This window comes from Brienomyrus brachyistius, chromosome 13, assembly GCF_023856365.1.
Source record: "Brienomyrus brachyistius isolate T26 chromosome 13, BBRACH_0.4, whole genome shotgun sequence".
Taxonomy (NCBI): Eukaryota; Metazoa; Chordata; class Actinopteri; order Osteoglossiformes; family Mormyridae; genus Brienomyrus; species Brienomyrus brachyistius.
In genome coordinates this window covers 13,868,025-14,011,625 of record NC_064545.1, presented here as the reverse complement: position 1 = coordinate 14,011,625, position 143,601 = coordinate 13,868,025, and the positions used below count along the sequence as shown (strand labels likewise).

Here is a 143,601-nt window from a genome sequence, read left to right as displayed (position 1 = left end):
TCTCCGGGTGCTGGCGGGGCTGCTGTTGCACAGGTTGCTGTTACAGCATCTGTAGGCTAAGCCAGATGACGTTGGAAACATCTGAGCCAGTCGGACGTGGTTGCAGTCGGTGTACCGGACGCACCGCCGGATGGTCATACCACCTGTTAAAGGGGACACTCTTAAGCCAGCGCCTGTCACCTGCTCACCAGATGCTCTGAGAGGCACTAGATAAAAGCCCACCTTGCTCGCCCAGGGCCAGACAGGCGTCCTCAAACGTGCAGTCCTGAATGCAGCGGTCAGAGTGATCCGAACATGAGTAACACTGGAGAGCCGAACCTGGGGACACCAAAGAGCCATCGGGACTGACTTGTATATCGCGTACTGGATCGGTATTGCAAGGCATTTGGTAGCACTATTTCACTTTGTCACAACACTGATTCAGGCAGGAATTGGGTTACTATACAATTAAAAATCAATTCTGTTAGGGATATTTAAGGAGAAAGTCACATTTTTTACATTTTTGACATACTTTGATACAGTACATTTTAACAACATCATAACGTTCCCCGAGCAAGCAACACATAGCTATGCTACACTTTAAACTAAAGAAAATGTATTTCTCTAATTTGGCAATCACAAAATCATATTAATATCGATGTTTTGGTTTCATTTACTACTTAGTCATTAATATTTTAGAAATGTTCTTACTTACCCAGAGCAAAAACAGCAAAGGAGAGTATGAGGAATATACGCAGGAATTTCATTGTGTAGTGGTTCCTCCAGACTTACAGCAGTATTTTAAAAAATAAAGTTTTTTTTAACGATGGATCTTCAAACACAGTTTTAAGTTCAAACAAAGCCTTTACCGCTCCTTATCAGTCTATTCAAACATATGGCTCCCTAAGCTTGTCTGTCACTCATTAAACAATTTTCATTAAGCATACTGATTAAAATGGGGTTATCCTGCACAGAATGCAAAACTATCCACTTGAACCCACATTTCCACAATCAGACTTTAAATAAGCAAAGCAGGAGAAGAGTTGTGCATTTGGAGAACATTTTGCGTATTTTTTTTTTTGTTCTACATCTGGAGTTTCATTTCTCTAAGAAGTTTATGGCAATTGCTGAGACAGCTCATAAGCGCACAAAGACTCAAATATGTACTTAATATTCGTTTTCACATCGCACATAAATAAAGCCCAAAATAAACGATCACTGTAAAGCAAATCGCGTTTTAGTGAAAATAAAAAGAAGTACGTTACTCACCGATTCTGATGTCAGCGATGGGAGTCAGCGCCGCGTTACTGTAATCAGTGCTCTTCATCCAGCTGTTAATATCCCAACCCCTCCTTCCCCCAGCCAAATGAGAAGCTGGACAGTCTAATATTGAGTGGGCATCATCTGGACAAATGCATGTACCCGACAAACAAGACCACAGTATCATCACGCGTCAACCGCTGGCATTTGGCCAGAAAACACATAAAAAACGTTTCTCGCAAAGCAAGCACCCAGTTCTCATTAGAATAAGCTCTGTGTCATAGTACAATGAATGACATTTTAATGGAGAATCCCGCGTTTTTGGTCGGCTGCCCACCAGACAACGTGGGGCGGAGATTTGTTCTCATGTCTCCTGAGTGCTTGAGCAGCTAGGAAAACATTAGATCAACACAAAACCAACAAGATGGATGCACACTAGCCTACATCGGCTTTCAGATGATTAAAATAAGATAGATCTATCTATCTATACATATATATAATGTGTGTTTTCTGTTTGTTCACATTGTGGGGTAAAAAAATATTATTTTCATGTTGTGGGAATTATTTTTCCTTTCCCCAAATGGGAAAACTCAATTTAATATATTTTATATATAAAAAACCATGACTGATATCCAATCCAATCCATCCAATTTCCAACCCACTTATCCTACTGGGTCACTGGGGGGTCCAGAGCCTATCCCAGAAGCAATGGGCACGAGGCAGATGACTCACAGATGAAAAGCCAGAGCTGTCTTCACCTGTATTCCTCTGCCAGGAAAGAATTTTATTTATAGGCCTTTTTTCAGGATGATAAACAGATACAGTGTCCAGCATGAATGAGTACATTCATCCATCCATTTTCCAAACTGCTTATCCTACTGGATGGGGGGCCAGCCCATCGCAGGACACATTCACACCCCAGTCACTCACACATGCACACCTATGGGCAATTTAGTAACTCCAATAAGCCTGTGGGGGGAAACCAGAGTACCTGGAGAAAACCCCACTACGACACAAGGAGAACATGCAAACTCTGCACACATGTGACCCAGGCAGAGACTCAAACCCGGGTCCCAGAGGTGTGAGGCATCAGTGCTATCCACTGCACCACCATGCCACCCCTTAACTAAAATCAGAAAACTAAAAATGTTAATTTTGCATGGTTAGGGCTGGGTAGGGGTTAAGGTTCACATAGCTGGGATTAAGGTTTTCCCATAGAAATGAATGGATGGATGGTGGCAATAAAAATATGAATAAAAACGCGCATACATATGTGTGTGTGTGTGTGTGTGTGTCAGAAGGCAATTTAGAGCTACCTATTCACATGGACACCATGTCTTTCAGATGTGGGAGGAACTACTATATCTGCTCAAATAAAACAGTTTGTCTTCCATATTTATTTAAATCTCTTCTGCGATTTAAACTAAAACATGACAAAACAGAAAAAAATCATGTTCAGGTTGAAACCAAAAATGGTCTGAACTGAACACAAATAACTCAGAAAACACCAACATACTCAAAACCTTTCATAATCTTCTTTTTTCTATGCCAACACATAGAGGACACTGTACAAATCAGCTTAATATTACCTGCAACATAAACATTTGAGTATTTAAACATACAGCATCTTTTTATTTTCCTGACCATAAAACCAAATCAAACATTATATAAAAAAGCATTAACAAATCATCTTAATACAAATCAAACGAGAAGGTAGAAACAGATTGGCCTAATGCTATTGCACAGCTTTAAAGAAAATAAATGTCAACCTCTTAAAGATCACTTCTCCTACACGGTGAAAGAGTACTTAGCCTGCAACAGGCATGTCTGGCAAATTAATCACATTACTCAAACAGCCACTGAATAATCTTATAATCAATAAATTGCAGAGATCACAAAGGATATTCTTGGTGAACAACTACAGGCAAAAAGTACGTCCTAAATTTGAAGAATTGACCCCGCAATATTTTTTTCCATCTTTCTAATTTTCCCTGCCCCAGTTCAAAATGACTCTGCTGCCCCTGTCGTTCTGGAGTTTGTGATGAGCTAATGCTTCCCAGGGGAAGCCTGACCCTGAGCCGCATGGCTCACAGTCAAGCACCTTTTACAGAAGACGGTTCCACTGGCACCTGACTGACACCAACAAGCTCTTGAAGTGATTCATCATTCAATTACTCAGTTAAAAGATCAGGATTTCCCTGCCCTTACTGTCATTGTCATTCTGTTGACAATGTTGATACTTCACCCCCAGAATCGGCGTGTTTCAAGCTTTGGGAGATTCTCTTATGCCCCGGCCCACCCCCCCTCCTGGCCTGCTCTCGGTACCCATGGCGACTGTTAGTGGACAGACTGTCATTGCTGAATTTTTCAGACCGAAAACATCACCATGGTCGACATGCCATAGAAACGGATAGTTATGTGTAGTGAGTTGGGCTAGAGGGGCCCGGTGGGGTGGGGGGAGGGGTGAAGGCTTTGTAAATCAGTAGACATGGGCAGGGAAGCTGGATGGGACCTGTACTGGTTCTGTTCAACAAAAGCACACAGCTTTCAAAGCATGGTACCACACCATCACAAGAGGGGGTAGACAGCCAGTGAGAGCTACAGCTATTTCCCGCAGTGCTGTCCTGCCAGGCTCGCAAAACATCCCCATTAACATCTATTCCATGGAGAATGTTACCATCAGATGGGCTTTGAGACAGGACTCCGACTGGTCTGTATAACTGCCATTGAAAAGCGTGGGCTCATCAATCACCACAGCAACATTCTGGCGGCACAAAAGACACTCCGTGCAGAATATTTTAAACCCCTGGAAATCGCTCCTGTTAACATTTTCACTTCAGGTATATAAGAATAATCGAGACTGCCTTGGATCCACTACTGTACACTGATTCTCAATATTTAAGTATAAGAATTTCAGTGGCGATGCACAGCGCTTTTTGATACTCTAGAAAAATGTGGAGTAAACTGAAAATATGCAGAAAAACATCAAGTGAAGAGGCCACCGGGTAAAGGAAAATGTCCACAGGGTCAGTGGTCCCAGGATGTCCATTCTTATAACACAGGAAGAAAGTTTATTAATCAAAAGGCTTACTAATCAGTAACAGCGAAGGAAGGGGTTTTCAGGCCCCTTACCTCCCCCCACACACACACACTCCTGCCCTGGAGAGGTGTGTCAGATATGGCGTGGGCAGCGCCCACTAGGTGCTGGGATGTTCAGGCCCTGCCCTTCCTCAAAGTCGTCTGTGTCCGACGAGTTTTCTTCAAAGGGGGGCCTCAAGAGGCTGCCTGAGGAACCCTGCTGGGGAGAGGCGGGAGAAACTGAGCCTTGCTGAAAAATATCTTAACACAGCAGAGAGATCAAGGGCTGGAAGGAAGACAAGGGTCTGAGGAGCATGGAGAGTTATTTGTGGAAAACCAGCTGACAGGCTACGTCAGGACAAACACAGATACACAGAGACAGACAAGAACACACACACAGATGCACATACACACACAGACACACAAGAACTGCTTTCTGGGACACTTACCGCCCGCACAGCGGACACACGGAATGGGGGGCAGACCATGTGGAAGCGAGGGATGGTGACGTTGAACTCCTCCTCCTTGTTCTTCAGGCGGTGAAAGGTGTAGTGGCCCTCCATGTGCTCAGAGGTGGTGGAGAAGGTGGTGCAGCTGGCGTACTCATGCACCTTCCCTGGCGACATCACCGGGAACTCACCTGCAGCGAAAGTCACCAAGTGGTTCAGCCTCACACGCTATGTCTCACGCATTTACCAAGCGGGCACTAAACTCCTTATGCTTGGACCAACATCGCAGATTCCACATTGTTATCTGATTCAAGTCAAATGCATTGTACAGTAAGGCCGGGATTAAATTTTAACTAAACTACCAGTGAAGATTTAACAGCTCTTGTTTAAACTCAAAGCTGCAAGGCATTTTAGGAACTGTAGCAGCTTGGATCGAAAACTGGTTAACAGACAGGAAGCAGCGAGTAGTTATCAGAGGTACAATGTCAGACTTAGCTGATACCTGGCTGATGAAATTTAACATAGATAAATGTAAGGTAATCCATGCAGGGAGCAGAAAAAGTACAGATATTTTATGGGTTCCACTGAAATAAAGGTAGCTGATTACGAGAAAGATCTCGGTGTGTATGTTGATGCTTCCATGTCCCACTCTCGCCAGTGTGGGGAAGCAATAAAAAAGGCCAATAGGATGTTTGGTTACATCGCTAGGTGTGTGGAGTTTAAGTCAAGGGAGGTGATGCTACGATTATATAATTCCTTGGTAAGACCCCACCTAGAATATTGTGTGCAGGTTTGGTCACCATACCTTAAGAAGGACATTGCTGCCTTGGAAAAGGTGCAACACAGGGCGACGAGAATGATTCCTGGTCTTAGAGGAATGTCTTATGAGGAAAGGTTAGCTGAGCTAAATCTGTTCAGCCTCAAGCAAAGGAGACATGATCCAGGTATATAAGATTCTAACGGGTCTGGATGCTGTTCAGCCAAATGGCTATTTCAATATTAGTTTAAATACTAGAACTCGTGGCCATAAGTGGAAATTAGTGGGAGAACAAACGAATCTTAAAACGAATCTGAGAAAGCACTTCTTCATACAGCCTGTAGAGTATGGAATAGTCTTTCTACTAGTGTAGCTAAAACTCTGGGTTCCTTTAAATCAGAGCTAGATAAGATTTTAAGAATTCTGAGCTATTAGTTAAGTTCTCCTAAAAAGGAGCTTGATGGGCCGAATGGCCTCCTCTCGTTTGTAAATTTCTTATGTTCTTATGATAAAAAAAAACATGCGTTATCACTGGCGTCAAATCTGGGCGGCTCCCTACCCACAACACCAGGCCCCCGAACTTCCTCCACATTGCCATTGGCATTGGTGATTTTCCAATATCGCGTGTCCAGCTGGCAGATGTTTTCTGGGTGGGCGTTTTTTGCCATCTCGATTCTGGGGAAAGGTGGGAACCTGTGTCAGCAGCTGCCCTTCGTCTCCATCTCTGATGAGGAATCTTTGCATTCGCTACCTGGACATCTCCAGGGTCCCATCTCTGCACTGGAACTCACCAAAAGCCGACCAAAACACTGAAAAGCCAGATGTTTGCTAGGAGAAGCAAAACTGCATCCAACTGCAGGCTAGGAAACCCCTGTCATTGACCAGTCAGCCTCATTTTAAAGGTTTGGATTGACAGAAAAGAATCCTGCTCATCTTTTTTTCTGACCTCTCAATTCTTTATTTTCCATTTGCGCCTGTATGAGTACACATGTGTTGGAATGCTTCTCTTCACTTACTCCTTGCTTTCCATGAGACATACAGACAAGTTAGAGCAAGCTTGGGCAGCCGCTGCACAAGTGTAAGTCACCACACAGCATCCCTGGAGCTGGGGGTTAAGGGTCTTGCTCAAGGGCCTGCAGATACGTGACTGTTCTGCAGAGGCCGGGGCTTGAACTGGCGATCTTTCAATCACAGTCACATTAAATTCTAACGTCACATCAGACCAATCTCCCATTTGAGCTACACATCTCAGAACAAACATGGCTGCCTCCATGAACACGCTGTTGTGTGTTGTTGTTTATATTTTAGCAGATTTGGAGCGAGATTTTTTTTTCGAGAGACAAACAAACAAGAAACACAAACTAGTCAAACAACATTAAAAGATTCATAATATTTTAGTAGATCCATAGCAATATTCTTTTTTCGAGAGGCAAACAAACCACAAACAAACAAGAAACACTAACAAGTCTGCTAAAAATCTTATGTTTTTATATAACTTTCGCCTCGGAGAGAGATAATCGAACACAGGATTAGCCCACTGAGCCACACACCAGCCTCCATCTGCACTTCTTGCTCTCTTCATAGTAACTAATATTCAACATTTTAGAAAAAATTATGATACAGAAACCAAACCAATGTGAATCTCTGACCACTCAGACACCCCACGAATCACATTAGCACTGGTATTAGGGTTAATCCTAGGTTTAGGCACTGGTTTTCAGTCTCGGTTAGGGTTATGGTTCGGATTGCCATTACTGTCCAAGCTAGTGTTAGGGTTATGTTTAGGTCAGGGGTAGCAATCAACAGGGAAATGAAAGTGGCAGCCCCATTTTACCTAATCCTGTAGGTGAAGAAGAAGTGTGGCGGGTGTACAGAGCTGAGCTCGGGCAGGAAGGAGGTAGATACGGACACTTTGATGTCCCCCGTGGTGGCCACACAGTCCTTATCGTGGATGTACCTGAGGACACATAGTAAGAAATTCCCAGAGGTTGTAAACCAAAATCAATCCGAAAGCCTCAGTTCCATCTGCATGTGAAATGTAACTGTACCAGCAAAGAGCTGTTCTGCTCAGTGAAATGACTGAACACACTCAAAATCAAGCAGTGAGCTGTGCAAAACTAATGTTAACGACTTCACGAAAAGTCAGTCTTTGGTGTGCTTGGGACACTATCATATGGGATATAAGGAGAAGCATTTATTCAGGCAGAAAGGATGCGAAGTGGGTCTCCATTTAATTTCACATGACATGTGAGGTTGTCTAAGAGCGAACAGGAGTATACTATGTAAGTGGCATGACCCAGAAAACCAGTCATACCTGAAGATTTGGTCCCGGATGATGGGGTACTCTTCTGTTACCACATTGTGAACGTATGAGGTAAACCACTCCGTAAAGCTAGATCCTAGGATGCAGGGACAGAAGCAGCCAATCACCACACAGAACATCTGCTAGACTTGCACACAGGGACAGCATCTTTGCGCCGAGTGTGAATTGTTATAAACACCCATGACATACTGTGCCAGAAAAAAAACTGCTTTCATTACCCCCCCCCCCCTCCCCCCTCATCACCGACAACACAGACATCCAGCCATACATTTTACCTGCTTGTCCTATTCAGTCTAGCCTGGAATACGGCAGGGAATAACCCAGGATGAGGCACTAACCCATCACATGGCAAACACACACACAGCATTCATGCCTATGGACAATTTGGTAACTCCAGTTCACCTTGCAGTGTGTTTAGATTGTGGGGGGAAACCCTAGTGTCTGGGGGAAACCCCACAATAATACGAGGAGAACAAGCAAACTCCACACACATGGACCCAGGGTGGAGACTCACACCAGGGCATAATGGCCCATAATAATGAAAAAAGAATCAAATTGAAATTCACAGCCCACCTGTAATGAACATGTCAATTGCAGAAGGATCTTGTGCCATTTGATCCTATGAAACAGGAGAGAAAAGTTAAACTTCAATCCAGTTTCACAATGGGAGATGGAGCTTTATTTATCTGACACTCCCCGACAGGGATGTAGCTGTACTGAAGCCTGCCCTAACTCATTCGCCATATTGGTGAATAGTTTCCCATCTGGTGAGATTTTCCCTGTATACAGTCTGCTGTTGGCTGTAACAACAGCAGCGCTTGTGAGAAAGGTAAAGGATTCTTTAGGATTGTGGAGATCACAGGTCAATGGTAAAAATAAAGCCAAGATGATTTCAATGCGTTCAGTTCCACAGATCCAGGGATAAGAAATAAACAAACAATAAAATAAAAAAATCTGCAATTTACCTTTAAAACACATTCACTTATGCGTGATCAAACCACAATAGTAACAACATAACTGGTTACTGTTACCATTACAAGACAAAAATAATGATAAATAAATAAAGATGAACAATAACCTTGAGATTTATACTTGTACTTACCCATGAACAGACTAAAATATTTCATCTGCATTTTTCTCTTTACAGTTCTCATATCCAGCCAGAAATAAAGAAATTAAACCTCCAAACTTTCAGTCAGATTCATTTGTATTAATGTTTTGCATTCCATGTGTTTGGGTCACATCCGGTAAGATTCATTTTCTATTAAAATCTTACATGCTTATTTCATTTTATTGTGCCGTTAAATAATGTTTTATATGACAACTAAAAATGCAGTGTACAAGATATGATTAATGTCAGAATAAAGCCTTGAGTTGACTTGCTTGCTTGGATGTGCTAGGAGTACGTTATCATGACTGACAAGATGGCGAGTGAGCTATAAATTGCAAGCCTCCAAGAGGTTAAGAGCTTTTAAATTAAAATCAAGTCCCTTGCCAGCACCACAAGGCATTTTGCTGGCTTTAAGCAGCCAATGGGACGAGCGTGAGGGCCGACCGTTGGGGAGCACTCACAGGGCACTGGTAGAAGATCTCACCACGACTGCGCCCCTCCACGCTGTCCAGGGCCATATACTGGCTCAGACCTGTGTGGAAACAAAAGGTGAGGGGCAGACACTGCCGCATCCCTTTGCGCTGCTGGAAGCCGCCTGCTGCTGTCTCAATATCCAGCAGATCCTCTGAGCGATAGTGGTTGGACAGGGCCATGCTACCCATCAATCTGTAAACGGCAAACATAAATTAGCAACATGCTAGCAAAACACCAAGTAGTACACGTACAGTGAACAGTTAACCCTGATTTGACTGTAAGTAGAAGAGAATGATGGAATACATTAAGTCTGATAGTAAATTGTGCATACTAATTAACAGGAAATTAATGAGAAGTACACTCAACAGTAAGCTGGACCACACACAAATTAATTTGGCATTGCACCAGTTCTTTCATACCCAGGAACCACCAGCTTTTGTCCGTTATGTATTCGGAAGGAACAGCGGTAATCATTGGGCAATTTGCAGCCAATCTGTGCTTCCACAGCATCCAGGTCCTCCTCGCTTGCGCCCTCTGTTGACAGAGAACCCAAAAACACCAATCAAGAGTCAGATCACACCGTGACAGGGAAACAGAAATATAAGGGGGACCATAGCTGCCAAGGTGACCAGTATTTTAGTTGTCAGCAACTACTTAAATAAAGCATTCCATATATGCAGCATTAAAAATATATCTACCTCCTGCTGAAAGTAATCATTTACCAATAATTTAATTATTACAAACCAATATAGACAATGTTGCAGAAAAGTACTACATACTGTACTGCCAGAATAGCCCTAGAAGGGGAATCAGAAGCATAGCTGAGGTACCTTTCAGAGAGGTGATCATTCTGGGACACTTTTGGCTGAGGTATGTCTTCAGCTGATCCCAAGCCTTCTTCAATGTACTGTAATGATCAATGTAACGGCCCATGTTGCCGTAAAACTCCTGGAAGAGATCCTTCCAGCTCTGACTTTTCTGAGTCTTGTTTGACCTTATTAACATAAAAGGTACAATGGCAGAATATTAAATATAACACTAACATGTTGGTATTTATCAACATTATAATAATAGCTATAACAGTTTACTTGAAATGAGACCAAACATTTTCATACCTTCGTACTGTCTGGACATTATACTGCAGGATATGGCATTTTCAAAACAATGTTATTTTGCTTCCAGTATTTTAATATTTTGGTGATAAAATATGCTGAGGGCAGGGAGGATTTAAGTTTTGCTAAAACATTTTTACTGTGTCATAGGAAAAGAAATTTAAACTTTCCAATTTTAGTGATTGTTCCATTGGACTCATTTCTTGTCATGCCATCCATATCTTGTTGAATCTGTTCTCCCCACGAAAAGTTCTGGTCTCTTAATTGGCCCACCCATCCATCATGATTCATTTTTTTTGTAACTTTATCATTGTTTTCTGAGTAAGTACATACAATTTTTAGGATGGTGGGTGTATTTTGTGTTTCAAAGACATAACATCAATCAACCACGAACATGTTTGCAAAATACGTAAAAGGAGTAACACAGTAGATTTGGCACTTTAGTACTGATACTGAGCCAGAGCCTGAAATCAATGGAAAAAGAAAACAGAAAGATTACTGATTTTTTTAGCACCAAAACTTTGGTGCCTGCTGCAGTGCAAAAGTGCCCTTACAACTTTCACACACACTCAGTCTTGATCATGGTGGGACTCTTCTCACATGGATACAAAGGGAAGGGGTAGTGTGTATGCTTGCCCAATTTTGTAGTGCTGTGTTAAAATATTAACAACAGTTACCTTTATTTCTGCCAACTAAAAATTGCCAAAGTGACAAAGCTTTAACAAAATCAGGAGAAGTTGGTTTCACTTTGTACTGTGGTGACTGCTGGAAAAACAAGTCAAATTGTTACATGATATAGCTCGTAAAGTCATTGCTCGCACAAAACTAGGCCACCTAGTGGACTTGGCCGGTATTCCTCTGCGAAATAAAAAGATAAACAGAATAAGCAGGTAAGATCAGTGGCCTGTACTACGAAGCGGGGTTACTGGCTTATTGGGGTAACTTGTCGGATTTAAGGTAGTCTGGGCAAAATGTAAGTGAACGAATATTAAGTCCATTTAAACTGTGGTACCTTAAATCTGACAAGTTACCCCGATAAGCCTGTAACCCCGCTTCGAAGTACAGACCACAGGAAACAGAAGGGAACCACTGGTTGGCCACTTACTCGGATAACAGCCAGTATTTTTGACAGAGTCCTTTCCACAGCGGGTTGTGTCCTGACAGGCCGTGGAGGCGGCGGCTGACATAACTGCAGCTGAGACATAGTAGGAGACCATAGTGAGAGATACAGATGTTTTGGTGAAAATGCACGGACTGTAATCACTCACGACAACTGACGGGGTTATAACACAGCTAGAGACCTAGCTCCGTAGGTGTTTACACCGGTTTTACACAATCTAATACAAATCAACCAGTAAAGTCAAGAGTGGAGCAGATCGGCCAAATAAATATGCAGAAACAAACTGACGTGAGCGGAGACGGAATACAATAACATTTAAAAGACTGGGCAGCAGGCACTGGGTATGTCATTAGTTTAGCCGTTAATGGTGGGTCGCTGTGTGGTACCCGGCAGCGGACAGGGTGAGGACATAAGCCAGTCGGTAGGAAGCGGCTCCCCAGCTAGCAGTATAAACATGGCCTCGATTTATAGCAATGATCCGCACTGACACCGCGCTACACCATTTAAGCAGCCCTCTTGCTCCATGCATAATGAATCAAAACGCCCGAGATGTTTCAAAACAAGAGGAAAGGAGCTGGGGAGCTAACGCAGCGCCTAGCACCGTGCTAACACCAGTCCGTACGGCCGCGTCCCCTCCGACGAGCAACTAGAGGCGCCAGGCAAGCCGAGGCAATTGCCTACCTGATCAGGTCCCGGAAATCAAGGAAGGACAAAATTAGCAGCAACGGATCCGAAGGCAGATCTTCCAAGCTAAACTCCATGGACGCCGCCATCTTGGAAGCAGGATACTCCCGGTCACAACAAACCCCTCCCCCGCTCATCCTCATCATCATCTTCTCCTCTACTGTCCTCTTCCTCCCCGGACCTCCCACTCCAGGCAGGCGGGGCCGCACGCCGCTTTGTTATCAAACAGTCCGCACATGGGCCGTGTGTAACTAAATTGCAGCGCAAACCTTATCAGACCTATTCAGGTTTGAGTCGTTCTTACACTACAGCAATGTTTTTTTTCCTTTTTAATTTTTTTTAGCAGTTGAGGCACAGGAATAAAAATAAGACTATTTTAAGACCATGTCATAAATATGCATTATAGGGGAAGAACTCGGGTAGGCCGATCAAATACCGCAGTAAAACGAATAATTTTTGATAATTGTCTATTATCGTGTTTTCGAATCTTCCAAATGGTCTTTGGCTTGTAATATAAATTTTGTGACATAACAGAATAATACTTGAAGACTGCTATACCAAAGAGAGAATTCTATTGTAGCATTTCTATTATATGTCAATTATAATATTTTTATTTATATGTTCATTTTATGTGCAAAACAAAAAGCAATCATTCACCCTACCATTTACCATTACTACTTGTCCAGTGCAGGGTTGTGTGAGTCTGGAGCCTACACAGGAAATACCCTGGGTGTGATATCAGTTCATCACAGACATTTGTCCATGAAAATACATTGAGGAGTAAATTTTATAGTCATATAAAAATTGGCTCATTTGGCCATGTGACTAGAAGATTAAGGTCCCAAGAGGGCAGTGCTGTATTATCCAAATTTTTGTCAGTTGTTTGACTAAGTCCTGCATTGTCAAATATACCCTAACCCTGAGTACTATGCCGCCTAGGACCACCTCCAGGAACCCCTGTGACTCTGATCAGGAACAGAGGGTAGGAGAATGATGCATGGATAGACTGTAGTGTTCTACAAATTATATGAGTAGGCATTTCCCCATAAAGGTAAAATGTCAGAGAGCCTTACAGGAGAAACAGGGTGGTATGTTTTTTAAGGATCATTTTACCTTAAATGAATACAGCTGTTTAGCTGATGATGCTGGAAACTGCTGTTTCTTTGGCAGGTTTAAGGCAATACACAAGAGAATATGAAAATGGTCAGAAAGGGCAGTCAGATGCCGCTGCCCATATGGCAAGCAGAGTGTAACACATGAGGAAGGTTTTGAAGAATGACCAATGAATATCAATGAAGAGACAAGTGGACAGTGGATTCTATTGACCTCTAAATATAATTTAACTGAGAAATAAAAAGGGGTTGGAAAGGGTGCACTGGAATTATAACAATTCAATTTGTTTTTTCATAGTGCCTTACATAACAGAGTCACCTCCAGGCACTTTACATAGGTGTGTTGTGATAAGAAGTGTATAGTTCAGGTCCAGAAAGTAAAAATCCAGACCAGGATTTGGTTTCAACCAACCACTTGAGTACTCCCTGACTGTGTGTCTTTATGTTCAACTGGTTGGTTTAAACAAAATCTTTCCATCACGACCTGCTGAAAAGACTGAGGTTTTCTACAGGACACTGCTAAGTACTTTCTAGGACAGAGTATCTGCTCTCTTCTACACGGTGGTCTGCTGGGGATGCAGGAGCTCGGAGGGACAGGAAGATACTGATAAGACGGTCAGGAGTGCTGGTTCTGTCCTGTGCTGCCCTTTGGACTCCACTGAGGAAGTGGGTCAGAGGAGGATGGTGGCCAAACTTACATCCATTATAGACAATCCCTCTCGCTCCCTGCACGAAACGGTGAGGCTATAACGAAGTTTCTTCAGCACCAGACTACATCATCCAGCATGCTCTTCTGCAGGTCCTTCATTCTATCTGCATTCAAACTTTATAATACCTCAGTCACCTAGTTCGCAAATTATATGATTGTACTTGTAGTGTTGGGTGGTCATACCAAAAAACGATTTTTATTATTCTTATGATATAATTTTTTCTTATACTGCAATGCCGGGTTAAATAGCCTACACGACATTCGGAAAGTGACGTAGCTGGAAACTGTTTCAGTTCCAGACCATGAATCTAAATTCGAAAATTATAACTGGAACAAAAAACAAATACTTAAAATGTTTATATTTATTTAAAATCATTTGTTAAAATGGCCATTAATTTCAACTAAGATATAAATAATTTGTCAAACACGAAGGTAAGAGAAACAATTGCAAAGAACAAGAGAAAAATGGAGATCTCTGCCGTGTTCTAAACAGGACTGTCTACTTACAGTATATACCTGTCCCCAGCTAGATTCCTTAAAGCCCCTCAATTCATTGCATGATACATAGAATGAATTCAATGCATTCAAACTTGCTTGCTTGCATCGTGTCATCGATTTATCCAGTCATCTACTTACATTATTTTTACAACTGTCAAGGTGTAGCTGCCATAAGCAAACTTATCATTGATTTCAAAGTGTGGCCCAGTAACACTGAAGTCGATTGAAGTCTCTCTGTGTAGTGCTGCCTGTCTTTGCCTGTCCTATGTCCCTGCTCCCTTTTTCTGTTAAATCGCATATTCCCAGTTCGTTTCATACTGTGGGAGAACCTTTATTTAAATATATACTGTAATGTACTGTTCATAGCACCCAAAGAGCAGGATTGCTTCAAATGAAATGCTTAGGTAGATCAAGGGCAAATAAGACAGTCAGCTTTAGCTTTATATGTTAAGTGCCTCTCATTCTGTAGGTGATAAATCAGTGGGTGACTATCATTAGGATGCTTTTGAAATTTCAGGTTTTACAGTTGCCCTTCCAGAGGAGCTGAATGTGAGAGGAGCGAGCGTCCAGACTGCTGTGTATCTATCCCTGTCAGAATCTACAGACGTCAGTTTGCATGAGTAGCAGGTCAGCCAGCACGTCATTGTCCTGGGGGCCTTGAGATAGCAAGGGGGGAGAGCTGGGAGGAAGCAGTGGATGTGGTTTCCTTCTGCACGAGCCTCATTAGCGGGACCAGCCAGTGAGCAAGTCCCGCCCCCGCTCCTTCCCCTCCTCCCGCCCAAGCTGCTGTTCCTCCACACTGCCTTCAAGCACACGCAGAGAAGACACTTCACTTGAGTCACTCTCAGAGAGTGAAACGCAGAGGAGCCTGAGCATCCTTCCAGCGCACCGCCCACGGCGTTTCCAACCTCCCCAGAGTATTCTCCAGAACCAGGTTCCGTAGGACCCCAGACACAGTGACCCTGCCACATCTCTCTCCCCATCCATTCAGCATGATCTTCAGCACCGCCGTAGTCCTGGGCGCCACTCTGGGCAGCCTGTCTGGTGTGTTTACTCTCTGCTGGCTCTCGTATCTTTGCAAGTCCTGCAGGAAAAGGCACCTGGAGCAGGACAGCGAGCTGGACCCAGAGAAGGTGACGCACAGCATCCTGCAGTCTGTTCACCAGGTAAGAACTTACAGCACCGGGAAAGTGGGCAGCAAGGTAAAGGCTGGGAGTCATGCAGGAATAGTAATTTGATGTCATGATGATGATGTGCCCAAAGCCGCCTGAGAAATAGATAAGAGTAGCGCATGTAATTTTAATATAGTCAAATCTCCCCTTATACAAAGGTCACGCCCATAACTATATGCAAGGTGTTGCAGAGTGCTTAAATAACATACTGAGCTGTCAGTAAATGCATGTATTTCATTCACAAGCTGGAGAAGTATAGCAGCAATAATTAGAAATTAAATATAAACCACACATGATTTATCAACTATTTCAGAGAGAAAGTTTAATTTATTTACTTTGAAGCCTGTCATGTTGAATGCACCAAAACTCCATTAACACAGCATGGAGTCCAAGTTATTTTCATTTCATTATACGGGGGAAGTTCCATCTAAATGTTTTATATTTGGGATGATTTGGGAATGTCTGGGAATATTCAACAAACACATATCACTTCCAGGTATAATTGGTAATTTATGGAAACGTAATGGAAAAAGTCTGTGTAAATATATCAGATTTGGGAACATCTTGGGAATGTTCCACAAAATTGATCATGTTATGTTTCGAAGTCTTACTTGACTAAGACATGGAATTTATAGATGTGCTCCGGGTGGTACAATTATCATGGGTACTACTTATGCAGAACAGGCTTTGCTTCATTATTTCAGTTTACCTAGATTTTTTTTTTTGAAGCATAGCTGCTTTAAATGAAAAGATGAATTTGTGACTAAATAGGGATAAACACAAGGGAGAAATTCATGTGACACCAGCTAAGATCTCTGACACTAATGAAGATGCACTGTAGACGTGCCATAAGGATTGCTGCTTATGATCTGTCTAGACAGACCTGTATATTGTCTTCAGATGATCTCCAATCAAAGTAAATCATCTGGAAATGCAACACTATTGTTGTTTCTGTCCTTGGTGCACTGCACACGGAATATGACAAGGCTCATTCGCAGGTTGCTGTTCTTTTAGTTCCCCTGGCTAAAATGAAAATTGCTGAATTGTTTTCTAGGTACGCTGTCATGCTGTGATGGTGTCTGCTTTTCTTCCATTGCCATGCGCTGAGTCTGAGTGGCTCCTCAGTGCCCCTTCATGGGGCTGTGACTTAGTCTGTTTTGCCTCAAACTAATAACCCTATCTGTGTGTTCGGAATTGCCATGCAAATGCAAGATGCTGTTGTCTGTCTCCTGTTGCATTATCAGATGTAGTTTAAAAATAGATATGAGGGGTCTGTCAGCTTCAGTTGCTTTTTTTGGGCAATCCAGCCAACAGGGTCGCATGTGAGCACTGAAAGATGGCAATATGTGGTGTGCGTTAGACATCGGGGAAGATGGTGGCGCAGGAGGTAGTGCTACTGTTTGGCAACCGGAGGATTGCAGGTTCACGCCCTGGTTCCTCCTGACCCCATCAAAGTGTCCTTGAGCAAGACACTGAATTCTAAATTGCTCCTGGTGTGCAGGTTGGCACCTTGCAGGGCAGCCTCCGCCACTGGTGTGTGAATGGGTGAATGTGAGGTATGAAATGTAAAGCACTTTGTGTACTTGTGAGAGTAGAGACGCACTACATAAATGCAGTCCATTACCATCCATTTACATTTCAACTGAAGGAGGCTCCAGCCTGTAATTGGTCCATCAGCTGTTAAACAATGGTTTTGTTTTGTCTTGAATTTAGTCCCCAGGAAGGACATAGCCCCCTCATCCTTTGTCACTTAGTTAACCACTGAGTTGCCACTGAGGTATTGGAAATGACGTCTTTGCTCTGACTGCAGTGTTTTTATTCCTGAGCTGTATTCCTATTAAAAAAAGCCCTGCATGATTTGTAGAGTCCTTGCCAGAAGAACAGTTAGTCACAGGCCGCTCAAGTATTCAACTCTCAGACATCATGACTTCTTTAGGGGTACTTGCCTGTAATATGTCAAACCATGACTACATTTGGCCTGCTTTGGGTTTTTAGGAAAAATGGTCTAAACAGGGATAGGGTGTAGTTTAAAGTGTCACACTACAATGTAAGATAGGGCACCTGGGGAACACTGGATTACTTTGAGATGTCTGTTTGAAGAATTAATTTTCTTGTAAAGAAAACAAAACTTTACTTTAGAGAAGGGCCATGAATCACTGTTTTTGTGAGAGTAAGGAAATGTATCCCCAATGAACAACATGTCCAGACCGGCTAGAATGTAAATGAGTTCTTCTGTGTTTGGGCAGGCCGATAGTATAGTGTTGATTAAGGACCATCAGACTTCAGTATGTTATACAAGATGTCATTGGGTGTACTGGTAAGTCAAAATCAGGGTGAGGATTCACATCTCAGGAGGTGTACTGCTGTTGTCTGTAATTACATGGTGACTGCTTAACCCAACTGTGTGTGGATATAACAAGGTAGGATAAGCATAGTGCTCTCGGGGTGGCAGTTTGTGCTAAATAAACAGCTCATGTACTGACACTTGTACTTCTGGCTGGTTTATGAATGTAAACTGTCTTTCATAGATCTTCTGGATTCATTGTCTTCTTGTTCACTGCATCATTCCATACATTCCAGACATTTCTGAGTGAATTTCTCCAATGGATCTGGCACACGGATATCTGCTGATTGAGTGTAGCCTGCAGTTTTGAGTATTACAGTCATCTCAGTCTGTCGAATATGACAAGAGAAAGGATAACAGTCCCATATGTGACAGATGGGTGCCAAATCTCGGCGAAACCACAGTGGTAGAAACAACTGTCACATGTTGAAATATTCATGAAGGCACCCGTGAGAATGGAGAGAACCTTAGCAGGGACGAAATGTATCTGAGTGCACAGACATGTGGGAGGGTCCTGGCTCGCAAAGATGCAAATAACACATTCTCTGTGTGTACCGCCCACATGGAGCCCAATGTAGCCCGCCAGGAAATCTATGGATTCCATTTATACCCATGTCCATGTGATCCATATGAATGCAACACATACGGTGAGAGAAGAGGATGAAATACATGTGTTTCTGACAGGCGGTCAACCTAAAAAGTGGATAAGAGTCACCTGCAGAGCATTTTATGTGGGTCATCTGCTATATTGGAAGCCCCAATGAGCCAGTGTCTTGTGGCTGGCTCAGTAACACAGTTAGTCACCAGAAAGCAACACTGCATGGGACTGGCAGCACATGGTGGCACGACCTCTGGGGCGCTACGTCACTGCTTTGGTCAGAGACTGACTAAGAAATGTCAGTAGACACTTGGAACCCCAGCCTGGAAGTAGCATGTTAGCACAGTATAGCTGACAGGAAAAGCAACACGTTGATCACACCCATTCTTCGCCGATAATACTGGCATCATGCAGAAAGAAGCGGGCCCAAAATAGACTGAGAAGCAGGATATAGCTGATAACTCCAGTTTGAGTTTAAATAAGTTGAATTTTTACGCTAATTAAGGAAAATTGTAAATGTGTAAATGCCTGCAACAGTGGGGAGAGAGGTCCCTATGATAAATTCAGCTGTCTGCACTATCCTCAGTAGGGTTTTGCTGTCTGAAGTGGAGCAATTTCCGTGACAAGCCGTGATGCAGCTACACAGTCCATCTGTAGAATGTGATAAGGATTGGGGGGGGGGGGTGCACTCTCCTCAGTCTCCACAGGAAATAGAGATGCTGCTGAGCTTTCTTGGCAATGGAGCTGCTGTTGAGGGCCCACTTGAGGTTCACTAAGATGTGAACACCTTGGAACTTGGTGCTCTAGACGATCACCACTGTATATCCATTGATGTTTAGTGGAGAGTGGTGATGGTATGCCCTCCTGAAGTCAACAACCATCTCCTTTGTCTTCTTTACATTCAGAGACAAGCTGTTGGCTCCACACCAGTCTGTTAGCCGTTGCACCTTCTCTCTGTATGCCGCCTCGTCAGACCCATCACGGTTGTATCATCAGTGAACTTGATTATGTTTCAGGCCCAGTAGTCTCAGAATTCCTATCAAATGCTGAGGAATGACTTTGTTGAACTGAAATCTACGAATAGCATTCTCACGTAAGTATCCTTTTGTCCAGGAGGGTGAGGGCCAGGTGAAGGGTGGTAGTGATGGCATCATCTGTTGAGCAGTTGGGACAATATGCAAACAGCAGGGGGTCCAGTGAAGGGGGCAGCTGTGATTTTATGTGCCTCATGACAAGCCTCTCAAAGCACTTTATGATGATGGGTGTGAGTGCGACGGAATAGTAATCGTTGAGGCAGGACACCAGATACTTCTTTGGCACAGGGATGGAACTTTGAAGCACAGTGGAACAACGGTGGTGCTCAGAGAGATATTGAAGGTGTCTGTGAGAACATCTACCAGCTGGTCTGCACTTGCTCTGAGCTCATACCAGGAATGTTGTCTGGTCTGATGGCCTTATGTGAATTGACAATGAGCAGAGCTGTCCTCACATCAGCCATGGCCAGGCAGAGCACCTGGTCATTGAGGGGTAGGGTGGTTTTCCTCATTGCCGTGTCATTGTATACTTCAAACCATACATAGAAGTGATGCAGCACAACAGGAAGGGAGGCCTCACCATCACAGGCAGGTGGAGATGACCTGTAGTTGGTGATGACCTGGATCCCCTGCCACACGCATTGTACGTCCCCAGTGTCTTGGAAGTAGCTGTGGATTCTTTGAGCATGTGCACGCTTTGTTTCTCTGATGGCCCGGGATAAGTTGGCCCTTGCTGTTCTCAGGGCAGCCTTGTCATTGGACCTGAAGGCAATGTCTCAGGTTCTCAGCAGTGCCTGCACCTCTGTAGTAATCCCCGGTTTCTGGTTGGGGTGTGTGACGATGGTCTTGGAGACAATAACATCATCAATGCACTTGCTGATGTAGCTGGTCACTGAAACTGTATACTTCTCCAGGTTGGTAGGGCTGCCGTAGGTTGCAGCTTCACTAAACGTCCCAGTCAGTGTGCTCAAAACAGTCCTGAAATGCAGAGATGCCTCCGGTGGGGCAGAGTTTCTTCTGCTTCCAAACGGGCTTGGCACGTCTCCCCACATCTCCTCTATGTGCCTTTCCCAGTGTGGAAACTGAAATATGCCTATTATTGTCTTTTGTATGAATCTTCCCCATTAACGAATCCTGACATCCTGCCTAATGTACGCTCCTTTTTTCTCCCATTATTGTGTCCTCTTTCGATATTCCTTCCATCAAGATGTCCTCCCTTAATGATTTTGCCTTTCTCCAATGAAAGCTCTTCGGTGTAAAAATGTGTCTTCTTTTTCTTTGTTTTCCAGTTTATTGTTAAAAAATCAACAGAGTCCATCCAGCCACGGACATTGCTGAGATCCCCCAAACTTTACAAGCCCAAACCATCTGTCACCTCCCCAGAGGTGATCACTTATCCCAGTTACACTATGGAGACAAAAGAGAGACCACTGGCAGAAACACCTGCCTCTGCCTGGCCTGAGTCTGGTAACCTAGCAACGGAAGGGTCTGAGGAAGTCTTCCTCATGCCTAAACAAGGTAAACCGAATCAGTCAAAAATGGGGCCCTCAAAAACATTCTAAAATAATTACCCTCAATGTCTTTTTGCAGATTCCACCAATGACACCCCCTCCGCCACAGAGCTGAACCCTGATTTGACAAAAAGCTCCTCTGTGCTCCACCCTAAACTGCACTTCTCCCTTACCTACAACTCTGAGAGGAAGGAGTTGTATGTCGCCATAATAGAAAGTACGTTTTCTCTGTTACTAATACTGCACTGGGGCTGGTTTTGATTTCTGTAAACCAAAAGTGGTTTCCATATAATCTTTTATTAAAGGGATACTCATACTGATGCTTATTGAGGCCATTTTGGGTTGAAATCCTTGTTCAGTAATTATTGCCATACCCTAAGGAAATTTCTATCAGTATGGATTGTTGACTTTATGAATATACGCATTGCTCTGATCTAACGGTCACTGATCATACATTGATGTGAAGAAAAGAAGCAGAAACTAGCAAACCGATGAATTTGAAATTTTATTGCGTCAATGAATGTTCTCTTAATAAGAAGATGGAAAGAGAAGACCTTGCTATTCACAGGCATTACTGAGTGCTAGGGAGCTGGATTTCCAGATATAGAACACAGGCAGATGACTCACAGGTAAAAAGCCAGAGCTGTCTTCACCTGTATTCCTCTGCCAGGAAAGAATTTTATTTATAGGCCTTTTTTCAGGATGATAAACAGATACAGTGTCCAGCATGAATGAGTACATTCATCCATCCATCCATCCATCCATCCATTTTCCAAACTGCTTATTCTACTGGATCGTGGGGGGGGGGGGGTCTGGAGGCTATCCCAGAAGCAATGGGCACGGGGCAGGGAACAACCCAGGATGGGGGGCCAGCCCATCGCAGGGCACACTCACACACCATTCACTCACACATGCATACCTATGGGGAATTTAGCAACTCCAATTAGCCTCAGCATGTTTTTGGACTGTGGGGGGAAACCGGAGTACCCGGAGGAAACCCCACGACGACATGGGGAGAACATGCAAACTCCACACACGTGACCCAGGCGGAGACTTGGGCTCCAGAGGTGTGAGGCAACAGTGCACCTGCATTGGCAGCCCCCTGCATATCGGCTGCATAGCCAGCCCCCTGTGTATCGCCTGTATCCCTGGCCCCCTGTGTATCATCTACAGGTATCCCTGGAGCCCCACGTATTGCTTGTATCCCCAGCCCCTTGAATATGGCCTGTATCCCTAACCCCCTGCATATTGCCTGAATCCCCGGTCCCCTACGTATTGCCTGTATCTCTGCCCCCCTGCCTATCACCTCCTTTCTTGTGTATCACCTGTATTCCCCGGTCCCATGCCTATTTCCTGTACCCCTGGCCCCTTGTGTATTGCCTGTATCTACAGCCCCCTGCATATCACCTGTATCACTGGCCCCCTGTGTATCGCCTGTGTCCCTGGCCTCCTGTGTATCTCCTGTATCACCAGCCCTCTGCATATTGCCTGTATCCCTGGTCCCCTACATATTGCCTGTATTTCTGGCCCTCTGTGTATCACCCTCTTCGTTGTGTATCACCTATAAGCCTTCAGTGTATCACCTGTATCCCGACCCCCTGCATATCACCTGTATCCCCAACCCACTACATTTCTCCTATATCCCTGGCCCTTTGCCTATCACCTGTGTCCCTGTTTCAGCGTGTATCACCTGTATTCCTGGTGCTCTGTGTATCGCTTTTATCCCAGATCCTGTATCTGTGGCCCCCTGCCTATCACATATTCGTATAAAGACACACATGAAAGTTACAGGGTGTGCATTGTCCCCCATAGTTTAATGCTTAAAGCACACTTAACTGGACATGTCTGTATCATTTATATTTCTAGTTATTAGTCCATTAATTCTACCTTTTGTACTTTGACACAGTATGTAGAAAAGTATTTCCAACCATGAATTTATTTCCCCTACATGTCTCTACCGGGGCTCTGTAAGTATATATGTATAAAACTGACACAGGCAAGAAATACAAGAAATAGTCCATCTGGAGTTATGAATAAAATTAATTGATAAAAACCGACCAACTGGCGAAATTGACAAAAACTGACATCAAAAGACATTTCCTCTGTAATTTTAGTTTTAGTTTGTTTTGTAAACATACAATAAAGTATGCCGGTATCCTTGGCCCCCTGCCTATCGCCTGTATCCCTGGCCCGCTGCCTGTCGCCTGTATACCTGGTCCCTTGCATATCACCAGTATCCCTGGCCCCCTGCCCATCACCCGTGTCCACCAGTTCCCCTATATTCCCCTGTATCCCCTGTATTCCAACTGCCCTGCATTTTGCCTTTATCCTTTGCCCCCTGCGTATCACCTGAACCCCTGGCCTACTGTGTATTGTCTATATCTCAGCCCCCATGCCTATTGCCTGTATCCCTGGTTCCCTGCGTATTGCTTTTATCCCCAGCCCCCATGTATCGCCTGTATCTTCAGCCCATTGTCTGTCTTGTCTATCCCCTGCCTTTTGTGTATTACTGTATCTCCAGCCCCCTTCGTTTCACAATATCCTCAGTCCCTGTCTTTCACCTGTGTCACCAATTCCCCATGTATCGACTGTATTCTTGGCCTCTGGCGTATCACAATTATTCCCGACCACCTGCATATTGCCTGTATCTTTTTTCCCATGCCTATCACCCATATACCCAGCCCACTGCGTTTCTCCTGTATCCCAACGCCTGCCTATCACCTGTATCTCTGGTCCCCTGCACATTGCCTGTATCTCCTGCTCCCTGCATATTGTCTGGATCTCCAGCCCCTATGTATCACCTGTATCCTCAGCCCCCCCCCCATTTCACCTGTATTCCCAGCTGCCTGCATATTTTCTGTATCCCTGGTCACCGGGAGTACTCCCTGTATTCCTGGCCTCCTGTTAATCACCTCTCTTCCTAGCCCCCTGCCTATCACCTGTATTTCCAGTTCCCTGTGTATTGCATCTATCTCTGACTTTCTGTATATTACCTGTATCCTCAGCCACCTGCATATTGCCTGTATCCCTGGTCCCCTACTTATCACCTGTATCCCTGGCCCCTTGCGTATCGTCTGCATCCCATGCCCCAATATATCAGCTCTATCTCATGTCTTTTTGTTTGTCTGTACTGAGGATCTACTCTGACCTGGTTTCCCCCTGCTCCTGTTTCCATGGTAGCGGAGCATGTGGCAGCAGGGCGGGGCCTTGAAGGCTACGTACTGGGCCGTCTCCACACACCGGCAGAGCTGACCGAGGTCCGCACAGTGCCTCGACGACTGACTGAGCATGTCTGTTGGGCTGAGAGCCTGGCCTTCCCCCTGCCTAGCGGCTACAAGACGGAGGGCGAAGTGGCTTTGTCCCTGCGCAGTTTGGACTGCTTCTCCCAGGATGTGGACCTGGGGGACATGAGGTTCAAGTTGGCTGATGTGGCTATGATGTCAGACGCCGACTGCTGGGTGGAACTGCAGCCCCCAAAACAGGTGCCGCTTCTGCTGAATACACACGAGGGACCATGCCAGCTGAAGAGTGCGCTTAGAATAAGCTATGACAATAAGCAGAGGCACAGACAGCTCAGTGTCTTTGTGTGTGATTTATACAATGTTGTCTGTCTTCTTGCCACATCCTCCTGAACAGGTTCCTGCCAAATGGAGTCACTTAAAGAAACTTCAGCTTGGAAACATAATTGTATTTTTTTCTCTCTGAAGGAAGAGAGAAATGTTATTCAATAAACCATTACAACTGTCCTGTGGATAAAAATGATAATAAACCAGGTTCATAGTCAGGGAAAAGTAGTTTTAAAATAACAAGACAAATAGGGAAATCTGGGCTATTCAGAATGCACCCGTCCCTGTTACAGCTTCCTAGTCAGGATGGCCAGATCCTTTGAGAGAACATGAAGTCTTAATGAAAGAACAAATCAATTTTGCTTAACACAGCAGTAGACTGGAGATGCTTAATGAGCTATGCAATAATTGAACTGTTAATAATGCTTCGAGGACACATGAGTTTCAGGCCAGGCTATTGTTTCTTGATTGCTTGAGCAGCGTGATGCTGAAGAATGATCCGAAGAGACAAGATTAAGGAGCAGAGGGAACCTCCACACGTGTGGGAAGGGCTGCTGATCTCAGGAAAGCTTAGCTGGACGTTTTGATTTCAGTGCCGCACATTCGCTGCAGGAAGGTCATAGCAGTGGATTTTCTTCATAGGTGAAGAAAGATTTACTGATCTTGACTTTGCTGACGATGCTGTGATCTTAGCAGAGTCAATGGCTCTGATCGAGGCTCTTGAGAGACTGAGCGAGGAGTCTGAGTATCTGGGATTGCAGGTGTCCTGGTCAAAGACCAAGATCCAGGCATTTAATGAATTCCTGGGCACAGCCATCAGTAGTGTGTTTGTCTGCGGGGAGAATGTCGACCTTGTCGAGCGATTTACCTACCTCGGCAGCGACATTCATATCTCTAGTGACTCTTCTTCTTCATGAGGTCGCTGGAAAGAGGTGTGTGGTGTTCCTGGTATCTTTGTAAAAGGACGAAGGTCCAAGTTCTGGTGCACCCTGTCTTGCTATGTAGCTGTGACCTGAGATGAAGACTGGACTCCTTCGGTACTGTGTCTCTTCGGAGAATCCTTGGGTATCACTGGTTTGACTTTATGTTGAATGAGCGGTTGCTAGAGGAGTCCAGAATGAGTCACATGACCTGCATTGTGAGGGAGCGTCAGTTATGGCACTATGGCCATGTGGTGCATTTCCCTGACGGTGATCCGGCTCGCAGGATCTTCATTGTTGAGGACCCAAGCGGCTTGACCCGGTGAAGGGTATGCCCACGTGACACCTGGGTGCGGCAGTTGGATGGCCATGTCCGGAGGGTGGGAATGGGCCGTGTATCTGCCTGGGGGATCGCTGGCTTGGATCCCAAGGAGTTTCTCTGTGTGGTGGGTACAGCAACGTGCTGCACCAACACATGCCTCCCAACCTGACTTGACCTGACACTGTAGCTGTTCCTCATCTGTGGGGATTCAGACAGCATCTGACACTCTCTGAAACGTGGCTGGAGTAAGAATGGATTTCAGACAACTAAGAGAGAGACACGATGGTTGAAACATTCCATGTGATGTTTTACCTGGAGATGCACCTTTTTGAGATACTCATCAGTATGAAACCTGTATATTCTGTGGGTTTGGACCTGGGTTTGAATGTGAAGGGTTATTATGCAGAAGGTTAAGTGTATGAATGCAGCTTATATTTATCTCCACAGAACATAAGTTCCTCCTTGGGGGAGATCCTGCTGTCCATCAGCTACCTCCCCGCAGCCAACCGCCTGGGTGTGGTGGTCATGAAGGCCAGGGATCTGCAGTCACACAAACTGAAGGACATCATTAGTACGCCCACGTTTATCCTTACTTTATTGTATACTGTGCACCTTCAGCCAGTAGTGTTTGATGTATGTTTATGCGTTTTACTGTATATACTCACCGTGACCATGCTTTGGATTAATGGATGGATGTTCATATGTGTTTGTGCTCTCTTGGTAAAAACCCAACTCCTCTATCCCCAGACTTATCAGTGAAACTGACTTTGAAGCACCAGACCACCAAGCTAAAGAAGAAGCAGACTCGGCAGGTGAAGCACAAGATGAACCCGGTCTGGAATGAGATGATGATGCTGGAGGTCCCCCTTGAGTTGCTGGCTAAATCCAGTCTGGAGTTGGAAGTTCTCAACCAAGTGAGCCCAGGGACCCTGGACACCCTCGGCCACTGCCATCTGGGCTTGCAGGCCCAGAACACTGGTCTTCAGCACTGGCAACAGATGCTTGACAACCCTCGCAAGCAGTTAGCTATGTGGCACCCCCTCCACGCTTGAGGTCCAGGGCCAGGCTGATTCCTTTCACTTTTCCTGACCACCAAAACCAACATACTTGGGTGCTCTCCCTTCACATTCAGTCTGACTCTCTTCAGTTAGTTGGATTTTATGGATTAATGCTCTGCACAGAAATAATTATTTGCTATCGATGGATAGAGATGCCAAATTCAACAAATTTAACATGTCTTGGCCCAATAGCTGCCTTCAGGGTGTCCCTGCCCTGCTCTGTATCTTCTGTCCGGGAATCTAGGCTCAATGTGAGCCTGTGCTGGGTCTATGGCTGGATATGCTGGTCCCAGTCACTCAATGGTGATTATAAATGGAAAGTGTTACAGTTATAGTGTAGCCAACAATTATTGGTACACTGTGAAAAATGGTCAAAAATGGAAATGAAATTGAGGATATTGACGAACAAACTTTGCAAAATGTTACAATTATGTGTGTTATGGAAAGAAACAAGAAAAACCTTTATTCAAAACATATTCTGGAATTATTTTCGAACTATGTAATTTATTGCCTTCAAATGACTGGGTTAGTTGAGTTTTCCAACATGGCTAAAACTGCTGAAATGCCCAATGCATTTAGGAAAAGAGTCATAAAAGAATCAATATCTTCAATTTCATTTCAATTTTTAACCATTTTTTCACAGTACAAATTACAGCTAAAACAAATAAATGTTCTGTCCAGATCATGTATACAGCTGTGAAAAATTAAAGGAACACTTTTTAATCAGATTACAGTATCAAGTCAGTTAAACTTCTGGGATATTGATCTGGTCAGTTAAGTAGCAGAGGGGGTTGTTAATCAGTTTCAGCTGGTTTGCTGTTAATGAAATTCACAACAGGTGCACTAGAGGGGCAACAATGAGACGACCCCCAAATGGTCTAACAGGTTTACGAGTTTTGCATTTTGCGACAGTCAGTGTCACTACTGGTAGCACGAGGCGATACCTGGACCCTACAGAGGTTGTACAGGTAGTACAAGGATCCTCCCCCAGGATGGCGCATCTATACGTGCCATTGCCAGAAGGTTTGCTGTGTCTCCAAACACAGTCTCAAGGGCATGGAGGAGATTCCAGGAGATAGGCAGTGACTCTAGGAGAGATGAACAGGGCCGTAGAAGGTCCTTAACCCATCAGCAGGACCGGTATCTGCTCCTTTGTGCAATGAGGAACAGGATAAGCACTGCCAGAGCCCTACAAAATGACATCCAGCAGGCCACTGGTGTGAATGTCTCTGACCAAACAATCAGATACAGACTTTATGAGGGCGGCCTGAGGGCTCAACATCCTCTAGTGGACTCTGTGCTCACTGCCCGGCAACGTGGAGCTCGATTGGCATTTACCACAGAATACCAGAATTTGCAGGTCTGCCACTGGCACCCTGTGCTTTTCTCAGATGAGAGCAGGTTCACCCTGAGCACGTGACAGACATGAAAGGGTCTGGGGAAGCCGTGGAAAACGTTATGCTGCCTATAACATTGCTCAGCATGACTGGTTTGGTGGTGGGTCAGTGATGGTCTGCGGTGGCATATCCATGGAGGGTTGTACAGACATCTACAGGCTAGATAACGGCACTTTGACTGCCATTAGTTATTGCCATTGGGATGATGGGATCCTTAGACCCATTGTCAGAACCTATGTTAGTGCAGTGCAATTTTTGGGGTATCTTTGAATTCAGCCCTCTGTAGGTTGATAATTTTAATTTCCATCAAAGAATGTGGCATCCATTTGTTCCTAACACATTACCCAGTCCATATTAGTACTGTATAGATATCGAGCATCATTTTTTCCCCAGTGCGATCTAATGTGTTTCACTTTTTTGAGCGGTGTATATTTAATATGGGGTAAAAAAGGACAAGTAAAATAAACTGAGATGTAAACTCTCTTCATAATAGTTTATAAGCCTATATGAAATTCTGCCTCTGCAGTCAATGTACATTAGAAAAATGAATGTGCGTTTGAAAGCTACATAATGATGACGTGTTTCTGAGTGATGCCAATCATTGAATTTACTACTGAATATTCCATTTGTTAAATTCAGTATTTACCATTAACAATCAGTTATCAACAGCAGAGCTTTTGTCTAACTCCGAATTGGTGAAAAAAATGGGCATTTTGCCTGTTTACCCATTGTGGACGTGCAACGTCAGCTGGCAGGAAACCATCATGCTTGTGAAAAAGTAGGCAGATCTTGACACCAGGAGCATTTCTTAGTGCAAAACAATTAGCTTAATTCCATTTGCTATGAAAAAATATATGTTTGGACAAAAATCCACATTCAATGCACAACTACCATACCATATCATATCCATCAAGGAGTTGGAGTATGTGATGTGATCCTATTTTTAATCAATACAGTTATATGGCAGCTATAGTTTTACAAACTATTATTCAAGTGTGCTTTCCTGTAGCTTGTGATACCTGCCAGAAAGGTTGGGTTACTGGTAAATCGTGAGCATGTAGGTCTCATACTGAAAATATACAGTGTTACTGCAAACAGGCTAACACGTGACCTGCAAGCCTTCCAAACTCACAGCCAAGTCTAAGCTCATATCTATGACAATATGCGTGTGGATGTTATTATGACAGGACACCATGTGATCTGTATTTGTGTCTATCAAAAAAGGTTGTGACTGACAGATGGTGTTACAATGATGTCTGCAAAGGTGTCTGCGGCACAGATATTTCCTTTCTGAGTGAAGAAGCTTCTCAGGAGGTTTTCTCTAAAAAGCCAGTGGAATTCTCTGACAAACAGCTGGAAAATCCTTTAGGGACCTTTGTTTTGACAGAGATGAAAGTGAGTCTTGTGGAAAAGCAGAGTATTACTGTGTAACATTGCAAGTGTTTGACGATGCATCATTTTCAAATAAGCTCTGTTTAACATAAACCAATAAGTCATTTAATGTAGGCCAAAGCTCATTGTAAGGGTTTTCATCTGGAATGTATGATAATTAAAAATCAAAATTAAGCACCACGGGTGTCTGGTGATTTGTGGACTGTCATTCTATTGTCATGCCCTGGTTGGACCAAGTGCCTTTGACCTTTGTTTATACAGTATGTCCCTATTGACAAGGAGAAAAGGGACCAGCCATTACCAAGGCAGAGCTAAGTCATGGATGAATTTGAAATCGATACTTTCTGGGGTTAAAGTCAGTCCATGGTTAAATCATTCTAGATTATGTTCAGTGTCAATCTGGGGTTAGGTCTATCCAGCTAATGTTAAGTGTAACTCCAGGTTAATCCAGTTAATATGCAGTGTTCCTCTGGGGTTAAGTCAATTCAGTTAATGTTCAGTGCCACTCTGGGTTTAAGTCAATCCAGTTAATTTACAGTATGGGTCTCCAACTCCGGTCCTGGAAAGCTACTGTAGCAGTTCTCCAGGACCGGAGTTGGAGACCCCAGATTTACAGTGTCACTCCAGAGGTACGTCAATCCAGTTAATGTACAGGGTCATTCTGGGATTTAACTCCATCCAGATAATGTACAGAGTCACTCCGCGGTTAAGCCTATCCAGTACATGTACAGTGTCACTCCGGGGTTAAGCCAATCAAGTTAATGTATAGTGTGACACCAGGGTTAAGTCAATACAGTTAGCATACAGTGTCACTTCAGGGTTAAGTCGGTGCAATTAATGTACAGTGTCTCTCTGAAGTCAAGTCAATCCAGTAAGGTAAGTTAATACGCATTTCTGGGGCTATAATTCTACTTTTGCAGTCTCAGAGGTTTCATAAAACACATCAGTGCAGTGACTATTTCCCACTAAATTTGAAGTGTAGGATGTCCTTTGACTTACAACTTAGAAACAATGTAGGCCATTGGCACTTGACCATTAATGTTTTAATTATGCAGAAACAGAAAAGAGAGACTAGTTCAACAAGATAATGGACCAGCAAACAACCAAATTGCATCTAAACTCTTTTATTACTTTGGCATCTGAGATCATCCATCCATCCATCTAATGGGATACTCTTCATGGTTGTGGGGTGTTAATTAAAAGGTTTCAGGTATCCTTTGCTATTGCTATTGTTGGAATGAAGGAAATTCATCTGCTAAGGAAATCTATGAAAGAGGGAAGAGGCTACCAGCTCACACTGTGCTCGAGTTTCTCTGAATAGCAGCGATGACTCCAGCTTAGCACAATTTTCATTTTCCTCTGTCTTCATGTACTAAAGTTAATGTGCCAGAACTTCACAAAGACGCCATGTCACAGAGCCCACCATTTAGGTAAGTAGCCATCAGTGATGTCTGATATATAGATATAAATGATATCTGACAGTGTTTAAGCCTGTGTGCTCTACCTGGGCTTATAGACCAGAAAGGGCAGCGAGATGCTGATGGTTATGAAAGAGAGCAAAGATATGAGCAGCAAACACAAACAGGAAGGAGCTATCGAAGACCTATATAGGCACCGAACCACAGATGGACCTTAGCTGTGCAATACATCATACCTGTCAGCACATGATAGAATGACACATTCAGTGTCTCTAAAAATGTCTTGGTCTCTTTGTTTATATGTTATATATAGCTTAATATTTCTCCAGTGTTAAATATTTTTGTATTTGAAACAGGTACTATTGAAATGTCACATAGAAATTTGTGTACATATTTCCAATATTCCACATACTCCCTCTACAAAACAAGAAAATAAGTACAGAAAAAAGTTTGAACCATTCACAGCTAAAAAGTTCCTTACATACATGCCAAGTCAGGCCCAAACAATGTGTTTACAGAACCTCACAGCAAATTGGAGTCAACCTTTTATAATTATTTTATACTTAATAATTGTCTGGAATATGGATCAGATGAACAGGATGAATTTGAGCTAATTTGACCTCACCCCCCCCATTCCCCAGGATACAAAAACAAAAGAGAAAACGCATAATAGAAAAGGTATCAAGTTTTATTAATATTTGTTTGATAGAGATAACGTAACACTGTAACTTTGAGTAGGTTTATGTATCATACATGTGTTTGTTTATATCTTATATATAGCTTAATATTTCTCCAGTGTTAAATATTTTTGTATTTCAAATAGGTACTGTTGAAATGTAGCATAGAAATTTGTGTACATATTTCCAATATTCCACATACTCCCTCTACAAAACAGGAAAATAAGTGCAGAAAAAAGTTTCAACCATTCACAGCTAAAAAGTTCCTTACAGACATGCCAAGTCAGGCCCAAACAGTCAACATTAAAACGAACATAATTATTTTCATGTCATTGTACAATAACCAATGCAACTTCTGCATTTGTGACATTGTCTCTATTTTGTCAGTAAAAGTGCCTCCGTTTTGGAATATATGTTTGGTACAAGAAGCTCACTTCTAAAAAGGTGTCAAATAAGAAAGTTAAAGCGAATTCAAGAAGAGGAGGTTGGTGAAGTTTAGCACTGAATTACAATTTCATCCAGTATCTTTTTCTTTAGCAACTTAGGTGTAATACAGGGTCACACACAGGATAAACTCGCAAAATGGCCTCGACAATTTTCACAGAGGAGTAAGACAGCGTAAAAACACTGTAACAAAACCAATAAACTATAAATGCATCTACAATATAGACATTACAAGCAGATATATACCACTTAACATAGACAAAACCGGGTTATAACAGAAAGGATACTTATTGACATTAGCATTCAAAATGACAAAGCTTGGAGTTACTTGTGCACTTGATAAAATGCAATTAAGAGTATATTTTCATTACACTAAAATAAAAAATGAAACAGTCCCAACAAAACCAAATATACCATTGATTCAACAGGATTTGTATTCTTTACTGAAAGTGACTGAGCATAGCATTTTTTAGTTACTCCCTATAAAAAGGTGAGCTTATTCATTGCTAATGCATACCTCACTGTGAGGTGACTGACTCTTCATCCAAAAACATACTTATTTTTTTCTCCTTGGCCTCTACAAACACCACACCAACCTATTGTATTGTTTTCAGAGACAAAACAACGTAGGTTTTGTACGTGCTGAACCTCTTTACTAACCTTTTTTCATTTTCTATTTTCTGTCGATATTAACATATTTATTAAAAATTGACCTTTAAAGTACACCACTACATTTAACATGCCATGGTTTACGCTTCAGACAAACCTTGCAATTGCTAAAGAAAATAAATGTATTTATTCAGCAAAAACCATCTTGGAGAGGAGGAAATGTGAATAAATATGCCTTTGGATGGTATCTAGAGAATACAATTCATCATTTAGCTTTAAATCTTGGCATAAAAAGCTTGACATTTAATGACTTGTCCCTGCTACTAAATATCAAACATTTATTTCCCATGCACACACAATATTTAATATAAAAATTGTCATTAAAATCTCTAGAGGCAGGTACAGCATACGTGATTTTCTCCATGTACGCATGTACAATACACTTCACTAAATATTTCTTGGCTATACTTATCAGATCAACTCTTCTTAGTTCTATCGTAACATTACAGTGAATCCAGCCACTGGCAAATAAAATCGTTAGCTTGGAGATTCCCACTGACTCCAGCATGCATACATACATACGCAGCTCATACAGAGGCGCAATTACAGACTTGGAAGCTTGCTGCATCGCTGCATGTTTAAGTGCATTCTCAAAGTCAGACCAATTCTCAAAAATCCCTGCTTAATTAAATTAGAAGAACAAAAAAAGACTATAGGTGGATTCTGGGCTTGACGAACCACAAGCAAACTATTATCTCAGTCATGCAGAAATAACATAGAAGTATTCTTGGTCACAGCTTAAAAGTAAATGACCGTACAGAGTATGAGAAAACTTTAGGGAAGATACCCTACAAAAAGTTATGTCGATGCAGCAAAGTTAGCTTTAACTGCAAAGAGAATATGCATGAGCTGATGTTTTTTTCTCTTAAAACAGCCTCCCAACACCCAATTTAGGTTACAAGGAATGAAATGCTAACATTTTATCAGTTCTTTGAAAACAGAGGGTTCAAAAGGGAAACTTGCCTGGATAATAATAGGCTAAAAGATAAGTGATTTAATTTTCTTCATAGATTGTATGCAGCTACATTTCATCTGAATATGTCATTTTGACTTACTATTAGGGTTGTAATGGTGCACTTATTGACATGGGCAGAACAAGACTCACAAGTACAGTACATGTTCCACAACACTGTGATAATTGTGGCTGTGAGTTGGTTATTGCTAATGCTGAGTATTGGTGGTTTGGGAACATTTGGGTTTCCCTAGAACATTTATTTTAAATATTTGTTTTCACAAAGTGAAAATAAGCATCTTTTCGGTTTTGTTATAGACATGTTGACAGGCATATTGCCTTTGGATTGCGGCTGTTCCTAATTGTGTGCTTGCAGTTTTTATAATAATTTTTTTTCTGTACCAAAACTGCACCAAAACGTGAAATGAAAACTGAGGTTTGTACTGAACTGTGTATTCTGTGTACCGTTACACCCCTCCTAAATATACACTATATCCTTGTAATCTAAATCCTATCCTATCTGCAGTCTGTATTACAATGACCAAGCAATAGCAGGCACAATAATTTTCATTACTTGGCTCATGTTAGCCTCAGCTGTGGCCTGCCCCTACATAGAGACACGCCTGATATTACACCACCATATATAATGGGAAGACGGCGTGTAAACTAAATGGAATGGTGAGCAAAACTGATCGCATAGGAAAAAAATCTTTTATCCAGTGTATCAGTGAGAGGACAACTTTCTATAAATATTACATTGGAAGGTGATTATCAGATTGAGGCTATCGACTGTTATGCAAGTAATTGCTTACTATTAAGAGTACTATCACGATATCAAAGGCTTATCAAAAACAAATGTAAAGCAAATTATATATATATATATATACTATATATTGTATATATTATATACTATATTGTATATATGTTATATATACAATAAGAACAGGCTGCATATACACCAATTTTCAGCACAGATTTAACATTCCAAATGAGTTACAGGAACTTGTTATGGCACAACCCCATATGGCTTTTAAACATTGCTTAAGCATAGACAAATGCGGCATGATTACTTAAAAACTTAAAAATGACACATTTAACAATACCACACACCAGATATTACTTTGACAACCACAAGAGACATTCCTTGGTTGATTTATACCTTAACCTGGCACCACATCTTGCTTATTTAGCCACATCTTTTGGTAACAATCACAATTTAAAAAAATTGTTGTGCCCTGACTAAGTCTGGACTGTAGCATTTTTTTTCCAGACTGGACAACAATCACTCCTAGTTTGAGCAGCCTCACTCAAAGTGCAATTTCTCAAAATATCTGAGTGTTTCAACATGTATAACTCACAGAAAAGCAAATAAGTGTGCATGTAGTTATGAAGACCATGCTTGACACTGACGTGGCAAACTCATTAGTGCCACATGCCACATCTGTTTAATTGTTATGAGCTTAATCAAACACCCGCTCAATATTCACCAAAAAGCTTACTGATTGTTTAGGCAGGATGTGAGATCCAACTCTGAGGTGGTCACTTAGTCACTGAAGTAATTTTCATTATATTGGTAGATACTTGGCTGGTTGGGAGTTACAAAACAAGGCTTTGACACCCCCCCCCCTCAATTAAGTTTAAATTTACCACCAGCTTTTACTACTGTGATCCATTTTATAAAGGGTACATTTCATAACTGAATATACAATGTTTTTATATAAAAATCTATATCTTTAAAAATCTGCTCTGAAAAAGTTAAAATACCTTCGGAAGATTCTTCTACAATCCATAGATAAATGAATTTCCTTTGAGCAGGTTTAATATCTGCAGTGTAAATACATAAATAAACATTTATATATCCGAATATTTGTGTTTGTAACTTTTGCATAAACTACACACTAACACAGAACTTTACTAACTGGTTTTCACTCATAAAACAAGACAATCATATCTTAGCAGCAACAAAATAATCTTGGGGTCATGTGACACCTCTGTGGGATGGCTTTTTGGACTAAATGGTTCAATACTTCCAGTCACATGTCTGGATAAAACTCTGTGTTTGTATCTATGCTATGCAGAAGAGACTTCTGGTCAGCTGCTGACATCCTGCTCAACATCTCTGTGGACAGTGAGTAGCTGTTCCCTGACTTCTCCTCAAACCAGCTATCCAGTGCCCGCTTGCTGTCAAAACTGACGATAGGTGGCCCGTTGACAGCTAGCATCAGCAGGTCATTCACTTGGTCCAGTGTGAGCCGCGAGCGATTGTTCCTTCTCACCCTCTGCAGAGACACCCTCCCCTTGTCACAGCAGGCCGTAGAGGTAGGCAGGACCCGGACAATCTGCACTATCTGGTTCAGAAGGGGAAAGCGCTGCTTGTATCGGCAGATATGACCAGCAACCTCCTTGAAGCCATTCATGCTGTAGTAATCTGCCTTGAGGTCCCTCCACTCAACCACTAAGTTGCCCCTTTCATCTGCCCTGTCATGGGCAACCTCTCGGTCTGCTAAAGGGATGGCCTCCAGGTGGTCAAAGATGAGCAAGATCTCTTCCTCACCATAGACTCGAAGGTCATCCCTGTTGCGTGGCCAAGTGGCTAGGTCCAGAACCTGACAAGCTTTGACAACTAAGCGGCTTCGTGCATCGAAGCGCTGAGCTAAGATACCTTGGCTCTTCTGACAGATCTTTTCTCGGATAGACTGGAACTTGGACTCAGCCACTCGCAGGTTCTTCAGGTCAACACCATTGAAGCTCTCCCTGAAGTTCTCCTCAAACTCCTGCAGATATTCCCCTGGGGAGTCCACGAGACGCCCTATTTCCTGAATGGCCTCCTCAATCTTTGCATCCACCTGGGAGACTAGAAGATATTCCCCTTGAAAAATAAATGCCAGACGTGAGAGGACAGCTATGACATCCAGGAGGAAGTAGATGAGTTTGATGGACTGGTAGTCCATAAGGAACTGCAGGAGAGCCAAGGCGATAGCTGCTGCGTCGGCTCTCTGAGTCTGGCTGCTAACCTCCTTAAGGTGTGCCACTACCTCTAGGTAGTCCTTGATAAGGGCATTTAAAACATTTGGCTCTCCAATGATCCAACGGATGGCTCGTATGTCACCAAGAAATTCGGTCTCCTCTGAGAGAGTTGGCGCGGTAGCGCGAAGCTCACACATCATGCGAGGGGAGTAGCGATAGAAGCTGAGCAGTTGTTTAAGATTGTTCTCTAAATCCTCCAAGCAGGAGAGCTCTTTGCCACTGATGGCATCCAGCACCTCTAGGTGTGGTCGATGGATCATCACTGGCAAACAAAACACCCAAGGGAAAGTCCTTCTCATAGAAATGTAGATGTTTGCTCTCATTACAGAAGAAATATTGGACCCATCAATGCCAAAGCCAATTATCAACATGTCCTGCAGCCTCAGGCCTAGCACAGAAAATGCCCGGTCTATAGCCTGGAGATACCCGTCGGCTGTAGTACAGCTGAGTCCCTGCACAGAGAGGAACTCTGTAGCAGGAGGGCCATCACTAGTGATGAACTGTACATAGACAGCCACTGTGTCTGTCAGCAGGTCATTGTTCTGACCATCCATGATGACACTGAGGAAGGGGGACAGGCGGATCTTCTCTGCTAGGTCTTCCTTCAGTGCCCGGGCAATATGGTGGATGAGGATCTGGCAGTCACCCTCATTCATGTACTGATCCACCACCTTGAGCTCGCACTTTTTGAGCAGTTCAGCCAGGGGTCGGAGGTCGGAGAAAGGCCGGCCCTCCAGGGCCAGGTGGTAAGCAGCATTGAAGAGCAGCGTCATGTTCCTGCACATTTCCTCAGTCTTCTCTGGGTGCATGCGCAGCTTGTACAGCTGTAGACACTTCTTGTGCAGGTTGCTCTGGCTATGCAGCTTTATGGTATGAATTTTGAACTGCTTGGAGCCAATAATGAAGGCTGAGGTGCGCGACGACTGGACAGTGTACTGGCGACAAACGTGACACCACATTTCGTTGAGTGTGGGCGAGTAGCGCAGGAACCAGAATTTCTTCAGCCACTCCTGCTTGAAACGGCGTATCCGTCTGCCTGGCCCGGCCATCAGCTTGGAGGACTCTTCTGCGGTCACCATGAGATCGGCAGTGATGGACTCATCAGCAGAATCCATATCTTGGTCATCATCATCTAGTGTTACTGGGATCGGGGTCATGGCTTCTGCCGCTAGATGAGAAAAGAACATAAAGACCGTTTCAGTGCTAGCATGCCAATGCTAACAAGAACAAACATTTGCAGAAGGAAGACAATTTGCCGAGGCTCAATTAGCATTCATTTGCATCCATAAATCAACAATATTCTTATTTCCGTAATTATTTAAAATGTTCTTTCTTTTTTGAATGAATGGAAAACATGGCCTAACTTAAGTTATGCTTCTGAATAAACTATTTGCATCTCAGATCTGAGACAAAACACTAATTTACATATTTGACACAAAGACAGTAAGTTTGCGTTTCAAATCCTGGAAAGGTTGTTTTCTGCTAAGGAGAAAGTTTCTGTGAATTAAAGTCAATCTTAACAAAATAATCAGAATAATGTCATTATAAGTGGTCTCAGATCATTAGTGCTTTTTAGAGTTTTTGCTGAGTAAAAGCATTAGTAGCACTTTGGGATAAATGTTTTTTGAATAAGTGAAATATTTAAAAATGTTAGGCTATGGCAGACTACTTTGAAAGTGGGTGAGAGGTCTCAGACTCCAGAGGGTTAAAAGAATTCTTAAAGTTTACCCCCAATCAAACTGGCATGTGCATTATGGCGGACAGAGAGATGGCAAACATCTTTTTATTATTTTACATTTGAATCGGTCCATGTTGGCCATAACCAAAGCAAAAACTTAACGCCTCCTAAATGTTGACGAGCGGCTAAATAAATACCAAACACAGTTTTTCAGTGCTTTAATATGTACTGACAGTAGTTAGTAACATTAGTGTGCAGTTCAAATGGAAATACAGAAGATCAAAGACACAAACTCCCAGTAGGCGCAAACCAATCAAAACCTTGAGTAGTCACACTATGTCTGAAACATGGACCCATATAAGCAGTGATGATTTGAGGAGCATCGTTCCAGGGTGCACCAAGGAGCCCATAAGTCACAACTCCTCTGTTTCATGTCCTGAAGCTAAATTCCAATTATTCTACCAATTCCACGTTTATACTTTTCCCACTTGTCCATTAAAAGGTTTGAGCACAAGCTTTGGTTGAAATCATGCAGTTGGGTACCATTATCATTTTTAAAGGAATATGTGGGTGGAGACAAAATGAAGTAAAGAAAAATGCTAAAATCAGATGAAAAAGAGGATAAAAGATCCAGAGCAATTTGATTGAGAACAAAGGCTACTTCTTTTATAGATGCACCAGTCCTAGAGTTATAAGGGTTGCGGTTCTGGACGTCCATCCAGGACCTACCTTGTTGCTCATCGAGCAGAGGCGGTTCAGGCTGGGGAGGGACGTGACTCACAGGCTCCGCCTGAGGGCCGGCCCTCAGGCGCTCCAGCTCTGCCTCCAGCTCCCTAATCCTCCTCTTCAGCTTCACACAGTTTGGACAAAATGAGGTGGAGGGTCCCTCGCAAGACAAGCTGGGGCCATCATTCTGGCCCTCCAGCTTGATACAGCCTGGACCCAGATCACCCTCCACTCCTTCCGGGCTGGCAGCAAGCCCCAGCGGCTTGTACTCCTGCTCTTTCAGGTAGGGTGAGGCTTGGGTCAACAAGCTTTTGGGCTGGAGGTTGGAGGCATGCTGCCCCTTGGTTCGCCTTAGAGGAAAAGTGCTGTTCAGTGGACTGTCTATGTTTTTGGAGTCTTCTAGCGATGCTTCCAAAACGTCTTTAAAAATGAGGTCAATCTTCTTCTTCTTAGTCTGCAGCTGGCAGTCACCCTCCTCGTTAGCCTGCCTGCTGAGCGTGCGCCTCCCGTGTAGCGCTGATCTGAGTACTGGCCCCTTTGTCTCTCGCTGGGGAGGCCCCTCACATTTCCTTGTGCCCGGCCCACCTGCAGCACAGCAGCAGAAAGTCACGCACATAGCTCACTGATATGAATGCAGGCAGCACGTGTACTGTCAGGCTTAACAGGACGAACGCTGAAGGACCTCCAGCGATTAAGCCCAGACCATTTACGTTCTGTAAACCCAAATTCCCAAGGAAATGCATGGGAAAATGATTTTTAAATGAAAGAATAAAACAATGAATGAAAGTGAAAACCCAGATTACATACCTGAAGGACAAATGTGGAGAAAAAAGATCACATACAACCAGGCGCAATTCTCTTCAGCACCTTTAAGAAACACTGGTGCAGTGCAGTCAGCACTGGTGGAAGCCCCCAGGCATGATTATTAAATATTAAGAAATGTAATGGGGATACATGGAAGGAGAGACTCCTCTTTAAAGGAATCATCTTCTTATTCTTGCTGCAAAGGTAGTTTTGAGTTCAAATATATTATAATAAATATTAAAAACAGATTCTTAATGTGATCTGCCTGGTTTGCTGGGCTCCAAGAATACATAACTAAATTATAGTGTCTATTTTAAAACCGAAACATAAATAAAATGTTGAGATGCTATTGTGCTGTGTGGCATATAGATTAAAGATGATAGCCATAGCGTTTGACAGTTATTTCAGGCGGTGTAATGGCTTGCCTCCATAAGCCATTAAGAATGCATTATCATGTATATGGGGACTACACCGCTTCCATTCAGAAAAATGCAATTAAACAGTGTAGTGCATCCCAAAACACAGTTGTATTTTATATATTTTAACCACACTTAAATCTTTTGGGGCAACAGGACAGTGGTGATCAACAGTTACTGTATAACCACAATCATAACTCAAAAAAAGCACAATTTTTCATTTTGGAAAAAAAAAATCACTTAAAAAATCACATAAAATCTTTATTGCAATGGGATTTCAGATATCAAATTACTTTTGACTGGTTTCACCACAGCAAAAAAAAAACACCATTTTCAGAAAGAGGATTCTGATTTTATAGCTGATTCTTATTTTATAATCATCAATATCCATCAACCAATAAGTAATCTGCCGTTTAATGAAACAAACCAATGGGGGAGGGTTATTAACAGAACTTTAGGTACAACATGTGGTCAAAGCTCGTCTTCACTGAGAGTTTGCATTTGTCTTCCCCATTTTCCTCCTTCCAGGAGCCCTCCTGCAGGGCTGGACCGAACAAGTCTGTAAGAAAAAAAATGACCCACCTTATATAACTGAGAATTGCACTATAGAAGATCTCATGTCTTTTGGTATCACCATAGTGTATTGAGGCCTCCAAGGACAATCACTTTGCATTTCCTCACTATCAAACCCATATTATACATAACCCAAACATGTAGAAAGCCTGTGGGACAAACTCATTGTACTACTGATGCAGTAGAGTTACGACGTTAAACATGGTCAAATTCTTATAACGACTGACTTGAAACAGAGATTGGAGTTTCTCAAAATAGCAGACATTAAAAAACGAATATATACTTGAAGGGTAAGAACAATGTTAAATTAGAGAAAGAGGGCTGTCAGTCAGATTTCAGAACTGACCTGAAATTCCTCAAATAAAATAGAGTGAAAGAACATACTAGTGGCTGCCTCGGCAAGAGTCTCACCTGAGGTCCCCAATGCAGTGAAGGTAGCTGCAGACCAGGCCTTCGGTCTACTGAAGACACGTGATTGCAGTGGATGCTTCGAACAGGAATATGGCTCCATCAATTTTTATTAAGTGTGGGGAAAGCCAAGAGACATGGGCTTGCAGAGAACACACAAGATGAAGGACACCACACTCAGTGAAAATCACCACTCTTATATCCGCTCTGAGACTAGGGAATCAAGAACTACAATCACACAATGATAACAGCTGTATTCCCACATATCAACCTCAACAACCAAATTATTTGACATGGGTAAAATTGGCAGTATCAAGAAATCAAGTGATTGTAAGTCATTTTGAAAGTTTAGAGACTGGCTGTATTCCTTAACTACTTTAATTTATTTTTAAATATAATAATTCTCTGTTATGGATGAATAATGTACATACATATATGAAAGCTAATAAGATTTTTTGTGCCTACATTGCACCAAGAATGCTCTATTACATATTACATGACTTCCCGCAGTCACAGTAAGAAACTCCTGGTTTCTGGGTTTGTCTTGATTTTGTGTACAAATGAATTTCACACAATGGAAACTTTAGTGGCTGTAACACAATCTACAGGTTTATTCATGCAGATATACTACTCGTACAGAATTGGCGGAATCTAGCACCTTCCAACAAATACAAGGAGTCTTCTTCACATAACACTAAACCATAAGCATTCCACGAATGTCCCAAAATAAACAACCAGGACATGACACCACAGGCTCCAAGTGCACAAGTAAGACAGTCCTTCCTGAACAGCATCAATAAAAACTCCATGACAATGATTCCAAGAACAAACAGCATTCTACTCCAGCTCATGGCGGATTAGCCTGTGGAAATGCCAATCCCACTCTCTGACTCAGTCCTCAGCACAGACATCTCCCAGGAACAATTTTGGGTAATGTGCAAATTTGCAAGCTGACTGCGCTGGCATGAAGGAATCCTGTAACGTGAGCTGCTTTTCACTGGGCTGTTCCTGGTCACTCACAGCCTCACAGACAGTGAGATGGGCTGTGTGACCAAGGAGACTGAGCTCGCTATCATTAAGGTGCCCTGACATATATAACGCACAACCAAGTAGTTTATTTATGAAGAATTAAAAAAATATATAAAATAATGTGTATAAAATGCAAGATTCAGCGTAAACAAGGGATTTATGTCTTCTTGACAGCATTAATCAGGTCCCTCATCATGGTCATCCTCTCAGTATGCTGTTGGTGCAAGATGCAGAGCAGCTGTTGAAAGTTCTCCTCCGTCTTCTTGTCTCTCTCGCGCTCCCTCCTCCTAGCGTCCTCCCTGTACTCCTGAAGCAGCATGGCTACATCACTGAGCCTCCTCCGCTTTTGGCCTCTGGTAAAACCTTCTCCAGTATGGAAGGAGGTGGCAGACGGGGGACTAACCCTGTTCAGGGGGCTGTCGGGGACCTCCACTATGTTGAGCATGGGCTGGCAGGCACCTTCCACCTCTGCATCATCTGCCCCGTCAGGGGTGGGGAAGTCATTGGCAGCCGGTAACTGGAGACCCACCCTGTGGCCTACAAGGCTGTGGAGCTGTTCGAAGCAAGGGGGCGGCCTCCTCTTGGCGGTGTCAGGCCTCATGGGATGAGAAACATATTCTTTGTAAGCCCGCAGCAGGTTTCTCCACTTCTGGAAGCATCTCTCCCCAGCTCTTTTGGGCCCATCGCCAATGGTAAAGCCCTGCTCCTCCATGCGACTGGCGATGATCTCAAAAATCTTCTTGGTCCTGGTTTTGTTCTCCTTAATCAGACCCTGGATCTCCGGAGACCCATAAAGCTGCACCAGAGCTTCAGTGGCCTCCATGTCCTGGTTGCTGACCTTACGGTCCGACCACACGGGTAGAACCATGCCATTTTCAACAGCTGGACAAACAGAAAAATAACTGTTAACCTCTGAAAACCAAGGGTGGTTGTTGCATATCAAAGTACGAGAGCTCGACGCTATGCTACGCTATGCATGTTTCCATTTGAAAAAATAGTTTAACCAATAAAAGTGGCCCCTCCATAGCACTAGAAGCCAGAGTGATGAAGGAATGTCATTGACGACCAAAATGTTTTGTAATATTTTTCACTCACAGCACAAATACACAGAAAGTTAACCACAACACAACTATTCATCATCATGCTGCACCTTGCTGTGACTTTGTTTAACAAGAATGAGAACACAAATTAGACAATTATGCCAGTCTACATCAGGGGTCCAACTCCAGTCCTGGAGGGCCCCAGCTATGCACATCTTTGGGTTTCCTCTCATTTAACACAACTGATTCAATTTCTCTGCTAATTACCACCCATTTCATCAGTTGAATCAGGTTTCATGGAACAGGGAGAGCACTAAGCTATGCAGGGCTGGGGCTTTCCAGGACTGGGGCTGGAGATCCCTGGCCTACATCATCTCAGATGCAGGTCCATGATGAACATGCTAACATCTAACATACAGATAACAACACCTGTAACACAACAGGTCGAGAAATTAACATAGAGATGTTAAAAAATGTTCAGCTGGCATGAAATGTTCCAAAGACTTAACTTTGCATTCAGAGCATCTGTAGAAAACTACTTAGGGAAAGGAACTTTCATAGCTGAGACCTGAAACCCAGCAGGATAGCCTTAATCAGAAGTTAATTCCAATAACAGACCTACCTTTGCTTTCACCCAGCAAAGACCTCCTCTTTGCCTTTTGGACACGCTGTTCTGCCTCACTGTCCTTCTGCCCATGTGACTGGAGGAGTTTGGGCTGTGGGACCCTGTCCTTTGTCCATTTCCTACCCAAACGAGTCTCTGTTGTACCTGCCTGCACACAGTTCTCTGCTTCGGAGCCTGTGTTGGAAGGGATGCCGACTGTGATGGAGCTACTGGCCGGGACCACTATGGTATACAGGGGGGTGGAGGGGGTGGGAGATCCATCAGTTATGCTGGATTCGGATGTGTCTCCCAGTGGGAGTGAGCTGGTCGCCACTGTTGCGAGCTTCGAGCTCAGCCGCTGGCCCATGAGGGCATGGAACTGCTCAAAGAACTCGGGCTGCTTTCGCCGGCCAGCGTCAGTCTTGCGCCGGGCCAGGACATAGTCCTTGTATGTCCGTTCCATGTTGCGCCACTTCTGGAAGCAGCGTTCACCTGCTTTCCAAGCATCCCCGCTGATGAGGAAGCCTTGCACCGCCATCCGGCCTGCTATGATCTCAAACACCTGTTTGGTTTTGGTGCTCCTATCACTTAGCAAACCCTGGATGTCTGCTGACCCGTAATGCTCTATAAGTGCCAGCGTGGCCTCCCTGTCCCGTGCGGTCACGTTCCAGGGGCTCGACCAAACAGGTAGATCCCCCCCATTTTCAACTGCTAGACAGAGAGAAAGCGAGAGACAGCAACATGCCGTTATTAGTTTGAGCTCTGTATGACCGATGGGTAAAGAGTCGAGGGGCACATGCAACGCGAAGTCCTTTGAAATGTCTCCTATTGGGATGTGTCGTGTCTGTCAGATGTAATTCGGCACGCAGACCCAACTTCGTCTTTGCTTTACATTGATATCCAGAGACAACAGAATGGAGTGATAACATCCCTTTTTCAGGCTTCATCATAAAAGAGCATTCAACCAGAATAACAACAAAATGACAAATGCAATTCAAAGATTAGCCAATGAAAATGCACAAAACGAAGGCAGCTTTTTAATCCGAAATTAAGGAAGACCCAGGTTCTGTTTGTTTCAGCAATTTTGTGCTGCCGTTTTACGTCATTTAGACAGGTTCTGTGGAAAGCCAACATTTTTGGCGTAATGATCATTTTTTTGCAGTGAGTATCTGAGCTGGATTACAATTGCAGTCATTTCTAATTTGATGCGGTAAACATCAAGTCTTTCATAATTTATCTAGTGTCATTCAATGTCTGTAGGTTAATGAGCCATTGATGTATATTAGTGTCATTCAGTGTCTGTTGGCTAATGGACTTTGGTAGTATATTTGTGTCAATCAGTATTGGTTAATGAGCCTCAACATATACAAATGCTCGCCGGGTTATGATGAGGTTACATTCTGATAAACCTATCGCAAGGCGAAAAAATCTTAAGGCGTAAATGCATTTTAACACAATACACCTAACCTAACAAACATCATACCCTAGCCTAGCCTACCTTAAACATGCTTATAACACCTACATAAGCCTACAGATGGGCAAAATCAATAATACAAAGCCTATTTTATAATAGAACCATGCTGGGGTACTTCTTTGGTACTTTGGGGTAGGACCTGAAACACATTTTTTGTTGATTGGCTAGGCAAATAACCTAGGAATGGGAAACTATAGCCTGCCTCTGAAGCACAACACAACCGCAATCTTAAAAAAAGTTAGGAACTCAGAAAACAACGATAAACAAAGTAAAAAATAATAATAATGCGGTCTGGTCGGAAAGACAGATACAAGAAAAGATTAATATACTTTAACGTATTGTTTAATGGACTAGGACAGCATGCATATTTTGTTGTAAATATAGCAATGTGATTTTGTTGTAAAAAATACTGTAGTATTAATAAAGTAAAATAGAGTTCTGAAATTTCTCTTAAACCCATCTAGGAGTGATTTAAACTGCCAGGGTGACATTTATGACATGCAGTGCTCATGCATAAGCAGTGGAGGTAAACTTTAAATTGATTTTTAAACATACAGCCATTGAAAAAATTAAGAGAGCACAGCATATTTTTTTGTTGCACTCATTTCTCAATTTATGTTTTAAAAAAGTTAAAGTTAAAAAAGATCTGTCAAATAATTTTCAGTTATAACACTAATGTAATCAAAATTCCAGTTTCTCACCCTTTCAATATACCTGCAAAGATTGGAAAAGATCCATGAAATACGTTTACAGTTACTGTGTTCACAAGACCAAGTTTCTCCTATATATGCCAATTCCTTCCTTTGGTGCAATTTGTATGAAAATAAAACCAGGTGTCAATCTTCATCCATATAATATTTTTGTGAAGTAATAAGAAGATCCATTGAATATTTTTGGCTTATCACATTCACAAGGTCAAATGCCATCTGCAGTCACCCTTCCCTTTACTGCGAGTAAGCAGCATTACTTCAATTCAGTTCACTCATACAGTATGTGTGCAAAGATCCTTCAGATAATTTTTGAGTTATCACACTAAATGTGTATGGACCGTTCCCAAAACCATTTTTATTTCCCGTCCAGGAATACAATGCAGGCATTGCTTATCACATTGCAGAAAACCAAGAAACTTTGTTTTCTATAAAGACAACAGACTCTGGAACTGCACATCATCAACTGGACCGCTGCAGTTCAAAGATAAAAGGACCTCAAATGTCTGTGAGATCCCAGTGTCCTGAGCATGTACCTACATGCCATCAATTTGACAGAAATGCATGACACAGAAACTCTTCTAGTTATAATTTACAGAGGAGAAGATGTCTGATTCAAATCATGTGGCTCACATTGCACAAAGAGGCCAACATGTCTCAGGAGATTAGCTGCAATACACTGCAATTATTGGTTACATAGCTTCATGACATCTATATAGAATATAACTGAGGCATAATAGGTATCTTTGTATAGCTCAGCTCAGCTCAGGCTGTGAGGAATTCTGCAAGCACAGAACTGCAGATGTAGAGCTAACTAGCTCACTACACACATCTGAGCCAGTTGTCCTCTAGATGATAGCTTGAGTGCTTTACTTTCAATTACAGTTACTACCAAGACAGTCATAATAATAAACATTCATTTAATAGAGTGACAGCAGCAGTCAGAGTGTGTGTCTGTCAGGAAGTAGTGTGCTCTTGTGTTGTTAAGGGTTTCTCCCACAGTTCAACAAGAGGCTGTGAGCTAAACTGTTAACTTTAGACTGACCAGTGGCAGACAGGGGAGGTGGAGGGTGGGGGGAGGAGGTGGCTCCTGTATCCAGGTCTGGGAGAACACCTGCCTTTATCCTGCCTGGGACTGCCTGCAACAACAGGACCCTGACTGGACAAACTGACGTGTTCATGGGTGGCTGAATAGATTCTACACATACATAACGAATATTCATACAGATCAATGAACCACACATTTGAATAATAAAACTTGAGAGTCTGGGATTGGTACAAAGCCCTGTTCATTTAACAATTTCAAAATAATGAGCCCAGCAAGTGAATATTCACTGAAATTACCAAACAAAGTTCACCCTTTGACATTAAATATGTCTTGTATGACACACACACTATGTTACTAGCACTTTTACAGCATGTGCTGGCAGCCTCAAAAATAACACATAACACACACATAGTAACTGGTGGAAATGTATTAAACAGACTGACAAAACGAGGGTTGCTCCATAAAGAAAAACAAAATGTTAACAACTAAAAGTGCTATGTGACATGCGTTTTTATTTCTTGCTTTAAAAATACCACTAATCTATTTCACAGATACCGAAGAATTAAGCACAGGCCTGTTGAAAACTGCCTTCCATAACAATACGACTCAGGCTTGTGAGATCTGGCCTTATTCTGGTAGCCTTCTGGGGAAAACCTTTCAGTCTGGCATCAAGCTCTATTTTTACCATGAACAACAGGTATCAGCTGACCCTTGACAGAAAAATGCTGGCCAGGTAGTATGTGACATTAAGATCGTACCACTGGTGAATATGAATATGCTTACTTTACCTTACTTGTGTTCCTGTTTTAAGTCATCTTCCATTTCCAAAGACCAGATCCAATATTAAGAACATAAGTACAGAGGACGATAAATATTCTCCAGATGTGGTCTTGCTCCACCCCAAATATCAAGAATACATTGGTGGCATCCTCATCAAATGAGACTAATCTCATGATTCATTGCCCCCCAAGTTCGCTCTTGCATGGCAAGTTAGCAAGACTGGTCTTGCCAAGAACACAAATATGGTCTTTGCCTTCTTGGTATTGAGATTTGTCACGTCTTGACACACCACAAAGCATTCTGGGATTCCAATTACACTAATTTTGCATAATGACTGGCACCTGCATAAAGTCTGAACTTACTTCACTAAATTGTGCAACCTAGGATGCTGCGATTAGTCGCCGCAGATGTTGACATTGATGCTGAAAATGCGTCAACATCAATATTTTAAAGACACATCTTTTTTTTTAATTATTTTAATGAAATTACCTTTATGATTTCTAAAATGCCTCAATTCATTATAACAAATGTTTTCCTTTAATATCACTACATAATTATGGAAGTAAATTATCACAGAACAAAACGGTGATTTGTACACTGTGCAGAGTTTCGATGGCATACCACAGCTGCACTTGTGCTGTGCAGGAGCTGCAGAGAAAACACACGGTTGCAATACTGGATGATGGACCACCAGAGTAGACAAAACCACCATAACTGTTGCCTATTCATGTTAATTAAATTACCATTAGTACAGAGAGCTTCTTAGTAGGGCAGTGCGTGTGCGATATGACCAAAATCAAGAAATTATCAAAAACCATGACCAAGGTGTGTGTGTAGTTGACTTAGCAAAGCAGTACGAGCGTAGCACTTCTACAATCTGCAATAATTATTTATAAGCACATTTTTCTTATTTAAAAATATGTAACAAAAAAGGGGTGTTTTTGGGGGTACGGAACTGATTAATGGCGTTTCAATTCATTTCAATGGGGAAAACTTATTTGACATACGAATAATTTGAGTTACGAGTTCTGTCACGGAACGAATATAAGTCAAGGCACCACTGTACATATTTCTGAGTAGTGATATGTGTGTTTTTTTTCTACAGATCAGCTGTGGTACACAGTGAGAGGTCTGGGTGGGAATTTAAAAAAAATCGTTTTCAGTTCTCTCACAATAGTTTTGCATTTCCTTGCAATACTTTCCTATTGCTATTAATAACTATACTGTGTCTGTTTAAAGTACAAAACATAGAATTAATGGACTAATAAATATTAACCTAAAAGATACAAACATGTCCAGTTAAGTGTGCTTTAAGCATTAAACTATGGGGGACAATTCATGCTATGTGACATTCATTAGTGATTCATTATTATTAATAATTGCACTGTGTCCATTAACCATCAGTGACTGTAAACAAGACAGCTGGGCTATCTTGTTGACACAGCCAGCTTATATCCCTAATTAGAATACAAAGTAACGATAAATGTAATATCGCGATAAAAAAATACCTCGACACCATTATCATGGTTAATATCGTAACAGTCTGACATCACATGGTTATTTCTCTCATATGAGCTCCGTCCGTGCTGCCCTAGGATTTAGAATACGCTGCCATAAGATTTAGAATATAGTAAAAAGAAAAGCTGTAAAATCAAGTTTAGCAAATTATGCGGTGTAAGAAGATACACCACATAACATGCTACATTGACACTTCTGAAGATTTGCAACAGATATTCTTGCATGTGCTTCGCTGAACAGGAACTCACCAAACGGAGTTTATAGCAGGATGGCGAGCTAGACCCATGGAGCAACAGTCAAGGATTAGTAGAGGGAACTTTGAATTTCTTACAATGTATGCAGTTAGGATATGATGGACTGAATTGAACTGTATATTAACCTTTGGACATTGTTATTCCTTGAACTGAACGGTATATTACACGTCCACTGATCTCACGCATTATTTAGCATGTTAGTATGTATGGGCATGGCCTATATTTGACGTTTTGAAAACAGACCCGGCGGAAAAATGGCACAACACACTACTTCGGAATTGCAGGTTAAGTTTTGATTAAAAGATCCAGCTGCAGTAATAATTAATATTTTATAAAGGAACTACTGACTCCTCGTTTTTGTTTCATAATTACATGCATTGCTCAGTCATTCATTGCAAAGGACAATTATTGTTAAGTTCTGGCAAAGGCTTAAGGTCATAGCTGGATAATTCACTAATGAAGAAAAGCAGAAGCATTTTATGTTAAAAGGAAGAACTAATTTGATATAAACAAACATGTAGATTATTAATTAGTTTTCTTCTTTTTTTTAATATCATGATAATTATCGTATTGTGAAACTTTTATCCTGATATTATCCTGCTGTGAGTTTCTGGTATTGTTACATCCCTAATTCTAATGAATGTTCCCACATACATGAAAAGACTCCCATACTTGGATCTGACATATTTTGGCTTTTATTTCCTGCTCAGATACAGCTATAAAACATATATTGTGCATAATGGTGCAATATACCCGCTTTAAAATCACCATCACATAGGCTTTTGCAACAAAATTCAACATTTCAGCCAGCACTTCATAGCTCCCCCTAGTGTTCTGAAGTACAAATAAGAGTATTTAGGTTCCAGGAGTGCCTGACCCGATGCTTGTTGTATTTACCTCATCACAAAACGCACAAGATTAGTGGAAAACACAAAGAGGTGCATTGTTGGTGTTGCCTCACCTGTGGCCAGGTTCCGGTCGATGCTGTCCTGGGACATACTGTGCAGCCGTGCCATGTAGTCCTCGCTGTACCACACTCGGAGCTTCTCGCCCACCACGAGGTCACGACACACACGAAAGTAAATGTGCTCGGCATGTTGAAAGGCTGTCAGGTTCCTCTCGCTATCCTCAGCCGAGGTCCGCACGTACCTAGGGGTCAAGCAGGATCAACTCGCATGAATGGAAAACTCTGGCAGGCTAAAACATAGAAAAATTCTAAACACATCTTTTACAGAATAAAAGAAGTACCTGTTTAGTGATTAGGAAAATTTAGGTAAAATGTCAAGCATCACTGAAAACACAAATGGGAGATTACAATTAAAAATACACTATATTGCCAAAAGTACTGGGACACCTGCCTTTACACACACATGAACTTTAATGACATCCCATTCTTAATACATAGGCTTTAATATGGACTTGGTTTTCTATATAGCTTTTGCAGCTATAACAGCTTCAACTCATCTGGGAAGGCTGTCCACAAGGTTTAGGAGTGTGTTTGTTGGAATTTTTGATGATTCTTCCAGGAGAGCATTTGTGAGGTCAGGCACTGATGATGAACGAGAAAGCCTGGTTCGCAGTCTCTATTCTAATACATCCAAAAGGTGTTCTATCGGGGTGAGATCAAGGCTCTGTACAGGCCAGTCAAGTTCCTCTACATCAGACACGCGCATTTTATTTATATAGCGCCTTTCTGACACTCAAGGACCCTTTCCAATGCAAACAACATTACAGAAAACAATGACCACACAGCAGCAACACTTGGCACAATGTAGTCAGGCAAGTATCGTTCTCCTGGCAATCGCCAAAACCAGACTCATCCATCGGATTGCCAGACAGAGAAGCGTGATTTGTCACTCCAGAGAACGCATCCACTGCTCTAGAGTTCAGTACCGTCGCGCTTTACACCACTGCATCCGATGCTTTGCATTGCACTTGGTGATGTAAGGCTTGGATGCATCCATTCCATGAAGTTCTCTACACACTGTTCTTGAGCTAATCTGAAGCCCACATGAAGTTTGGAGGTCTGCAGCTACTGACTCTGCAGACAGTTGGCAACTTCTGCACACTGTGTTCCTCGTCATGTGTTGTCCCCGCTCTGTGATTTTACATGGCCTACCACTTTGTGGCTGAGTTGCTGTTGTTCCCAATTGCTTCCACTTTGTTATAATACCACTAACAGTTGACCGTGGAGTATTTAGTAGAGAGGAAATTTAAAATTTAGTAGCAAATTTAGAGTCGCATCGTATCCCAGTACCACACTTGAATTCACTGAGCTCCCAAGAGTGACGGGATAGTGGCTCTGAGGCTACACATCAGTATCAGTAATTGGAAGATTGCTGGTTCAAATCCCATGAATGCCCAGAGTGATTCTATTTTGTTGGGCCCTTGAACAAGGCCCTTAACCTGCAATTGCTTTGTCTTGGGTATGACATTAATCTACATCCACCCCTATAAAGAGGTTCTCCAACTTACAGGGAATAACTTGGGGGTTGGTGGCAGGATTGGCACTCCAGTCACCAGAAAAAAACCTCACACCAGTCCATTTGCTGAGGTATTACCCACCACATGGCTGTACTCAGGTTCTCATCCCTGATGTGGTTTGTTGTGTGGTGGGTGTGGCAACACACTGTAATCAGTGCATACTCCTTACTTGAGAGCGACCCAATCTTTCACAAATGTTTCTGGAAGCAGTCTGCATGCCTAGGCACTTGCTTTTATACACTTTTAGCTATGGAAGTGATTGGAACACCTGAATTCAATGATTTGGAGGGGTGTCCCAATACTTTGGCAATATACTGTACTTAATAATAAAAACTTTAATAAATAATAATCATAAAAACTTCCAGAACAGATAGGCATTTTTTAAAAATGAAAATGAAATCTTGGTGCTGGCTACGAACGACTGTAACTCTTTTGTAAGTAGAGGAGAGTCTGTACAAATAAAAATAATTATCATCATCACTATTATTATTAACAATAATTATAACTATGGAAAGATTGCTAAGCCAGAAGAATATCTGCCTTTCCACAAATTTCCACATTGGTCAGTTATCCCAGTCAAGTTGTGGGGGCAACACAACAAAGATTCAGCTAAAAATTACCTCATCCAGTTTGCCTTTGTTTCGTCACTACCATCAATGGATTTGTACACATTGTTCTCATCAACAACCTGAGAAAATAACAATCTGAAATTAGTAATTTTCTTTGAATATCATGGCTGCTTACCAAAAACAGAAACTCCCAGCAGTAATAGTCAGATTGCTCTTCGATTAGGGCTTACCATCCAGGAGAAGAAGCCTGAGGATTTATCCTGTGACACAACTTCCCCCTGATAGGGTCCAAAGAGAGCCCCTTTTGGGATATCCTTGTCCACACAGCACACGTCCACTTCGTCCCCATCCTGAATGACCTCAATCCCAGAGGGGGCAGTGAGGGCTGCGCGGTTGGGGACCCCAAACTCCACGGGAGTGTCTGGCACAAACACTGGAGGCCCGTGGGTGGGACATTCCTCTATGAAATACTCCTTGCATTCTTCACAAACTGTGGGGAGACCACAAGATGAAGAAGTTAGCAGCTGACCTTTAAGAAACATTGAAAAAGGTCATTATGAATCCTGTAACATTTTCACAATTATTAATGACAACGCTTCAATTAATCATCTCATTAACAAGATAAAGTACCTGTCACAGATTACAATTTAATGTACTCGAATTTTATGATACGTTATTGTATTAACATTAAGCAAATCAGCGTATTATCAGCGTAGCGTGCATACTCCCAGCATCCTAGTTCTTTGTACTTGCATATACCTTTAAAATGATGTTGAATAACGACTTATGAACATTTCAAGTTATGAACGGCCATTCGGAACGTATCTCATTCGTAAGTAGAAAAGCGTCTGTATTTGTATCAACAATTGTGTGATATTCCCTTGCAAACATGCATTTTACAATCTTTGGAAGAGCACTGGGCGGTATACCAGTTCCTCTGAAATACTGGTTTTATAATTAATAAATAATATAATTAGATTTGCAATTAAATTCATATTGGTAAAATCCCGAATATTATCAATTAATCACGGTAATAATTATTGGGTGGTGTCATTTGTATGGTAAATGTAAGGAATCTGAGTCATTTACATTGTTTACGTACAATGGATGGAGTGAATTCTTCAATCTCTGACCCTATTGGATACTTTAATAATTATATTAACTATACGTTAATTAAATCAAGTAAAAGTTAAATACGCTATATAAATATACTGGGCTGGAAGTAAAGGACGGGGTCATAGTGAGCCAGTAATTATGGGGCCAGCTCAGTGTTGTGTTTGTAAGATGCCCTTCTGGATGCTTGCGTCCAGTCAGACTTCGATGTATTAGTACAGGATTGTTTTTTTTTTACTTTGTCAATACTCCTACCAGGGGAGTATCCCTTCTTGACCTTGTTTTCATAGCATGGTTAAATTCAAGGTTAACTTAGTGTCCGAAGAGCAAAGTCCAAAACAAAAAGTATACAATGATAGGAAGGCTAACTTTAATGGTATAAGACTGAAACTAGAAACTGTAAACTGGATGGAGTTAAATAGCAAAACAGTTGAAGAGGCATGGGCATTTTTTAAAAGCACATTGTTGCAAGTGCAAGAGGACATACTTGTTTCCAGCACAACTAAATCTAGAAAACTACAACTAAGGTGGTTTACTAAGGAAATTAAGAATAAAGTCAGGAGGAAAAGGGCTCTCTTCCAAAAATGGAAATTAACTGAAGATTTCAAAACTAAACAGGAGTATCTAAGTCTACAGGTTGTGTTAAAAAAACATTAGACTTACTAATAGGAACGTAGAAAGAAACTGCATTGGAGGCTAAGGGTGACAATAAAAGTTTCTTCCAATATTTTAACTCCAAAAGAGCCCTAAAAGCTGAAATCACTAATTTGCAGGATAGTAAGGGCCTTATAATTGAAAGTGAAATTGATATAGCAAATGAGTTTAATGATTTATCTGATATAAAAAATGATTATTTTACATGGGTGTTCACAGTAGGGAACATGAGTAACTTACCAGCATTTAGTATGAATACAGCGTCGTCTTTGACCAGTATAGGTATAACTGAGGCTGATGTGGTACAAAGCCCAGCTAAGCTCAAAATAAATAAATCGCAGGGCCCTGATGGCATCTTACCAAAAGTTTTAAAAGAGATGAGGGATATTATTAGCCAACCTTTAATATTCCAGAAATCTTTATTTGCAGGTGTGGTACCTTCTGATTTAAAGCATGCTAATATAACCCCCATATTCAAAAAATGGGATAGAAGTAATCCAGCAAACTATAGGCCAATCAATTTAACTAACATTACTGGAAAAATAGTGGAAGCTATGATCCAAGTGAAAATGGAAGATTACCTGGATTCAAATAACATTCTGAGGGATAGCCAACATGGATTTAGGAGAGGTAGATCCTGTTTAACAAATTTACTTGAGGAAGCTACAAAAGAAACTGATCACAAAAAAGCCTACGACGTGATTTACTTAGATTTCCAGAAGGCCTTGGATGTTGTCCCCAACAATCGGCTCTTGCTTAAGCTCAAAGCTGCAGAAATTTTAGGAACTGTAGCAGCTTGGATCGAAAACTGGTTAACAGACAGGAAGAAGTTATTAGACAGCGAGTAGTTATTAGAGGCACAATGTCACAGTGGGCCTGCGTTCATAATAGGGTACCGCAGGGTTCAATTTTAGGACCACTACTGTTCCTAATTTACATTAATGATATTGAAACCAATACACAGAGTAAACTGGTTAAATTTGCAGACAACACCAAGGTGGGTGGTGTAGTAGATACTGATCTAGCAGCGGAGAGGGTACAACGTAATCTGGATTTAATTAATGACTGGGCTGACACCTGGTAAATGAAATTTAACATAGATAAATTTAAGGTAATCCATGCAGGGAGCAGAAATATAAAGTACAGATATTTTATGAGTTCCACTGAAATAAAGGTAGCTGATTACAAGAAAGATCTCGGTGTGTATGTCGATGCTTTCATGTCCCACTCTCGCCAGTTTGGGGAAGCAATAAAAAAGGCCAATAGAATGTTGGGCTACATCTCTAGGCATGTGGAGTTTAAGTCAAGGGAGGTGATGCTATGATTATAGAATTCCTTGGTAAGACCCCATCTAGAATATTGTGTGCAGGTTTGGTCACCATACCTTAAGAAGGACATTGCTGCCTTGGAAAAGGTGCAACGTAGGCCTACGAGAATTATTCCTGGTCATAGAGGAATGACTTATGAGGAGAGATTACCTGAGCTGAATCTGTTCAGTCTCGAGCAAAGGACACTAAGGGGGGGACAGGTATATAAGATTCTAACAGGTCTGGATGCTGTTCAGCCAAATAGCTATTTCAATATTAGTTTAAATACTAGAATTAGTTCACAAACGGCTTCTAAATCCTTGCCTATAGCCTGTGTGCATCAGCAAGAAATCGCTATGCAGAACCCAAGAAAGCTAGCCAGCAGTAGCACTATCTAGTGTAGTTTTCTGCGAAGTTCATAACCTAATCACCGACACTGGGCACAAGGTTGCACATAAGTGACATTTGTTTCCATCATAGTTCATACCCGTTGCTGTCTTTCACCCACATCAACATTTTTTGGCGCATCCCCTCACATGCCTTCTTTTCTTTTTTTTCTCTTTCTGCCTTGAGCACCTGAACTTTTTTGCTCCCTTCATCCTACTGCAAATAGATGCTCCACTACGTCAATGAGCGACAGGCTACTACTAAAAGCACAAGAACAGTTTTAAAACGTAGATGTGAATGACATATATTCTTTGTTCCTCCCTTGTTTTGGCATACCCCCATATGCATCGCATATACTGCATACCCAATTTTTGCGCAACTGCCTACGAGCAGCCCAGGTGGGGGAAGGTCTTATTAATTTTGGAAATAATTAACCAGTACCCAAACTTTTGTTGACTGAGATTTGGTGACATTTTTAAAAGAATGTGGGAGTTTTTGAAATTATATAAAATAACAGCAAACAGCAGCTGTCTTTGTATTCCTGCTTACCTGTGCATGTCTGAATGTAACAGGTTATAGCTGCATTAAGCCAGAAGTTCTTAAGTAATGAGCAGTTTTTTTAGAAAGCTGAAGTATGCAAAGTAATATTTGCCTCAATATATTGCAGCCCTCTTAAAACTTGGATATTGTTTTTTCATCCTATCAGTTTATATGATATGATGTCATTTTTTTCACAACCGACTACACAACAAAGTTGCGTAGTTTCGCACTTTTAGTGAATAAAGCCGAATACACAACCGATGCACTGCTACCCGGACAACGAGAGGTATCCACCCAGCATGGTGAATCAGTCCCACAATGCAACGTGGGTGCCCAAGCCCTATACATTGACATACCGTAAAAATATCGATATACTGTCCAGCCCTAACCTAGATGATATTGTAGTGCACGCTGACAACTGAGGAGAACACTTTGTCCACTCTGGGAAGGTCTTGGAGGGCATCTGTTGAGCAGGGTTGACCTAAAATCCAGCCAAATGCCACCTTACAGTAAGCTGACAGAGGCCTATTGTCAGGGTACCTTATCAGACATGGCCAGCTCAGAACTTAGAAAAAGAAGAATGAGGCAATCCTTAACTACCCTCAGCCATCCACTAAGAGCCAGGGATGGGTTTTCCTAGGTTTGGCAGGTTATTATTGGTTCTTTGTCCCCATTTCTCCTCAATAACAACCCCCATTTTAGACCTTACCCAAAAGGGAAAGCCTGAGCTGGTTATCCGGAGCCACCACGCAGAGTGAGCCTTTCTCACGCGGCACTAACCTTCCACTATTTTCACTCTGTGTGTGCACGTCTTTTCAGCAGATACGCCAATTTCCTTATACTGTACTTACCAAAAACATTAAACTTAAGTGAAGTGCCTAAATTGACCATGTATGTGACTGAGTGTGTACCCTGCAATGTCTAGTTGGTTCCTGCCTTGCGCCAGTTGCATTGTATATATAATATCATGTACAACTGATTACTCAATGAATCATCGGATTAATTACTAGATTACTTTTTAACAAAAGTGTATTTTGTTATTTTATTTCATTTATATCCATTTTTATTATACAGTACAGCGGTTCCTTTCATATAATCATACTGTTCAATAAAACACCAAATGAAAAACAATATACACTGCTCAAAAAAATTAAAGGAACACTTCTATAGCATCAAGTCTATTAAATTTCTGGGATATTGATCTGGTCAGTTAAGTAGCAGAGAGGGCTGTTTATTATTTTCAGTTGCTTTGGTATTAATGAAATTAACAACAGGTGAACTAGGGGGCAACCACACGACCCCAAAACAGGAATGGTGTAACAGGTGGAGGCCATTGACTTTTTTCCCTCCTCATCTTTTCTGACGTTTCTTTCACTAGTTGTGCATTTGGCGACGGTCAGTGTCACTACTGGTAGCACGAGGCGATACCTGGACCCTACAGAGGTTGTACAGGTAGTACAAGGATCCTCCTCCAGGATGGTGTATCTATACGTGCCATTGCCAGAAGGTTTGCTATATCTCCAAACACAGTCTCAAGGGCATGGAGGAGATTCCAGGAGATAGGCAGTGACTCTAGGAGAGATGAACAGGGCCGTAGAAGGTCCTTAACCCATCAGCAGGACCGGTATCTGCTCCTTTGTTCAAGGAGGAACAGGATAAGCACTGCCAGAGCACTACAAAATGACCTCCTCCAGGCCACTGGTGCGAATGTCTCTGACCAAACAATCAGAAACAGACTTCATGAGGGCGGCCTGAGAGTCCGATGTCCTCTATTGGGCCCTGCTCTCACTGCCAGGCACCGTGGAACTCGATCGGCATTTACCATAGAATACCAGAATTAGCAGGTCCGCCACTGGCGCCCTGTGCTTTTCACAGATGAGAGCAGGTTCACCATGAGCACATGTGACAAACGTGAAAGGGTCTGGAGAAGCTGTCTAGAACATTATGATGCCTGTAACATTGTTCAGCCTCACCGTTTTGGTGGTGGGTCAGTGACGGTCTGGGGAGGCATATCCGTGGAGGGACGCACAGACCTCTAAAGGCTAGATAAGGGCACCTCAACTGCCATTAGGTATCGGGATGAAATCCTTGGACCCATAGTCAGACCCTATGCTGGTGCAGTGAGTCCTGGGTTCCTCCCGGTGCACAGCAATGCCCGGCCTCATGTGGTGAGAGTATGCAGGCAGTTCCTGGAGGATGTAGGAATTGGTACCATTGACTGGCCCCCATGTTCACCTGACCTAAATCCAGTAGAACACCTCTGGGACATTATGTTTCGTTCCATCCGATGCCGCCAAGTAGCACCTCACACTGTCCAGGAGCTCAGTGATGCCCTGGTCCAGATCTGGGAGGAGATCGCCCAGGACACCATCCATCATCTCATTAGGACCATGCCCCGACATCGTCAGGCATTCATACAAGCACGTGGGGGCCATACAAACTACTGAGTACAATTTTGAGTTGCTGCAATGAAATTTCAGCAAAATGGATTAGCCTGCCCCATCATTTTTCACTTTGATTTTCGGGGTGTTTTTGAATTCAGCCCTCTGTAGATTTGTAATTTTCATTTTCATCAAACGATGTGGCATTCTTTCACTCCTAACACATTACCAAAGTCCATACACTTCAAGCTGGATTTAAGGAAGCACTTCTTTACACAGCGTGTAGTCAGAGTATGGAATACCCTTCCTGATAATGTAGTGCAAGCTGAATCCTTGGGTTCCTTTAAATCAGAGCTAGATAAGATTTTAACGACTCTGAGCTATTAGTTTAGTTCTCCCCAAGCGAGCTTGATGGGCCGAATGGCCTCCTCTCGTTTGTATAGTTCTTATGTTCTTATACCAGTATAGATATCCAGCACAATTTTTTTTCCCATTGATATCTGATTAGTTTTCAAAGTGTGCCTTCAATTTTTGAGCAGTGTATATTAAGTAAAGAACAAACCAGATCATTAAAAAACCTTTTGAGTTCATTATCAGAATTAACCCTTGACTATGCCGCCAGTGGTGTTTTTTTATATGCTTACAAGAACCCGGCAAGTTTTTTTCATAGAAATGTTTAAAAAAACACCCACCCATCCACCCATATATATATATATATATATATATATATATATATATATATATATATATATATATATATATATATATATATATATATAAATAAATAAATAAATAAATAAATAAAATGTTGAAAGTTGGGTGGCATGATGGTGCAGTGGTTAGCACTGTTGCCTCACACCTCTGGGACTCGGGTTCGAGTCTCCACCTGGGTCATATGTGTGCGGAGTTTGCATGTTCTCCTATGTCGTCGTGGGGTTTCCTCCGGGTACTCCGGTTTCCCCCCACAGTCCAAAAACATGCTGAGGCTAATTGGACTTGCTAAATTGCCCGTAGGAATGCATGTGAGAGTGAATGGTGGGTGAGTGTGCCCTGCGATGGGCTGGCCCCCCATTCTGGGTTGTTCCCTGCCTCGTGCCCATTGCTTCCGGGATAGGCTCCGGACCCCCCGCGACCCAGTAGTACAAGCGGTTTGGAAAATGGATGGATGGATGTTGTGTTTGTGAGGCTCTCCAGACTGTATGCAGTGATAGATTAGCCAAAAAGACAGTGTTGAATTATAACATGCTTTATCATATATATCATTTATATTGCTATCACAGTAAATACCAGAAAATATTGACATAAAAATTTATGCCCATATCGTTCATCCCTATTGTCAGTTATCGGTTTCAGCAATATTAGACAAAATTCACCGGTCAAAATTTCGACATCGTTCCACCACTAATGACTCTCTCCACATCAGTCACAGCTAAATCAGTTTTGGGCAGAGGCATGGACTCAAATCACACTTATGAATTTAATGACTTGTGACTAAGCAAAAATTATGGACTTGGACTTGTCGGCGAATAACTTGAGATTAGACTTAGACTTGCACAGTACTGACTTGAGATTTAACTCAAACTCACCAAAGAAGGACTTGTTCTCATCTCTAGTTACGGGTCTCTCTCTATTTACATGTTACAGAGTTTGCTGGGCTTAACATTAAACATTAAAAAATATGTATGATATTGGGTGGGTGGATCCCCCCCTGCGACGGGGTGCTGCCCCATCCTGCGTTATTCTCTGCCTTGCAAAGTGGGATATGAAGAGCCCCAGGGGCAGCTTGTGCTCAGATCCCAAGCTTCATTCTCTACTGTATGTGTATGTTTGCCTGAAAGGAGACCAGGATGCCATACGTGAAGAGAAGCACTGCAATGTACCTGCACTCGTATTTGTCTTCTAAATGTTTTAAAAGACCTCTATATTTTTGGACTTCTTAGAATATACAGGATCCCAAATACAAACACTTCATGTAAATGAATTTGGAATCAAGCTCTTAATCTGGCATGTATGATAACAGGATGTTAAAAAATATATGAAAGTAAATTTTATATATGTATCTATCCACCTCAATTACCACTCCAAATTGAGAATGACCATTGTACTTTCATTTCAATCTACGGAGACACGATATGTGCTGCAGGTGGTGAGAATAAATGAACTTACACCAGAAGTCTACTTTCGGGTGGCTTATAGCCACACAGGCTGGATGCTCGACCTTCAGCTTTTTGCTCGGTTCTTCGTGGTCATATGTCTCCTTGTCCTTTATTTGGCTGCAACAAAACCAACCTGCTGTTAAACAATTGGACTATGATGAAGGTTAAATCCATCCATCCATCTATCGATCAATGATTTGGTTTATAAAGATTATACTTCATTAAATAATTTTACATGCTCTCAAAAAGTAAATCTACATAAAATTGCAACAACCATCATGTCTTCTTTATGTTTTTTCACAATTTAGAGTGTGTGATAGTGCATCACTAAATACAACATTTAAACATAATGAAATGTAAAACAGCCTTTTCAATAATGCTGATCTGACGGTGCAGCGGTTCAGGGAATACCTCCTACTGCAGTTGGGTTCATTTCCTGATGTCAGATCTTTCTGGGTGGTAGTGGACTCTGCCATAACGCAGGGGATAAGCCTGGGGAGGGGAGGGGGGGGTCCTGAATCTCCCAGCTCAGGCAAACATGCTGGCTCTGTGGACAGGCAGTATGACAAAAATTATTTTTCAGCAATGCAAGGGGGAGCAGGGCACCTCCATGGCAGCTGCATGGTATGAAGATCCACAATCATGTGACACTGCTGTATGTAGGTTTGGCAATAGCGATACAAAACAAACCTCACCAGACTTAACCATGCCTCACCAGGCATTATGAATTAGCCAAAAAGGCAGTGAGTGATCCGGTGAGAATCGGTTTTTAAAACAGAAAATGAAGATGAACATCCCAGAACTGGAGGGGCCAAAATGAAAACAGGATTCTGCACAGCTGAACCCACTCTGAGAGTCACAACAATCATAAACTAATTAAAGAATATTACTCCAATTAAAAGGAGTTTCTTAGTCACCATATTGTGAAATTGCTCATTTCATCTAACTGAAACATTGACTTGAAACATTGATTGAAAAATTATTCAATATTAATGATTATCATATATAATAATTATAATGGAGTTGTCTGTGGCTCAGAGAGTTAAGTTTCTGCGCCAGTTAACAGAAGGTTGCTGGTTCGAGTCCTGGTAGCCCAGAAATGCTCCAGGGACACCAGATAAATAGCCTGACCTTGCTCCTGAACTCTAAACTTTGCTCTCAACTGTAATACACAACTCTGGAAAAAAAAGACCACTCTATATTCTCAAAAAAAAAATCCACTTTTTAAAATCCTGGGTTAATTCTGGTTCTGTGAGACAGGTTGCTTCCAGGTTCAAAATCTCCAAGAATAAAGTGAAACAGGAGACATTGGGAATAACCAGAAACCAGCCTGTTAAAGGGCAGAAGCAACTTTCTGATGCCCGACATGATCAACTTATCTGACAGTTTCTCATGAATCAGAGAATGACATCAAGTGACCTTCAAAAGGAATGGGAAACATTAAGTGCAGGTGTGAAGTGCACTGCTATGCTAGGACAAGTTCATGACAGACACACAGAAGCAGAATTGAAGTCCATTGAAACAAGGAAGAAGCCCTTCATTAATGAGAAATAGAGAAGAACCAGGCTGCAGTTTGCAATATATGTATCTGTGTGTGTGTGTGTTTCATTCACAGATACACACCCATAAAATATGAGTGAAACAAAAATTTTTGTTGCGGTCTCTTAATTCTTTCCAGAGCTGTATGTTCGGATGTGTCAAAGATAAGTAAGACGGTATGTGTGACAAGTAGCATTTCAATGTACCGGTACTTATGAAAATGACAATTATTATTTTCAATTAAACTTTATTTCTCTTTTTCAGAACAATGCTATCAATATTCCATATCATACACTAAACCTGAAAAGTATACACAAATTGCACATTTTAAAATTAGTATAACCTAAAGGGGTAACTTTATGAGAGTATTAGTTACATAATACTTGGCTTATACAGTCTTATTAAGTCATTAAGACACCACATGGTATTGTTCAGTTTGTTAAGACGGGGTTTCAATTAAAACTGTAACTTATACAGGACTTTCAACGATTTGTGAAGCTCATTTTACCCCATTTTTAAATGCTTACCGAGGACATTAAAAAAAACATGATTTCAGTCCTAATTCTCGTATTATGTAATCGTAGCCGAATGCCAACACTGCCAAATGGTATTGGAAATGACTGTCTGGCAAGCCCATACCTGCCTATTTAAATTTCCTCCGGACAGAATGTGGTTCAATTGGACTGAAGCAAGTCTAATCTTCCGACTCAAAAGCCCCAGGTGGAAATGCCAACTGAGGAATTGAAACTGGGCGTTTAAGAGGTAGGTGATCGGCAGATCATTCGGTTTGGGACAGGATGCAGCTTTTTCACTGGGTACAGCATTTCACTAACCCACTGAGATTAAGGCTAGTACATTATTATCCGGAGACAGGTTTCTCATAACCACGTTGAAATCTTCAACATAAATCCAAAACGATCCCTACAGTAGTACGTTCAAGGTCGACCATAAAGGAAACGCAGAATACCTATATGTGGATTCCGTGTAGTTGGGCGCGCGCGCACACACACAAACACGCACAATATTCATACGTTGAGATAGCTGATTCACTTGAATTTATACCTTTAAAAAACATAACATACTAGTGAATATCAAAGCGTCTCACATAAGACATCTAAATCAGGATTTTATTCCTGGCATAACAAAAAAGGCTAAACGTAGGCGAGACATCTCGCTAAGAGCAGAATTTCGATGCGGGTTCCCTTAAACAAAAATTAGATAAATGTAACAAAAGAACGAAGAACCCCAAGTGTTTAACGACAACCACGATTATCCAGAACTACACAGGCATCATTTTAAAGTAGACATTCACCTTTAAAAACAAACCCTTTAGACCCAGGTCCAAACTCCTCCCTCTAACCCTAACGTTCCACCTATTACACGCGTTTGAGCCAATATTGCTCGGAGCTGATTGGGTGTCAAAGGTGTCAGTCAAGAAAAATAATTATTAAAAAACTATGCAAAAAAGCTGCAATTGGGGTTACAGTGCTGCTTTAAACGAAGTCAAATTACTGGAAAACTTATTTTTCATTTCCCATCGCAGTAACAGAAACAATGAAGAGCATTTGCAGGCACAAGAGCGAAATACCGGCTGAAGGCTTGCATGCGTTAGTTGACGCAGATATTTTCCCCGACTCCGGTCTGCAGTCAGTTGGCAATCTGCCTAGCGCTTTCGGAAGCCATTTTCATTGGCCACATTGGCCACTAAAGACGGACTCACCTTCCCCGCAATCCGCAGCTCTTCAAGGCTCTGCTTCTGGCCCCCGATTTGTCCCGTAATCGACACGCTTCCCTCTGCTGTGCTTGTCGCAGGACGCGTATCGATGTAGCTTTGTTTTGGTAGTCCTAGGCACTGTAAAGTTTTTTTTTTTTAATCTGAAATAATTTCAGCGAGTCAGCTGCTTCTCTCGGCTTTGACCACCATCTTTTTATTACAGGAAATGACATGGAAAACGGAAGAAAGTAACTTCTCTATAGAGGGGGACACTGTATTAAAGAAAGAGGAAAACGACCGTCATTAATTTTTTTTTTTAAAGGGGGGGGGGGGTGGTTACATAACGTTACCTGTGCAGTTGCCCTATGCACAGTTGCATACTTACTACCACTTCTAAAGGGACACCTTGTGCGTTACCAGTGTTTTAGATGTTAGGAACTTTGAGTTTTCTGGTTTAGTAATCAAAGTGCTATCTATGGAAGTTGCCCACTTTCCTCGGTGAGCGTTTCACTTAATATTTCTTACTCAGTGTCAGAGGCCTCCACTTTCCTAGTTTGAAACCTCTTTTTTAATTGGGAATTCGTCTGATGCAATTCAACGGCGAGAAAATAAATCCGACAGACACAATCTATCACAAACACTCTCATCACATATTAGCTGAACTCTAAATTATACGAGTAATAAAGTATCGATAGCTACTGTTTATGAGTAATGGGTGGTACCTTGATGCGCATAACTATATATACCTTAAATTTGTATTATTAAAATATAACAGTGAGAAGATCGTAACGGGTAAAACCTCAGAGGACACAACTTACTTTCTAAAATAGTCAATGGGTCATTTAAATACTTATACTTGATACACTGGGTAAGTCTGTGAACCACTTATTATGGTGCAGATAAATAATAAAATGCAAAGCAGAATGGCAATGAACTGATTGATGTCCAGGTTTTAAACTGTTTAGTGTGTTAGACCACCAAACAATTTTGGCAATTTGATTTGTGTATGAAGAGCACAGATAGATTGTGTGTGAACATTAAGACTAATTACACGCCAAGCTTGATGACTGACACATTGTGATGAGAGAGCAGATGACAATTATATGCTTTGCAGTTTTTACAATGGACATTCTACAGAGGCACCAGAGATAGTGTTCTGACCAACTGCATCACTGTCTGCTTTGGGAAAGTCCAGATAAGGCTTAAGGGCCTTGCTCAGGAGCCCAATTGTGAAATGACTTAAGTGAGTCCAGGATTTGAACCACCAACCTTCTGATCACAGGCACAGTTCCACTATGACATCACCCCTTTTATTTATTTATCTGTATGTATTATTAAGTGCCAATTTTACTAAACCCATAAACCTTGTTATGCCCTGTCCTGGGATCTGCACTTTACTATGAAAACCCTCCTCTTGTCCTTTGCTGTTTGTTTGTCGCATGGTGCTTCTGGATGACTGTATTTGGATTAACAATAAACCCCACTTCACTTTATTTACTATTATTGCAATATGGCACTCATAATAATTCATGGAATTTCAATTCAGATTAACAGATCCACATATTTTTGATTACTAATTATAGTAGCATTTGTAGAGTAACTGGCCCACCCAATACTGTAATGACCGCTGAACCTCCTCACACAGAGCTTTTTTATTTAGGTGTATAATTACACAGTCATTCTGCTTACCACATGAATCATAACTGCTGGCATAGTTACAAATTCAACTTTCTTGCTCATCTTCCAGGATGACAACTGGTGTGGGCCAGCCTGTCCAAGATGCCCAATTTAGACAAAATGTATCATAAGAAAAGTCTTAAGAAAAGTCTGGGTCTTCTACCTATGAGAATGAAATTCGAAAATACATTTTTTACTATACATTCTATCCAATAGGAGGTGCAACAAATCAATATTATATTGGGTATTAAACCCAATTTGTTTTCAACATATATTTTAATATGCATATAACATCTGTTCGCTTACTGTAAACTTCACAATAGTGCACTTTTACGCTTTTGGGTTCTAAGATAGCCCTTGTTCTTATATGGAGGCTGAATCTTCAATATGCAAAGTTTTATTCAGAAACAGAACATCCTTTGCCTTCACAAAAGAACCAATATATTATTACAAGAAGTTTTTAACTCAAGGCAGTTATATGACACAAATGACTGAACAAATTCCAAAAGTCTTGAGTTTGCATACAGTACATATTATGTTTAATATAGACATACACCATATGTGTATGAGCATTGCAGGTCATTAAGTGGCTTTCTGCCTGTGTGTGCGTGTGTGTGTGTGTGTGTGAGAGAGAGAGAGTTTGTGTGTGTGTTTACCACCAATGTGTGGTAAAACTTGAAACTTCCTTACTTTTGGGGAGATTTCTCAGGTCCCCATTTAGATAACCTCAATTTTATGAAAATGTGTGAATGCAATCAAAAAAATAAAAATGCAGAGAGTGTTCTATTTTGTTTGGTTACTGATGAATAAGGTTATGGCTGGGTAGGGGTTAAGGGTGTCATGATTGGGATTAGGGTTTTCTCCATATAAATGAATGGATGGTCCTTAAAAAGATATGAGTAACAAATGTGTGTGTGTGTGTCAGCGGTTTGCATATTCTCCCTGTGTTTGTGTGGGCTTTCTCTGGGTATTCTGCTTTCCTGCAACAGTGCTAAGACTTAGGTGATTTAGTATTTGCCCCAAAATGTGTGTGTATGCCCCCCAACTTCATGCTTCAAGCTCACCACCTCCCTGTACTGGAGCAGTTATCATGGAAGATGGATGGGAATTTGCTTGAGCTCATCACTTTTGTCCTCTGAAAAGGTTCATTGTTGGCACATATGTGATATTACTGTTATAGTTGCTCTCCATTTGTTTAAAGTGAATTCCCATTGCCTTTATCCAAGTTATGGAATTTTGCCCAGGAACAGATCAATTAAGCATCTTCATGCATAAAGCCACCCAGTCAAAGCAGTGCTTAAGTCTGCACAATTCATCTTCAGTTTCAAAATATAACCTCACAAAAAACAGTAAAATATGCATACCCTGAAGACCACCCCCCCATACTGATCTGAAAATTTTTTAAAGTGAACAGACCCTCTGATCCGGCTATTCTTAATGACTAGAGTGCTGGAGAAATACAATATTTGTTGCTGCTATGCTGAAAAACACAATAGCTAGCCAGGGCTGGACTGAAGAAAGAGCATCATGTGTAACTGCAGTTGGACTGCAGACCAGCTGTGAAATCCAGCTACTGTAAACTGTACTTTGATGGCATTTGGTTAGACATGTTTGCGCAAGCTGGATTTTCATGCTTTCTTTATGCATCGATACTTGGTGAATAAGTTGCAGAAATGAATGGCATCTATAGGGCTGACATACTGCAGCTCACATCTCAGAAGGATGAAGTGTCAGTCTGTTAACACTTGTTGTTAGGCATGCATTATAGCAAGAATCAGGCTCTGATTAGCTCCAATAATCTTCCACAGAAGTACCCTAACCACTAATAATCTCTCTAGAACAATATGGATATAATAACAGGATATAATTGTGCCCTTGAGAAGTAAAGTGGGCTATCCCACATTTTTGACCCCTACCCCCTTTTTATTGAATATTTTCAATTAGATAAGTTATTATCTAAGTAATACCTCTATGCTACCTATGATGATTATATATATATATCTCATCACCATTGGTAGCATAGAGGTATTCCAAAGTTGAAATGTTTTCAAAAAATCAGTGTGCCTATACCCTACAATTGAGATATAAATATCCATCCATCCATCCATCCATCCATTTTCCAAACTGCTTATCCTACTGGGTCGCGGGGGGTCCGGAGCCTATCCCGGAAGCAATGGGCACGAAGCAGGGAACAACCCAGGATGGGGGGCCAGCCCATCGCAGGGCACACTTACACACCATTCACTCACACATGCACACCTATGGGCAATTTAGCAACTCCAATTAGCCTCAGCATGTTTTTGGACTGTGGGGGGAAACCGGAGTACCCGGAGGAAACCCCACGACCACATGGGGAGAACATGCAAACTCCACATTGCACCACCATGCCGCCCCTAGAGATAGATAGATATATAGAGATAGATAGATATATAGAGATAGATAGATATATAGAGATAGATAGATATATAGAGATAGATAGATATATAGAGATAGATAGATATATAGAGATAGATAGATATATAGAGATAGATAGATAGATAGATAACTCTCTCTCTCTCTCAATTGTAGGGTATAGGCACACTGATTTTTTTGAAAAAATTTCAACTTTGGAGCTCATTTTCTCAAAACTTTGTTTTTGTGGGATAGCCCACTTTACCTCTCAAGGGCACAATTCTCTGGGCATATTGTTATTTGGTTGCCACTCACACTGGCCAAATTCAGATTGGATCAGTTCAATGTGGTCCATTAACTGAATAGTTTGTCTCCCCTGCCCTAGACAGACAGATACTCAATGATGGAAGGTGGAAGATTACCACAGACAAGACCACAGTGATCCAGGCCTGGTCACTACAAGCAAGGATGTTAGCCGGTGTCCAGTCAAATCAGAAACAAGAGTTTATTTTATAACATACCCATGCCATTTTAATAAATGCTTACAGGTGCAACAGTCTGTGGAAGAATACATCCCAACAAAAGGGGAAAGACACTCATAGGGTAAAGATGCACTAGTCACTGTAGCACACTGTAGAATCATTTGGGTTTAACATCATTCTAAAGAGGGGAACTGCAGTGACCTATGCAGTTCCCTAGTATAGTGATACTTCATCCCAGTGATGAAACTATTTTAACCTATCCCATTCATGCTCTCCCAGAGACACACAGCCACAATGACAAGTCAGAGCATGTTTTGGGAGTCACAGCACAGGGTCAGCCAATGTCAGGACTCCTAGAGTAATTGGGATTAAGGGCTTTGTACAGGAGCACAATAGTGTCATCAGTCTGCGGGATTCAGACCTTCTGATTATGGGCACATAACCCATACTACTATGTAGTTAGTAGTATGGGTTATACTGCAGTACTAACCCACTGAGCCACACACTGTCTCCAATATATACTACAAACTAGAAGACAGAACTAAGACATAGAGTATGCAACATGGCACAATGCAGTTATTCCCAAACACTGTGAAGCCCCTAGCTGTGACTCATAAACACTGTCACAGATGATGTGAACATACCTTTTCCTACTGAGGAAATTCGCTGTCTTGATTATCTTCCCCATATTTAAACATGGACAAATTAAAAGTGCAATGGACATTTTCCATGTCGTGCACTAGGCCAAGGATATGGATGTTATTTATACAATTTCCATGATGTACTGCTGCTTGTTTTTTTTAAACATTGGACTGACTGCATTACAGTCAGGTAAGGTAATCCTGTTATTTAAATCAGGACCTGCGACTCCATCATGATCTGCACAATGTTAACAGATATCAAGGCTTTCATTGAGCACAAGTGTCTGTACAGTATCAACACAATTTAGAAATGTCACTGGAACTCAAACAAAAAAGAAATCCATTTAGGACATTCCTGAAGAGGAACTTAGAAGGAAAAAATATTTTAAAAGATCCCAGAGGCGGTTAAACAACTCAGGCAACAAACCAACAAAAAATTATTCCAGTGGGTGGATTGGAGAGATTTTTTTGGCATAAAGGTAAGAGAGAATAAACTGAGCTCTTCTCCAGCTTCTACTGCAAGGTGTCAACAAACGCATCAAACTCGTCGATGTTCCTCTCATATATGGCCAATTTCTCCGGTAAGGAATCCTGGTGGAAAAGAAGATGGAAAACTTTCACATTTCGTCCACCCACCTCTGCTTATCCTGGTAAGGGTCACGGGGGAAACATTTACATTTTTTTTGTCTAAAGTGACATACAAGAGAGGCAGATAATTTATAATGGGCATAGAGCTGTCAGAGAGGCATTTTAGGTACAAACACAACTTTTCAAAAAGAATCCTCATGTAGAGGTGCCTCAGAAAACATATGCACACTAAGTTACGTGCAGCGTGGTTTAGGATCAGTGCAAGTCATAAACAGCTACACTCGGCTACATGGGTAGCAAACCACCCAGTCGTCCTACCAGGTCCTCGGCCATGGACTGCGCGCTAACATCTATGGACAGGCTGGACAGCTGCGGAGGGTTCTGGAACTCCCGGTAGAATGTGCCCAGGTCCATTGGAAGGAGGTCATCCTTTGAGAAGGCTGGCTTCTGCAGCACACAAGAAGGGGCCCATAGTGCGTTACTGTGTATAAAGCCTGGGTGGGAGGGGCTTCCATTGAACCAGAGTGTTTTTTTAACCATTAATATTATAGGGTCTAACTGAGGCTCCATCTGTTCATTGATCCACTACTGAGAATAATACATGTGCCCTGACTGCTCAGACAGGAAGTTTCATACTGAAAATGAAACCTCGTCCAATGTTCAGTACTCTACATAGGACATCCTAAACCTGACCACTGGGGACTGTAGCAGAGAAGAGGATGTTGGCAAAATTGCACCATATTATAAACAATTCTACCCATGCACTTCAGAGGGCCCTCTCTTGGACCACATTTAGTCACCGGCTAATTCCACCACAGTGTGCTAAAAACGCTACTGGGGATTTTTTCTGCCAGCTGCCATCAGACACCGCAGTGCCTCCTGCGGACATGCCACTCATCCACAGCTATAACACATCAGTAAGCATCCTCTCTTTTTACATTACAATCTGATTCTTGATCTCTCATATTGCACAACAGTACCTTAACTGGATAGAGTGAGACCTATCAACAGCACGCTGTACAAATAAAATGATTATAAAAATTATTATTATCATTACTTATAATAATATAGTGATAACAATAACAACAATATGGCACCAGAGTTTTCTGTTGGAAATGACACAGAGACTGAAGCGACATGATGAAGGCAGGGCAGTGGGAGAGCCTCAGTCATCCTTGTGTCTAGTGAGCGTGTGAGTGTTGCACAGCCAGGCCCTTACAAAGTCCACCATGACAAAGTCATCCTGATGCTGGCCGCCGCTATCAATGGAGTCTTCGGAGTTGAGGCTTCCGTGCAGGGGTGAGTCGGGGGTGGGCGAGTCTGGGGGTCGGACCTGGGCAACGTGAAGGTAGGTCGTCAACCACCACCAAGTAACCAAAGCCTGAGAACTCTGAGTGCACAGCCCAAGAAAACTGTCAACACACAAAATTGCTTGTTTCAGTCGTAAAGCCAAGACAAGCATAGTCTGCCGCCATGACAGGATCTCACGCTACGCTAATGGCTCCGCCGGGCAGCTCCACAATTCCTGTGAGGGAGGAGCTCCCATTTACAGAGACAGCAGAAATGTTCCCGGGGTGTGTTAATGGTGCCACAATGGGAGTCGACTCCTTCACTCACCATGGGGTCATTCTCTTCCAAATCGAAATTGCGGGTCGCAAATGCAGCAAAAGGCAAATCTAAGCTGGTGGTGGTGACCTGCTCCAGGGAGAGGGAGAGAGAGCGGCAGAGTGCCAATGCCAGTAGGCAGGGGGGAACCTCTCGTTAATCCATTCCTCTCCAAAATACAAGATCTTTAAAGCTGTTTATATAGGCAATAAATGCCTAATTGCCCAGAAAAAAATACATTTGACAATATATATATATATATACACACACACACACACACACACACACACACACACACACACACACACACACAGTCCCCTCATGAAATTGTGGACAGTTATTGGCACCCCTGGTAAAAATTTGTAAAATGGTTATAAAAAATCCACCTTTTGGTAAGGTAGCTTCATCTAACACTGAAAAAAATTAGAAAAATCCAACCTTTCACTGAAACAAATTTAATTAAAGAAAAACAAAACAAATCATTCATCAAGAAATAAATGCTTTTAACAAAAACAGATGTGCTACAATTATTGGCACCCCAGTATTTAATAATTTGTATAACCTCCCTTTGTCAGTTTAACAGCGCTGAGTCTAATCCTATAACATTTCATAGCGCTGGAGAATACACAGCAAGGCATCAGAAACCATTCCTCTTTACAGTGTCCATAGATGCCTTTTGCACAGCGTTGTACCATAAACCAGAGTGTGCCTACTTACAGATACATTGACAATGTTTAGGTCATATGTTTGCCATACAACAATTTGCGAAATTGTTGCTTTTATGTAAAGTGGGAACTAACAGCAAAGCTTGCTTAGATGGTCTTGGCTACACTTGGAGAAAACAGTAAGTGTGTCTCCTCGAGACGGGGCCCTTTGCACAGGAGCATAATCGTCCGTGCTTAAACAGTCATTAAACACTGGCGGTTCACACAAACAAAATGTGAACCACTGCAGTTAAACATCAGTCCTCTGTTTGTCCCAGCTGGATGCCAGTGCAGAGGTTGAGACAAGCAATCTGCCAGATGTAAATCTGATGCCTTAGTAGGGGTTCCCAAACACTGGGCTATGGCCAGCATGTCACAAGGCCATGGGCGCTAAGGGTTTAGCAGAGGGGTTGAGAAATTTCCAAAAATAAACCATATATTTTCAGTTTCTTATGACCCTTCACTTTCATGTATTCTGTTCTTACCTAAAAAAAACTTAAGAATTTTAAGTTTATGAATCACTGATCGATCTGCCAGCACCTCCTCAGCTGTGTTAGAAGCCTGTGAAAGGTTTGGATCCCCTACTTTAAAGGGGCACTTTTAAGATGCATTATGGGACACTCATAGATGTGTGACACACCGTGATCTGTCTCACCTGGGTGGAAGGTTTATTAACAAAGGCACCCACTTTCCGGGAGAACGTGGTCTCCAGAGCTTCAGAGGGGGATGTGCTCTTGGTCTCACTGCTCTGCGATAATGTCTCTGTGTCCTCGCTACCGAAGGAAGAAGAAAACTCTTTTAAATTACATCGTTTGAGACCTTACAATGGCGGCAAGTACTTCCATTAAAGTTCTCCTTATGCCTACAGGGGTACACACCTGCATTCTGTCATTTGGATACATCTATGTGTACAATAAATGCTAAACCAATATCTCGTTACAGCTGAAAATACCTGTTATCTTAGCTATTAACAAGACTTGAAATGGCTTGAACCACAAAAATAATTGCTCTGCATCATCATCTCTGTACTAGACATAATCCTGTTATTAAAAACTACCTAACTTTCTTCTGTTAAAAGATATTTAAGCCGGAAAACTACACATCAAATATGAGGCTAATGCTATAATTTGGCTATGGGAATTAATGGCAATAAAATGGAAATTAGCATAGATGCCGGTTAGCCCATATCAGGTAACTTAAATGTAGTTGGGAAAAAAACCATCTTGACTGCACTAATAGCAATATCATTGTGCAACCAAGTGCTTGTGAATAATTATGTATGCGTAAAAACACCCCAAAATAAGCACCTGCATCAAAACACACTGTTTATAAGTCATATTCTATGTTGTATTATTCATACAGTTTGCTTTCTTTGCTGTATCAATATCAATATTTCCAAAATTCACCAGCTTAACGTCCCATGGAAAGTTTCTGGAAGGTTTCCAGAAATTTTCTGCTCCTTTGCAACCTGCCATGTGATGTATGTTATGCACTATATGTATAAAAGTTTGTCTGTGTTTTAGCTGCATCAATTTTCAGCATCTAAATCTGCACAAACCACTGCATTTATCACCTACCATGCATTTACATCTCTGTGCTCTGTATCTTGCATTTATTCTCTTTCGGTTTGTGCCCTAGTTGCTATCTGTTGTCAGGTGTTTTCAACTGTAGTAATCTTTGCCAACACAAATTTCACCCGGCCTTGGTCATGTGGCAATAAAATTGACAACAATGACAGAAAGTGTGCGTGCTTTTCAAACACTCTGGTCTCAGACCAGCAGTACTCCCCTTTTTATCAGCATGCCCCCAGAGATACGCACCCGCCAGAGGGTGTGACTGAGAGACGGGTGGCATCTGCAGGGAGGCAGGATGGCAGCCGGCCATGTTCGGCAGGAGCCCCGGGGCACGGCTGCAGTGGACCCTGAGGAACTCCGCCCTCCTTCCCAGGGATCACCATCTGAGGGAAGGATTAGCTATCAGCGTCACACAGCTGACTTTCCCACTTGTGATGTTCACAGCTGCTTCGACACCAGCTGTCACCCTGCAGGTTTCATCATGTCAGGACATCAAGAGCACCGTTAACGTGGACAAATGAGGTGGACTCAGAGGACTGCGCTAGGACCAAGATGCGTGTGTCCTCAAACTTTTGCAGGATTTAAATTGAATAAAGACAACCAAACACAACAATCAGTCATGGCTCTTATGAAAAAACCAAAGTAACGAACTCAAGAAGATGCAAGATGGGAGACGCAACAGAACCAGGTGACAGAGGGCTTGAGGTTCTGGGGTCCATCCCAGATGCTGGCCCTCGTTTACCTGGTGTGGGTTGGCAGCGTGTAAGGTGGCAGGGTAGCAGAGATCAGCAGCTCCGGGCACAGGCGCCTGATGTGAAAGACGAGAACTGCAGAGCTAAGAAGAGCAGAAGGACAGGGAGACTAGATGAGTGCCAGAAAGAACGAGGGAAGGAGGGAAGAAAAGAAGGAGGGAGTGGGAGGAGGGAGAGGGGGTACAGGGTGAAATAAAGGACAGTTGGAAAGAATTTGAGGTGTAAAGCAGAGGCTGTAAGCACAGTGAGCAGCAGACTGGGACTTACCGTGATTTCAATAACCTCAGCTGGCATAAGCAGATTACAAAAGACTGCAAATAAATGGCTCCATATAGGGTTCAACTGGATCTGATTTTTTATTTTTTTTTTAATTTAGGACTGTCTCATTATAAAACTCCTTTACAGCTGGCTAAAAGCTGCGCTCTCTGCTATATTTCAAAAGCTGATCGCTTCTATTTTGTTTTATCTAGAAAACTGAAGAGAGGTTGGAGTGGAATGCGTCGACAAACTTCAGCCTAAAACTGAACATTCATCCACAAATGCAACTCACTTGCTGTGAGAAGGCCAAGCCCAGCATGGGGACCTTCAGAGTGTTCATCACTGCAGGGTTAGGCGTCTTACAATGTGCCTTACTTACAGTGAACACACACTAAACATGAGACACACAGAGAGGAGGGGGTGGAAAAAAGAGAAAGGAAAGTATGGCTTTTAAAAACAGAAGATGAGGCGAAGGACAAGGACAGTGTGCTGGGGTAGTGGCAGGCACACCATGTTTTTCAGGTGCATGAAAATATCTATAAATTTTTATACCATGTAAAAATAAACAAGACCACACTGATGCAACTGAAGACAGAACTGAGTTTACGAGCTATCAGTAAGTTAAAAAAAAAAAACAAAAACAAAAAACAGATGATTTGTCAGCCTGTATCAGAAGCTATCCTGAATTAATGTCATTAAATCACAGTTACTGGAGGTCAGAGCCCTGCCAGTGCCAACATCTTACTACAGAAAGAAAGCAAATATCGCAAAGGCAGCATTCAAACGACATCACGATGAGTATAATTCCCAGATGATGAGTATAATGCCCACAAAGAATTCAGCAAAAAGGACACTGCCATGGCAATTCACAGTGCAGAGCAGTTCCCCTGGCAGCCATGTCTTACCTGAGAGGGGGGAGAGGTGGAGAATGAGGTGGTGCACACTTCCTGGGAATCTTCCAGAACAGGATACGGCACTCCTTCCTCTTCGCCAGCCGCCCTGGGACACCGGGATCAGAAGGTTTATGTAACCATGCCGACCATGTAGCAGACGTACAGGCCAAAAGGTTGCGACAAGAAAAACTCGCACGCACAACACAGGGCCCACATGGCATGACACAGCAAACTCTTCTCTCTGACAGTGACATTTAAATGATATGCTTCAATGCTGTCTTAGTGAAGCAGGATCCCAAGCACACGCTTTATACAAACAGCAACCACAGGCAGCCCTCACCTGTAGTTGCAGGGGTGCATATGGCCAACATTAAAGTGATCGATGATGATTCCCATTATTGGCATCGTCCTCTCGATCTGTCTAAAATTTCCACAAAAAAAAAACCATTGTGTCAATTCCCATCACAGGAACTGCCTCCTACAGTAACAACACAACACTGACATCCTCTAAGATAACTACGGAAGATTAGCCAATGCACTAAAACAGTGATTCACTGTTTTTGTATTATGAACTGACCACATAGCTACTGCGTACATATTGCTCTACCTGGCGGACATGAAGGCCAGGTTTGTTCTGTAAGCACATGACAAGGTGATGGTACCAGTTGGAGTGCCAACTAATCCTACTCGTACTGTCTGGAAACCTGGAGGGAGATATTCAGCACAAGATTATTGTTCCTCCCACACCAGCAATTTCAGACAATTTTTCAGTTCAAATACAATTAGAAATGCAGACATAATGCTGGCTATAGATTAATGGGGCTGCAGATAATCAACCTGAAATTGGCGAGTGAACAGAAGTAGCTTAACCTTGTTCTCATGTCATGCAGTCAAAAAAATACACGTGGAAATCATACCTTCCCCAAGTCCAGCCAGCTGCACTTCCCCAAAATATATCCTGAAAGGCAAGACAAATGCAGAAATTTAATTAAATTTAATTTAATGCAGAAAATCCTGTCATTTTACTGTTTGCCACACCTACTAAATTGAGAATACCATCCATCCATTCATGCATCTTCTGCCCTTTATCTAGGGCTGGGTTGCGGGAGCAGCACAGTCTCTCTAGCATGTGCTGGGTCTGCCCTGGGGCCTCCTCCAGTTTGGACATGCCTGGAGCACGTCCCCAGGGAGGCGCCCAGGAAATATCTACATAGATTTCTGAACCACCTCAACTGGCTGCTTCAGGTGTGAAGGAGCAGCAGTTGTACTTTGAGCTCCTTACCCTCTCTAAAGCTGAGCTTTCTTTCGGTCACTACCCAACTACTCATGACTATAGGTGAGGGTAGGAATGTAGATCGGAATGTAGCTTTCCCTTCTGGCTCAGCTCTATTTAACATAACAGAAGGGTACAGCATCCGCATTATTGCTGACGTCTGTCAATCACCTTCTTCCCTCACTCATGAACAAGACCCAGAGATACTCCTCCATTTGAGGGAGTAACCCGTCTCCCACCAGGAGGGAACAGTCCACCCTTTTCTGGTTGAGAACCATAACCTCAGACCTGGAGGTGCTGATCCTCATTATGGTAACTTCAGACTCAACCGCAAACCACCCCAGTGCACACTGGAGATCACAGCCCAATAACGCCAACAGGACTACATCATCGCCTTATCGCGGTGGATGGGTTTGTGTGCCTCTCTGATCCTAGGAGCTATATTGCCGAAGGTGATTGTCCTTGGTAGGATCTCCCAAGGCAATCTGGTCCTGGATGAGTGGCCAGAATACTTCTGGTGCAATGTGATTCGAGCGCCAGTCGAAGGCAGGGACCTCAGAGGACCAACCATTGGCTGCCAAATCTGGCATATAACAATGTATTACATAATTATGCTACATTAAGTAGTATCCCAACAAATTGTAGCTATTTTTCATTCGATAAATTCAAGTAAATTTTCAGGGGTGCTTTTCCCAAAAGCTTTGTGATAAACTTGCTTATTTTCATGTACTTAAGATTATTAATTGATTAATGAGTGTTTCTCAAAACCCTTTGCAATTACAATGTTTCGTAACTTCATTCATAACTTAACAAGTGACCCAATGTACTCATTATCCGCAAAATGGTTCACAAAAATACACCAAGGCTCTTTTTTAAACAATGTAATAATAATGATGATTATATAAATGATGATGATGATAATAATAATAATAGGTTAATGTTGCAAAGTAAAATTACAGTGTAGGCTATACATTTGTCACATTTTGTCGAGTTGTTCCATAACATGATGTTATGACAATTATTGATGTTGTTATGGAGTGCAACGAGACATTATGCAATAATGCTGCATTATGTGATGAAAATTTGTTCCACTTTGTTATTACACAATGCAGCATTATTACCTAATGCATTGTTACGTAGCTTTTTACATTGAGCATGATTACCATGAAATGAAGTTATCTGATCCTTTCAAAGAAAATCTTTGGTATCTATTGCCTTTTAGGCATCATCATTAATTATTATTGTTTGACTGAGTAATGCCAACTGAATATTATTTGTGGGTGAAAACGGATGAAGCTCAGTGGATTTAATTATTTTTATAGAAATAAGATATAAGGGTTGACCAGATAAAGACGATATTCACAATGAACAGAAGCCAGATTTATGAACGACTAAGCAGAGACAAACAAAATGCACAATTTTACAGAAATTCAGTTTCACCGGTTCTTTTATAAACAGCAAATGTAACATGATGTACCTGTACAGTATAACGTAGTCATGGCCTTGCTTTCGTGATAACTTGTATGCTGGCGTAACCCTTGTAATAGCAAGCAGTGATTTAAGCAGTAAAGACAGTCTGTTGTAAACAGTATAGGACACTTTGATGTCCTTATCACATCTGAAACAGAAAGAAATGTCACATTAGAAATTTTACTGTTTATCAAATGTCTACCAAGGTTTGTGCAGCTAAATCAGCAAACTTGTACAAAAATGGTACATAAAATACAATATATAGGGGACATTTGATTTTTGTAATCTAAAATGTATTTTAAAGATGGGTATTATATGAAAATATCATATCCAAATGTTTAAAACTCTTTGGTTGTTCATAAATAATTGCATTGAATGATTATTAGTAATGGTGCAAATTACCGTTCATTCATTTCCAAGCACCACGTTTCCAATTCCATTGAATCTCCCTGTTTAATATTAGACATAAAAAACAAAATATTTCCATAAATAGTATTCACACGAGGAAAATTTATAATACACTTAACTAAAGCATAACAAGGATTGCCCATTATTGGTTCCAGACACATTGTATATACTGGTATTATTCTTACCAAACTACTACTTAATCATCTTGTTTGCTTATTAATACAACTGTATGTTTGAAATCAGGTAAAACCTTTAATCATACAGGCCTATACATACTAATAACAGTTTAACTTGACTGGAATCTTACAGTTCATCTGAACAGAGGCTAGATAAAGGTTTAAATCGATTTAAACTCGTTTGGACCTAATGTCAGTTTACACAACAGATGGCCAGAAACAGTGCTGGGGTCATACTACATTTAACAATTAAAAAACTCATTACAATCATTTACTGCAGCTACCCTACTTATTACTTAGATAGGATCGTCTCACCTCCGAGGTTTTAAGGGAGATCTCCACGCACATGGACCTGCCAATGCCAGGGAGCTGACCAGCTAGCGCCTTTTTTGCTTCATGGGTCACTTCTGGAATATCTTTTATTGCTAGATTGAACTTAATTCAAACAGAGAAATGCATGGCGTGATACTACAGAAATAATAACAACGATCATCGTAATCTAAGGTGATGCTTCGTAGCAAATAGTTAAAAAAAACGCACTGCGACAGCGAGTTGGATTTAAACGCACTTCACATGCATTTTAAATGATGATCAAACTGTTAGTGTGAACATCTATCTGTTTCGGAGTTTAAATCAGATCCCTACCCAGTCGGACCCGGTGGGTGAGGAAGATGAACGTGTGCAGATCTTCTCTCCAAGACGGGCTTGAACGATCACCTGTACCGTCTAATAAATGGGAAGAACTGCGATTTAATGCTGGAAATACTAGCAGGATGACTGCCATCCAAAGTTTAGACGACTTGAAGGTCATTTAGCAATTTGCATATATGTTTTAGTTAAACATAGTACGACTGCATACACCTACCTTTAGCGCGAAGAATTTAATGAACTTGTCCAGGTCTTTCTTGTCTTGTGGGCTCAAATCGTTCTCCATAACGAAGGTCGCCTAATACAAGAACAGGTCATATTAAGCAGTGCTACTTTGATATGGCGCTTATAGCATAAACAAAAACGTGCATTGCGTCTCGAACTGTCTACGTAGCTTCGTTGTGTGCTAATATCTGACATTTTAAAATAACCCTACCCTTTCACGCTTAATGGCCTACACCCATCTGGCCCTGAAATATAAAATGTAACTACTATGTGTGTGAAAATCACTGTTTAATTAGAAAAATTGGACAAATGTCGAACCGGAATATAAGACAAACATATAGCAAGATATCAACATGCGCGCAGGCAGCTACTTACGGATCATCACAAAGCCTCCTTGCTATTTTTGTGCCGTTTTGCTTTTTCGCGTTAAACAATTGATTTATAGTTTAATAGAGATGACATGCAATCGGAAAATAACTGTTTTGATCATTATCGACGAACCGAAACACGTCAGCTGTCCCATTTTCTGTTTATTTTCATGAGATCACGTCACTCGTTACATGTGTTTTTCCAGTTCAATTCACTAAGGCACTTTCGCCACATGCAGGCTTCTCGTATGAATTATTTTGATCTAAGTTACATTGGTTATACTTATTTTTAAAATGTATTTTAAAATGTATTTTAAAAATGCTTTCCAAAAAAAATATGTTTGTACTAATAATGCCGCTGTTCAACTTATTGTAATACGGTCGAAAATGCGGGATGTTTTTACTTGTAACTTCTGACGTTACTGTGTTTAATGTCCGAGCTGTGCTCGGACGAAGGTACTGATCTGCTGTAAAGCACTGTATATTAAAAATTATATCGAATAAACCATATCGACAGTCGGTACAACATTTATACAGTAAACTCAATTATTAATTTATAGTTTTGCTATTTTCCTCTGGGCTATATACTTTATTTTTTATATTTGACTAATATTCCAAGACTTTGTATTCTGATTTCCCAATACAGTGACTGTCTTGCTTTATTTTCCTTATTCTGCTATCTAGATCAGTTATTTTTAAGCTCTTCTCTTTACGTACATTCGCAAATGTTTTACATTTTTAATTACCTTCTAAATAAAATACAAAAACTAAGGATATAGAATATTGAATGTATGTTGTTCCATTAGTATAAATATAGTGACTTACAAGATTTTTTTATTTTCATGTTCTAAAATGTTCGGGATAATTACTTTCATGTTCTACTCTTGTATAGGCTCCGGACCCCCCGCGACCCAGAAGGATAAACGGTTTGAAAAATGGATGGATGGACGGGTCTACTCTTATATTTGAGCTTTAATCGTTTGGAATGAAACAGGCATGTGTTTTATATATAGATATATTACCAATGCTTAATTTCTAAATTCTGATGCATATGAGATCAAAACCACAGACACCTACTGCAACCATGAAGAGACGGAGCGCACTTTGAATACGTCACATAAGCCTCCACAAAAACAATGCGATGTTACGTCCAACTACGTAACGAGGCAATATATTTTATGAACACCTGTTAGTTACATTAAACTGTAAGACAAACTGACCTTATTAGATGAGTTTAATCGTCGACATTTTATTTTACTGTGACAATCTGACGTGTAACCTCATCTTTAGAGGCCAAATATTTCCGCGCGCGTAATGCCTGTTATCGCTGTAAAATCCAAGTCTGACAAGTGAAGTGTACTAATTTAGACGGATGTAGGCTATTTAAAACACATATGACACATATGAGGGCTAGAATTGCAATTATGGTTAGTGGAAAAATACATGTGAACTTGTGTGGCAGTGTAGTGGACTAATAGTTGGAGAAGCACACTTGTAATCGAAAGATTGCTAGTTCGAATACCCCATCAGCAACGTACTAATATGTCATTTGGTTTAAGGTGTTTTTTATGAATAATGTAGGCAGTTTTAATATGTTTAAAGGGTGAACAGTAACCTTTCTGGAAAAAAACATCAAAAAATATACAAATATCGCTTGCTTGCAACTCACAAATTATTGTATCTGTCATGGGACTGGTCGGTGCCCAGTCCTGGGTTGTTCCCTGCTTTGCGCCCATAACCTCCGGGATAGGTTCCGGTGTTATGCATCCCGCGACCCTTAACAGGATAAGCGGTTTCAGAAAATGGATGGATGGATATATTGTACCAATAAATTGTTTGTTTCATTACATATTAAACTTTTTTTCTTTTTTTTTGACATTTTTAAATTTATTTTACACAGTTACAATCATAACCTAAACAACAGATGTTTTTCTCCCTGAGTCCAGTGGATCGAAGCTGCAGACCAAAAAAAAACTATTAATTATTTGAAACATATGTTTAACAAGAACTATGGAAAAGAATGCTTAGATCTGGAAACAAAATCTGCAAATAAATTTATTTTAACGCAAAAGAAATTAAATGCATTTTACTGCTGAACAGTCCCGTTACAACGCCCATGATACTGGCTAATGTGTTACCAGTTGGAAAGGAATTTGCAGTAGATAATCATGATGTGGATCTAAATAAAGTGACTGCGATGTTTATATTTTCCTTTTAACAAGATCTGAAAACGCTTATGGGTTTGACAATCACTCCTTTTTTCTTACAACCAGAAAACTGCGAGCCACTAACATCTACCTACAAGGCAACGCATTGTGAGTAATGTTTTAAATAGTATAGTCAGAATTATACTGATTACCAAAGAATAGCGCGGTACAGTCTACTTAATTTTAAATTAAATACAATTCAAATTACTATCGACTGAAAATATCGATAGGATTTAACATGAACACTGAATAACCGCGTAGGAGACTACGAAATGTGTAGATTTTAGCTTTAATCTTTAGAACCTAAAATGCGTTGATTTCCGCACCCCGTAATCACACACTTATAACTTTGGATGGGTATACCGCACACATATGAATCGCGCATCGTTGGAATCGAGAGAACGTACTCGATCCGGTCGTCGAAGTTGCAATTTTGGGCACTAAAGTATTCCAGAACATGCAACAAACATACAACATACCTGTCTGACTTCTGTACTTGCCATGTAAAAAGCCTAAAATCAAAGTGGTAGAAAAACGCTCAAAATGGATAGGGTTAAAGACTTACATAAAACGGTCATCACTACACTTCAATACATCAGTCTTGGTAGTTTATTCCTTGATGTTCAGAGACATTGTGCATGGAAGGCAGTTAGTTATCTATGTGAAGTATAATGGAAAAAGTGCAGCCAGTGAAATTACTGAAATGTTTCAATACAGCTGTTCACCATGAGCGACGGTGGGAGACTAAACAGAGTCAAGCTGGTGGTACTTGGAGGGGACAATTGTGGCAAGACAGGTTTGAAAACACAGATCACATTGAATTAAGAGCAGTAGGATGTCTGTCCAACGTTATGACAGGATGCAAAATGTGGACTGAGCAATCAAAATGGTGAAAGTTTATTTTATATAGTTTTATTTTAAGAGGAAATGGGATTATATAGGTGAAATGATCAATGGCACTTACAATAAAGATAACCGAACAACTTTTAATTGTTCAGGCTGTTTAAGGAACCTCTTATGTTCTTGGAATTTTAGGGCTCTTTAACTTTCCTCGTAAATATTTCAGGGAGCCCTTATAAAAACCTGCTTTGCTTTGTTCCCCTCAGCGCTCTGCGTCAGATTCATCACCAAGCGTTTCATTGGAGAGTATGACCATAAAAAGGGTAACGCTACCATGAATCACATTTTACTGCAGTTACATAAGAACCCAGCCTGACTTTATATGGATAACTGCACCTGCTTGTGACTTCAATATACAGAGGTGACATATAAGTGTCAGAGAGTTGTGGACAAAGAAGCAATTGATCTGGAGATCTTGGACACAATCAGCAAGGTAAACAGGGGAATTCAAGCAATGTGCACCCCTTGTCGGCATTTTAATTAATGCAAAAACAGATTATAGATTTTGCCAAGTAAACAGTGGATTGAAAGAATTGTAAAGAGTGAAGATGTTTAATCAGGAAATATGTATAGTGCTATAAACACACACAGAATACTCCTCACTCAGTTCAATCGATTTATTCCTTCCGATGTTGTTGACATGGCTACCATCAGTTCTGAATTGATTTACCTGATTTGAAGAAGATCCTCCACAGAACTGAATCAGTGCCTTTGAATGACAAACACTGGCAAATACTGTGCAGAATTTCCTTAGATGTGCAATGTTCAGAATTTGGGCCTGCTCTTGTATATCCAGCACCTTCCAAAGCCTTCCTTTACTTTACTTTACTTTACTTTAGGTAAAATGTCCTCTAAGTAACTAGGAATTAAAACAATGAAATGCATCTGCTTGTCACAAGGATCAAAATATGAAACTTTTGAGTGCTCTGGCAGCTTAGAAAATACTGTAGGAGCCTTGTTGGTTCTTCCAGAAACAGGTTCTAGCTTATTTGATGTGAGCCTGTTTGTTATTCAGGCTTTGATTGTCACATTTGCTTGACTGTGCTTTGATTGTCATGTTTGTTGACTATTGTGTTTGTCTGCATGGCAGTGTTTGGGACCCACTGCCAACACTCTGGAGAGTTACATCAAATGGGGCGACGGCTTCCTGATTATGTACTCTGTGACGGACCGCAACACATTTCTGTGTATCTCAAACCTGAAGAAGCAGGTTGACCACTTCAAACAGACCTTTGGTAAAGTTGGCTCCTCACCTATTAGTCCATGATTGAGTGTGGAAAAAACCATTCAAATTGTTGTGGGGGGAGGGTGTTTGCAATTTTGGAATACTGCTTTATAAAAGGGAAGCGCTACTGATTAGTGTGACCCGGTTTTCTCAAAAGCATTTGCTCTATATGTGCCCTTGAGAGGTGGGCTATCCCACATTTTTGACCCCTACCCCCTTTTTATTGAATATATTCAACTGGATAAGCTGTTATTATCTAAGTAATACCTCTATGCTGCCTATGATATATATCAATTGTAGGGTATAGACACACTGATTTTTTTGAAAAAATTTCAACTTTGGAGCTCATTTTCTCAAAACTTTGTTTTTGTGGGATAGCCCACTTTACCTCTCAAGGGCACATATATATGTGATATATACGCATGTATAGTTGAGTCCTTCGTGCAGGGGGATGTGTCCAGCTGTGCTCATTTCTTGAAGACCTGACTGGTATTCACAGTGCTGCCTGCTGAAAAAAACAGCTTGATCAGCTTAAACTGCTTGACCAATTTATGATACAGACCAGCTTAACGTACGTTAACGCATGATGGTTTGATGGTTTAGCTGCTTCAACCAGCTTATGATAGTTATTCTAGCTGGTTTAGGTTGACCAGCTTCATAGACCGGCCAAAACAGCATGACCAACTGCTAAACCACCCAGTGGGACCTTAATGGTTAGGGAAACACACCTGTAATTGAAAGATTGCAGGTTTGAATCCCTGACCAGTAAGACACCACTGAGGTATCCTGAGCAAGGTACTGCCCCCAAGCCCTGCTCCCCAGGCGCTGAATTAGCTGCCCCCTGCTATGTCACATATGGGTTAAATGCAGAGGACACATTTCATTGCCGTGCACTGTGTGCTGTGGTGGGTTCTAATTCTAAACCATAAAAGTGCTGAGGATGCTTGCTTTTATTAAACAGGCCTTTTTCTGAGGCATAGTGAAATGTAATAAAGGTGACTAAGATGCAGTAAAGTAGCTCCATGGTGCCCAGCCTTCTTCTTTACTTCAAAGAGGTTTATGGAACTTGTTATGTTCCTGCCATCAGAGCGATCTGGGCTTGCATGGCAGGGAAAAGAGGAAGTTTGCCCCAGTGGTATCAGAGCTGTTTTTCTGAACCATTTTATGTGTTTGGCAGGCACGCCCATTGCAATTGTGGCCAATAAGAGCGACATGGAGAATGGACGAGTTGTTCGGACAGAGGAGGGACAAGCCCTGGCCAACGAGCTAAGGTCACATCTTCATCATCTCATTTCCAGTGTAGCTTTTTAGGTGAACGCGACTAATTATTATGTTTGCTTATTGTAACCTATATGACGTCTATATAGTCCAATTTAGTAATTGTGGCTATACGTGAAATAGTCAAGAGTATGTTAACACCGCTGTTTATTTGAAGAATTGGCTATTTAAGCCACACCTATTGCTGACACAGGTGTATAATTAAGTATACAGTCATGTAGTCTTCAAAAACAAACACTGGCAGCAGAATCAGAGACTACCAAAGAGGTTAGTAAAATTACAGACCTATAGCCAAACTTTGATTTATATCAAAGTTACAGAAAACGCTGTAGTAGGACAATTGTTAGAAGTCATGGAGGCTCAAGACATGGTTTCCGTAACAGACATTGTGCCGAATCAGTTTTTTTAAGGGTTGTTAATCATATCCTATGAGTGCTGATTCTGTTCAGTACACTATTTTGAAAATATTAGACCTTAATGCAGCTTTGATATGGTGGACTACAGTGTTGTGACTGAAAGGCATAATCACTGGGTGGGCTTAGGTGGGACAGTGGTGCAGTGAATTTCCTCACACCTTTCTGATAGATATTTCTCTGTTGCTCTGGGTAATCATGTGTCTTCATTAGCCACTCTCCTGCGGGGTTCCTCAATGATTAGTTTTCTTCTTGTTAGTATGTACATGCAGTTAAATTGCAATCAACAAACAACAACAGCAAATTTATTTTTGTATAGCTCATTATTACAACATTACATTGTTTCAAAATGGTTTACAGCATCCCCACCCAAAGCCCCCAGTGAGTAAGCCATAGGCGACAGTGGCAAGGAAAAACTCCCAAGGAGGAAGAAACCTTGGGAGGGACCAGACTCAAAGGGGGAGCCCATTCCCCAGGGGCCGGCAGGGAGAGTCAAATTGGAGAGATGGCTAAGTGCCGAGTTATACTGTCCAAATCATAAAATTTGAGACACAACTGGGGAGCAGGGGGGAGATGACAAGCCGGTCCCTCCAATCACTAGGCAACCAGAAGTAAGGCAGCGGGTCATACATGGAAGATGACACAGGCAGAATGGCGAGCTGGATGCAGGGACGTCACATGTAGCAGGGTGTGCTGGACATCTTGATAGATTGAGGTCTCCAGGCAACATCCCCCAGGAGGAGTAGGGGAAATAAAATGTGCAGTTAGTCAAAGTAGGGGAGACTATAGGCAGTGCTGACAGTTAGGTGAGTGCAATATGAAGTGCAAAGTGCAAGCTCCGGCAGATATGGCTATGGCAGCATCAGTAGGAGGGAGAGGCAAGTGGGAACGCAGGCATGGGGAGTCCCTGAAATGTCAGCACTCCAATTCCACAAGGGATTGTGAAGCTAGAGTGACAGCACTGACAGTCCAGTTTATCCAAAGCCAATGGCACCGATCCCCACCCAGCTCTATACCTCACACTATAGGTCTGACTGGGAGTGAGGAGTTAGCTAGAGCTAGAACTAGTGTCCCTATACGCTAAACTAAACAGGTGTGTTTTTAATCTAGACTTGAATATTGAGATTGAGCCTGAAACCCGGACATCCGGTGGAAAACCATTCCGCAGCTGAGGAGCTCTATAGGAGAAAGCTCTGCAGCCTGCCGTAGTTCTTTCTACCCTAGGTACTAACAGACATCCTGCGCCTTGAGAACGAAACAAGTGTGGAGGGTTGTATGAGGTTAGCAGATCACTAAGGTATTCTGGTGCAAGGCAATTCAATGTTTTATTGGTTAATAGCAGTATTTTATAGTCAACCCGAGACTTAACTGATAGCCAATGAAGGGAGGATAAGACCGGTGAAATGCGATAAAATTTTTTAATCAGACAGGTCCTCCTTCTTGGCTCAGAGAGTGTAACCTCTATGATACAACTGAGTCTCTGTCCCTTTTCTAAGTTTATTATTTCACCCCTTAAAACTTTGGATGATCTCTTTGGCAAACATGTGAAACATGTGCAATTGCTGTCCCGCTTATGTTGGAAACATCTTCAAATTTTGTTACTTTGTCCCTCATTCTTCCATAATTCATGCTTTCATTTTATTTTGTCTAGATTATTGTAATTTTCTCTTCACCTGCCTCTCAAATGTCTACTTTCCATCAATTTAGTGGACTTTTTTCCAATCCAAAACTAGTTCCATGCACTTCCATCACAAAACACTGGCACTGGGCCTGAAAAAATGACTCCAGCATGTCCCCACAGAAAAGCTGGTCTCAAAATTTAGCACCATAATGTCAGCGAAAGTGGGTTGGGCTATCAGGTCCAAATCTTCTGTATATCTGGAAAATTTAATCCATAACCGATATAGTTTTGTCTAATATCACTGGTGCTGGCAGTGAAACAACTTGCCAGCTTATTAGCAGAATAAAGTTGTCTTTTTTATTCAGTGGAAAAGAAAAGATTAATTTAGTGGCCAGATTTAATAAGAAACTGTGAACATTTCATAGGTTGAATGAACAAAATATTGCAGCGCTCGAGTGGCGAAAACACCATCAGGCGGACAACTTTACATTTTTAGCAAACTTATATTACGGAGACAAAGCTGGATATAGGTAAAAGCGGCAGAGCGCAACGAGGTATATCCTGAAAACTTTTTAGAAATTTTTAGAATTAAGGATTCCATAATTTTATGTAACATTTTTAAAGTGTGTGTTGCTTTCATTTTGTAAATTACATCATTTACAAGCAGTTTTATAGGGGAGGAAAATATAACGTATAAAGTGAATCACAAAAGTATTGTGTATTTTAAATACCCGTGGAGTGAATTTATTCAGCAGTGTTTATACCTCATAATTATTTAATTTGATAATAATTACAAAATGCAAGTTTTCGACTTTTAGGAGACACACGGAATTGTCACTCCAGGAAGGGAATAATGGATGTTTAAGTCATGTCCTTCCAGAGCTCATGCGGTGGCCCGGCCCCTCTGCAGGTGTGCTTTCTATGAGCTGTCTGTGGCAGAAGACTGGACTGTAGTGGATAGTGCCATGACCCAGCTGGTCCTGGAGGTGAAACTGGCCTTTCATAAGCAGCAGATGGCCATGGATAAGCGTTCCCGTATGCTACAGGTGGGCTATGCCCTGAAGAACAAACTCACCCGCAGCAAGACCATGCAATGGTGAGCCGAGAGCATGCCGCTCACTTCTGAGGAGGGCAGCCCTCACGCTGGTGCATGCCTTCACGAGGACTGCAGGTCTGCAGGGGTTCACCCACAACGTTCCAGTGACTGAGCCATAGCCAGTCTGAACACCTCATCTAGAGAGGTGTTGATTTTAGATAGATTCTGCTCTTAAACTTATATGTCACATCTTCACACATTTTCATTACCATGCTTAAGCTGATTGTTAAAATTCCGTTCACAGACATGGTACTTGGTTTACGACACCTGTTACCAGGAATGGACACTGACAAAACATTATACTTAACATTGGTATATTTTTTAAAAATAGCTTGTGGAAAATGTCACAAAAAAGTTATTCTAAAATGATTAAATAAAAACTATGTACTTCAGCTGCATTTACATGTGTACAATCTTGCCTGAGAAAGAATGCATTATAAAAATTACTGATTGTTACCCAGAAACATCTCCAGTTTATATTTACAAATATAAAACCCTTTTTGGAACATGTTCATAGCAGTCTTATAGACACAGATAGGGGCTGGTGAGATCTTCCTTATTTGTGTTTAATGTACATTCAGCTTCTGACCATTTATCCTGGTCAAATTGGCGGGGAATCTTGGAGCCTGTCCCAGGCAGCATAGGGCACAAGGATAATGGGATGCCAGTCCATCACAAGACACACTCAAGTACTGTGGGCAGGGCTCTGCGCTAGCCATTTCTCCAGTAACACATGTGCTATTAATTTTGAAGTACACAAAATATGTAGAAGCACGCACAGGAAAGTGTATAAGTCAGTCAACAAATTTCAGTAAAACATTATTTCATGAGGTCTAAGAAAGGGGATGACACACTCCATTAATAATAATAATGGATTAATAATGGAATAATATTATTCGGTTTTAGAAATGTATTCAAAAGCAGTCAGTTAATTTGAAGACAAAAATAACCACAAAAGGTTGTGAAACACATATCTGTGTTACAATTCAGAGACTGTAGCCTTTGTAGGCTGCGTTCTTTGATGGTACGTGTGATGAACCTTGGGATATGTTGTCTGTGATGGACCCATCAGGTAGATGCATCACGGCCCAGGAAATGAAGGATGCATTCCTAGTCCGCATTTGAAGGAGCCTTCGAAATGGGACAGTCTTGTCATGCCACTGTGATGCATTCGGTCGTTGAATGCAGCCTTAGGAGGGAGTAGCACAGATAATGTACAGAGATACACCCAGCACACACTCCGGTTTTGTTCCATTTATCCTATTCGGACGACACTTAAACACTGCCACACTTTGTATAAGTATTCAAGGGTTCCCATTCCTCAAATAAGCCATGTGCAGCATGCTTGATGTGTAATTCATCCACACTTTGAGAAATACCGCATGGAATTATTGAATTAGTCTTTCACTAATTATATTGACCACAATGCACTGCATCAATGACGACTAATGTTTACATCAAGCACAAGGAATTCTGCCAGCTTTTTGTTGCCCAACATGCCTCCAAAGAAGTTTCAACGTAAGTGTGCAAAGTTGTGTAACGAATGTTTGCAGAGCTTGGGCTACAGTGATGGACAACCCCAAACGCAACCAACACAAATCAAAGCATTGTTGTAGCGCGTCTTGTTTACCTCTTTAATTGTGACCCAGTTCTTTCAAGAAATCCCTGTGCACTCAGGCTCTTTGCATACACTTACACATTTTACATCAAATTGTACATCGTACATCAAAATACGTCATCACTGTCTAGTATCTCAGGGCACACGGCCTTTAGTGTGCTAAATAGGATGAAGCTAATCTCTCTCTTTCACCCTATAATTTGTTACACAGTGCAAATATAGGGTGACCAGATAATCTAAGTCAGGGAGGACACTTTAAGCTACTTTAGGTTTTGCAAAGTGCTTGGCTAAATTGTTCAGTTCTTCTTGTGCTTTGACTAGTTTGTTTCCTTGCTTGAAATACTCATCCAGCTGTTTCACATTAGCATTAGTCACACGTGCGTGATTATAGGAGACTGACCAATCAGCATACAGAAAGAACTCAGTGCTTAAGTGAAATCCAGGTCCTTTTAATTGAAATGGTAGTTTTCAAATCCTAGCTCAAAGTGTCCTTCCTGACATGGATTATTTGGTCACCCTAGCTAATGGCACTGATAGCATAATGGTTACTCCTTCTGAAACACCATTATCACCTCTCTTGAAATAATGAGACAGGGCCGGGTGATATAACGATTATTGAGAATGTGCGATAGACAAATAACTCTGGGCAGATATCTGACAGTGACTAACTGCCGATTATTGCCTTTGTGAAGAAGGAAGGTTTGGGGTACACACAAAGCACAATTACAGAAGAATTTATTATTTGACTTTCAGTTCAGCTTTCCAGCCCATGTTTCCAATACAGTTAAAAAAAGTTAAAAGGCTATTATAGCACAGGGTTTCACAAGCATTGCCCGTTGGAGTAATGGAGTGATGGCCGCAAAGTACTATGTTTTTAGAGCATTTCCAGACAAAACATCCCGCATTAAAAGTGATGAAAACATCCTTGATGAGAAATGAACAGCACAGGCAACTGCTTGGTGTCTTTTTTTATTTAGCAAAATGGAAAATAAATAAATACAAATTGATCAAAATGCTCCTAATCTCCGCTTCCAACGATGCTAAGGTATTTGCTAAACACTGCATACAAATAAGTCGTCACAGGTGAGGCTCAGACACAGGAGGTACAGAAACCCAGTGCTTTACTAACGTCAACAAAATGGCTCCGTAACAAGAGTTAGAAAATTAACACATCCCTTTTTAAAAATCCAGGAAAAAAAAAAACAAAAAATAGAAGAATATGTCGCTTGTGTAATAAACAACTTACACATAAGGTTCAGCACACTGGTTTTGCCCATTACTGTGGCTTCAGATTGCTACAATGCATCTGAGTTAAAAACAGTGGAAGATTTAACTATTTTTTTTTGCACAATCAAAATGTCTTCCAATTGAAATGACAGTGGAGGCTTTAAAAAGTGAGCAACACAGAGGTCACCGAAGGTCACAGAAGGTCATAGTACAGTGAGGATGAGGCCATAACAGCAAAAGGCCACGCGTGTGACAATACGGGATTCTGGATATGGACAGAGTCAGTGCTACAGGAATGGATGGAGCAGCAGACACACCAGTACTTTGTTATGTTAGGCCAGTTAATCTGGCAATGGTTTTAGAACAGTAATGGTTCTTCTTAATAATAAAAAGCAGTTTGGCAATTTGTACTGTATTAAAAATTAAACCCCCCGCCCGCCCACACTCACAAAAGAGTCAAAACCCTTTGATGAAGATCACGTATCCTTATAAACACCCTGAATGGACCCAAAAGGTACTCTATGGAAAAAAAATAAGTGTCCCCAATACAAGATAAACTGGCATGTATTCAAAATGCATATAAAAGACTTCAGAAGAGCAGAATGCACGGCGAAGTTTTCTTTGGGTATACTGGCTTTTGAACGTTAAAGCGTGACTCCATACAATGCTTGGTTTGTTCCCTCTGGTCACACAGAACTCCAGACTTGCATGTCTGACCTGTTCCCCACTCTCAAAGTTCATTAACATTCAGCGCTGGGCACCAGCAGGAGGCAGTGTTAATATAATTATGCTCAACAGAAATGAGAGACCAAGCAGATTCCCCACAAGCCTGTCTGCCCAGTGCAAAGAGAAGCACACTGCCTGTCTGTTCTCAATGGGAATATTGATGGGAAATGATCAGTTGGTTCGCAATGTTCTTCATTTGTTCAGCAGAACATATTGAGAACATAAATTTCTCATTCAAAAATTGCATAAGGTGACATCCATTTAACTGAAAAGATTGGATAGCTCTGTATGCCATCCTCTAACAATGCACGGTTCACACCTCATTCCATCAAGTCTGTGACTCATTCCACACTGATTCCCTGTATTAAATTTATCACTGGCTTCAACAGGAGCCTATCAGTTTCCGAGCATCAAAACTGTTTCTGATCTTACTACAGAAATAACATGCATTTTTAGGACACAAAAAACCTAAAATTTTGCTAAATAATTACACGGATATTAGCACCACTGTTCATACCAGTGGGTTAAAACTGTGAACCTCAGCAAAAGAATGGGACCTTGAATATTAATTTATAATATTAATTTACATTAAAATTACCTTTAATATGGAAATTTTGCCTGATCATTTTAAATTCATCTATATATTCTAAAAGAAATTAATACTAGCAAGGCATTTATGGAAAAAGTGCTTTGGGAGACCTGGCAATAAAAAAAATAAATAAAATAATAATCTCACATTTTCTTGGTAAATATGGCTCACTGTCCATCACAATCTGCCTTCATCTACCCTCAACAACAGTGAAGGCCATTTTGTCATGGAAACCAGAAACTACTCATGTGCTGGGATCTGAGCATGAAACCACAAACCAACCAATCAATCAGAGATGGTATTTCCCCCATTTCAGACCAAAGCTCTGAAACATTTCCCACTGGGAATGTGCACATTACTCCATGAGGCTCTTAGAACACTCAATATACAAAGCACACTATGATCTGACCTACAATACCATACAGAACAAACAGCTCAAATTTGAGATGAGAAACCAATCATTAAGGCAACTGCTAGACAAACGCTTTTCCATGCCACTCACTGAAAGCCAAGGACAGACCACACTAGTAGGAAAACAAACACAAGACGTGAAAATTCCAATGTCTTCACATCATCAGAGAACCCACATGTTCCTGGTAGACTTGCTGGAACACTTTTTGCATCAGATGACAACAATTGTGCTTTTTGTCTCACTTTTTTGATCTAAATTCTCAAAAACAAGAATTAAAGTGACAAAAAAAAAAAACACAGACACATCATCCATAGAAATGGACTTAGAACCTTAACACCTCAATCGAAAATATATAACCAAACACATTCTGGAAATAGATATGACCAGTGCCTGCTGTCAATACTTACAAAAGTATACTGATAGCAAAGTGGTTTTTGAAGGCAGTAAAAATAAGGAATAGAGAATTACTCCTACCAACATACACAGAATCATCCTTAAGCTATACGCTGATATGTTCAATGCACAACGTGGAGCATCACACAGCTCAGTAAGCCCTTATGATGTCTTGTTCTTAAACGTCTAACAAAATGACATTCTTTTAAATCACATTATGTCAAAGTTTAAATGAAATTGTCTTGACTATTGTTTTTGTGAAGATGTGAAAACCAAAGACCTGAATTCTGATTATTCAGAAACAATACTGTCTAAAGCAGTTTAGAGCTAAAGGGTTTGATCCTACATCTCTGAGCCTCTCTCCATGTCATCTTTCCCAACGTGAACAAATATATATACTGTTCTTATACACTGGTTTTGCTGGAATAAGCTTCTCAAGATCATTTGGAGTCCACTCTAAAACCAACGTAAAAGATCAGTATTATTTAAAAACGTCTTACATGATTCTGTCATATGAGAAAAACCAAAATGAACAAGAAGGTTTATGCACTGAAAACTGATACAAACTGAAATATGCAATAAAAATGATATGTGAGGTATGAAGAAAGGGACACTTCAGTCCTGCTAGGAAGCGTAGGTGAAAATGGCCAGCAAGATGCTTACTGACTGCAGACAGATGGACCTGCAATACTATACCCACCTAAGACTGTCAGGGATTTGCTTCTGTAGATGTTGCATGAAAATACAGCAGGCAGGAATTTTAATCTCTATACAAATGGACATTTGATTCAAGGGAACAATGTTCACGACAAGGGACTAGAACTTTCTAATGGCCACATTGCATCCAGTATGTATGTCCAGGGAGTGCAGCGGACGCTGGGGTCACTTGGCAGGCCCCCAGCTTCTGCTCTACATCCCTCCGCAGTCTCTCCCTCTGACCTGAGGCCATGGCTTGCATCTCACCACTCTTAGCCATTCTGCTGGAAAGGTGACGCGCCACAACAATTTCTCGCTACCTGTGGGAAATGGATTTGTGCTTCAGTTCGGATGTTCCTCCACCTCTGTAGACGTTGCCGTGCCGTGGAGCCCTGCAGATGCACCTGATAAAACAATCTCTCACGAAATTCCTGATGTCACAGGTGCGCATTTCTCCATATATCTTGTTTTTGTGATTGACTTGAAAGAAAAAGACACGTCCCTGCTGGATTTGGATACATTAGCATTTGGCAGTTCAGAATCTAACATAGAAGTATATCTTCAATGCAAAGATCCTTTTAAAAATGAAAATTATTTACAGAAACTATTCCAAGTCTAATACCTTTTATTAGAAATGACTGCTGCGAAACAGAAAAGCACTTTAAATTTTCTGAACGCTAGGAAGACCTGAAAATATTATCCTATAAAAGAAATGTTTAAAAATGAAATAAATAAATTTGTTTTTTAGAGATTGCATTCTTGCAATGTCATCGCTAGTGTCAGTAGAAGTTAGACAGAGATGCACAGAGAATGGACAATGAAATGACCCTGGGGGAGAGGGGGGGGGGGGGGCAGGCCACACCAGTTGCCTCCCAGCATGATGGGGGCAAGGAGGTGAGGGGGATTCCTTGGTTCTTGGTACCGAATCAATACTGACACAGCCATGAAGAGACCAGCTCGCATTGCTTCCTGTTCAGCTTCTCTCCGCGCCGACAGCAGGACCCGAAGGTGAGCATCGAGTCTTTGGACAGCTTATCATCCAAATTCCCTGGTATTGAGGACTAACACAAATGAACACAAAACATCCCCAAGAGAGGCTCAAGGGCGACTACTGCAGGCACACACTGGTATGTTGTTTTAAACTATTATTATAATAATTATTATTGTTATTATTATCATCATCATCAAAACTGTTTCTCTTTCCTACCATTAACTGGTGTGGCGCTGGTAAAAAAAACAAAAAAAAAAACAGCCAGCATTGTCTGTTCCCGAAGCTGGCAGAGATCTACTGATGACACAGTCTGACAATGCACAATAAAACGAAACGAAAACGAAACAAAAACCTATGTACAGATACATATATAGATTGGCAACTGTGGGCACCACCTTTGCACAGAGTGGCTGGGTTTGTGTGTTTATTTGAATCCAGTGTTCTGCTTCTTTGTTCGTGACGACTCCGGGCATTAGTTTGCCCTCTCTGAGCTATCAAGGATGGGCAGCACAGGATTCTGGGAAGGTTCTGAGATTTTGCCGTTACTGTCATGGCCTCCTCCATCACCTTCGTCTATGTGTGCGTCACTCTTGGCATTGGTGCTGTTAGAGGAGTCCATGCCTCCAGAGTCTGTAACGTGGTCACCAATGCTGTCCGAGGACACGGTGTCCGGTGACCGGCCGAAATGGGCGCTCTGAATGAGGTGGACTAAGCCCTTGACCTTTTCTAAGGAGGTCTGCATCTCATTCTGCTGGGACAGGATAGTGTTCTTGGTCTCCATGCATTTCTGCAAAAAGAAGAGGAGGGGAGTGAGATGGTAGGCAGAGCAGGGCACAGCGCACTAGCTGTTACCTGCTGGCCCTCCAGCACCCCCCCCCCCCCCTTCCTGACCTCACCCCCCAGGATGCCCCAGGCCCGCTCTCACTAGCCACCCCACAGGGCTCCTCACCATTATGGAGCTGCTGAGAAGCTTGACCCGCTGCTCCAGCTGCTCACGTTCCTGCCTCAGCTCAGAGCTCCATTTCACCAGCTTCTGCTTCTCCTCCTCCTTAGCTGTGGGCCGAGGAGTCATATATTCAGCTTTTACTTTGTAACATTTCCAAACCAAATAGTGAATTTTTACTCCGCTACATTCTGCTTGATTGTTGTTACTCACCAAAAACAAAATGAGTGCCCGCAATGCACCTGAGTACCTGATTTTTTCCACCCACAATCAAGATTGTGATTTTTCTCTCACGATCCTTGAGCAATAGATTTCGGTTTTTTATTTTTGATTATATACTGATGAGAAAACAATATGTAAAAATGTAGAATATATCAGTTAACATACCGAAATTGCTGTTTGATATCTGAACTTTATCAATATTCAATGTTAGCAGCACTAGAGCATCTACTGAAATAATGGAGATGACTGCACTGGTTAATCACTCACCATTTATAAGAGGTCTCAAAGTACCGGTCAACACAATGTTTATCATTCATTATTAAATTTGGCCTGCAGGTTGATCTTTTTTTCCGCAGAATAAAAAAGCTAATCTGTGCTGCCAAACCTCAGCAAGTTTCACCACAGTAACCTCTTGCAGCTCAATTTTCCTTGTTGTGATACACTGTAACATACAGCGAATTTAATAGGATAGGCTGCTTTTTGTAAGATGAATAGTTTGAATGTATAGTATTTTTCACACAAGTCTTTTGAAACCAGATATTATTTACTTTTTACTTGTACTCTGACTTTGAGTACTTTTGCTTGCTGCGGACCGTCTACCTGCTTTGTAGGCGATGTAGGAATGGACGATGGCTAAGGTTCCGGGCCACGGGATCGCCTCCTCCTTTTTCAGGATCTACACAGAGATGGGGGACGGATACGAGAAAACAGATTTCATTTCAGCGCAGTGCAATGTTTCAGGATGAGAAAGAGGCGGCCTCCCCTGCTGGATGGCGAGGAGGATCCGGGTTATCGCTGGGTTCAGAATGGGCGGACGAAAGGACGGGACACTAGGGAAGTGATGTGTTTCACTTAACAGATGATGTTTGGGACAGGTGGTAGAGCTTACAAAGCCTGCAACAGTCTTATCTCCCGATCACCCTCAGGAAATTAGCACGCTCTCGCTCTGTCGCCTCCCGTAGTGCCAAAATGGCCTTAACGGCGCCCCCTATCGCCATGGTACAACAGTACATGTTCACTGACTAAGACGAGCGCTGGACTGCTGAGCCGTGTTCCATGTCTTGCATTTACCTGGTCTTGGCATTTGGGACAGATCCACATGCCTCTGGGAATGGCTTTCAGGGGCGGCTCCAGGCAGCCCAGGTGGTAAACACGAGAGCACGTGTCACACATGAGCAACTGGCCACTGCGCCCGCACACAGTGCAGAAATCCTCATGGATGTCTCCCTGTCGGGAAGAATTGCACCAATCAGTACTGCTGCCTCTTAGGCAGGATCAATTGAGGTGTGGGGAGGCGGGACTCTGGGCAGGAACAGACCGGCCACTGTCTTATTTAGCCACTTAGGGCTGCAGACAGACCCTGGCGGCATTTTTCACCATTAAAGCTTCTTTTGTGACCTTTTGGTTACTGCACGTTAACACAAGACTGTGAGAACAGACTCGTGTTCAATAACCATAGCTGCTACTCGTTATAGGTATTAGTTACTACTTATATACTAGTATCTACTTCAGTACGGGCTGTTAAACGGTAACAAGCCTCACAGGCATGACATCAGGTCATCATGTGAGGGTGGGGGAGACTGTCACTTTGTAAGGCTTCAACAAAACATGGAAAGAAAATGAAATAATGACAGATGGATGTAAATGGTACGGCAAAGACTGGAAACAAAATGGGGGTGCGTTTAGTCGCTACCTCAGGGGTTGAAGTGCACGTCAAGGCCCTACGGGGAATTGTGGCCACCTCCGATTAGGGGTAGGGGGTGTCCTCTGGGGGATGCCACTGTAGGAGGGGCTGGGGATGGGGGAATTTGGGCAGGGGACCAGGTTTGGGTGGGGTGGCAGGCCCACTACTAGCCAGCCCAGTGTGGGTGTTTTCTCCAGCAGCTACTTACATCCCCGAAGCTGGGGCTGGGCACAGGGAGGGTGTGGGAGTGGACGGGCCTGTCGGGGGCCGGGGAGGCAGGGTGGCTGCTGGCAGGGCAGGCCGGGCCGAGGCAGCCCAGCTCCGCCACAGTGCTGTATTTGGGAGGGCGACCTGAGTAAAATGAGACAGACGAGAAAAGAAAAAAAAGGAAAAAAAAAGAAAAAGGGAAAAAAAAAAAATGGAAGAAGTGGGGAGGAAGAAACAGTTTGTCGGACATACCTTAGACAGGGGTTCCTCGTTGGCTGGCGTGTAAAAGGAGGAGGAGCGCAGTTAGTACACGGGATGGTGGGTAGGTGGGGGGCGGGAGGGAGGGGGGGGGGGTGATGGTTGGGGGCAGCGCATGACTGGGACACGACCAAGACAGAAGCAGCATAACCTCATCAGCTACCTCATGGGCCTGGATGTGTGGTGTGGATCACAGAGGTGCTCAGAGACGAGGCCCTCTTGAGCGACGTGGAATCACCACGCGTGTGCTGTGCGTGTGCTGCCATATACAAGCAGGCAGCTGAGAGACAGCACGGCTCAAAATAATAGAGACCTGGATACAAAACAAGCAAATTTACTTCACCAGACTACAGCTCTTCTGAAAGCTGAAGATGATTCTGGAGACTTCTATGGTATACTGTTTGAGACACAAGATAAGTGTCCTAGGAAGTTACCCCAGAACGGTAGGAGTGTGGGGTCCTGAGAATGTGTATGTATAGCAGAGCTGTGTTATTAATTTCAGTACATTAACTCATACCCTATTTTGATGCGCAACTAGTAGAATAATATAGGCAAAAATTCTTAATTGAGACCTATAGTAATTCTTTCCAGTTGAAAATAACGTGAAATCTTTGGTCATTATGTTACAAAAAAGCTACATTAAAAATATTCATTCACACGAGGAAGCTGATGGAGGGGAAAGGCAAGGAATCGTTTTTACTCGATTCTTATTTATTTATTGACACAAGCAGGCCTAAATAGAATAAAAATATTGTAAATTTGCAATATTTGTTGTCAGGCTTCTGTTTTTTGAGACATTACCCACATAGGTTTCAAATTTTATTTTTTTTTGTTCCCAAACATTCACCTGTTTTGAGAGCAGCGTCATAAACTGAAAAAAAAGCCTGTAGGTGGACAGTGGAGAGTGATGCTTTCATGTTGTAGCTGCTTTATTTGGCTCATGCAGCACTCATATAAGCATCATTTATTTTTGCCTTTGAGACTTTATGTTTCTCTTGAGACTTGCTGTAATCCCACAAGAGCCTCACCATCCCCCCATATCAAATCCCTAACCAAATCCTGACCACACCCCCCCCCCAAACTCTATGACTTCTAGAATGACCGAATGGAGAGTCAATAAACGTGTTATTACACTCAGTCCCAGTCGTAACACATAACTCTGAAATGACACCTATTCATTTAATGCACCTTCTACTTGCATGCCAACTTGACATGAGCATCTTTTCCCCCAAGTTAACTTCACTGCTTTGTGTGCCTTAATGTTCATGTCTTAAAATGACATTTATTTTTTTATATTCTTTGTCTAAATATTTGTATTCCATATATTTATCATTTGTATTATGACCAACGTTTTCTGTAGCATTCAGTAAGAACTGTAACAGATACACTAACGGTACATTCAGACGTCTAGAGGGGCCACACAAAGTTTTTTACTCTTTAATTTTGAGTATGTGATATACTACATCATGCTCACAAATTAGTATAACATGCCTATGAAATACTAAGCTGAACTCACAAAATTCCTACAAAAGGTGCACGATTTGATATTTCATGCTCTTCAATTCATTGGTTGTGCTCATATTTTGGCTATGTGTGTTCATCCTTAAAGAAAGAGCTAAACTAGTTCAGTTAAGGATGCAAAGTAAGTACTATATTTGTTACCTCATCTGATTATTCTCTACACCTTTGTGAACTACTGAAAGAACTACTGAAGGAGTTTGCATGTTATCCCCATGTCGTCATGGGGTTTCCTCCGGGTACTCCGGTTCCCCCCCCCCAGTCCAAAAACATGCTGACCCTAACTGGAGTTGCTAAACTGCCCGTAGGTGTACATGTGTGAGTGAATAGTGTGTGAGTGTGCCCTGTGATGGGCTGGCCCCCCATCCTGGGTTGTTCCCTGCCTCGTGCCCATTGCTTCCAGGATAGGCTCCGGACCCCCCGCGACCCAGTAGGATAAGCGGTTTGGAAAATGGATGGATGGATGAAAACTACTGAAGGAACTACTGACGAACTAAAAAAGAAATACTGAAGGAACAAGTAATGAATAACACAAGTGAAATATTGATCTCATGTTTGTTCATCACTAATGAATCATGACGCATCTTTTATGTCAAATAGCTACTATATTTCTTCATGACTTGTACGGCAGTAGGAACTGAGTTATTACTAAATATTTGGTCCAATACTGCCAAAGCCTACCCCACGCACTCATCCATAAAAGCCCAAATTAGTTCTATGTTATTAGCAGCCGGAAAACTGTGTTGACACTACACTAAATTGTGCTTTAGTTCAATGTACTCAAAAAATGCTCAATCAAGCTCAAAATTGCGAGGTGAGAAAATACAAGAAAAATCGCGTCCGATATTGGTTCATGAACTGGGACATAGCACTTTTATTCAATATATGGGTGGATGCAAAAAAAAACTGAACAAAAATGAATGTTCTTATTTACGGTATATAGAATGGATTAGCTGCAATCAACAAGAACATATAGAACTGTAATTACAAATCAAAGTATTTCTAATTCTTAGTCTTAGCCCTTTCATTGACAGTATACCGATTCTTTCCCCACTAAATGCAAAGCACTGGAAAACAAGCGACTTTATTTTGCCTGATGGCTGAACTCATGTTTGAATGGTTAAAAGTGGCTAATCACTTTCATTTATACACACAGCCGAGAGTGAAGTTTGGTGTTTGAGTACATGGTAAAGTTGTTTACCCTACTCCGTGCGATAAATTTCATCAAATTAAAATCAAATTCCACAGTATGAAGAAAAAAAATATTACAAGCCTTACACACTCTCCCCACTTCTCCATAAAAATGACAATTAAACTCTCCCACAATAAATTTCACCAAGAGATCCACGGAATAAGTTTAGATGACAGATGGCAGCAGGCTCCAATTTTCCATTTAGCTGCTCTCTGTATTGCAGTTACAATTGTGGATCTGATCAATTGTACATTGCATATTTTAATCCATATAATTAAGTGGTAATAAGATCCATCACAGATTACATAAAGTAAATACAGTAGTAATAAACAGATGGGTCCTATACATATAGATAAGCCTCCAAACATCCCATCCATCTATTTCTTGTCACTAAGCACCACTGTTTCAATTTTAGTGTGATTTACCTCATAATATGATCAGATCCAGACCCTTATAACATGTTTATAAAAGTTGAAAAAAAGCAGTAAGATACTTTGAGTTACTGTGTTCAGAAAACCAAGTGTCTTCTCTAGCATCCATTTCATTCCTTCGCTGCCATACAGCACTCATTTTAGGGACATTTTTTCTAAAAATGAAAACAGGTGTATATCTTCATATAATGTAATATTTTATGTAATATTTCATACAATATTTTTGTGAAGCAGTAATCATCAACAATCATCAAAACATTCTTATCACATTGACAAAAATCTGCTTTCATCCTTCTCTTTGCTGCTTCAATGAAATTCAGGTTTCGCTTTGCTTGCAAGTACCATTTTTGTTGGAAATGAATAAACCGTATATCACAAGTTTAAGTTAAATCGTTAGATATTAAAATTGTGTTCATAATACACTGATTTGGGATTCTATTGGTAAATATTTATGCTTATAGGTTTTAATGTTAGGGGTGATTAATTACAATAACATGTATTTTTATCAATTCATAGTATATTCGATCAAGTGCATAGTAAAGCAAGAGAAGATCACCTGGAGGGTAAGTCATCATCTATATTCAGCTCAGAATGGACAACTGGAAAGTTGAAAGTTCATTCCTAATTTATTCCACCTGATAATACCTGATCTGCAGTTATTCATACAGTATATTATATATGTAAATGCCTTACCAAAAACAGAATAATCAAAATGCTTTTTGAGGTCAATGGATCTGAACAAACTCTTCTATTGACAATGTGAGATCCACATGCGGAACCAAAGGTCTGGACCCTTGCAGTCCTCATGACCCTAACCAAGGTCTGAAGTCAAGATCGATCCTGTCAGCTGCCCGACCCAAATACAAGTGACAAATGAACTTAATTCTGTTCTGATGGGTAAGTCAATAGGAGGATATTGGTAAGAAAGCAGATATGGACACGAATTTCACAGAACCTAAGAGCCTACAAGGTGCGAGAAAAAATCAGTCAAGGGCATAAGCTGGCTGTAAACTTCAGGCATAAATTGAGGGAATCAATGTGATATGAGCCATAATCACTGCAGTGATCGCCATTTTGCTGTGCCGTCTGTGCAGGGTCCCTAGATTAACTTTTTTATTCCTTTCAGATCCCACCCATCCATCCATCCATCCATTTTCCAAACCGCTTATCCTATCGGGTCGCGGGGGGTCCGGAGCCTATCCCGGAAGCAATGGGCACGAGGCAGGGAACAACCCAGGATGGGGGGCCAGCCCATCGCAGGGCACACTCACACACCATTCACACACGCATACCTACGGGTAATTTAGCAACTCCAATTAGCCTCAGCATGTTTTTGGACCGTGGGGGGAAACCGGAGTACCCGGAGGAAACCCCACGACGACATGGGGAGAACATGCAAACTCCGCACACATGTGACCCAGGCGGAGACTCGAACCCGGGTCCCAGAGGTGTGAGGCGACAGTGCTAACCACTGCACCACCATGCCCCCCCGCAGATCCCACCCATCGTCCACAATTGGCTGACATAATATGATCCCACAGGGTTGGTCAGCAGGACTAATTAGTTACCGGCATGCTTTGCATTGCACCATGTGTATCTGTAAGTAGTGTAAATTAATATGCATTTGTGTATTTATATTGTAAATAGTAAATGCATTTAACCAAGTTGCTGGGGAATGCCTGTGTTTCATTAGCTTGAAACTGCGAGTGTTGTGTAAATTGTTGGCTTCCCTGTTGTTGGCCACTGCTAGTATTAGTTGATTGAGGCAGTTAATAAAAATGGTGACTTCCCTTTAAAATGAGCTGTCATATCCATTATTAAAATGACTCACGCACTCGCCACAATAAGTTTATTTGTGAAGGACCAACACTGCAAATATTGACTCTTTGCATAAACTTAATGTGACTGTCAATAAAAGCCTTTGACAATTATGAAATGCTTGTAATTATACTTCAGCATACCATAGAAACATCTGACAAAAAGATCTACAAACACTGTAGCTGCACAATTTGTGAAAATGAATATTTGTGTCATTCTCAAAACTTTTGACCATGACTGTATGTAGGTCTGCCGCATTGGAAACTTTCTGTAGCCTCGAGGGCTGTGGTGCAGCATTGAACGAGGGGGTCATTTTAAGTATGTGACAAATTGTTTTCAAGGTAGCTGATCATAAGAAAGATCTTGGTGTGTATGTTGATGTTTCCATGTCCCACTTTCACCAGTGTGGTGGTTACATCTCTAGGTGTGTGGAGTTTAAGTCAAGGGAGGTGATGCTACGATTATATAATTCCTTGGTAAGATCCCACCTAGAATATCATGTGCAAATTTGGTCACCATACCTTAAGAAGGACATTGCTGCCTTGGAAAAGGTGCAACATAGGGCTACGAGAATGATTCCTGGTCTTATGAGAGGAGGTTAGCTGAGCTGAATCTGTTCAGCCTCGAGCAAAGGAGACTAAGGGGGGGACATGATCCATGTATATAAGATTCTAACAGGTCTGGATGCTGTTCAGCCAAATGGCTATTTCAATATTAGTTTAAATACTAGAACTTGTGGCCATAAGTGGAAATTAGTGGGAGAACATTTCAAAACGAATTTGAATAGAGTATGGAATAGTCTTCCTACTAGTGTAGCGCAAGCTATAACCCTGGGTTCCTTTAAATCAGAGCTAGATAAGATTTTAACAACTCTGAGCTATTAGTTAAGTTCTCCCAAAAAGAGCTTGATAGGCCGAATGGCCTCCTCTCGTTTGTAAATTTCTTATGTTTTACTTACACTTCGCTACATTTTTGTAACAAATAATTTTTTACTTTGATACATTACGTACGAGACCATTGTTTGGAGAAAAGTATGTAGCAGCATGTTTCTGGGTAAAATATGAATCACTTTTTTTGGCAGGCAGTACACAGTGGTACAGTGGTTAATATTGTAGCCTCACACTTCTAGGATCAGGGTTCAAGTTTCTACCATGGTTCCTATGTGTGGAGTTTGCATGTTCTCCCTGTGTCATCATGGGCTTCCTTCCAGGTACTCTGGTTCGCCCCCACAGTACAAAAACATGCCAAAGTTAACTGAAGTTACCAAATTGCCCACAGATGTGTATGTGAGAGTGAATGGTGTGTGCACCCTGTGACGGGTTGGTGACCCTCCTGGATTATTCCCTGTCTTCCGCCTGTAGCTTCCAGGATGGATAATCCTGCACAGGACAAGCCTTATATCTGGCCCGTGGATCAATGTAATTATAGGACGATGTAATGTCATTCCACTTATCTGCTCTGCCATTTTTCTGAATAAAAATAAAACAGCCGTTTTTCCTCTGGCATCTCAGTTTTTCATATTTAACTTAAAAAAGCTGTATTCAAACCTGTCTTGTGTGAATTTAAAAGGATAAATAGCTTTTTGTAAGAGTAATACATTTCATCGTCTAGTAACTGTGACTTATACTTAAGTCCTTTTAAATCAGGTATTTTTAACTTGAATTTGAGTGGTATTTTAATAGGTGACTTTAACATTTTCATGTAGAAGCCCTACTTTTCCCACACTGAAAACAGCCCACATGTCCTACATGTGAATGTGACACTACATGTACATCTGCTGGCTGAGGCACAGAGCTGTGGATCATGCATTGTGAGCAGATGAGCTTCCATCCTCCCAGGGTAATGTATTCATGTTTTGGGTCTCATATACAAGGTGTCACCCACTATGATTCACCCCAGAGGAGATGAAGCTTATTTTGAAATGTCCTCCTTCAGACGGCGTGGGGTGTGAGGGGATTTTTGACTGCCACCCGGGCAGTATCTCTGACAAAAAGCCAGCCAACGAGTTCATACTGACCTCTCTTGCGGGTGCCGTGATGGAGGGGCGTGTTCAGGTAGGTGACGGTGTTCTTCTTCCTCTGCACACAGGAAGTTTACATTAGTTGAGAGGGTTGCAGTGGCAAGGCCCTTCCTCAGGGAACTTTCGGCTAATGGAGGCAGCCTCTCACCTCTGGTTCAAACACGGCACCACTGTACACGGGATTTGCTGTCGTCCTCCGTTTGCGCTCTTGTCTCCGGCTCTGAATCTCTGCTCCCCCCCCAAGACGGGACCCCCACAACATGCGTCAAGGTGTGCATGCACGCTTTGTCACAGAGTAAAGCCTGAACCGGACAGGAGTTTTCTTACCTTCTAGATGATCGTGAGTCACGAGTCCCAGGGCGACCATGAAGGCCAGTTTCTGTGTGTGGGGGGGACAGTGGGTGAGAGAGAGCCTGGGGCTGCTGGGGGTGGCATTTAATGCGGACAAATACACCTGCATGCCTGGCAGGGCATCAATTTCATCAGCGAGGTCCGGCACACGGACCATATTAGGGGGCCATGCATGAGGACCCACTTGAAAACTAAAGTAAAGCAGACTATCAGTTCAGTGATGCAAACATGTCTCTACCATTCACAGCCCAGGGGAAAAGTAACAAAGTCAGAAATGAGACTGGATTGAAGAGTGTACATAATCATTTTTTTCTAACCTCTCTGATCAGACTGAAAACAAATATGGCAGATTCTTAAAAGAAAGGCTGACTGAGGAAGTTCCGGAAATGCTGGCATTTACGTGTTTCCTGTTATAGGTTATAGACACTTCTATGTGGCTGCAAATTTATGTAAAATATGTTTGTAATTGCAATGCCATATACCTGTCTATGTCCATGCATTAGTGACATTAGTTTTAGGTGTGACTTTATTAGTTTGTATTTTCAAGATGCATGTCATATATTACGTACGAGACCATTGTTTGGAGAAAAGTATGTAGCATATTTCATATTTTAGTTTCAGTTTTAGTAATTTTATTCCTATGGATAGACAGAAAGGTGTTTGACTCTGACTCAGGTGTTTGCTGAAATGTAGTGCTCTTGGCTCAAGAAAAAGGCCCAAATATAAATTGCAACTGTAGCCAAATAGAATTCAAAAGCAGTAACTGAAAGTTGACTTGACATTTGTTTTTATTTCATTTCAGTTAGTTGCAGAAACAATATTTATAATTTTTGTTTAGCTGTAGTTTTTTTATTTTATATTCACATCTTATTTTATTTCAGTTCACTTATTTTTCAAAAAACATCCATACCACACTTCATGAACGTGACTTGGCACCACCCCAGGTTGGAAGCATCGGCACAAGAAGTATGAGCATTCATGCTCGTGGATGGTCTGGCACTATGGTGTGCACAGTGCAGTACGGCTGCATTCGTGGGAAGTACCAACCAAGCCTTAACATTCACAACCATTCATTCTTTTAGGCCCAGAGTTACACTGTCTTTCTCAATGTCTGCTGGGAAAGCATCTAATAAAAACTAAGTCCCTGCCCCTTTTCACCTGGGGGTTCTCTTCACGTTTAGGCTTTGGTGGAGGGGTGGGGGTGCGGGAGGAGCTGCTTGGGGGCTCCGTCTGCTCCGTAGTGCCCTGAGCTTTAACAGTCTGTGGGGGGGAAAGAGCAGAGAGATGAGAGCATCACTCAGGTTTAAATATGGCTACATGCCGGTGGAACCAGAGGCCTCATGGAACCCAGACACAGCTACAGATAGCACTAGTGTTAGCTTTAGTAGCGTGAGTTTTAATGAGTATTACTCATTCGTAACTCCTTGGGGAAGGTCATTATATGCAAATATATGCAAATAAATTAAAAAAATGCTATGTTATAAAATCAGTATTGCTAAGGAAATTAATCAGCTTGAATTGTACTAAGATGATGAAAATTCCAAGTGTTAAGTTGAAGCTAATGCTAATACAGTTTATTAAGCTGATGTTAATGGCAATGCAGTTTTTTAAGCTGAAACGGATGCCAACAGAGTTTATAAAGTTGACACTAATGCCAATAGAGTTTAAGCTGATACTAATGCCAATAGAGTGTATTAAGCTGATGCCAATGCCAATAGTGTTTTAGCTGATGCTAATGCCAATAGTGTTTTAGCTGATGCTAATGCCAATAGTGTTTTAGCTGACGTTAATGCCAATAGAGTTTATTAAGTTGACGCTAATGCCAATAGAGTTTATTAAGCTGAAGCGGATGCCAGCAGTTTATTAAGCTGACACTAATGCCAATAGAGTTTATTAAGCTGATACTAATGCCAATAGAGTTTATTAAGCTGAAGCAGATGCCAAAAGTTTATTAAGTTGACACTAACGCCAATAGAGTTTATTAAGCTGAAGCGGATGCCAGCAGTTTCTTAAGCTGAAGCTAATGCCAATAGAGTTTCTTAAGCTGAAGCTAATGCCAATAGAGTTTCTTAAGCTGAAGCTAATGCCAATAAAGTTTCTTAAGCTGAAGCTAATGCCAATAGAGTACACGGAGTTGACGCTAACGCCAATGGAGTTTAAGCTGACACTGATGCCAATAGAGTTTCTTAACCTGAAGTTTATTAAGTTGACACTAATGCCAATACAGTTTATTAAGCTGATGATAATACAAAGAGTTTATTAAGCTGACGTGCGTGCCAGTAGTTTAATAAGCTAAAACTTATGATAACAGTGTCACCACTTTTTTGCCCCGTTACCTTGGAATCCCCGCTGATGCTGCTGATCTGCAGTGTGTGGGAGGTAGCTAGGTGGGTGTTGGGGGTGGTGATGACGATGCCCGTCAGCTGACTTCCTGACAGGTTCTTGGCGATGGTGGTGCAGGGCTGTCCGTTAACGATGTGCACCTGGTGAACGGGGCCCCCTGAGGGCCCCATGGGGGAGGAGGACATCTTTGTGGTCAGCATCAACGGCCGCTGGAGCAGCTGTGGGGCAGCCATCATGGGTGGCGGCAGTGCGGGAGTGATAGGCACATTGTTGGGTGTGGCAGGCTTGGGTCGGACCTGGAAAATGGTGAAGATTCTGTGAGGTGCGGGACAGTTCCCACCCACTGTGGTGCCTGTGCAAGGCAGTGACAGCATACTGCCAGTAATCAGAACCCCTCATGGTGTCTCCCTTCAGAACTATCAATGACTGCAGCTCAATACAGCCAGCTGATTGGAGCAAAGGTGGAGTTGGGGATGTGGCTGCACAAGCAGAGCCAGGAGCACTGTCTACTCCCGAGGTTTCCCGGGGGGGGGGGGGTAAAGCATGTAGGCCTATGAAAAACATTGCAAAAATATGCTACAGGAGTCCCCTATCGAGCCTCTAGGCCCCAGTGTCACACTACATGTATCCTGGGGGAATATTGCCTTTCTACTGACTGGCAGATGTCCCTTCTCTCATGGCTGTGACACTGAGGACTGAGAGGGGAAGGACGGTGTATATGCAGAGAGATGAAGACACCGAACCTGTGGCAGAAAGGTGGGTCGAGGAGTCAGTCTAGGAGGGGGGATGAACTGAGGAACTCTAATAGGGTGGGCGGCAGAGGTGGTCTGCACCTGTGAAGAAAGCAGTCTGCCATTACAGACACATCCACCACATAAGTGCACTCACGCAAGCACTCACTCACTCACTCACTCAGTCACTCAGTCAGTCACTCAGTCACTCACGCACGCACGCACAGATAGGCTGAGTGGTGGAAGTGATCTGCACCTGTGATGAAAGCAGCCTGGCGTTACAGACACATCCACCACACAGGTACGCAAACACGCGACTCTTGCCTCGTTTCCACCAACATGGTGCCGCTGCTGGATTTTTTTCAATCTAGAACTAGTTCCACACATTTCCATGGCAAAAAACATTGGAGGAAATGGCTCCAGTTCAGCACAACAGAAAAGCTGGTCTCAGAATTTTGCACCATAACATAAGAGAAACTGGGGCGGGTTATCGCGTCCAAACCTTCCGCATACCCAGAAAATTAAATCCAAAGCCGATAGTTTAGTCCAGGGGTCACCAACATGGTGCCTGCGGGCGCCAGGACGCCCCCAAGGACCACATGAGTTGCCCGTGGACCTGTTCTAAAAAAAAAGACAACTCACCATTGAGCAGCGTCTAAAATTTAATTCTATCCTGTTGCTATTCTTCTGAAATCATATTTACATTTATATATTTGAAAATAACAATATCTAAAAAAAGTATTTAAAACATGTTTATTATACATGAAGTTTATATAAGTTTAGGAGGGCGTTTCAAACTGGTAGCTCTTTGGCTCAGTACCCGTGAAGTAGCTCTGTTTTAAAAAGGTTGGTGACCCCTGGTTTAGTCTAATATCTCCAGTACCACCAGTGAAACAACGACAGCTTATTAGCAGAATAATGTTACATCCTTTTTTATTCTGTGAAATATTATAACACTCGTCATAAGGCAGACAGCAAAGTTCAGGTTTTAGCAGACTTTTACTGTACGATTTTTAACATCAGTAAAACAACGAGCGAGAAGAGATTAACACATACAGACGGGCAGGGAAGCCTTTACGAAGAGAAAAAGGGCAATAGAGACAAGGCGCAACGAGTCATATTCTGAAAATGTTTTTTTTAACTTATAAAAACGAAAAATCCAAAACAGATCAAAATAAATCCAAAAAATTAAATGCAGATTAACCTTTACTGTTCTGTTCTTTTTTTAAACTGGTGGCAGGTTCTCAAAAAGGCACCAAGCATGAACCAGCCCAGCACTGGCACTAGTTGTATGTTGGTGGAAACAAGGCACCTGACAGGCTGGGCGGTGGATGTGGTCTGCACCTTCAATGAAAGCAGCCAGCTATTACAGACACATCCACCACACACACACACACACACACACACACACACACACACACACACACACACACACACACACACACACACTCTAAACAAAAACAATGAAGCACACACTTTGATACACCCTACCAGCACACTCAGATGCAGATTGTACACCTAGAAACTAAGGCAGATGGATTATTTTAGATGCTACAATCATTTTTACCATCACCCAAGGCTTCATGGGACATCCAAACAGTCAACCCATGACATGACACTCTCCTGCCAATGACTTGCTCTTGAAAACTGCCCCCAAGCTGCACTTACTACAACGGTGTTCTTGGGAACTATTCGCACAGGATCTGCTCCCTGACTGGCCAGCTTGCCAGACGTCTGAAGGTCGATTGGCACGCACTGTGAATCAGGGCTGACGGTGTCGGACTTGGGCGTGTTGCTGATAGCCGTGACCATGGCAACTGTGGGCCGCTGCATCACAGCAGAAGTGGGCAACATCGGGGTGGCAGCTTTCAGCACCAGAGGCAGGGTCTTGGTGGCGATGACCGAGGAGACGGACACAGCCTTCTGCTCGAGGGGGGCAAGAGGCAAACACATGTTCACTCACTTACCTTAAATGACATTGCAGGCTCTGGAAAGCAGGGCACTTTTACAGCATGCCGAGAACGGCACCCCCGAAGTGGGGCGAGCTTCAGTCTCATGCTAGGCTGGGAGTCCACAGCAGCCCAATGGCAGAAACCAGCCAGTAAACATGCTCCATCTAGCAGAGCTGGCAGTGGAGGGCAGGAGCACTGCAGGCCAGAGAGGGCTGGGAAACACAGCCGTGTGGACAACCCATGGCATCCATGGCCAGTCTATGTGCAACAGATGGTGGCACTTTGAGAGGCAGAGCTGCTGTTCAATGGCCTGGGGGGGAGGTTTCTCCAATCTAAAATCTAAGCTTTGGATCCTGGCCAAGACAACTACAGAGGTGCTGACGGCAAATTGCCTCCAAACTGGGCTTGGGAGTCTGTACGGGACAGTCATAAATACGATGGGTTAAGGCGACAGACCTCTCTCTGCATTACATATGATGTGCTTGTTACAATCTAAATATTTACTAAGCTGTATTTTTTTTTAACACCAGCACCTTATATTTATTATAATATAGATGTGCAGTAAAACCTTGGATTGCATGTAATTTGGTTTCTGAGTGTTTTGCAAGACGAGCATAATTAATAAATTTGATAAATTAGTGAGGTCTTGCAATACGAGTATTAAATATACGCTTTGTCTGCCGAGTGTCACGTAGCCACAACTGAGCCGATGGTTCTTCTCTCTCTCTCGCTGCGGGATTGCGGGTAATCGTTTCCCACGCTGTCGCCGTGTCTCACTTGTATAGTTAAAATTTAGTAGAAAAGCAGCACCCAGATAAGGGTGTAGCAGTGCGAGCAATGAATCTGTTTAATGACAATGCAATGTCCACATTTCCGCGAAATCGAAAAGGAGGCAAAAGAGGCTGTCATTGGATAGGTTCCTTGTTAAAGTCGCACAAAAAGAAAAAGATTCCAGTGAGTCAACAGACAGCAGTGATTCCATTAGTTATAGTGAAAGTCGTCTCAAAAAAAAAAAACTCCTCTTCTCCCCTCTCTCATCTCCCTTACACCATCCATGATTTTTTTCAAAGGTGAAGTGCAGGTTGATTTATTTTATGTATTTTTACTTTGTATTTTGTATTAATCATTTTTATATGAAAATTTTTGGGTTGTGGAACGAATCATCTGAGTTTCCATTATTTCTAATGAGAAAATTCGCTTTGATATACGAGTGCTTTGGATTACAAGCACGTTTCCAGAACGAAATATGCTCGCAATCCGAGGTTTTACTGTACTCCCCTCTAGTGAACAGTTATATAAATGCTGATATCTGAAGGATTTAATATGCACTATGCAAATAGGGCCTTTAAGGAAGCTGTCAGGTTTATGAGAACATTAAAAACAAAACAATGCTCTGTCTTATTCAAATGGCAATAACACAATTCCTCAAAACTGACAGAATATTTCTAAAAAATGGTGAGACCCAGGACGGAATGGCCACACACATAGTGAACACTGACTAATGTGGCATTTCACCAGTACTAATGAAACTGCAAAACCTTAAACAACAAAGGAAACCTACATGCAGGCTCTGATGAAGGTTTATTAGCAGGTGGTTTCCGATTTGGCTTTAATTCTGATTTCAGTGAATCGCTGACTACCAAGAAACAGTCTGCAGGGAAGCAGAGTTCAGGCTGCAGCTGCCAACAGACCTTGTCCAGAAGCACTAGGGCATCACAGTTAAGACCAAGACAGACCAGGCCTGGCCTATGAGCCCAGGACAAGTAGAAAGGGCAGAACCAGTAGAAGGAGTGAGGGCCTGGTGCATGTTAAAGTTCAAAGAGAAAGACAGATAGAGCTGCTTGGTTGTTAGAGCCCGCCTTCCCATCCACAGTGGCCCCAAAGCACTTCACCAAAGATTAAATGCCAGCATTAGCAGTAGTTACTCATAAGCATTGCATAATTTATCATCACTTAGAAGGTGCAGGTAACAAAAAAGTTACAGGAAGATGGAGGACAGGAAGGAAAAACTCCCAGAGAAGATGCAGCAGAAATGAAAAAAGACCCAGAGACTTCTGAAGCCCTTCTGGGCATGTCAACACAACACACCCAGAAGGGGTAACGGGAGAAATGAAAGGTGAGATGGGCTTCCCATAAGCGCTCTGTAAGGTCAGGTGCACAAGAGCAGCTCTCACGCAAACGAAGGGGTGTCGGCGCTACCTGCTGGCCACCGGGGCTGTGTACAGGCAGGGAGAGGACGGCTTGGCCTGCGGGCGGCGCCGGGGCCTTGCAGTCTGGCCGTATTTCTGGCTGTTCCTGCTTCACCAGCAGGTCCTTCCTCAGCTGCTCCACTACCTTTTTCTGGAGGACAGGAACAGAAAGGTTAATGGAAAATGAGCCCCTAAGATGCGGCGAACGTTTTTATTTGCGAATTTGTTACTTTATGTTACTAATATGTAGATTTATGTTGCATTTACCTCGGATGTCCTGCATTGCCTATGTTTATGGTAAAGGTTCTATATTTACCTACTTATTTATCACAGTTATTTATATTACTATGTATATTACGATTATTTATCAATGCTTCTTAAACTTGTGGGATGGCAGCTTAAATTTACTGTAAGATAACGGTGAAGGAAATATTGTGAACTGTTTATTTGATACTGGACTCTGTATATGTAACATTTATATTCCTTACTCTATTTTTGTTATTTCTACTTTCAGGACCACGCACACACATACAAGTACAGAGCCTTGTTTCAAGCCCTTTATTAAAAGTTCCAGAGAACATATTCTTTGCGTTCTCATTGGCTGCACCACAGAGGCCACACCTCTCTCACCAGTCAGTGGTAGTAGGCTAGTTCTGCATAACAGTCTGCATAGGTTGTCATTTTTAAAGGAGCTTTTTTAAAACACTTCCCAAAATTATATTTTTACTGTCATTCCCACCTAAAATGATGGTCTGAGGTTTGTTCTACATGAGTATTAAGAGGATTCATGCAACCATTATTATCATCACTGCCAAATAATTCAAGCCAGTCTCTCACATCCTTTCAGACAATCCATTCAAAGTGCTTAGAAACCGCAACAGATACAGACTGAAATCAACAAGAGTACTTGTTCAAACTAATTAAATGGTCCTCAGGAGAGTGCCTCTCTCCAGCAGCTTGTCTCAGGCAGGATGGGGCCAAGGCAGCTACGCAGGCTGTTGGGATTGCCACTCCATTGCAGGGCACATACACATCCAGGCTGGTTTAGGGATGCCAGTTAGCCTAACCTGTCAGTCTTCGAACTGCAGAGAAAGGTGAAACACGAAAACAAACCAGAGGTGGAATTCGAGCTCACAACCCTAGCTGGGCTGAGATATCAGAAGAATCATCCCCTGAGGCCCAAAGTAAAGTACATCAAAGATGGGAGGGTTTATATGACCCGGCCGACCCCAGTTCAGCACAAGCACTCTGAGGGACAGTACCATATCTTGGGATGAACAGCACGTACACAGTTTTGACACACCACTCCACCAATATGGAGTGACGTGCCCAGGTTAGTGGTAAGTTGGACGGAGACATGGATAGGACAGACAGCACCTACGTCTGCCACCCGAGAGTCCTGGCACTGCCCCCAGTTTGAGTTACTCTGAAACGGCTGCAATTCCTCCATCGCTCCATGTGGAAGTATGAATAGTATTATCTATTTATTGTTGAAAAGCTCGGTTTTACTGCGATGGGCTGGCCCCCTATCCTGGGTTGTTCCCTGCCGCGTGCCCATTGCTTCTGGGATAGGCTCCGGACCCTCCGCGACCCAGTAGGATAAGCGGTTTGGAAGATGGATGGAAGCTCGGTTTTTGGTTCACAGTTCAGTACAATTTTAGTGAAGCAAGGATTCATTTATTATTAAAACTGCAAACACAATTAGGAACAGTTGTAGACCGAAAGCGATGCATCTGTCAATGTGTCTGAATTATGACAAAAATAAAAAACAGACTTATTTGCACAATGCAAAAAATGTAACGTACAACATACGAATGCGACATACAAGTAAGTCAAATAGCACATTATAAACATACATGCTGTCATGGAATCAACTAGACATAAATGCAGCTATGCTGCGCTTCCAGTGAATACTTAGTGTTAACACCATCATTACAAGGACAAAACAAACCGACAAGCGTTTATCACACATTGCCTGCATGTTCGAAGGCCGTAACAGTATGACAACCAGCACAGACTGATGCGTAACAAAGCAATTTCAAGCTGAATAGTATCTCAGCACAGTCTGGAGTGAATCTTCGTCACCTGCATCCGCTGAAGCGTGCTTCTCTCACTACAGCCGCCTCCATCTTGGATTCAGTCAAGATGGGCTTGGTGAACGCCAGATCGGTACTAAAGACTTTTATCATTAAGGATTTCCTTATTTCTCATAAATTGGATTTTCTGTGTGCGACTGAGACTTGGATGGTTCCTGGTAAGGTTAGTGCCCTTTCGGAGCTACTGCCGAATGATTATATGTACTTTAACACGCCGCAGTGCTCGGGTTAGGGTGGAGGTCTAGCAATCGTTTTTAAACCTAATTTTACTTGTAAGCAGCTGTTCCTTTCAGTCTCATATCCCAGCTTTGAACGGAGTGTGTTCCAGCTGGGCCATGCTCCTGTGCTGCTCTGTGTGGTCTATTGTTTACCAAAATATAACAAGTAACTTTTCTGATTTTTTTAGCTGATATTGAGTGCAAGTATGACCAAGTTTTAATTGTTGGAGATTTTAATATTCATGTGTGTTGTCCTGAAATTCCTATGGTGTAGGACTTTTTAGATGTAGTTGATTCTTTTGATTTCTCTCAGTCAGTGTGTCGGCCTACTCAGGAATGTGGGCATACACTGGATTTAGTTTTGTCTTATGTTCTATCTGTTTTTAATTTAGAAATTTGTGATGCAGTGTTCTCGGACCATATGCCTGTTTTATTTAACTTTGTACCTTCTGGTCAAATATGTAAAAACTGAACCAGTGTGTGATGCAGTTGCTGTTTTAAACCCTCCACAGCTGCTCAGTTCGCCATTGCTTTTATTAATGAAGTGAACATGCAGCCCTCTGTGTCTTCCAACACTGAGGAGCTTGTTCTTATGTTTAACACTGCCTGACAAACTGCTCTGGACCGTGAAAAACAAAACAACCAAAATCCAGAACAGAGCTATGGATAACCATACACGTGCTACGAGGCAGAAATGCCTCGTGAGTTGAGCGGAAATAGAAAAAAGATAAAATTACAAATTTTGTTTGAAATGTTGCGGAGGAGTTGGTTTCGGTAGCAGAAAGCTGTGAAAGCTGCTAGGACATTTTTTTCTCCGATGTTATTGCTTCTAACTCTCAGAATCCCTGTGTTCTTTTCTCTACACTAAATTCTCTTCTTGGTGTTGCTGAACATTCATATTTGGGTAAATTTTGTGAAAATGTCTTACATTCTTTTTGGAGAAGGTTGTAAGCTCTAGGGCCCTCATCTCACCTCCTTCCTACGATCCTTCTATTTTAAATTCCTTGTGTGTCTGTGTTTGATCACTTTGAACCTGTCTCTCTCAATTTGTTAGAGCAGTTGATGTGCAGTATGAAGCCATCAGGCTCCCCAGTTGATATTATCCCCCCTCGGTTTTTCCCACCCTGGGTCCTTTATACTTAATTGTATAAATAGTACTTTGATTTCAGGTGTGGTACCATCATGTTTTAAGTATGCTGTTGTGCAATCCCTGTTGAGAAAACCTAGCCTTGACCCGTTTAGTGTATCTAGTTATAGGCCAACCTCAAAGCTACCTTTTATGTTAAAGCTTCTGGAAAAAATTGTGTCTAATCAACTGAAATCCAACCTGGATGGTTACTTGTTGTTGGAGGTTTTTCAGTCAGGGTTTAAAAGTAATCATAGCAAAGAGTCTGCACTCCTCAGAGTTTTTAATGATATTTTTCTAGCAACCGACACTGGTGACCGGGTGGTACTTGTACTTTTAGATTTGACAGCGGCTTTTGATACTGTGGATCATAAGATTTTGATTTCTTGGTTGGAATAATGGGTGGGCAATTCTGAACCAGTGTTAAACTGGTTCAGCTCCTATCTCACTGATAGAACGTTCTGTGTGAACATTAATGATTGTACTTCTATCACTGCTGCTCTTCCTTGGGTGTCCCACAAGGGTCTGTTTTGGAACCTCTCCTTTTTTCGTTGTGTCTTTTACCACTTGGATCTATCTTTTGCAAACATGGCATTTTTTCACTGGGCTTTATAAATACCCCAACAAAATCACATTGCTAGGACATCATCGCTGTATGCATGCTTTCCTAGTATATTAAACAAAATACTTTCTTAGTTATGCCATCTTGATTTTTTATAATGCTCTTTCGATCAGTTCGCAAGTCCTTTTTTTTTTTTTTACTTTGCCGTTTCCTAAGATTGCAACTTTTTTCAATAAAAATCAGCATACCTGGAGTGACTAGCTTTTTAGAGTCACACATACACAATACGGAGCTGGATCCCAAACCTATTAAGAAACATATTGGCCCCGCTATTAAAAATGAAAAAGAATGACAGTGTTCATACCATCAGCTTGTTCTTCAGAGGTTATTAATATGGTCCTTGAGCTGCGCTTCTTGAAACCAAAATGATTGGACAGGGATGCACGCAGCTACAAACGCGGGTCAGGTCATAGCAGGCACATGATGAAATGCCTGAATGGATCTGTTGAATTAAATAACACTCTGTTGCTCCTACTGTATGTATCGAAAGGATGGCACTGCAATCATTGCAGGGAGCTCTTGGCCAATCTTGAGTTTCTAACTTAATTTCCACTTGGCTAACATCTCAATAGTCTGTAGTTTTATTTGCCTCAGGCTTACTCTGGCATGTGACAGAACCTTATAAACTACACAAATGAGATAAATTCTGAAAAATGAAATAGATCAGGCTTTAGTAACCGATATTAATCAACCGCATTGGCCAGTACAGTGATGATACTCACAGGCCTTACATCACCTTAGCACCCATTTCACCTCCCCAAGAAACAGCAGAATGTTCTCTTGCTGAATAAGTTTACTTGGCTTGAACATTGTCATTCCCTTGGCACCCCCCCGACCAACAGAAAAAAAAACTAACAGTAGCCTGTAACAGATAATCAGACACACAAGAGCTGAAATCTGGATCACAAAGGCTGCCTCACTGATTTTCCGCTTAGTGGGAGCACCTGAATTTATTCTGAACTACTCGGCAAGTGTGTAAATCATTCCTCACTGCTGACTATAAATAGCAGTTTATAGTCAGCGGTGCAGCAGTTTCGGTAGGTCTATTTGGGAAATGAGGCTTTGAAAGTTACCTTGAGTAAGCAGTGTACAAAAAGCACCACCCCAATCACTCCAGCATGTTCTGCATTGGGTTACACAGGAAAGTGAACACCAAAAAAATGTTTCGCCCGCAACTCACAAGCAATAATCTTGCAATACCAAAAGGGGGCAGCAAGGTATACGTACACAGAAATGAAAACCAGAAAGGCATTGTACAGCGGGCAGCCCTGTCACCTGCTCCGCTCACCTAACGTAACTCCTCACCAGGGTTATTATTGGTCACGAAAATTAATGAAGCAAGAACACTAAATGTGAAAAAACATTTTTGGCAACTTAAATAAAAATAAAAACAAGGCTTGACAAGAAAAACGATAAACTAAACACAAAACAAAAACTAAACTAAAAATATAGCTGCAAGCAGCAATAATGGGGCAAAGCACACTACCACTGCACAATTAGAAAGAACTTTAGAAAGAGGAAATACAAGAATATAGGAACATATGAACAAAGATCACATACCATAAGCTAACAGACAAAATGAAACATTCAAGAAAAATGGCAACACCAACAGATCAGGAACAAGTAATGGAAATGAATCACTGAGTAAAATGATTCATAAAAAAAAGTAAATCCTGTCAAAAGTGAGACAGAGGACAGGCCCCAGCAACTGTGTAGAAAGCAACATAGCCTGGGTAGAGATAGAGAGCATCTCATAAGGACAGGATTGATTAGTAGCATTTACACAGGTACTGAGTTATAAATGTGAGACAGCTGTGAGTAATTAAGACATTAGGTTGGGAACCATTAGGAGCATATGGGAAGGCCTGCAACAATTGCTGGCAAAATAGGGACATGATGGGACTGAGAGAGACAAATCCTGATAATCCCCATTCATAACAACCATCTTAATATGGCCAATACTTCAAAATGTATTCGGAAAAACATGTTTTCGCATAGACACCCCACCAGTGGTGAAATGACATGAAATTCGTGGTTTGTGGGAAATCCTTACATTTTCAATAAAATCCAATATGGAGGCCACATCAATAAAGGAAACATGAAAATGTATCAGCCTGAGGATATCCCATGGCATTAGCAGATACAAGATTTATTTTGCTAAGGCAAACCCTTCAACAGTTATTAGCCAAAACACTACCTTGCTTATTGTAGCATCCCCTAGTGGCGCAATGACACTGTTTTTGTAGAGTGGCCTCATAATGGGCTCCCAATTCCAGATCTCAAATTTAGTGTTGCTGAGATAGAATCTCGTGTACTGTTTGGTGGCACTGTCATCAAATTAACTGGAAAGCAACCACAGCATTTGACTTAGCACAACAGTTTGAGCATCTTCAAAGCCCTGGGAAGATAATGCACACCAAATTTGGTGCTGACTGGATCAACACTCTAGGAGAAGTTCACAAAAGCAGGTTATTAGAAACATTCAAAATGGCAGAAAATTCGGAAGAATCAAAGATCACAACTCTTCACAACTCACAAGGTTCAAAGGTTATATGCAAAAACTTATCATGAAATTTGGCTTCATGGTGGGACTACAGGCATTGATGAATTAACCTCAAATCCAGAGACGAAATCTGTTGGACTGTCCTCTATCAATGTACCAAATTTGAAAGGTGAAGACTGGACAAAATTTGTGGAAAATACAGATGCTCCTCTACTTACGAATGAGTTATGTTCCGAATGGCCGTTCTTAACTTGTAACTCGTAAGTCGTCATTCAACATCATTTTAAGGGTGTACGCAAGTACAAAGAACTAGGATGCTGGGAGTACGCACGCTACGCTGCTGAGTGGTGGGAGTAGCGGCCAGAAGTCGTACTGGGCGGAATTGGTGCGCAGAAAAAAAAATTGACGTTGTGGACAAGAAATGGGAGCCCAAGGAACAGTTTGAACTTACAGTACTCTTTGTTCGTATGTCTCAAAGTTCGTAAGTTGAAAGTTCGTAAGTAGAGGAGCATCTGTACTTTTATAAACTTTTATGAATTTTTAATAAAATCCAATATGGCGGCTGCATCACTTAGGTGGAAGTGAAAATTCCAATGGATCAGACTGGGCACCTCCCATGATGTTAGGAGACAGGAAAATTATTTTTCTATGGCAAACCCTGGCAAAGGTTATTAGCCAAGACGCATTTTTATTGTAACACTGCCTACTGGTGCAATAACATTTTTGTCGGGATCCAATTCTGAGGAAGCACAAGTCCATATCCTAAATTTGGCTTTGATATATCAAAGTGTTGCTACAATATTGCCTCACTTGCCACGTTCCACCTGTTTAATAATCAAATTTCTGGGAGGACAGCGGCCAAAGCATTTGACTTGGCATTATGATTTGAACAACTTTTGGTCCCAAACCTCTGCAGATGATGCACACAAACTTTAGTGGTCACTGATTCAACGCCCTAAGGACAAGTTCATAAAAGTACAGACGCTCCTCTATTTACAAACCTTCAACTTCCGAACTTTCAGACATACAAACGAAGAGGACTGTAAGTCCAAATTGTGTTCATTGGGCTCCAGTTTAGTGATGGCATATCCCTTCTGTCTATGGAGGTAAACACTTAAAAATGAAGTCTAACTACACTGCACACAGCCTAACTGTGCATGTGACTCAGGCAAACTTAGCAGGTTTGTTGTGGGAAGCTAGTCTTTCCTGGTGCGCGACCCCGCTATCACATACAAAATATTTCAGGTAAAAGAATAGGATAAATAAATTTTCATCCCACTCAGTCTTCTATAATGGTAAAGTAACGCATGTGGCGTACTCCCAACTGATAACAATGGAGCGAATAAAGGGGGAGATGAACTAGGTTTAAGACATAGGGTGATAGGCTCAGACATTTGGGAAGAGCCGAGTAGAGCCGGTGCTCCTCCACAGCAAAATGAGTCAGCAGAACTGGTTCAGGCATCTATCCAGGATGCCTCCTGAATGGGTCCCTGGGGAGGTGTTTTGGGCATGTCCAACTGAGAAGAGGTCCCGGGGCAGACCCAAAACACGCTGGAGAGATTATACCTCTCAGCTGGTCTGGGAACACCTTGGTATGCCCCTGGAGGAGTTGGAGGAAGCGGCTTGGGAGAGGGGACTTAGTCATAGGAAAGCAATAAATAGAACTCTCCCAGAACGAGTGTAAGGGCTGTTTGTGACAGACACTTAACGGAGTACAGCTATATCAAGGAAGCCTCCCACACCGACACACTCTACTAAAAACAAATACAGAAGTAAACTAGATAAGCTCAACCAATCTAATAACTGCTGTATTTTATATGTAAATTCAAATGATCCTATTGCTGTCACAGTAATCCTTCAAGAGTCTGTGCTTAAAAGGGTCAAATGGCAAAGGCGTCAACGTAATTCCCCAGTCCTTACCTGCCATGAGATCATGCAGCAGCAGCACATTCAAAAATGTCACATGAAGAGAGGAACGAGTGACCACCATGACAGACAAGCCCAGACAGGAAGATGCTCCTGCTGCAGACGGTGTGGTGGGTCCCTTGAGCTGCTCGAGCCCAGACCCCAGGCTCCAGCTTCAAAATCACAAAAAGGCAGCATGAAGCCCTCATTTCAGTGTCAGCAACTGGATCACTCTCTGTTAGTTCAACTTTTAATAAAACAGTTTTCCGATTTGGATAAAATTTGGCATGTGAATTTCACATATCTCCCAAGGACCAGAAATGTATATTGTTTATTTTTATTTTTTGATTTTGTCTTATACAGATTTTTTTAAATAAAGACACAGCTCTGGAAAAAAACTGAGACTGCTCCACATTTAAGAATCTGCGTTGTTAAATCCTGGTTTAATCTCAGTTCTGCTGGCAGAAGGTTACACTGAGAGGCAGGTTGCTTCCAGGCTCAAAATTTCTAAGACTGCAGTAAACAAAGTGAAGTACAACTGACAAGAAACCAGCTATGTAAAGGGAGGAAGCGACCTTCCAATGCCAGAGATGACCGTTAACTTATCCGACAGCTTCTCATGACATCAAGTGACCGTCAAAAGGAATCAGAAACATTAAGTACAGATATGAAGTGCACTTCTAGGACAGTTCGTAACAGGCTACTAGAAGCAAAACAGAAGTCCCATAAAGTGAAGAGGCCCTTCATCACTGAGAAGGAGAAGAACCAGGCTGAGTAAAAAAAAAAAAAAAAAGTACATTTTACACAGAAGCTTACCCATAGATTGAGATATGAGTAAAACTAAAAATAATGCTGTGGTCTCTTTTTTTTTTTTTTTTTTTTTTTTTTAGAGTTGTATATGTAAATTCAAATTTAATCAAAATCAAAAAAAAAAAAAAGTGATGCAAAGGCCATCAGCTTAATTTAAGAGGAATGACCCACCTATGGGGGGCCAGTAACTCAGTTACACCACATGTGAAGCTGAGCTCTCCTTAAGCTTACCGATAGCCCTTTCACACCAGAGCCGGTGCCCATGCTGAGGCTAAATTCCTGCTCGGCTGTTGCATCCACACCAAAAGTAACAGTGGTGCGGGCCAATATATCTGGGCCAGAGCTCATTTTCCTGCCCCCAAAAGACAACTGGGCCAGAGTTAGGAGCATGTGACATCAGGAGGGGGGGTTACAGTCGTCAGAATGTCAAAGTTTATGAAGCAATGCGAAGTGAACAGGAGAAGGCAGGGTTATCGGAATAATGGCACAAGTCGTGAACAAGATTTTTAAAAAATAAAAAAGAATGCAGACGCTCCTCTACTTACGAACAAGATACATTCCGAACAACCATTCATAAATTTAAATGTTCATAAGTCGTTATTCAACATCATTTTAAGGGTATACACAGTTACAAAGAACTAGGATGCCGGGAGTACGCACACTATGCTGCTGCGCGGCAGGAGTAGCGGTCAAAAGTCATAATAGACGGAATTTGGCGCGTAGAAAAAAAATTTGGTGTTGCAGACAGGAAATGGGAGCCCAATGAACACAATTTGAACTTACAGTCCTCTTCATTTGTATGTCTGAAGGTTCGGAAGTTGAAAGTTCCGAAGTAGAGGAGCGCATGTACGGCAAGTTGAAAAGTGAGCTAAATAAAAACGGTGCCCTGAAAACAAATATTACTGTATCACCATCCGTGTTTGGAAACAGACCTGCTAACCAGGTGACCAGCATTGATCTTCATCACACTTTAAAGGAATCCGGTTAGTTATTATCGTGTTTACTTGTAATGTGAATAGAAACTTTAATTACGTTTGGTGCATGTCAGATACCTTCCAAGGATCCATCAAACAAAATAGCATATCGTTAAAAGTTCGGTTGTGTTTTGTGTGTTGGACGTGTGTTGTAACTAGGGCTGGGCTATAGATCGTTGTAACGACAACTGACCTAACTAATACGTTACCATTAGAATTTGACTTTGATGTACCAACAAGCAATAGACAGACATCTGCTTTGCTACAGCAATGAAAATAACACTCATATGCTATCTTTCTTGAAATGTCAGTAATTTAAGTGAAATTTATTTATTGTGTCTTTCATGTACATGTTTTAACACAGGTGAAGAAAATGCAGATTGACAGAAGGATCACTTTTTATATTTATTTATTCCACATGAAAGACTTACATATTTTTGATTACTTGTATATTGGTAAAATAAGTTTACAAAAATGTTTTCTTGTCTTCACTCTCCCTATCAAAAGTAGCCCTTTAATGTTATTGCACAGCAGTTCCTTCAGTATCCCGTACTTATTTTATGTGCATTTGTGCTGATTTGACAAGAAATGACCATGCATTTTAACCCTTATATGCTAATTTGCACTTCATTTGTGGAATAAAGGTTAAAATGCACTAATTTCTTGTCATAGCAGCACAAATGTACATACAGTAAGTATGCATTTGCTCCGTTACAACAATCGACCGCCTCACATATCACTTTTAAAGATGAATGCAAACATGTGCATCCCCGTGTATTAGCATGCATGACTCATTCACGAATGCATCACCAACTGTGACACGCTTTTTCACTGGAAGACACAAACTAGTTTTTAGAAGTTGATGGCAGATATATTCAAATGACTCGCAGGACACTCAAATTTTGCGTGGATGTGTTGGGTTAAACCCAGGAACAATAACCTATAAAGCTAAATATAATGTAAACATTTGCAGTAAATTCAAAATAGTTCTGCGTTCATTGACACAAGGTCTTCCATTTTTGTCTTTACTTCCAAAACAGTTCCCCTCTCACAGCAATACACACACACTTAAGTCATCATTCGACCCTTTCGGCAGTGTGAATGTCAGATGGGTTTTGGTGGAGCCGGTGTGAGCTCCAGCATAGCTCAGGCCGAGCACCAGCACCAGCACCAGCTCTGGCCAGGGCTTGGGGTGAAAGGGGTATGATAGACAGGATTAGTGTTTCTCAAACTTTTTGATTAAAGGTCCGCATCAGATTTTTGTTAAATTTTCAATACCAAAACAATGTTTCATGAACTTTAATGAAGTAACAATAACTTTCAAAACAGACATCAATATATAACAATAATGGGATCTAAAATTAAATACTGGTTTAGCGGGGGGGGGTGTTATGATAAAATGTGTGCAAAGTTTAGTGGTTGTTCATTTAATTTTTGCACTTCTAACCATATTAAGCCTTTGTATATTAACCATATTGACTCACAAGGTGCATTATAAGGTACTCATAAGATCCAAAACCCCTGACCTAGATCTTCAACCAAGCCTGGTATCCATCTGAAGACCCTCAAAGTCTGCGTTCCCAGCTGAAATGTACAAAATATATACAACTTCACCAGTGGCACAATGCAGTCAGGGAGGAAACATTCTCCTGGCATCTGCCAAACCAGACTCGTCTAACAGAGATGGGGACTCGAGTCGCTCTTAAACTGACTTGCAACTCGACTCATCTTTTTTTTTTTTTTTTTAATTCCGACTCGTTGTTAGCGAGTCTTTAAGGCTCCTGAAATTTCTACACATGCGAAGCATTCGGTGTACAATACTCCCCAAACCATAAAGGCATTAAACACAACATGATGTGCGGCTATGCACAGGGCATATGGACTGGAGCTGGAGAAGTGTGATGTCTGGTGGTATCTGCCACTATTTTATATTGCAGACCTGATATGACAAAGCGCAGGATATTCCGGGTGCTATCTTACATTAGATTGCACTGCTCAGAAACAGACATTGCTTAACCTGTGTCGTAAATCATATATAGCCCACATCGTGCTGTTCAGTGACACAGATTGGCACAGACTGCCCTGAATCTAATGTAGCAGGTACGTTCCACAAACACAATTTAGCAGGCATGTAACAAAAACTTCTGACAGATCATTCCAAGTCAAGTTGTACAACTTAAAACGTGCCGGCACCTCTTCATTGTGCCCCACAGACTGCGTGTAATGTCTTAAATTATTCGGATTTCCATCACACATTCATAACACTTTTAATAAAATAAAAACACCAGCAAATAACTTTGTTGAACATTAATATAACTGACCGCTATCCTGTGACTAAAGGAACAGCATGACTGCACACATTACTTTAACTTTTTTAAATGGAGTTTGCAGTGTTATTTGCATCATCATTTATGTACCTGCACACACACACGAGCTGAGAGACAAATCAATTTTATCCATTAATTGGAGTTAGAAAAGTACTTCTTACAAAAATTTTATTGCTTCAAAGCCACTTGGAATAGCGATTACTTTAAAAATGTATATAAGCCTAAGGAACTATGAGACAAGCAGTTTTTGAACTGTTCAAGTGGTGATTCCCATTTAGTCACATCAGTTACTAATAGAAAAAAAAACCAAATGTGGTTAAATTTGATAAATGTTAATGCCAAATTGGAACCAATCTAATTTTGTGACTTGTGAACATCTGTCGTCTAACAGACTGCCAGACAGAGAAGTATGATTCGTCACTCCACAGAACACGTTTCTGCTGCTCCAGAGTCCAGTGGCAGCGTGCTTTAACACAACTCAATCTAATCCTTGGTATTGAGCTTAGTGATGTGAGGCTTGCATGCAGTTGCTTGGTCATAGAAGCCCATTCCATGAAGCTCCAGGCGCATAGTTTTTGTGCTGGAGTTAATAGCCAGAGGAAGTTTGGAATTCTGCAGTTATTGAGTTGACAGGGTTGGCCATTTTTATGCACTATGCACGTCAGCACTCAGCGACCCCAGCTCTAATGCTTTACGTGGTCTCCCACATTTTGGTTTCTGTTGTTCCTAAACACTTTCGTTTTGCAATAATACCACTTAGAGTTGACTGTGGAATATCTAGTAGGGAAGAAATTTCACAAACTGATTTATTGTAAAGGTGGCATCTTATGAGAGTACCACGCTTGAATTCACTTAGCTAGGGCTGTGGGATATGACGATATGTATCGGATGACTAAATAAAGACATCTATCGCTTTTTATTATGCTCTATCGTTTATTTTGTGGTGTCACAAAATGCATTGTTTACAGCAACATTTTTTCATCATTTGGATGACCGTTTACAAGATTACATGTCTCATGTAATTGCACTTTATTACTTGTAATCCATAGATGACAATCCAGAAATATGCAAGATGATCCATAAGTATTTAACAATCCACAAATACATATTCTTAAAATTTGTGTTGTGTAAAATCATATTCAGAAAAATACGGAGCGATTTGTACACGTGAAACACGTTTTGCACATTTGTCTCTCTCTTCCTGCCTATTTGTGGACTGTGTTACATTTGTGACTTCCCTCCTATTTATGTACGAATTTTTGTCCAGTTTGTACTGCTATGGAGCCCCTAGGAGGTCTGGGCGGGAAAATATTTTTTGAAATATTTTTATGTTTACTTGCAATAGCTTTGTGATTTCAATATACACTTGCCCACATGCTACAACGTGATGGCATGGATAAACCGAAATAAAACAGTCCTGTAAAATGTGCTTTAAGCATTGAACTATGGGGGACAATGTGACTTTAATATGATGTGTTTTTATATGTATCTATTAATAATTGCACTGTGTCTATTCACCGGCAATAACTAAGCAAGACAGCTGGGCTATTGAACGAGAAGTGTACACATAAAAACAAATAAATGAAATATATTACAAACATTTAAAGATATTACAGCTGGAAAACTGCATAGAAACTAAATTGTCTCAGTTGCCGCAGTATCACAGAGAAGGTTTAAACTCGCTCTCTGGAATATTACAATATATATCCGCATATCCCCATATGTGTCATCAATCGATAATACCAGGGAGGTATACCTGAAAGTGGTTTTGGGTTTATGACACCGTGGTAAAGTTAGCATTATATTCAGTTCACTTCCTGTAATATCTCAACAAAAGCAAACACCCCTCGGTTTTCCATAATTCTTTACGGGCAAATTTTAATTAATATTTCAATGTTTGTGTATTACCTTCAGGCTCATTAGTCCAGCTGTCTTGTTAACAGTCCCTGGCAGTGAATGGACACTGCCATTATTAATAAATATGTATAAAAACACACATATGAAAGTTATATGGTGTGCATTGTCCCCCTCCTTAAAGTACACTTGACTGGACATGTCCATATCGTTTAGGGTTTATAGTTATTAGTCCATTAATTCTATCTTTCGTACTTTAAAGGGACAGAGTCCCTTTATTATCACCGCAAATTGTACTGCAAGGTTAAATGGACACAATACAGTTAACAGAAAAGTATTGTGAAGGAATGCAAAACTATTGCACAAGAACTCAAAATAATTTTAAAATATTTTCTCACGCAGACCTCTTAGGGTTCAGCAGGTGATCCACAGAAAAAAGAAAATGGGATTTTGGTAATATCGCACAGTCCTACACTGAGCTCTTTGAAAAGATCTATTCTTTTACAAATGTTTTTAAACCTGATTATATGGCTAAGTGCTTGATTTTATATACCAGTGGCAATGGGTCTGAAACACCTAATTTCATCCTGCAAAAAAGGAAATTTGCCTCCTTCCGCGCATGAGGCAACATGGCTGTGTCTACCAGAAGAGCTATGGAGCCTCTAGAGAAACACGCGGAGCCAGGCTCGCACGTGGTCTCCGAAAGCCTGGGAATACTTCAGTCATGACACCTCTACTGCAGCTGACGGTAATGACACTGCTTCAGCCGTTTCATATTTTCTTTTTACTTATTCTGTCATGCAAGAGTGAAACAAATTATCGTTTACGACTACTCTTACACACTGTAGACTAAATCATTCCTTGCTCACGGAAGTAAGCTTAACTGTAAGCTACCTTTGCTAGTGTTTGTTAAATACGTTTCTCTAGTTATGAAATCATTTCATGTTTTAGCATCGATTAACATTAAAGTCAAATTTATGTACTGAAATAATGTAAAAACTATTGCAGTGATTATTAACTGCGGTTTAACATAGAAATCCTATAGAATCTTAAGATTTGCCTTTTTTGTTTATAATGTTCATAATGCTCTAAGAAATGGTTTAATAAATTGAAATGTCAAGGAGAATTTCAGATGTGTGTGTGTGGGTGGGTGGGGGAGGGGTGAATTGTATTAAGTGACTAACTTGAAAATAATTGCTTATCAATAAATTGATCAATTGGAAATTTAGTTGTTAGATTAATCGAATAATCAAAAGAATAAATAGCTAGATTGTCTGGGACAGCACTAATATATATACACGAGTGCTCGCCACTTCGCGCTTCGACTTTCGCGGCTTCACTCTATCACATCGGAAGCATCTTTGTTCTTCGTAATTAAATGTACAATAATAATAGTATGATATTTGTAACGTCTAATGTCTTATTTTCTCTTATTTTGTCTAATATATTGGGTAATACGAGTGTAATTGTCATGACCTGCCAGTACGATCCCCTTGTGTGCCACGCCCCCTTATTAACCATATGTGCAACCCCGATCATGACCAGCTGTTTTCTGTCAGTTTGGTTCCTCCGGTGTATTTAAGTCCACGTCAGAGTCTGTAACCCCAGGTCTGTCACTGACGTTTTGATGTTACACGTTTCTGTGTCCTGCATTTGGAGTGATTCCAAATAAACCCTTCGATCCTGATTCATTGTCTTCCGTTCCTGCTTCATTGTCCAGCAATCATAACAATAATGGTGACTAAAGGGTGTTATTTCATGTCTAATAACGTTAAAAACTGCATTTAAAAGGTCGTAAACAGGTTTTCTATGCTGTAACTACGAAAATATTCAATTTATAAATAAAGAATCCTACTTCACGGAAATTCACTTATTGTGGTAGAGTCTGCAATTGATTAACCGCGATAAATAAGGGCCGCCGACTGTGTGTGTATCTATATCCTGGTTTGCAGCTGATAAATGTTGTGGGGTAATGATGGAGAGAATACAAGAATGGCAAAGACGATAAAGCGGGGTTCCCCAGTTCCTGCCCTGGAGGGCCGGTCGGCAACACTGGACTGAATACTGGATTTCCCTGCTTAGATACTAACTAAACCTGGAAGTTAACCGATTAAAATGTTTCAGCAGGCCTCTCAATCACCTCTTGCTGTTCTCCTGCACAAGAAACCCTAATCACAGCTCATCTCAGAGATTGACTTCCAGTTTTAAAGACAGATCATATCCACTTCCCAAACTTGCCAAATCCCCCCAACACACTCTGGGGGAAAATCATGCACACGCACATACACACAGACAGCACACGTGCACAGGTAGACTTGGCACGCACATGTACACAGAGAAGGGCACTTGTGTGCGTGCACACACACACACACACACACACACACACACACACACACACACAGACGGGATCATGTATAGAGATGTGCATGCATGCACACACACAGACATGTGCACGCACAGACACAGGTGTGTCCTTTATTAATCTTGTACAGCCTGTACGTCGCAACTGCATATAACACAACCTCATTTCTGTTAATAGGGTACACGAAGGTAACAATCAAGTGTCAAACCAAACGATCCATATGTGGAGTGCCAAAATGACCTGCAGTGAGCGGCTTAACACCATGAAACTGGTCATAATGCCACCCTGGCTGACTGAGGACGTACTGTAACCAGGGGATTCACTAAAGACCAAATCACTAAGACCAAAGCAATGACACATTGGCAAAGAGCGCTGGCGCCACCTATAGGTGGGCTGTAGCAGCCATTTTGAGCAAAGTGCTTAGCCGTCACTTACCCTATGAGGACCCACTTGAAAGCACAATAAATCACCCCAGCTAAAGGGCACCATTAAAATATTTCATTTTACAGAATCTACTCAATTCACAAAGAGCTTTTCTGTAATTCACTTATTACACAATATTATATAATAGTACAATCTTATCAGCGTGTGAAGAACAGATGCTGGCTGAACAATCATTACGGAAAAACTTCCTTCCCGCAACACGACAGCCGCTTCCCTCACAAGTCACATGCTGGGGTGAAGACTTGGGACAGGCAACTTAAACGTAAAAACTGCAGACCACCACCCAGGAGGCCAACTTAATGGGAAGGAAGGAGCTAACCAGTCCTAACCCCCCCGTCCTTAGGGCACCAGACGTGCAGATGTTCGAACCTCCAATTCCCCCACACTCCCCCAGGGATGCCCCCTCATCCTTCACACACCAATGTCCTACCTGCCGCTCGCTCAGAGATGTGATCTTGGCTTGTAACTCGTGGAGCTGCGTCTTCAGGTCCACGTTCTGAAAGGGAGAGTTGACAGCTTGTTATAGCTCACATGTTACTGGGGACCACAAGATAACTACATAAGGCCAACATCTCACAGGTCCTCCACCCCACTTCAAATGACAAGGGAACCACCAGGATGGGGCCGCCTGTTATGCAAGGGGCTTGGCAGATACTCTCTGATAGAGCCGTGCCCCCCGGCCATGATGACCCCAGAAACACACACTGATGGTCCCTCAAAGGCCACAATGGCTGAAACTTCAGACACCTCGCAGGAGACATGAGACACCAGAAGGGGGGTAATTTAAAACATCTTCTTCCAATCCTGCAGGTTTCCATCCCTACAATAGCCAGCTGACAACACGCAAGGATTCACAATATAAAGACTTGTCTTCCATCCCAGACAGCATCCTCTTAACTGCTCATTGCTGTTCCTAGAGATCTACAACTCGGCAGAGCTCAGGAAAAACCCCAATTTAACACACCTGATACAGATAATCTAGCCCATCTGCAGCATCTCAGTATTCGAGTGAGCCATGCTAGCACAGTATACTCTTAACTACTACTGACATGCAAGGTCTAGTCCAGAAATTTTCATTATACGACCCCCCCCATGACCGAGTTTGAAATAAACAAATGAACTTTACTAACCTAAGAACCCCACTATTAAAACAAGGAGCAAACTCAAGAATGCTATATTTATGTTTGTTTGCAGTAGGCTATGTACAAATGAAAATTAAAAAAAATGAAGACTGAAAATCCGCATGAGACTGAACTTTGCAAAGTATAACTTCAAAATGCTACCAGTCAAAAGGAGGTGCAGTCCCTGTGATCATTATGTGGCAGCCAAGTGTCCTGGGCAGCCCACTGCCCTATTTACTCCCAGAGACTCTGAGCTTCCCTGGAAATTACATTTTTAAGCATTCCAATAAACATCTAGTTTTGCTGTACTGACAAACAGAATTGCAATTGAAATCCAATGAAGCTGCACTTCAATAGGTTTTATTGTATCGTGCTGCAATGGGAATGTGAGAAAAAAAAAATCACGTTGAGGTGACCTGCAAGATATTACAATCTATTGCAATGTAATATTGCAATCTAAACACAACAGGACATATTTGACCAAATTTTTTTTGAGACATTTTGAAGGAGGTGGAGATTCCCTTGTGGTCTTAGAGAAGTCACCACTGCTCTGATGGAATGAGGATGCAAAACCAAATGCAACAACTAATGCAAAGCGTTTTGGTAGAACATTTCCCCCTAAAGGTAGCAAATTGCATCCTTTGTCATAACAATGCACCATGACATTCGCTCCCTTTAGTAGAACATCTCACCCTACCGGATGAGGACTGCACCCTATTGGTAGAACATCCCACCCTATTGACAGAGCATTGTCCCCTCTGGTAGGATATCCCACCCTCTGTGTAGAGCATTGTTTCCCAACATCAGGGAACCCCAGACTCTCCACATTTTTGCTCCCTCCCAGCTCCCAGCCAATCAAGAACACTGAATACATGGTACATGTGCGCTGGGATCTGAAGGGAAGCAAAAACGTGGACTGTCTGGGGGTTCCCCGAGGACTGGGTTGGGAAACACTGGTGTAGAGTACTGCCCCCTTTGGTAGAATATCCTACACTACCGGGAGGACATGAACTTTCTTTGTCTCTTAAGTTTGACATCATGCTTAAAATGATATAACATTTTGGACAGGCAAAACCTCACAAGTGCTCCTTAATAACATCTCCATTATTCTTAAACTTCCCTGTTGAGATACCATGCAGAAGCCCAGGTGGAACACACAGTGTGTATGGGGGTTGATGGGGAATGAAGGCACTGAGCAAAGGCCTCATCACCCGGCAGACTGTAGGCTGTTAGTGAGCTTGTTAATAGCATTATTAAACTTCTGCCTTGCTCAGAGACTGAGGAAAACGAACCACGGTATTCAGAGACCAAAGAAAGTGGACGCTATGTGTGGCCACTGCAAAGCAGGGGACGCCACTGAGTGAACTGCAGCTGATTTCACACTCATACTTTGCCGGAGGAAAAGACACGGACTCCAGCAATGAGGCAGTATCTACTGTAAATCCCCAGGACCTGCATGGCTGAAGTAGTCAGAAAGACAGGGACCTGCTCAAGTCAGAGTAAAGCTTCACCCAGATATCAGAATAGAAATTAAAGAGACACCACAAAGGTGCTCAGCAGTCTCATATAAACGACATTTATATATATTTTTCTTGCATGTTATATTGTACATACAAGTAGCCCAATAACTCAAAAAGTGGCTCTGGTTAAGGAATGTTCCCTGCCGAACATGTGTGTTGGAGCTTACCTGTGGATCCTGCTTCATCTGGGCCACTAGTTTCTGTGGGAGAAAAAAAAAGTTGCTGAATATTCATGGAAACACATGAATATTCTGCCGATACAGATACCAATCCAATATCTTTCCCTCTTTATCAACTATTAAGCATTGCATGAGAAAGAATAGAAATATATTACGATAGTTACTCAAATGAAAGCTATGCCACTATGCTACAGAAAGAAATCCATGGGCAACAGGTTTTACACAAGCGCTTCTTTGTTTTATGCAGTAACAACTTTCGCAAAAATGAACAGAAATATTTCGTAAGTTGCAAAAAGTGCAAGCTGTTGCCAAATTAAATTTAAAAAATCAAATCATAAAAATATCACTATATACCTCATATAACCATTTCTAGTCAAAAATTACACCTTGGTCTCTAAAAAAAAACCTGGCTTGACGTAGACTGTTGATAGTCAGTGCTGTGATACAGTTTCAGACCTCATTTTCTAACCCTGACTTTGTTGAACTAGCTTTGTGATAAAGGCCCCTGCTAATGCAGTCGGTAAGCATAAACGTACATGTACAAATGGGATAACCAAAGTTAAACTTCACAAAAAATAAATGTTGCAATCATTTTTAAAAATCCAGAAAACATCTCAAACATAAGCAAACTATATATTGGCTCTCAGATAGGTATTTAGCAAACAAAAAACAAAACACAACAGCAAGCAAATTTAAAATCGAAGAGGTTAGCAATGTTCAGATAACAGAAAGAGGAATCAAAAACTGACAGGACAAATTACAGAACTATTAAGTATTAAACATTCATTCAAATATTGTTTTTCCTGTACAGCTAAGTAGTCGGTCTTTTTGACAATTTACACTGACTGGCATAAAAATTAATGTTCTGAGATTCTACTTTCTTTGTATTCCATTAATAGTGTGTAATTAAGTTCCCATGGTCATATTTATGCATTTTTTTCTCTGAAGTTAAAAAAGGTTTGAATTTAGACTATCAAAATGATGAATCGACTAAACAAACTGAATAATGGGAGAAATGAAAGATTTTAATGCATCAAAATATGTAATAATTAAATTGCTTTGGGGCTAAAGACTTACATCCTTACTTTACATGGGTTTGATTTTTATACTAATCCCAAACACAGGATTCAGAGTTAGACAGAACCAAGCACATCTGCACATAACCCAATGAATGCCTGCGCACATCAGCTCAAGTGCTGTTTGTGCTGCTGGGAAGCAGCCCTACATCAATCACAGAAGGCTGGTTCAAAGGTGCCTCAGATACCTGATGGATCTGTATTTCCACTTTCAGAGCCTCCTGCAATGTTTGTAACTCCATTATGGATTCTTTCTGCCAGCAGTCCAGTCCCCAGGAGCTCTCAGCCTGTTTGGCAAAAATAAAAAATTAAATAAGACATATTAAATAATTTTTATACAAACTGGTTTATAAGCCTCTGTGTGAACACACCTGGTGTCTGTACCCTTTAACCTTACTTTCAGACTAAGTTGCTGACACCACAGCAGGTCACCTGGAGCACCCTGATACCCTGATCAGTCCCTCCAGGATTTTGTGATTCTGCAGTTGCAGAAATTAACACAAGATCAAGCAAACTTCGCAATATTTGCAAGAGCTTCTAATTTTTCAAATTTACTGCAGTTTTCCTGCAACTGGTGGTCAAATCAACAAATGACTTGCATTTGCACATTCGTCTGTGTTTTTTGTTAGGCTCCACTGCATGGAACACGAGCACAGTGAAGCCGTGTAATTTACCAGAAAGTTGAGGCTTTGTATATAGCACAGATGAACATAGTCTTTAGACAAACAAACAATGATTACTTTAGAAATGAAACAATACATTTTTCCATCAGTGTATTTGACTACACTAGAGGTTAGAATATCTCACAGCCACACTTCTGTGGATGCTAACAAGCCTGCAATAAGACTGGCACAGAGCCGGGGCTCGAGAAAGAAAAGTGACCTGGAGAGAGTCAGCAAAAGACCAGACATGCGGCAGAATGCACAAGGTAACATGCAAACTTGTACCATAAAGTAGGGCTGGGTGTTATCCCATCGATATTATATCGCACATGCACAATAATCAGGGCTTCAGATGACAAGCGAAACAATTGGCCGGACACCAGCTTTCCAGTACTCCATGGACATTTATTCATGCAAACAATTTGTTAAGCAGATTAGTAGTACAGCTAAAATGCTTCGCCTGTCATTTGAAGCCCTGGTGAATATTGCAAATGCGCGATATAATGCTGATATGATGTCGCCCATTTTATTTGCTGTTACAGTTAATTTTTACCAGTTCTTGAGACATACACTATACACACACACACATATAAGCGAACACATACATACATACACACATACATGTTTACGTATTCCTGATTTCCTGAACTCACAATATTTCCTATTTGTGCAAAATTTCCACAAAGCACACTGAATTAGTTTTCATATAAAGGCCACTGAGAAAATTGATTCAATGCTCTCAGCTGGCAGGCCTACCCCAAAAAAAACAGGCACCAACTAACACAGCCCATAACTATGTTTTTTTACGGGTTAATGCTGCGATGTGTTCACACTCATGTGACCCTTTAAATTTATCAACATAGTAACACATGTCCACATTATGTGATGAGGACCCGCAATCTAAAATTCAGACTGAACTCCTGAGCAAACAGAATACATAATGCACATGAAGGTCTGCATTAGGGCTGCATGATATCAAATCAAGATTATACGGCACATTCACCATAATGTCCGGGGCTTCAGATGACTGTTGTAAACATCCAGACAAACGTTTAGACCCGTCATCTAAAGCCCTAGGCCTGTATTCACAAAGCATCTTACGGCTAATGGTAGCTCCAAACTCCTAAAAAATAATGGGTGTGTCAGCCCTAAATGTAGCAATTCACAAAGCCCCTTAGCGCTAAAAGTAGCACCTAAGTCTGGGAAAACTAAAAAGTTGAGAGGACTCCTAAGTCACAAAGACAAACTCCCAAAGAGTCACGAAATGGCTGCTGTCAACCCATGTCGCACTGTCTTGAAAACATTAAACAAATGCTGAATTGTTTAAAGGATACCACCTCAGTTGGGAGAGAATGGTGATTTTTGTGGATCCTTTGAGGGAAACAATAACATCTCCAACAAATCAATAATATACAACGGAAACCGCTTATGGTGATCATGTCTGTCTGGGTGAAAATGATCACTATAAACATATGATCATTAACACTAATATTTTTCTTTTTATGCCTCATGCAGAGTACCATCTAATTGAATATTAATTTGTATATTTATTACATAAATAAGCTAATAAAATGAACAGTGTTGCTATTTACTGAACTTTAATGACAAAACAGAGTACAGCTGTTTCAAATGCTTTTCAAATACGTTATACAGCAAAATCCCGTTATAGTAGACTTGCTTATAACAGAATATCGTCTATAATGGACGAGGTCAGCTGGTCCCGGCCGTGTACCTTTAAAAACATGCAGAAAAAGCATTGGATATAGCAGACTCGCAAATAACAGAATTTCGCTTATAACGGACAAAATTTGGTCCCCAGGGACGATTTTGGTTGTAGTTTTGTTCGGCTATAATGGACATGCAAGCTCTGCCTACAAGGCATGTGGCGTGCCAGTGATATCCAGCGGAGATAAGTAGTCGGGATTATGAATAGTCATGCATCTGGTCAGGTAAAGTTGGATTACTACATGTAAAATATAATAATCTATACCACAAGTGTGTCTGCTAGGGTTTGGCATGAGTAAATGGTGTCCTGTAGTTGTGTTCTGGAAATACAGCAACTCTGGATATAATGAATTTTGGATATAACGGACTGTTTTGCCAGGTCCTTTGAAGTCCATTAGTGGATTTTACTGTAATACAGTACAGTACAGTACATAAAATATACCTTATTGTACATTCACTGCTGCATTATGTTGGCTCGGTTTTGGCAGTTTGTCATAAACTTTGATGAATCAATATTCGTAACTGAGAGAACATGACTTTCTTTTTCTATCATGTTTTCTGTGCATGTAGCATTAGCCTCGGGTAGCTAGCCAGAAGCAGATGGGTCACTGCACGGCAAAATAGGCTGATCAATGTAAATTTAAAAAAATACAGTACTTTTAATTTTTTCCATATGTTGTCATGTTTAAAAAGACCAAAAATTTATATTGTAAACGGACTTCTTGATTACTATACGCAAATAATTTAAGCAGCATTTGTACAGGAATGATTATCCCTAGCTTTTTGATCCACGTAAGCAGTTGATCATTATACCCATTATAAGCCATATTCCTAACTAAAACTTGTTCTCAGCCACTTTGTGAATTTGTTTTAGGCAAAAAACTTTTAGTAGGAGTACTCATATTGGTAAGATGCTTTGTCAATATGGGCTCTGGTCATTACTGCACATGTGCCATATAACTGAGATTACATTACGAAGTGATATCGTTTGTATGTTACTGCTGCATTTGTCGTTATACATACACAAAATTGCTAAAACCATGCATTCTGACACTGTAAATAAGCTATGATGCCAACATTGTATGTACTGCAATACAAAGGAATAATTCTAAACTTTAAAACAATGCTTCAGAAGTTATAAAAGCGAAGCTCATAAGAGGCTCTGTCTCCATCATTAAAACAGAGAGGGTCCCCACTCTGTGCTCCATCCCACATGGAAACAGAACTGTGACCCTCACAGAGCTGGCAGGCCTCCTCTCAGAGCAGGTCTCACAAGCACTGTAAATTTCATATGCAGGTTGACCAAGTCAGAAAATTTGACAATATTTTTACCGAAACAAGTAATGGGGGTGTCTTCTCTAGAGGGAGTCTATGTCTAGGGGCATATTCTACCCTTTTACCCCACCCTACATAAATTCTTACAGTATAAACCACACAGGCCAGTGAAATCTTTTCAGAGCAATGCCTCCTCAAGCCAGAGGAGGCAGAAATGAGTAAAGTGTGGGATATGGTGGAAGGTCAGATCCAGATGCAGACCTTGAAAATGTGTACAAACACCTGATATTCCTGAGAAAAACAACATTAAATAATTAGTACTTCAGTAAATAGGCAGCAATTAAAGGCTTATTAAACATTCCAATCAAATGTGAGAAATACTGACACTAACACCTCAAAAAAAAAAAAAAAAACAGCCTGCCTCTGTTTATATGTACGCACATGTACAAGCATACAGGATCACTCTCAGAAACAAGCTCGACACCTTTTATTTATGGAACATCACCTCCTCCTTACCTGCACACTATATCCAGCTTTGAACACCATCCAATTCGCCTCTGAGAGCACAGCTGCAACCAGAAAAAAATTATAAAAATAAAGCTGACAGTTAGGTCAGGGATGCTCATTTCTCCATGCTGCAGCACAGGGTCTGGTCCGAGACCCCCTCTCCCCCCCCCCCCATTCGAGGACACAATAGCTCAGAGCAGGAACTATCTTGCTGGTGAAACACACAGCAAGCCGCTTCACCTCATTAGAGAAGTTCAATATGTACAGCCAGGGCTTAAATCTGGTGATTCAGGTCTAACAGAAGTAAAATTTTAAAAATGAGCTGCTCCAGGGTTTCCATGGACTGGATTATAAAGGACGAGGCTCCAGCCTGGTTTGTAATTATTTGAGTAACACAAGACCACTGATCACCAAATTCTAAGAAACAGGCAGGAGCAAGCCGATGCAAAAGCAGCCACCAGCGCCCCCAATCGGTGGGCAAATAGAAGCCCCGGCAGGAAGATATGAGGGTTAGGGGACTCACCACGTGGCTGGGCGACTGGACCAATGCTCTCCAGCACTCTGCAAGACAGGAAAGGTGGAACTCATTATATGGGGAGAGAATTGGCCTGCAGCCTGATTGAGGGGGTACAAAGGTTGATAAAACTGAATGACAGATGTAGAAGGGCACCGCTGGAAAGTTATATATCCCCCCACCTCCCCACCACACAATTCACCCGCAGCAAACCCACTACACACTGCACATTTGTGTGTTCCTGAGGTTTCCTGCCAAAGACAAGGCATGAATATTCAACGTCGACCGCTGCCATTTTACAGCTGAAATGGGGAAAAAAAAAATTAGAGGTAAAATGTTGCTTTCATAAGGTAAGGATATTATTCTTTCTGAAAATTTCTGGTATTTTCCTGTAGCTCCCAGTCATGCACAGATCTCAAGGCCCAAGTCCCACCGGGACACATAAACGTCCCAAGACGACAGCCAAGTGTGCGGCAGCAGAGACCCATGCAGTATCTGACGCGCGCCTCACACATCATGCCAATGCATTGTGTTTTCTATATATAAACCTAGAGTATATTCATTTCAATTCAATACCAGCAGAGTTGCTATGCAACAGGACTCTCATTCATTTTGACTTTGGCTAGGTTTAGCGGACCGGGTTCCTCGGCAGTGACATAATACTGGCAGTAAACACACTGAACCATATGAAAACATTTGAGGCAAATTCAACACCATGGCAATGTCTCCAACATCACTGTCTACTGCTAACAGAGAGCATTACACCTGCCATTCCACTGTGCCAGCAGTTTTAGCCATGTGTTAAATGACAGTGTCCCCGCCCCTTTTGACTGAACGGCAATGCCATTTTATATTTCACTTCCCAGAAAAATGGCTGATGTCAAACTCCTGTGATTAAAAATAAAAAAAAAAATAAAAAAAGATTTTTTTAATTGTGTGCATTTCAATTGAACATCTGACAGGAACCAGCACCAAGACGAGAACTGACCAGAAAATGCAACCGCACCCAAACTACAAAAACGATCAGCTGATGTAGGGGGTTTATGAATTAAGGGAAACTAATGAAATTAGGCCAAAGCAGAGCTGTTTCAAATGCATAACACACATCTGTTTCTATATTAGCAATATGTCATAACCTGTAATTTGCTTTACAGACAGGTTTTCTAAAAAAGCACATCTACCAAGGCTTCGGCAGCAGTTCATTTTGCAGAAATGGAGGCTGCAACTAGCCAGCCGTAAAATCTGCTTAGTTTTCACTATGCCTGCATCCCTCAAATCCCCAGAAGATGGGAGAGCACACATGCAAGCACAAAGAGACCAAAAACGGCATGGAACGGGTATGCAGTGCAGTTTAAAGACCCAAGCTTTTAGGCAGCAGGGGCACCCCAATGAAGATTACAAGGAGACAGGGTATTCATAGTAAAAAGTCAGCCACTGGCACGCTTACACATGTCCACATGTCACTGGAGCTTGGAAGTAGCCCAGAGTACCAAAGTCATACACACTGATCCCTCCTCAGCCTGATGCTTGAACAGATCTAACAGAGCTTCCCTTTCACAGTACGTCTCAATACATTTACACAATGTTGATAAACTTATTTTCAGGCCACATTCATATATTTCATCATAAACTGGTAAAAAGTTATCCTAAACAACACACAATAAGGAAAAGGACATTCATTTTAAATAAAACTGAAGGATAAACAAAATCAGTCCAGTAATCCAAAAATTTGTAACCTGCGCGACGCTTTATACACTTTGCAGTAACAGGTATTCAGAACACAGAAGTACGCGAAAGAGCTACTTTTGCCGAGTAAGATGCTGCACCATGGCTCCATCAAGCGACCCCAGACGGCTAAAGGTATCCATCCACATTATTCACGTTGTGTTTCGGGTGCTCCTAAATCAGAATATAAAGCACTAAAGCGTTCACCAGACGGGACGTGGGTTGCCCCAGTGGAAAGAAAAATATAAATATGGTCCAGAGTTACAGTGCACGACGCAGACAGGGGACCGCGGCAGCAGCTCCCACCTGAACAGCTGAAAGAGGCTGAATGCATCCGCCCTTTTCAACTTCCCGATCAGGATGCCAGCGAAGTTGTGCAAGCTCAAAAAAAGAGAACAGGGTCGGTTTTGACCACTGAAATCATTCTGTCAAACCGTCCAAAAACAGATGCAAGATTTGTCAATTCTTCAGCACTACAGCTACCTGCATCAGCACTGTAAAACGCCGGTAAAACCTTAAACAAATGCATATTTGCTGCATTCTGGTTTCTAACCGACTCGTCGTCTCACGGAAACAGCGCTCCTGTTTTTTAAAATGAGGGAAAACGAAGTATGCGATCTTCTTACGGGCCTAGTCAACCACACTAGGATCACTAAGCGGGATGGCTGCACCGGCGAAAATAAACAGCGCAGATTAGAACGCTGTAATGTGGCAACCTATTGGCAAAAATGGCATTAACATTAAAATCAAACAACATAATAGTGTAGCACATTCGTCAGTACATAGGCCGGTCAAATGAAGCATTAAAGGCAAAGACTTGATACACAGGGGTGATTAGACTGCCCCAGAAGATCGCTGTTAGTTGCGCTCTGACTCCCAGAATAAAGGACACAGCAACTTCGCCGAAGCACAGCATCGCGGCAGCATCCAGAAGAGCCGCTCCCGGTGTCTAAAACGGGCCAAAGAGGAGCCCTGTCCCAAAACTAAGAGCGAAGCTGACGGAGATGGAGCGGGTAAGAAATCGGCTGAAGAGAGCCCCCGTCCAGCCCCACAGATATAAACCTTGAATGTCCCGTTACACGCAGCGGAATCACGCTCTCTTTTGTGCCTATGGACATTTTCGTACCTAAGCGCGGTCCTCATCGTAACAGCAGGAAAGCGAAGCTGGCAGCAAGTTAGGAATGACCCCCCCCCTCTCCCGACACTGCGTTTGCTGCCCCCCAATATCGACGGGATCGCTCAACTCCTAGAATAAGAATAAATGGACAAAAACACTACCCCCGCGGCTCCCCCCGCTGCCTTCGGCTCCGGCTCCAACGCCGCAAAAACGCCTAATCCACTCCGGCCAGCCGTGAAAGTTGTGGCCATGCGGAAATAAAACTTGCGATTTCCGATAATAAAAGATGCCGAGGTGAACTCACCCTCTCTTATACTCACTTGTGCAGCAGTCAAACCTCCTCTCCTCACACACAAATTATTTAAATAAATATTTACAAACACCCCAGTATCTGTCCTCCGGATTTCTTCCAGCATATAAATTTACTACATAACGGTTCAAATTCCTTCCATTAAACGTGACGGGGTATCCGTTCTGCAGTTTTG

The 143,601-nt window shown here is 41.7% G+C and overlaps 8 protein-coding genes across 15 annotated transcripts in view; 2 read left to right on the top strand and 6 right to left on the bottom strand.

Annotated features, from left to right (window-relative positions):
* Positions 1 to 1,678, bottom strand: part of LOC125706507 (CD59 glycoprotein-like) — a 1,916-nt gene extending 238 nt beyond the window's left edge. The window contains exons 1-4 of the mRNA XM_048973230.1: positions 1,249 to 1,678; positions 695 to 766; positions 223 to 318; positions 1 to 143 (exon numbers count right to left, since the gene is read on the bottom strand). The exon at positions 1 to 143 is cut by the window's left edge and continues 238 nt beyond it. Coding sequence (XP_048829187.1) covers positions 1 to 143; positions 223 to 318; positions 695 to 766; positions 1,249 to 1,426 — 489 coding nt within the window. The 5' untranslated portion in view covers positions 1,427 to 1,678. The remainder of the gene's footprint in view (positions 144 to 222; positions 319 to 694; positions 767 to 1,248) is intronic.
* Positions 1,679 to 2,616: 938 nt separating this feature from the next.
* Positions 2,617 to 12,525, bottom strand: fbxo3 (F-box protein 3). Of its 2 annotated transcripts, none has more exons than XM_048973102.1 (11): positions 12,345 to 12,525; positions 11,649 to 11,738; positions 10,262 to 10,425; positions 9,851 to 9,965; positions 9,419 to 9,623; positions 8,420 to 8,465; positions 7,838 to 7,922; positions 7,358 to 7,480; positions 6,083 to 6,198; positions 4,767 to 4,957; positions 2,617 to 4,537 (listed from the first exon to the last, which is right to left on the bottom strand). In XM_048973102.1, exons 1-11 carry the CDS (start codon positions 12,494 to 12,496, stop codon positions 4,412 to 4,414), a joined length of 1,413 nt encoding a protein of 470 aa, XP_048829059.1. In that variant the 5' UTR covers positions 12,497 to 12,525; the 3' UTR covers positions 2,617 to 4,411. The 2 variants fall into 2 exon arrangements, with proteins under 2 accessions (XP_048829059.1, XP_048829060.1); XM_048973103.1 differs by having other exon boundaries at positions 2,617 to 4,534; positions 12,345 to 12,523.
* A 389-nt stretch (positions 12,526 to 12,914) lies between these two features.
* syt13 (synaptotagmin XIII) lies at positions 12,915 to 30,154 on the top strand. Its single transcript, XM_048973110.1, has 8 exons — positions 12,915 to 13,329; positions 14,041 to 14,197; positions 15,184 to 15,832; positions 21,104 to 21,332; positions 21,405 to 21,542; positions 24,506 to 24,807; positions 26,581 to 26,704; positions 26,881 to 30,154. The coding sequence occupies exons 3-8, from the start codon at positions 15,659 to 15,661 to the stop codon at positions 27,183 to 27,185; spliced, it is 1,272 nt and encodes a 423-aa protein (XP_048829067.1). The 5' UTR covers positions 12,915 to 13,329; positions 14,041 to 14,197; positions 15,184 to 15,658; the 3' UTR covers positions 27,186 to 30,154.
* Positions 30,155 to 32,065: 1,911 nt separating this feature from the next.
* prdm11 (PR domain containing 11) lies at positions 32,066 to 65,299 on the bottom strand. Of its 2 annotated transcripts, XM_048973081.1 has the most exons (8): positions 65,077 to 65,299; positions 62,229 to 62,364; positions 61,828 to 61,934; positions 53,510 to 53,769; positions 53,331 to 53,398; positions 51,188 to 51,375; positions 39,575 to 40,156; positions 32,066 to 38,335 (listed from the first exon to the last, which is right to left on the bottom strand). In XM_048973081.1, exons 2-8 carry the CDS (start codon positions 62,291 to 62,293, stop codon positions 36,174 to 36,176), a joined length of 3,432 nt encoding a protein of 1,143 aa, XP_048829038.1. In that variant the 5' UTR covers positions 62,294 to 62,364; positions 65,077 to 65,299; the 3' UTR covers positions 32,066 to 36,173. The 2 variants fall into 2 exon arrangements, with proteins under 2 accessions (XP_048829038.1, XP_048829039.1); XM_048973082.1 differs by lacking the exon at positions 39,575 to 40,156.
* On the bottom strand, positions 42,355 to 48,896 carry LOC125706416 (uncharacterized). The gene is made up of 2 exons (XM_048973111.1): positions 44,464 to 48,896; positions 42,355 to 43,683 (listed from the first exon to the last, which is right to left on the bottom strand). Exons 1-2 carry the CDS (start codon positions 44,981 to 44,983, stop codon positions 42,959 to 42,961), a joined length of 1,245 nt encoding a protein of 414 aa, XP_048829068.1. The 5' UTR covers positions 44,984 to 48,896; the 3' UTR covers positions 42,355 to 42,958.
* Positions 65,300 to 69,619: 4,320 nt separating the features above from the next.
* atg13 (ATG13 autophagy related 13 homolog (S. cerevisiae)) lies at positions 69,620 to 81,409 on the bottom strand. Of its 3 annotated transcripts, XM_048973091.1 has the most exons (18): positions 81,211 to 81,409; positions 80,828 to 80,908; positions 80,608 to 80,688; positions 80,278 to 80,397; positions 79,781 to 79,827; positions 79,386 to 79,526; positions 77,553 to 77,593; positions 77,243 to 77,339; positions 76,976 to 77,056; positions 76,648 to 76,741; positions 76,035 to 76,133; positions 75,475 to 75,567; positions 74,979 to 75,115; positions 73,814 to 73,931; positions 72,467 to 72,544; positions 72,069 to 72,182; positions 71,168 to 71,296; positions 69,620 to 70,852 (listed from the first exon to the last, which is right to left on the bottom strand). In XM_048973091.1, exons 2-18 carry the CDS (start codon positions 80,894 to 80,896, stop codon positions 70,775 to 70,777), a joined length of 1,617 nt encoding a protein of 538 aa, XP_048829048.1. In that variant the 5' UTR covers positions 80,897 to 80,908; positions 81,211 to 81,409; the 3' UTR covers positions 69,620 to 70,774. The 3 variants fall into 3 exon arrangements, with proteins under 3 accessions (XP_048829048.1, XP_048829049.1, XP_048829050.1); XM_048973092.1 differs by lacking the exon at positions 76,035 to 76,133; XM_048973093.1 differs by lacking the exons at positions 75,475 to 75,567; positions 76,035 to 76,133.
* Positions 81,410 to 81,628: 219 nt separating this feature from the next.
* On the top strand, positions 81,629 to 90,341 carry zgc:110699 (uncharacterized protein LOC325371 homolog). 3 transcript variants are annotated; one of them, XM_048973116.1, is made up of 9 exons: positions 81,636 to 81,739; positions 82,096 to 82,197; positions 83,477 to 83,518; positions 84,128 to 84,206; positions 84,517 to 84,573; positions 84,670 to 84,743; positions 85,401 to 85,545; positions 86,713 to 86,806; positions 89,758 to 90,341. In XM_048973116.1, exons 4-9 carry the CDS (start codon positions 84,137 to 84,139, stop codon positions 89,945 to 89,947), a joined length of 630 nt encoding a protein of 209 aa, XP_048829073.1. In that variant the 5' UTR covers positions 81,636 to 81,739; positions 82,096 to 82,197; positions 83,477 to 83,518; positions 84,128 to 84,136; the 3' UTR covers positions 89,948 to 90,341. The 3 variants fall into 3 exon arrangements, with proteins under 3 accessions (XP_048829072.1, XP_048829073.1, XP_048829071.1); XM_048973115.1 differs by lacking the exon at positions 83,477 to 83,518 and having other exon boundaries at positions 81,629 to 81,659; XM_048973114.1 differs by lacking the exon at positions 83,477 to 83,518.
* Positions 90,342 to 92,514: 2,173 nt separating this feature from the next.
* LOC125706399 (PHD finger protein 21A-like) lies at positions 92,515 to 143,206 on the bottom strand. Of its 2 annotated transcripts, none has more exons than XM_048973084.1 (20): positions 143,062 to 143,206; positions 142,306 to 142,380; positions 140,284 to 140,321; positions 139,770 to 139,822; positions 135,780 to 135,878; positions 134,504 to 134,536; positions 132,126 to 132,191; positions 114,465 to 114,605; positions 111,982 to 112,236; positions 110,326 to 110,415; positions 109,576 to 109,878; positions 108,398 to 108,499; positions 107,216 to 107,267; positions 107,037 to 107,116; positions 106,886 to 106,946; positions 99,904 to 99,926; positions 98,832 to 98,987; positions 98,361 to 98,436; positions 97,545 to 97,648; positions 92,515 to 97,382 (listed from the first exon to the last, which is right to left on the bottom strand). In XM_048973084.1, the coding sequence occupies exons 1-20, from the start codon at positions 143,115 to 143,117 to the stop codon at positions 97,068 to 97,070; spliced, it is 2,178 nt and encodes a 725-aa protein (XP_048829041.1). In that variant the 5' UTR covers positions 143,118 to 143,206; the 3' UTR covers positions 92,515 to 97,067. The 2 variants fall into 2 exon arrangements, with proteins under 2 accessions (XP_048829041.1, XP_048829040.1); XM_048973083.1 differs by lacking the exon at positions 99,904 to 99,926 and adding an exon at positions 99,653 to 99,795.
* Between the last annotated feature and the right edge of the window lie 395 nt (positions 143,207 to 143,601).

Bases quoted from the DNA above. Each gene is read 5' to 3' on its own strand.
- fbxo3 (XM_048973102.1), bottom strand. From the start codon at position 12,496: ATGATGATGAGGATGAGCGGGGGAGGGGTTTGTTGTGACCGGGAGTAT. The intron at 7,481-7,837 runs GTATGACTGGTT...ATGTGTCCTCAG, and splicing joins ATCCGGGACCAAATCTTCAG to GTACATCCACGATAAGGACT. The intron at 6,199-7,357 runs GTAAAATGGGGC...ACCTTTCCCCAG, and splicing joins TTCTTCACCTACAGGATTAG to AATCGAGATGGCAAAAAACG.
- syt13 (XM_048973110.1), top strand. From the start codon at position 15,659: ATGATCTTCAGCACCGCCGTAGTCCTGGGCGCCACTCTGGGCAGCCTG. The intron at 24,808-26,580 runs GTGCCGCTTCTG...TTATCTCCACAG, and splicing joins AACTGCAGCCCCCAAAACAG to AACATAAGTTCCTCCTTGGG. The intron at 26,705-26,880 runs GTACGCCCACGT...CTCTATCCCCAG, and splicing joins CAAACTGAAGGACATCATTA to ACTTATCAGTGAAACTGACT.
- LOC125706416 (XM_048973111.1), bottom strand. From the start codon at position 44,983: ATGGCGGTGCAAGGCTTCCTCATCAGCGGGGATGCTTGGAAAGCAGGT. The intron at 43,684-44,463 runs GTAGGTCTGTTA...CTGTTTGTCCAG, and splicing joins TTTGCTGGGTGAAAGCAAAG to CTGTTGAAAATGGCATGGTT.
- prdm11 (XM_048973081.1), bottom strand. From the start codon at position 62,293: ATGGCAGAGTCCACTACCACCCAGAAAGATCTGACATCAGGAAATGAA. The intron at 53,770-61,827 runs GTAAGTTCATTT...GTCTCCCCACAG, and splicing joins CCCGAAAGTAGACTTCTGGT to TTTGTGAAGAATGCAAGGAG. The intron at 51,376-53,330 runs GTAATTTTTAGC...CTTGACCCCTAG, and splicing joins ACAAAGGCAAACTGGATGAG to GTACGTGCGGACCTCGGCTG.
- atg13 (XM_048973091.1), bottom strand. From the start codon at position 80,896: ATGGAGAACGATTTGAGCCCACAAGACAAGAAAGACCTGGACAAGTTC. The intron at 71,297-72,068 runs GTAAGGGCCTGG...TGTGTGCTGCAG, and splicing joins ACTTTGTCATGGTGGACTTT to AAGCCAGCCTTCTCAAAGGA. The intron at 70,853-71,167 runs GTAGGACGACTG...CTTTTCCACCAG, and splicing joins AGTCCATGGCCGAGGACCTG to GATTCCTTACCGGAGAAATT.
- zgc:110699 (XM_048973115.1), top strand. The intron at 84,574-84,669 runs GTAACGCTACCA...TTCAATATACAG, and splicing joins AGAGTATGACCATAAAAAGG to AGGTGACATATAAGTGTCAG. The intron at 84,744-85,400 runs GTAAACAGGGGA...TCTGCATGGCAG, and splicing joins TCTTGGACACAATCAGCAAG to TGTTTGGGACCCACTGCCAA.
- LOC125706399 (XM_048973083.1), bottom strand. From the start codon at position 143,117: ATGTCCATAGGCACAAAAGAGAGCGTGATTCCGCTGCGTGTAACGGGA. The intron at 132,192-134,503 runs GTAAGCTCCAAC...TCTCCCTTTCAG, and splicing joins AGATGAAGCAGGATCCACAG to AACGTGGACCTGAAGACGCA. The intron at 97,383-97,544 runs GTGAGGAGCCCT...TTCTTTTTGCAG, and splicing joins TTCTCAGCAGCTCCATAATG to AAATGCATGGAGACCAAGAA.